At 50.1% G+C, this 112,549-nt stretch overlaps 1 protein-coding gene and 1 long non-coding RNA gene across 5 annotated transcripts; one reads left to right on the top strand and one right to left on the bottom strand.

Moving 5' to 3' along the window:
- Positions 1-1,350: 1,350 nt before the first annotated feature.
- On the bottom strand, positions 1,351-2,875 carry LOC310915071. 2 transcript variants are annotated; one of them, XR_014591143.1, is made up of 3 exons: positions 2,793-2,875; positions 2,255-2,479; positions 1,351-1,655 (listed from the first exon to the last, which is right to left on the bottom strand). It is a non-coding gene; the product is annotated as an uncharacterized lncRNA (long non-coding RNA). The 2 variants fall into 2 exon arrangements; XR_014591144.1 differs by having other exon boundaries at positions 2,812-2,874.
- A 13,377-nt stretch (positions 2,876-16,252) lies between these two features.
- SIL1 (SIL1 nucleotide exchange factor) lies at positions 16,253-108,845 on the top strand. Of its 3 annotated transcripts, XM_083871892.1 has the most exons (11): positions 16,268-16,322; positions 20,429-20,591; positions 38,099-38,213; positions 40,467-40,602; positions 65,317-65,437; positions 69,287-69,383; positions 71,664-71,855; positions 76,357-76,478; positions 104,378-104,474; positions 106,521-106,685; positions 108,394-108,845. In XM_083871892.1, the coding sequence occupies exons 3-11, from the start codon at positions 38,109-38,111 to the stop codon at positions 108,742-108,744; spliced, it is 1,386 nt and encodes a 461-aa protein (XP_083728018.1). In that variant the 5' UTR covers positions 16,268-16,322; positions 20,429-20,591; positions 38,099-38,108; the 3' UTR covers positions 108,745-108,845. The 3 variants fall into 3 exon arrangements, with proteins under 3 accessions (XP_083728019.1, XP_083728018.1, XP_083728020.1); XM_083871893.1 differs by lacking the exon at positions 20,429-20,591 and having other exon boundaries at positions 16,253-16,322; XM_083871894.1 differs by lacking the exon at positions 71,664-71,855.
- Positions 108,846-112,549: the final 3,704 nt, after the last annotated feature.

Here is a 112,549-nt window from a genome sequence, read left to right as displayed (position 1 = left end):
TTCCTGAGTACAAATGTAGGTTCTGCTCCATTTCCTGGCTTTATTTCACTGCCAGTCTTGGACCTCATGGGTTCTCTCCCAATTCCCTTTGGTGTCCTTCACTTGAGGCACCAGAGCAGGGCCGAGGTGAATCATTCTGACCTTTATCGATCGCCTTTGCACTGCAGAAGGAGCTGCATGATGCTAACTGTCCCCTTCCTGCTGGAGGGGACACCCTGAGCTCCAGACCACCGGCCTGTGCTTGTGCTGACCATTAGAGTACCTTCAGGACATCCCTATTTATTTTCTTGTCTTTGTGCACAAAGCTGGAAGCTGGACATGCCCCAGCAGCCAGAACCCCCAGCCCTGGACTGAGCCCCAGTGTGGGCAGCAGGGCAGGGGGGATCCTGCCCCTGTCCTCAGGTGAGACTCCATCTGCAGAGCTGCCCCAGCACTGCAAGGACCTGGAGCTGCTGGAGCCAGGCCAGAGGAGGCTCCAGGATGAGCAGAGGGCTAGAGCAGCTCTGCTGGCAGGAAAGGCTGGGAGAGCTGGGACTGTTCACCTGGAGAAGAGAAGCTTTGTGGTGAGCTCAGTGTGGCATTGCAGGGCCTGAAAGAGCTGCTGGAAACATGGAGAGAAAGTTTGCAAGGGCTGGAGGGACAGGACACACTGCCAGAGGGCAGGGCTGGACATTGGGAAATTGGGATATTGGGAAAAGAGCCCATATCCCCAATTTTTCACCACTTTTGGGAATACCTGGTCCAGCAGCAAAGCCCCCAACACAGTGAGTGTTCCTTGGCTGCCAGCAGGAACCCAGCCCTGTTGCACCCAGAAAGAGGAAAGGGAAAGAGGAAAATTGCTGGGCACAACATAAATCCATGGGGAAACCCTTGACTAGTTTTCCATGTAGGATTTGTTCCTACAGAAACAATGGAACTCAGGCTTCGACCAGGAAAAACCTTTCTTCCCTGATGTTGAGTATTTTAACAAGTATTCCCATGTGCAGTATAAAAACTGTGCATTCAAAGCTCCAGATATTTAGGTGGCAGAAGGGCTCATGGCTAAACCAACAGTGTCAGGGACATTTAAGGAGTCTGGACTATTGCACAAACCCAGGGTTTCCCAGAAGACTGCATGGAATCCTAATTTCATTTTGAAGAGAGAAAAACACCCTCTTGTTCCAACTTTTGCATTTAAACACCATTTTTGTCTGAATCTCTGAGGGTCATCTAAAGGGCTCACTTCCCCCCAGGCATGAGACCTGGTGCTTCACTGCAGCCTCTCCAGTCTCCCACAAGGATTCAACATCACTCTCAAATCCTGCTGCACCCAACAGCCTTGTAAGATAATGAAAAGCAAACTGAGCAAGCTTGAATATAAATACCTTTAATTGAAGTCGTATAAAAATATATTTTAAACAAGCAGTGAGAGGAGATTAACAATAAATTGTACACATAATTCTTGTTATACCTTGCCCAAAACCACCCTTAATGTTTTTCAATTCCTACATCCACATCCTGAAAACGAATTCTTTTCCAGCTGTTCCTGTTTAAAACTGTGGGCTCCAGGTTTCCATCTTGCCAATACCTTTCAAACAAGGATCTTCAAAGCAGCATTAACAGCTTTCCTTCTGACCACTCCTGCTGCTCCAGCAAGGCCCACACCAACAATTTACCTGTAAGAAAACCCCAATAAAGACAGTTGAAAAAAGGATCCTCATTCAACCCTTAGCAGAGAGCAGTCAATTACGTGATATTAATTTTTATATAAAAATGCACATTACAGAATCCGCAACAGAATTTTCATTTTCTGTGTGTTGTCTGCATCCATTCTAGGCTTTAACTCCACGGACAGGAGTTACTCCACTCTCGGGCATGCAGAGTGCTGCCAAAACCTGGCACCACCGAATGCCAGGACGGCCCCGCTGGTGCCAGGAGAGCTCAGCAGCACCTTTCTCTCCCAGCAGCGTAACACTGACAGAGGCATTGAGCAGCCACGGGCAGCTGACTAGTGCTGGGAGAAAAAAAACCCCAAAACTGGGGGGAGGTTTACAGGGCAGAAAAAAGTGGAGGCACCTCTCTGGTGATGCCACCTTTCGACAAGGCTTCATCCAGCAAGAGAAACAGATAAGCTAAACCTATCGCTGGATAAACCAGGTTATTTCCACCCCGAGGACCTGAGGCTAGCACAAGAGCCAGCAGAGGCCTTTTAGTTAATTCAAGACAGAAAAACAAACATTTTTGCCCATTTCCCCTCGTTGGCTCATGATCACACCTCACCCACGTTGCTGCAGAGCTCTCCCCTGTGCCTCACGGGCAGGTTGCCATTTTACATCTCTCGGCAGCCTCTAGCGCCGTCCCGCAGACGCCGCCTTGGCTGTCCCAGCACAGCTCGGGGGTTTCACACACGACGGGCCCGGGTCACCTCAAGGCTACTCCTTCAGGCGGCTCCCGGCCACCCACAGCTCCGGGTCACCGCCACCCCCCATCGGCTGAAGGCCTAAAGAGAGAACAGCAGAAACATCGCAAATAATCCATTAATTCCATCTGTATTCATAAAGCTCAACAACAGTGGCCCGGTTTGTGGCAGAGGACAAAAGCCAGCCAACCGAGCAAAAGGTTTAAGAATTAGTGCTGAACAGCACAGCCGAGTAACGCCCTCAGTCCTGGGGCATTGCAGCCTGTAGCGCTTGCCAGCCGGCAGAAACAGCCAAATAAAAAACCCGTAAATATTTCAGGTAGCACCCTCCGTCCCCAGAGCCCCGGTCTCCAGCCACGCTGCCGCCGCCACCCGTCCCCTGTCCCCCACTCACCTCATGGCGGCGGCGGCGCCTCATGGCGGCGAGCTGAGGGAGCCCGGCCCGCACGGAGCCGCTCGCTCCCCCCATGGCGGCAGCGGCAGAGAAAGGCCGAGCTTGCGCGCACTGGCGAGGTAACTCCACAGGCACCGCCCCATTTGCTTCAGCCTCTCCCACTGGGGCGGGGAAAAACCCTCGATAATCAGTCACAAAGCGGTTTGCACTGGGAGGGACTTTAAAGCTCACTTCATCCCACCCCCTGCCGTGGGTAGGGACGCCATTTCACTATCCTAGGTGGCTCCAAGCCCCGTCCAACCCGACTTTGCACAATGCCAGCGTCCCTGACAGAGCCAGAGCAGGAAGCACAGGGTCTGTGGAGCTAGGAGAACTGAACTCAAGCACTAACTCACGGGAAGTTGAGGGCTGGTGAGCTGCCTCTCTGCTTGCCCCTGATGTGTCCCACTTCAGGCACAGGAGGTGGAAGTGTCAGCTCAGAAACAGCTGCCAGCAGCAAAACCCCAGCCCTGAAACAAGCAGAGAAAAAAGCTGTGGTGCTGCCAAGTGCCTCTCTGGGAGAAGCACAATTCCAGACATTCCCTGGCCTCCACTGGATACCTTAACATCAGCCCAGTGCTCTGCATGTCCATGTCCATGTCCTCCCTTGCTGGGGATCCATTCAAAGGAAGGTTTTCTCTGGGCTTTGTGCTCCATTGAGACACTTCAAGGCCTTTCCAGATAGCCTGGCATCCCTCCCCCATGCTCCTCATGTGCTTATGCTCTCAGAGCTCAGCAATGAACTCAGCTGAAGCTATGCCTTGCCTCAGGCAATCATCCACTCCAGCTCTGTCTTCTTCAAATGCTTCAGAGTCCATTTTCAGCCCAACCCAAGGCAGGCAGCTATTCTTCCTGCATGTGGGGTGCTCCTCCTTGGCTCATCCTGATCCTGCCTTATCCCAGGAAGCTCTGGGCTTGTGCCCAAGATACAGTGTGCAGGGAGAGAGGCTGATGCTGAGCAGGAGTTTGGTGCTTCCCCTGTCAGTGATGAACCTGGTGAGAACAAGTTTTCCAGCTATACCCAGTGCAGCACAGCAAAAGCTGTCTGGTGGAGGGACAGGTAAGAGCAGACACAGAGCACTTCATGCTCTTGTTCCTGGGGATCTCACTGCCTGTGGCAAGGGTGTGTGCCTATACATGGATGGATGATGAGTCTGCCAAGACCCTAAGCCACAGCTTCAGTTTGGAAGCAGTTTAATTCATTAGTGCAGCATGGGGCCCAAATTAATATGCTTTGTCTCTTTTAATAAGACATTTTCAGCAGGATCTGGGAGATACTTCAAAACCTTCCTGAATGCCAAATACCATAATTCAGCAACTCTCAGTGCCAGGACCAACCTCTCACTCCCCAGTACAGATTCCCTCTGTGCACAGCTTTTCCTCTGCTTGCTGGCCTCAGAGTGGGGCTCAAACAAAGACCTGCACATTATTTGTGAACTTAGGGTGAAAAGTGTCAAACCAGATGAAACATAGCAGCTCTGCCATAGAGCTCTGGACTCTGAAGTCCTTTTCTGTCACAGGAATCTGCTCTCTGCATCAGTTGCAGCTAGTCCCTGTTGTTCATCTTGGCTTGGTGACAGCTAAACAGCTGAACAGATCCTCCTTTTCTCCTGCAGGTGTTGTGGTGGGGCCTGAAGGGACTGAGATCCTTTGTTCCAAGCCAGATTAAAGATATGAGTTACTACAAAACAAAAGCCCAGCTAGCCTTCAGGAGAGTTCCTCTAGTCTAGACACAGCTTCCCCTGAGCTCCCTGCATCCCCGTACAGCCCTGCAGCTTGTGTTCAAAGCAACTCAACAGGCTCCAGAAGCCTGGGTAACCCGTGTTGAGTGAATGCTCAGTTACAGCATAAAGGAAGGATCACATCTGAGTGAGTGAGTTTGCTCCCATAAATTAGCAGGATGGGTTAAACCAGGACATGAGCACTGTCTGCTGGCACAGTGCATCCACTCAAGAGATCTGCACTGGCAGTGGAGCTGTAATGCTTCAAAATATGTGTGCTCCAAGCCTGGGGTGGGACATCCCCCTGTGTAGCTGATGTCTGCAGCTTCTGTGGTAGCAAGAGAGATCCTTTACTGTCACCTCAGCCCCAAACACACCCTTGCCCAGGGTTCACTGCCTGCCCCACATCACTGCTGATTTCCAGCTCTGGTACTGCAGGGTTGGTACTGTGATTCTTCCATACTGATCAGATTTTGGATCAATGCCATTTGGCCACACTGTCAGTCACTGGAGAAAAAAAACAGAGTAGTACTGTGGGAAGAGGAAGAAAATTAAGTAAACCTATGGAAGAAAAGATTTGTGAATATACATTGTCATTTACCATGGTGGTCACCACCAGCCCCATAGCCAAGCAGGTTTGGACTCTGGTGAGAAGAACTTTTGTCCCTTGGGTGTCTGTCACGGCTGGGGATTGCAATGACACATTGCATGTGTTTGTGCACACACTGCACTATGAGTGACACCAGCCTTGCTTGCCTCCCACACAGCAGAGGTGGGGGGGCAGCCATGGCCTCAATGCTGCCTTTTCCTTTTTTGGGAGATTCTGCACTCTTTGAGGTGCTGCACCCAAGTCAGGGTAATCCCAGACAGGAGCACAGACTGGGAGAAGAGCTCAGTGGCCAGCAGAGAAGGACTTGGAGGATATAATGGATGGAAAGCTGGACATGAGCCAACGATGTGCAGCAGCAGCCCAGAAACCCCCGTGGTGGGCTGCACTCACAGAGGAGCAGGCAGCAGGTGAGGGAGGGGATTGTCCTCGTGAGACCCCCCCCCTGCAGAGCTGCTCCAGCATCAGAAGAACGTGGAGCTGTTGGAGCAAGTCCAGAGGAGGCCATGGAGATGCTCTGAGGTCTGGAGCCCCTCTGCTCTGGAGTCAGGCTGGGAGAGCTGGGGCTGTTCACCTGGAGAGGAGAAGGCTCCAGGGAGAGCTCAGAACTCCTGAGAGTGCCTGAAGGGGCTCCAGGAGAGCTGGAGAGGGACTGAGGACAAGGGCTGGAGGGACAGGACACAGGGAATGGCTTCCTAATGCCAGAGGGCAGGGCTGGATGGGATATTGGGAAGGAATTATTCCCTGGCACAGGGTGCCCAGAGCAGCTGTGGCTGCTCCTGAATCCCTGGAAGTGTCCAAGGCCAGGTTGGATGGAGCAGCCAGGGGTAATGGAAGGTGTCCCTGCCCATGGCAGGGGGAAGAATAAAATAATTTTTATGGTCTCTTCTGATCCAACCCATACTGTAATTCCATCATCTATTCTGACTCCATAGAGAGGCCATTTCCACTTCCCCATTGCCATCACAAGATGGCATTCCAGACCTAAAAGCTGGGCTGGCTCAGTTGATACTTAGGGTGTCCAACCCCAGAAGAAGCTGTGGATTTAACCCTGCCTGCTGAGCTTCTCTGCCAGGTCTCAGCCCGGACACTGCCTTTTAATCACATTCCTTAATGCAGGGCTGTGCTTTAATCACTTGCACTGAAACACTGCTGCCGTTACTCTGTAACCTCTGAGCCATCTTATTGCACTGAGTTAAGCCAGTTATAGGTTTGACAGGGAATGGCATGCAGAGCACTTTAATCTTGACCTACAACACCTCCAGCTTTTGCAGGGCCTCCTCTGCCTCCGAGGAGACACTGCTAATCAGACCAAGCCAGTAAGTAGTTTAAGACATGAACAAAGGGAGCCAAGGGCAAATCATGAGTGAAATGAATCTGACTCATTTTGTTACAAAGCACCATCCATGCTAAGACTGCCTTTTCTTCACCTGAGAATGATTTGGGAGAGTAGTGAGAAGTCTTTCAATAATTTATAACTTCAAAATAATAACAAAAAAAAAAAAGAGAGAGAGAAAAATCATTCTTCTTAGATTTTTTTTTTAAGAAAGCTTATTTTGAGCTAGGTGCATAAAGCCATGATGCAGTGTGTTATCCCCTGTGTCTGCTCCCACGTGTGAGTGGGTGTTCCAGCCTTCATCCACCAGTTGCTCCCTGCAAGAAGAACCCATGATCCAACCATCTTCCTTGGCCAAGGGCCTGCAGCCTCCCACTGAGTCTTGGTGCCATATCCTGTGTGCCAGCTCTGCCAGCACAGGTCCCCAGGGGTGGCAATGGGGCAGGATCTGCTGCTCAGCTGTCTTGGAGGCTGAGGCTGCCTGTGTCCCTCTGGGCAGCTTGGGGAAAGGCTGCTCAGGCTGTATCCTTACCGTGGAGCTGGAGAGCAACCTCACTTGGTCCAAAGGAAAGAGCAGTCAGGAACAGTTATATAACCCCCAATCAGCCTGCCAGAGGGGTGTGTGCACCAGCAGCAAGGGCAGTGCCACTCTGGATGTGGCTGGGCAGGAGGACCCTACCTGCCCCGGGACTGCAGCCCCTCCCCATTTCGCCCCTTCCACGCTCACCTGGGTCTCCTGGCCCTGTCAGAGCCTGGTGGTTTTGTTGTTCAAAATGCACTTGGGTAGCTCTGTTCTGGGCTGAAACTGCTGCACAGGATTTTTTTTTTTTCCATTTCATCTCTGGCAGAGCCCTTGAGCTTTGCTCTCTTCCTCTTCCACCCTCCTCTCCTCCTGCTGAGCTTCTCCCTGGCCCAGTCTCCTTCCCTGGTGTCCCCTTCTGCTCCCAGCTCCTATTTAACATCCATTTTTTCTGTCCTCTCTCTCCTTCAGTGCTCCTACCCAAAAGACAGATCACAAACCACAAGCTCTGCTATTCATCTAACAGATCCTAAACCACTTTCTCAGTGTGATAAATGTGATCTGCTAATCCTGTGGAGAGGATCTCCTAGCATGCAAACCCCTCCTGGGGACCTGTGGCAATCCCATGGCATCAACCACAGGGTCAAATATACAAGGAGAGGTTGCAGCTGCCTTGCCCTGAGCATGGGCACCACAATCGGCTCCCCTGAGGAACTCAGACCCGCACGAGGCCCACCAAACAGACCTGTGTCTTTCCAGTGCCCCACCAGGTCTCTTGACAGCAAAGAATGTGCTTTAATTCTGTGAGTTTAACAAAGCTTGACTCAAATCCCAAGGATTTCAGGCAGTGAAATCTGACACCCAGAGCAGGGTGGTGTGAGCACAGCCCTGGGGTGAGGTGCTGGGGACAGATGGGTGGGCACATCAACGCAATGTTTATTATTCCATTAAGAAAAAAGGAAAAAAATAATCATTCTTAATTAGGAAAGAAACCCCCAGGTAGACTTCTTAAAAGAAAATGCCTAAAAATACCATTTTTGCTTTGATTTGAAAATTATTTTTCTTTCTTTAGATTGTAAGATAAAACATATTTGAATTGATAATGCATTTCACAGCAAAAATACATCCCTTTTCATCTTGAAAATGCTGAAATGAGTTGTTACAAAATTTTTAACGCTTGTCCCCTTTCTTAAAAATCAAATTTTTTAATTTAGATGATTTTTTTTTCCCTAATGGAAACTCTTGATTACATTTTTACCCAACAGCTCTAATTAGAATTAACAATCATAGCTGATTCTTGGCAGGGTGATAAACAGCTGGACTGTGCAGCTCGCTCCACTCTGGGACTTCCAAACAAGCCCCAGCCCTGGCAGTTTAGCCTTCTGCAACATTTTAGACTTGTCTAGTCACTGGAATTTATTTTTCTTTCTTTTTTTCCCCACCCTTTCTCCTCTGAGGGTTAGTTTTTACCAGTGCAGCATCTCTAACAGTCAGGGAACTTCACAGTGAGTTGAGATCGCATTGATTTCTTGAGAAAGAAGCCGCATACCAATTTTTCCTATTTTTCTCCCTTGAGGAATGCAGGTAACAGCTCCAGGAAAGCAGCTGGGTTTGTGGATATTATGTTCACCCACTGGCTGACAGAGAAATCTGAGGTCTGTGGGACCATCATGGGACATGAGCAGACTTTGGCTGGTCTGGTGCAATGCTGGTATTGCTGGGAAAGCACGTGGGATTAAAGCAGAACAGCTTAAGCCTGAGAGAAGCATCAGGTGAGGATCAGGGGATGGATTAGTCCATGCTATGCTGCCAGAGCTTCCCTCTGCCTCCAGGATGATCCTTACACCCCTCAGCTCTTCAGGGCAAGGGAAGGAACACTGGAGCAGTGTGAATGGAGAGGAAGGGGCTGTAGTGGAGGGGAAGATGTCAGAGTCTGCTCTTAAACCTCCAAACCCTCTATTTCAAGCACCCAGGCAGGTTTGTCCAGCCTTTGCAGGCAACTTCCAGAGGGCTAAGAGTCACTGGGGGAGTCCTCCTTCACGAAACCAGTGTCCCCAGTGCCATTGTGACTCCTGGGCGGCTGCGTCCAGTGCTTTTCATTGCGCATCCCTGTGCTGGCTCCACACTGTTAAGGGCTGATCTTCTCTCCCTGGAAATAAGCCCATGGCTTCAGCCTGCCCCACCTTGCCCCTCCCACTCCCCTGCCAAACAGTTATTACCTTCTTGGACACACCTGAGATAGTATTAAATGAGAGGGAGGTTTTCATACTCAAATGTCCCTGTGATTAATGGATTAAGAGATCCTGCGCAAATTAAAGCCTTTCTTCATACTTCACACATCCAGCTCTTCAGCTGTGCTCTTTCCCTTCTAGTCCTTTACAGAAGTCCCTGTGGACCTTGCTTGCCCCATCCCTTTGCTGCAGTTTTCTCCCCACAGTGACCCAGGGATGTAACTGGCACTCATTTTCCCCAAAGCCTTCACCTCACTGAGTCCTGGGGAGACCCTATTGCTCCTGAACCAGCATTGTGGAGAGGAGGATGCTGTGAGCACAGTTTGTTTATACACAAACCAACCCAGGAGAGGGGCTGTAAATGCCTCTTTATTTCCATATTTATCATTGCAGCTCAGATGGATGAGGAACCCAATGGAAAGTTTAGATGAAACAGAAGAAATGAAAAAGTCTTGGCAAGCGGCAGCTCAGCTAAGACTGGCAGCCTCAAGGGCTTCCAGAAGGAAAAAGGCTTTCAATTACTGCACTGCTGCTCCGTAACATCCCAATTCCTGCCATGCCAGGAGGGGTGGGGCAGCTGGGGAGCCCTGCCCTCCTATGATCTCACCCCAGGGAGATGGACCTGAGACCCTAAAGCACGTTTGTTCTTATTGATGTTTTACAGGGCTGATTTCTTCCCGGAGCAGCAGCAGAGTGTGGGTGTGGAGGCTCCGTAAAGATCTCCAGGCAATGGGCACTGTGGTCACCCGTGCCATGGTAAAAAAGGAGTCACAAAGGCTTTGCTAGACACCTTTGGAACATTCAGTGCTGGGTGTTGGATGATGATTTAAAGCCCATTTGTGCAGGAAATAATGGCTCATAACCATCCCCTCTCCTTTAGTGCTGTGATACTGCTAAGATTGGTTTCTGCCTGAGGGTGGATGGTGAGCTGCCGTGACCTTCCCAAAAGCATCTCCTGAAGAAGCCGTTTGGGTAGGCACAGACAGTCACTCAGTCCATGTGTTGCTCTAATTAGGAACGGCAGTAGAAATGACACAAGACTCTCCAGCTCCCTAACAAGTGAGAGCAATCTTTACTCTTCACAATCTTCTTTTATAGACAGTTCTGAGAGAATAAAGTTTCATTGGGCAGCAAACCAACACATCACCATCATTGGACAGTTTACAACACCCCTCAATCGTTTCGTGCAAGTAAACAACAGGGAGACAAACAACACCTGCAAAGGTTGTTTTACTTTTTCCAAGGACTGTTTGGATTCCTCCTCAGAATTTCTCAGGCCATGATATCTCAGGCCAGTATGAGAAAATTATGTGACTTAGTTTCACACAGACACTGTGCTGCTGTCTGATTTCTTGCATTCAGCATCCACAGTCCACGTACACATAGATAGCTCGGTGAATGAAAGGCAGCAAGGGTCTTCTGTATAGAGTTCTGATGGGGTTTATTAGTCCACATGCCAAAAGGGTCCAGGGACAAAAGACAAGGATCAATGGAGGGTCCAGGGTTAAGTACAAGGGCAAGTGGGGTCAGAGCAGAGCATCAGGGGCCAGTGATTGGAGGGCACAGGGGTGGTGCAAGGGCAGGGCAAAGGGCAACAACCAATCGGGAATATGAGGGCGGGTGAGGCAAGGACACAAAAACCAGTGGGGAAAGGGGAACCCTCTAGAACCGGGACATGTATGGACAACAGAGGTGGGCAAGGCCAACAAACCAATGGGAAAAGTGGATCTGGGGTAAATTAACATGGTGCTGCAGAGCACGATGGAGAAAGTCTTTTTTCTAGCCCCAAGTTGTGAGGCATTCTCGAGGCCTATGATACATTCTTCCAGGGAATTGTTCTGGAAGTTTTCTTCCAGGCTTAAGGACTTCCATGCTAATTGTCTCTGCCTTTGCTTCTGAGTCCATGTGCACTGTGATGTGGACCTGCTTCAAACACAGTGAGGAAGAGGCAGCAGCTAGGATGTGGCTCTGGGGAGGAAGCAGCCAGAGAATCAGGGATGGGCTGTATGTGGGCTTTCACATCAATGATCTGGATCCTTCAGCCCTGAGAAGGACTGACTGCCCCAGGCCAAGGGGTCTGACTCTGGTGGGAGATAACCTGGACTGTGTGTCTGTGACCAGGGTCTGTTCCATGGGGAGGAGGCAGGGGATTGAACTGTCTCTTTGCTGCCTGCATGGCTCTCTGTGCTGGTGACTTTATTTTTCACCCAAATACCTGCTTGGGCACGCATAAAGGCCCCTGCCCAGGTCATTTGGCATGACAGCTTCTAGAAAGCGTCCCTATGGTCACTGTCCCTGCCTGGTCACAGCTGAGCTGGTGGCACTGAAAACTTGAGTTTCCCTTCACACTCCTGCTGTACCTGCAAGTTCCTGTACTCTCACTGCGGGCTTTATTCTCCTCCCTGCTTTCACCTCATTTGTGCCCGGCTCCAGAAGAAAGCGCTGGGAAGTGATGACTGTGTAGCCTTTGCTGATTTAATCCAAAGCCGGAGTCAGGCGGGAGCGAGTGAGGGCAGCCCGGGGGACCCTCCGTGCAAGGCACTCGGCGGTGCCGAACGGCACCGTTAATAACTGGCAGTGAGGCGCTGCAGCCACCAGGCACAGCCCGTCCTGCGTCCCGCAGCTGAAGCTCCCACAAGGACAGAGCTATCCTGGGGATACGGCCCAGAGGGAGAGGAACCATCAGGGGCCGTCACCCAGCGAGGTGCTGACCCCGAGCTGTGCCATTGCTGCATGGGCAGCAGCTCACCCGTGAACCTTGTGCTGCACCCCCCTGGCAGAGCTCTTCCTACAGCAGGGGTGGCCCCTGGGCTCATTGCATCCCACTTAGGACTTCAGAGCCTCCGAGGGACTGATGGCAAAAGCCCTTGGATGAGTCTCTTTTGTTGGCAGTGAATGAAATAGAATTTGTGCTGATGATGATAAGAGGCTGTAAGTTGGACTCATCTGATCCTCACGGCAATTCAGAGAGGCTGCTGCTGACATGGCAGAACAAGTCCTGCAATAGCCTTCATGTCCCAGCACACAAAATGGGTGAGAAAAAACATTTTAAAAAATGACCGGGGAAACTCTGCAGCTGTGATGCCATCCTTTCTCAAGTCCAGGGTTCCCCTCTGGCCTCTCTGGAGTCACATGTACTGCAAAAATGCTCTGCTCTGAACTCAGGCTGGGTCATGACTCACGTCTTGGGCTGTAAAAATGCATTTCATTGTGTCAGCATGGAAAGTGGCCGTGGGCAGCTGTCTGGCTGCAGTGAGGCCAGCCGGGGGCAGGCTGTTCAACAATTACACCCACTGGAGCCAAAATTCCATCTCACATTTTGCTACAGCACACAAAAAAGGTTGAGGGGAAGGAAAGACTGAAGGGAGAAAGTGTTTAACTTAAAAAAGCCTGGTAGGACTCTATCCAGTGGCTTGTCTGGCCACAAATCCATCTATTTTGGTGCAAGTGTGGAGTTGTCCTGGGTTGCAGTGTAGGATGTACACAAAGTATTTATTCTATCACCATCTTCATGAACTGTTGAAACCAGGTGGGCTAGTGTTTTCCCAAGCCCCCTGCCTTTTCTGCTAATGGCCCATTAACGCCGTTGGGGTGTCTTCTGCTAATGACTTTTGGGGTGTCTCCTGCTAATGGCCCATGAGTCACAGGTAACTCCCTCCAGGGGTTATCTCTGTTAATGGGCCATCAAGGACCCATTTCACACTTCTCATGCTATTGTGAGATGCTCTGCCCAGGGGGAGGAGCCAAGCATTCTCAACTGGATATAAGCTGGGATTTGGGATAGTGCAAGTAGCACTTATCCACTGGATTCCCAGAGGACCAGAGCTCCCAGACCTTTCTACAGGATCACTGCTTCAGGAAGAGCACCTCACCTGGACTGCTTCCACCATCCTGCTCAGGTTGTATTCTGACTCTGTCAGTGATCCTTTGTGTTATTGTATTTATTTTATTTTACTTTTACCTTTTTACCTTTCTTCTTATTAAATTATATCTCTGACTTGGAGCCTCTCATTCATTTTGCTTTCAAACCACAACAGGAGTGCAAAGCCTGGACGTGCAACCTGGAAATGTGACCTCATGAGGCTTCTGCAGCCTGTAGGGTTTGCTTCATATCCAGGAGAGACATCTCTCTGGTGGTGGCATCCTGCCAGAGGGAAAAGGGCAACTGAACCCTCTGGATGTCTCTGCCTTGCTGTGTTTAAACAGCATCCATGGCTTTTCTCTGGGTCTTTCCCCAACCAAACTACTTGCAGGTACTTGTAGTATGAAAAATTCACTAAAAACTGAGAGCTACCTGTTAAGGGGCACACAGTGCAGCACTGTGAGGCTTCACAGCAATGGCACCTTGTGACTTAATTTTGCTTTTGGACTTTAATGTCCAGTTACATCTCTAGGTGTGTTTAGCACCAGCCAGGGTAACTTCATTTGTGACCAAATTTGGGACACATTGGCATAACAGAGCTACTGGAGAAGCCTAATAGCCTTGAGAAGAGGAGCCTGGTGGCTTCTGGATGAGCATGTGGCAGATCTGGGCACAAACCCACACACATCTTCCTGAAGAAAATCTGAATTCCTTAAGGGAAGGGTTTTAACCAGGAGGGATCAATTCCATGGAGTGCAGTTGTCCTGTTGCCTCTGTGGCTCAGGACATTGATGCTGTGGGACCTGGACAGGGGCTCTGTGCTTGTTAATGCCCTGGGAACTAATGAAGCCCAGGAGCAACTGCAAACAGAGGCAGCTGAAGGATTCCTGCTGCCTCCCACCAACGCTGCCCACAATTCATCAATTACCTATCTGCTTAGTCCTTTTCTTCATCCTTTTACAATCTAAATAGCACATTTTATAGTTGCTGCTAAGTGATGTGATCAACATCAATTACCTACTAAAAGAGAATCAAGTCTTGATTTAAAATTAAGTGCTGCATTTTCCCATGTTCTTTATATGTAGCCAACACAATAATTGCAGTGACATAAAAACTAATTACACAACTCCACAATTAGGCCTCCCTCCTAGTGCTGTGATTGTCTTTAAAGTATACTGACAAAAAATTACTCCCAGTCCCAAATTACTCTCTCACACCCATCTTCTCTAATACTTTTGGAAAAAGCCCTCCACCTCATGAGACCAAAGAGAGGAACTCGATATGCAGCAGGTAATACATGCAGAGTATATTTTCTTATGGTTTTGATGTGGGAGTGGTTTTAGATGTGGGATTCAGTTGAGACTGCCCAGGGATGCAGCAGTGCTCCTCTCTGGATGGACTGAGCATTTCAGTGAGGCTTCCCAAACTGCCTGGTGGCTGGTGTGCCAACACCCTGAGACAAGCAGGGAGAAAATCCTCTTCCCAGTGCCCCAGCTGACATTTGGCTCCTGGGCTGCAAGCAGAGAGACCAGAGCTGCCTGGCTGCCAGCCTTGGGCTTGGTGTGTGGAGCCCAAAAGGAGAAGGAAGAGGCTGGAGTACAGCAGTGCTTTCACCCATCCAAAGGCCAGGAGTTACACTGAGGCAGCAATCACGTAGCTGCCTGAGAAACCATAAACCTCAAAAAAAAAAAAAAAAAAAAAAAAAAAAAAAAAAAAAAAAAAAAAAAAAAAAAATCAAAAATATCAATAAAGCTCTGGTGCACTCCTGACAGGCTTTGAGGGATTTGATTCCAGATTATGTTTTTGAGATGTTTACAACCAACCTGGAAAGATTGAAAATATTCAATTACTGGCAAGGAAAACTGAGATTTGCTTACAGTCAGTCTCTTGCTTCCAGGATCTCTGTGAGTGCCAGCAGTGAAACACAGCACAGGTGAGCAGAGCCATGGGGACGGTGGCCCAGGGACGGGTCCCCCTGATGTCACTGAGCATCTTTCACTGGATAATTAAGCATTGCAGATTTAATTTCAGGGCTGGCAGGTTAGTTTTGGCTGCTGTGCGGTGGATCCCGTGGCCTGTTCCTCAGCCACAGCCCAGCCTTTGCCAGGGAGGGTTGCACAGCTCGTGGTTGTTGATTTTCCATCATTTCTGCTATGCCATCACTCAGTCGAAGTCAGGAGAGGGGTGGTAAATGCTTTGGCATGATTTTAATCAGCAGAATGCTTTGAATGAACGAGGTGAGGGGACCAGTAAGCTCCCTGTGCCTTCTCTGACTTTCTCACCTCATTTCAGCATCAGCCAGGGGCGCCAAAGCTGAGAATTTACACCCTTGTATTTACCTGAAACCTCATTACCTTCCTCAAAACCTGTGAAAAATAGACGGGGTGAAGTAGCAGGGACGACGTGATATGTAAGGCAAACATCTCCTTATCGTTGTGAATATTCCCTCCTGATCCCCAGCAACCATCCCAGATACTCCCACCTTGTCACCAGCCCATAGCACTGACGGCCACCTCCAGGCCTTCCTTGGGCATCTCCAGGGTTGGGGATTCCAACACCTGCCTGGGCAGCCGCTGCCAAGGCCTGATCACCCTTTCCATGGAGAAATTCCTCCAAAAGTCCAACCCAACACGATGCAGAGAGGCGCCCTCAGCCAGGCAGTCCCGTCAGTCTCTTCCTGAGGGCCAGATCCTACAGGATGGGGCTACTGCCCCCTGCCCGGGACAGGCCGTTCCCACACACAGGGAGGCTCCTGCCCGCCCAGCGCAGCCGGCTGCCGGGGCCCGACCCAGGACACGGCTCAGCCCGGCGAACCCAGCCGCGGACACGGCTCAAATCGGCAGGGGAACGCGGCCCGGGACACGGCTCAAATCGGCGGGAGAACGCGGCCCGGGACACGGCTCAGATCGGCAGGGGAACGCGGCCCGGGACACGACAGCGCCAAAGCACCGCTGCCGCCGCCGTCGCCCCCCGGGTCCCGGGCGGGGCCAGAGCATGGGGCCAAGGTCAGGGGCGGGGCCAAGGCCAGAGGCGGGGCCAAGGGCGGTGGTGCCACACCGGGCCGGGTCAGGAGGAGGGGCCAAGGTTGGTGGCCGTACTGACTGAGTAGGGCGGGGCCAAGGGCAGGAGCTGGGGCAAGGACGGCGCTGATTGGCTGCGGCTGAGTCGGGAGCGGAGCGGCTGGGGCCGGGCGGAGCGTGCGCAGTGCGGAGCGGTGAGTGGTGGTGGGGGGGCTGCGGTGGGAGGTGTTGCTGGCGCCCCATGAGGGCCAGGCCGTAACTCCGCGTCGCGGCCCCGGCACCGGGACGCAGCCCCGGTCCTGGCCCCGTGGACACCGGCCGCTGCCTCCTCTGCGCCGCTTTCGCGCGAGCGGAGTCGGCGGTGAGGCCTTGCCGGGGTGGGGGCTGCCCGCCTCCCCGGTTCCCATCAGAGCGGCCGTGGCCGGCCCGTTCGGGACGACGCGTGTGCGGCCCCGGGGGCTCGGGCAGGGCTGGCAGGACAGGCGGCTGCTGCGGCTGCAGTGTTGCTGCAGGGACCGCAAACGCGGGCCCTGTGACAAGCACTTGGCACACAGTGGGGACAGGGCAAGGATCCCTTACATTGAGGGGTTTTCAACATAAACATTTGCACGTAAGTTTCCTCCAACGGGCACAGTTTGGATCCTGCCTGGAGCACGAGGCTGGGCTGGGTGACCTCCGGCCTACTGAGTGCCCAGGGTGCTGTGGATAAAAACGTGCTGGAACAACTGGAGTAGCTCTGTGATATTAAAATGGATGTTTCTTGAGGGTTTGCACTCTGTAACACGAGGTCTGAATTTTAAAACGGTTTCAGTTGTTTTGGTACAAGCCCACATATGGCACTCTGGCTGGAGAACTGGTAAAACGATGCTTTGCACAAGGCCAGGAAGGGAACACTGAGCAAATAGGATTTGTATATAAACGCTGTTTGGAATGTTGCCATAAAATGTTTAAGTATAGTGGTTGACTAACACTTGAGTTAGGAGTGATCTTTGACAGAACTCTGACAACGCCCACCTTCGGGAGGGTCTGGGTTTACACCAAGTTCTGTAGACACAATTTCTTAGGGCCAAGTTAGTTATTCTGCAGTGGTTTTCTGCTACAAGTAACCCAGTCCAAGTGTGGCGGAGAGGCAGAGCTGCCTGTGCCGATGCTGCTCAGTTTGCCTGCCAAAGGAGGATAATCTGCAGAGGCATTTCTGTGGTGGAGCTGTCTGTGGAAGAGGCTGCTCCGTGCACAGCCCGGCAGGAACCTTTTAAGTGCAGATAAGTCTCCAGAGGATGTTAGAAGACGATGACACACCCTGTCATTTACTGGACGTGCTGCCGCAGTGTTCCTGCTCCCTGTGATCGTTTGAATTCATTTGTTCTCTGGGAGTAGCATTGTAAAGGGAGGGACTGCTAATCTTCTCTCTTTTCTTTCCCCCAACCCTGTCTTAAAATGACCCAGTCTGGTCCACTTTGTTTTTCAGCAGCCTCTAGGGCATTTCTATGGTGGAAGTATTAAAAATACTGTCTCAGAAACTTAAGTGTAGGAGTCCAGCTCCCAGAGGTGAGAACGCGATGTTGCGAGTTCCTGGGGGCTGCTGTCTGTGTGACCATGTATTTACTAAATTTGGAGGGTTATGAATGCGATTCTCTGAGAGAAATCATTAGGGAACAATTCCTGCTGAACCCTCAGAACAGCCTCTGAACCCACAATGTTGTCCCTGTGTCCTGAAGCAGCACAAGAGCAGGGCTGGTGCTACTGCCACCACCACCTTAGTTTTTACAGTGGAGAATTCTTTTAGCCTGAGCAATAAAACACCTGGAAAACTTCAGCACCCCCAAACCTGTTTCTTCTTCTGCTTGGGTTGGACAGGTGGGGTTGAAAGCACAGCAGCCATACCTTGAGAATTTGTGAGGCAGTAGATTATTGGGATAAATTTAGGGATAATAGTCAGCCTTTCTGTGTGCTAATCCTCTGTGCTACTGACTCTCTCCATGGCTTTTAGAACCCACCTCAGCTCTTGCACTCAGTGTTCTCCTCTGAGAAATAGCGCTCGACTCGGGCTTGTGAGGGAGGTGAATCAGCTTTAATTAAGATTTGTCGAGGGCTTTGTTGATAAGTTCTCAATAGCTGCTTGCTATTTTTTATGAACATGCAGATATTCTTAGCACCTGAAGTGGGAAGTGACACAAGGCTGGGGATCTCTGGGAAGCAGCCCTGCAAAGGGAGATGGTGCCTCCTTACCGGGGCTTTGTCAAATCCATTCTGGCTGTGGTTCATGAGGCAGCTCAGCAAAACCCCAAATCCCTCTGAGTCTTTGGGAAATCTGAAATGTTCCTGAGAACTAATCCCTGCTTTTGTGTGAGATTTGTAGCTTTTGCCCCCTTGCTGGATTTCCCCCAAACTGCTGGTTTGGTTTGGTGCAGCTGTGTTCTAGTGGCTGCTTTGTGACTGTTGTTGCCTGCTTTGTGACACCTTGTGGCAATGACTTCAATGGCTTTCAACAGCTGTCCCTCAGATCAAAGTGTCTGGTGTAGGCAGGGCTGGGTGATGGCCCTTGTGGGCTTCAGGCATTCGAAGAGGTCAGTGGGGCTGTGTGGGGTGGAAGGGCAGGAGGAGAGCTGGGAAGTCATGCCCTTTCCCAGGGCAGTATCCCATTCCCTGCTGGCTTCTCTGCTGCAGCAGTAAGGTGGCAAATGCAGCTGGATGAGCTTCGTTTGTGGGGGATGATGAAGGCATGAACAGAAATGATCACAGTGGTGCTGAGTCTGTGGTATGTGTGGGTGCCCCTCAGCAGGATGAGGAGCTCTATTGTACTTTGGGGAAGAGAAAGCTGGAAAGCTGTTCATTTGGCCTTGCCACTGCTGTAGCAGTAGCCAGATGGAGGATGCTAAAATGAAATATAGGGCTGGAACAGCCTCCTTGTCTGTGGCCCTGTCCTGAGCTGGGTGAGAGATACTCATGTCCAGGACAGTGGTGGATGGTAGTGCAGATCTGGACAGGGCCTGGTTCCTGCTGGGCCTTGATGGAATCCCAGTCTCAGAGAGCCTGACAGCTCACCTAACTTGCCCTTGCAGCAAACTGAGCAGGCAGTTTGTCTTTTGCCTTCATAGAACAGAGAACCCCTGGCTGGTTGTCCTTGTGAGTAAACCCTGTTAAAATCTAAGAGCTGGTACCAGCCCTGGAGGGAGCAGGGATGGAGAAACCCCTCCACAGCTGGTATGGGACAGCATGTTTTGTACTGCTGATGGCTCTGCTGGCTGCCCAGACCCTCTGGTTTGTCTGTGACTCAGAGGTAATACCCAACACAGAGCCCAGAACTGGGTATTTTACATTCCTGGATCACAGAGGGATGTTCTTTGGAGCCATGGTGTCACAGCACTGGTGCATTTAGTCTAGTCTCCAGTTTTCCCCAGGTTCCCTCTGTCTGGAGAACTTTCCCCTGGACTCTGTGTGCTTGATCTGTGTTTGTGCTGTTTCCAAAGGTGCTTCTTTGCATTGTTTTCCTTGCTTTTCTTTCTATTGATTTGTGGGTGTTTTGGGAACTTTTCTTCAGTTTATCAATTCCGATCATGACCTCCAGAATGCTTCCAGCTCTTAACTCCTGGGCATCCTTTCAGGTTTTATAAAACCTTATAAAAGTGCTTTCTCTTTTCGTTCAAACCATTAGTGGAAAGGATGAACCGAAGCAGACCTGGGCTGAGCTCCAAGGGTCCATACACAAGGATTTCTCCTGTGGTGACAGGGAATTGGTGATAGCTACCCCTCAAGTGAATGGGGTTGATCTGCTTTGATGGGTCTTTTTTTTCTTAGCTAGTAATGAGTGCTGGGCCTCATTAAGGTGAGCTCGCCCAGACCCAGCTCCTCTGGCTTTTGAAAGCATCATATGGATAGAGCACAAAGCCTGCTTTGTGCTGGTCAGAGGTGTGATGGCAGGTCTCTGTAGTGGGGGACTGTGCTCCCCTTCTGAGGGCTTAGGTGATTTTTAAGAGCTTTCATGAACTTCGTTTACCTGGGGCTTCTTGCTGACACTTGCTGGGACTGGCACGACTCTGAGGCAATCCTCAGCCCTGCTTCCCACTCAGAGCTGCCTCAGCAGTGGGCTGTGCATGGGGGAAGTTGTGTCCAGCATCTCCTGCTCCCCTTTGTTTCTCCATAGGTCTCAGTGAGAGTTGGGCTTGTTTGTGACGGCGGTAACAAAGATACATTTTTCTCCTCAAGCAATTCCAGATTCCTTGTGTGGTTGCTTTTCTCTGGAAAAGATATAACTACTTGCTCTGAAGAAATTAATGATACTCATTTTTCTCCTAAATAGTGTGTCACGGTGGGAGTGGTTGCAGAATACCTCATTGCACCAGGGCTCTGCTGTCACCTCAGTGCAAGCTGCTTAAGGAAGAGGAGTTCCTTGAGCTGAAACAGGTTTCACTGGAGCAAACATCAGTGCCCAAGCAGGACCAGCTCTATCCTGCCTGAGTTCTGTGAGTACTGAGCTGCTGGGCTCAGCTGCCTCAAGTTTAAGAATTGGTCCTTTTCTGAAGCGCTCTTCCACCCGCTGTTCCATCTTTTTTGCACATGGGTGTAACTGTGGGGTGAAATTTGGGCCCTACTGAATTTTAAGACAACATAGGATTCCTCTGTGGTGTTCATGTCTTCCTCCTCTCCAGGCTGGTAACTTATGGTACCCATCTGTTCACTCCAGCTGTGCCTCAGGGATACGCCATCAACAGGATGGAGACATTGTGACCTCTTTGTTCTCCTGTAATGGTCCATGGCTGATGGTAGAGTCATAGAATCATGGAATATTCTCAGTTGGAAAGCACCCACAAGCATCATTGAGTCCAGCTTGGTGGGTGCCCTGGCCTAATTTCAGTTCCAGGGGAGAAAATTCAGTCTTCCTAAAACATTCCTATGTCTTCTGTTGGATTCTTCCTTACTTTTCTCCAGGGGGCTGTGTCCTGTAGTTAAATATGGATGGAAATATGGATGTGTTCCACTCTGGATTACAGCTGAATCTCAGTGGTGGATAAATTGCATCCCAAGTCTAGTTTGCAAAGCCCTTTGGGCTTCATGGGCTGCAGGAAGCTGTATTTTATTCTAGATGTGTGTTTGCTGATAATTCCATAGGATTTGCAGACAGCAGGTTGTAAGAGCCCTGATTATACTGGTTCCCTGTGCCCAAATAATTCAAGTGCCTGCTGCAGAGAGAGGGAAAGGAAGATGGAAGGATGATTTAGAAATCTCTGGAGTAGATGGGAAGAAGGTGCATATGTTGATCTGAAGGAGATACCAGGCCACATATATGCCTTTAAACATCTAAATAAAACACGGGATTTTTTTCAATGGTTGGCTACTTTAAGCCCAAATAATTCCTTTAACAAGAGGTTTTAAAGGTTTAACTTAATTTTAGAATTTTTATTTCAACCATACTTCCATAAAATTAACTTTTTGAATGCAGAATGCTTTAATGTCTTCTGTGTTCATGCTCATTTGCAAGAAATCTCTGCACAGTTATTTCTTATGTACCAGTTAAATCTATCAGCCAACAGATGTCAAGTGTAGCAAAAATGGTATAATAATATTATGGTCTAATAATAGTTCTAATGATTCTAATTACCTGGTGCAGCTTTAGAGAGAGGCAGATTCAGAAATTAGTGCAAAGGAGGTGTTTGACCTTGAACTGCAGAAGCAGGGCACTTCCAGAGGTGCCTGTGCTGGGCTCCCTCCTCCCTAATGGGACGTCCCATTCCCTTTATTTCCTCCAGCAAACTGGGAGCAGCACTCTGGTGAGTTTAAAAGGTTCAGACCTCATTCTGGCTGTGTTCAGAAGAGTGCTGGCGAGCTGAGGATGAGCACGTTTCCTGCAATACCTGGGAGTGTGAAGCCTGCTCCTTTTTAACCTCTGTGTGCCCTGCTCTTGGCATATTCCCACTGATTGTGGCACTCACGCATTACTCCCACCTCGGGAAGGAGCCTCAGCAATCTCCATCCTCTGTGCAGGCTGCTTGTGCTGCTTTTAAGTGTCAGGGGAGGCTTTGCCACAGCCTGGGAAGCACAAATCCATAATCTCCTGATGGGAGAGTGTTTGGGGGTGTGCAGGTGGGTGGCTGTGAGGTGTTCATCCATACAGAGGCTTTGGTGTGGGGGTAGTGCCTGAGTGCTGTGCTTGCCTTACCTTCCACAGTCTGGCCCCCCAGAGCCTTGTCAGTCTCCTTCCCCAACTGCTCCATGTGCCAGCTCTGTTACATCACTCCCTGTGCTGTTTTACTCCCATATTTTTCCTTTAGGAAGGATCCTGGGCTGCATTTGCTGTGTTTCTGTGTTTTTTGCCTGATGTTGCTGAGTGCTGTTAGTGCCTTGGGGTGCCAGTGCTCATTGTTGCTTTGGTGTAATGGATGCCCTCGTGCCACAGCTGCTCATTTTAATCCTGTGACATGCAGGGGTAAGGAGTCCATGGTTCACAGAGCAGCGGCTCTGTTTCCACAGAGGAAGCTCTGTGTGGGCTGGAAGTTGACAGCTTTCAATGATTATATGCTGAACCTTCTTCCTATAAATAATTGATTCACAGGCTGATGAGAACTACAGGAACTTGTCTCTCAGTTACTGCTCCCTGGCATGGACAGCAGCTGGAAATCTACTGTTTTCCTATAAAATGGATCCAGAGGTGCCCTTGCAAGGTTTTCTTTATTTCCAGCCTGCTCGTAGGCTGACATGCTCTGCTTCTCAGAAAAGCCCTGCCACCAACACCTGCAGCACACCTTGTCCCAGGGCTCATGCTGCTGAGAGCTCTGCCACCTTCAGCCTCTCCTTTGGGGAGGTTCAGCCTTTCCCTTGGGAAGATTTGTCTTCTTGCTGGAGTCAGTGTGTGTGTGTGTTGGTACATCACCATGGAGATGAGGCCATAGGAGCTGCAGGGTGCAGCCTTTTCCAGGCTCACGTGAAGAAGGGTGCAGTAACAGGCTCCTCTTATTTAGGGAAAATGATTTCTTAGAGTAAATAAATCATCAAGGAACACTTGGCATCAGCCCAGGTGCTGTTAAGGAGCAGGTCTCTTGAAGCCAGAGCTGTGAGGCTCATGCAGTATTCACTTGCTTTGCTGTGTTGCACATTGGGCGTTGCTGCTGTGCCCAGCGCTGACTCACTGACCCACTTGTGCTTTTACTTACCCTGAGATAACAAAGTTCCTGTTGCTTTTCTCCTCCCTGTGTATGTATTTCTCATCCAGCCATAACAGCACCTTCCTGCATCCCTTTCCTTGGCCACGGAGTGTCCAGGCTTTCAGTGCTTCGAGTGGTTATGAGGCTTCACTTCCCATGGCTGCTGCTGCTTTGGCTGGGTTTGCAAAGGATGTGGAGAGTGTGTGGCTCCAGTGAGCTCTCCCCAGGCAGAATCACCTCTCTGGGTTGAGAGGTTGTTCCAGCACACCCCAAAACCCTGTCTGGTCATCCTGATGTTCTTGGAGGGCTGGGGACACTGCCCTTTCCATGTGCCTGGCCCTGGCACACTCTTTCCTTGTTTAGTTTCTGGTACATAGAACCCTCCCAACAAGGTCTGGAAGAGCCCTGTGGCACCTCTCTGCTTCATTACCTCCACGTCTCATTTCAGACTTCATTTGTAAACATCTCTTTGCCCTTGCTATAAACACTCTCTCTTAATTTCTCTCTGCAGGAGTATTATTTAATTTGTAACAGTTTTAGGACATTATTTGAAAAATCCGATATGAAACTGTATTTCATTTACTGTAATGATCCTCTAATGCAGGCATATTTCAAAGGCAGGCGATGCAGTACTGTGGGGTTTAATTAAATTTTGTTTTTCAAGTAAGCGTCAATAGACAGACAATAACAAATGGTGGACAATATGCATACAGAACAAAGTCTCTTCATTTTCCTTTTCAAGACTATGGAAGTGAAAATGTATAGCCCTTAAAATGGTCTTGGCCTGCTCACAGCTGCTGCTTTAGTGTAGTTAACTCACTTCAGGAGGATTTTCTTCTTCTTACTCTGCTTTAATTAATTTTCTTGCTCTCTTCCTGCCCACAAAATAAACTGTTACACTGTGGAAAATTTCCAGCAGGAGCTGTGGGTGATCTAAGTGCTTCTGTAAGTTCTGGGTATAGTTTTGAATACTGTGTTGGTACCTCCAGATGGGCCCTCCTGAGGGTGACAGAACAGAAGGGCTGGATGTGAGGTTCTTGTCTTTGGGAACTGGACATGGCATGTGCCAGCCTTGAAAAGGGAGGGAAAAATGGTGTTGCTGCCATGGTTGTACTTAAATCAGGAATCAGCAAGTAGTGCATTTTGTTCCTTTTCTCCCAGCAAGCGTGGGGTAATCAAGTACAGAGTGTATGTGGGGAAGCTCGGGAAGAGTGTTCCACGTCAGCAGGAGGCTTCTGGGAACCATCCTAGTACTCACAGCGTGGCACTTGGACACGTGTTCTTGGGTAGAGAAATTTGTCAGTGGTGCTGTAAATGCGCTCCTTTGTTCAGATTTGAGGGGCATGGTGAGATGGGGTGGCTGAGACAGTTTTCGTTTTCTCCAGGTGTCTGGAGAATTTGAGGAACAGAACCAGAGTATAATGAGGAACCTGATGGAGTGTGACTCCGTCTGCACTCCAGCCCTTAGATTCTCTCTGAAGAATCAGAAGAATTCTTCTGAAGTCTCTCAAAGGCAGAGAGCTGAAAAAAGCATGAAATTTTCAGAGGAAGAGTCTCCATTCAGAGATATGAGTTCAAGCCATGTCCTGGGTTGATGCCTAAAGCTTTGCCTGCTTAACCTGCCTTCAAAGGCTGAGGGCAAGGGCTGTGCCTGGAGCTGGCACTGCTTCCACCACTGAGCTGGGCTGGATCACAGTCCAGAGAGCTGTTGGCTGGAAACTGGAGTATGCAAAAGCTGGGAATCTGTGGGAACCTGACTCCTGATGTCTGTGCAGCTGTAAGTGCCTGACAAGCATCACTGTAAATGACAGACTGCAGGCTGTAACCTCCTCCTCCTCCCCGGGATCTCAGTGTAACACTTCCCTCGTTCCAGGCACAGCCTGTGTTTGCTCCTTGCTGGAAGCAGCGTCATGAGTCCTTTACAGCTCTCCTGGGCCAGCTGAGTGGTGCATTCTCAGCTGGGTGAGAGGCTTCTGGAACAATGGATGGGGTCCTGTGCTCTGTGCCAGTCCCCGTGGCTGGAGAGGAGTCCTGGTACAGATAAAAAGGGTCTAAATATAACTTGTCATCAGGCACCAGACACTCTTTAAATAAACTGGAAAAGCCCCACACATCTGAGGTTTGTACTGATCCTGCTAATGCCAGGGGAATGCCCCGTGCCTGATTCCTTGTTCTTCCCTTGTTCCTTGCTTTAGATTTCCCATTTGCTCACTTCTTTTTGTTGGTAGGCAGTGTCGAGGTTCTGTTGCTGGGGTTTGGGGCAGGAGGTTGCTTTCTGGTGACCTGAAGCAACACCTCCAGCTTTTCCTGTCCTTCCTTTGCATCTCCTGCCTTTCTCCCTGTGGCTGCTCTCACTTTGCCATAAACTAATCTCTGTTCAGCCAGGAACCTCAGGCCTCTTGCAGACTCACTTTTATGGGCCATTATCCATCATGTGTAGAAAGAGAGGCTTTTCTGGCTGTGGCAGCGCTCAGGTGGCTGCTCCCAGAGGGAGCCCATGGAATGTCTGGGGTCAGTGGCTGAGCCCTGGGCTGAGGGATGTGCCCTCTGTGCAGACCAGGGAGTGCTTGAGCCTGGTCTTCACAGGAGCAGGTGAGTGATTTGAGATCCTCACAGTACTGCTGACATAATTTATTCTTGTAGAAGTGCGCACAGCAGTTTTAGGGTTTTTTTTTTTTCTGCCCAACAGGATCACAGACAAGGACATGCCTGGGTCCTGTGCTTTAGTGGTTCTTGCAGGACTGTACAGCAAACAGGACCTGTGAGGGGCCTCAATGCAAGGGCACAAGCTCAATTCATGGGAAGCTGCAATGGTGCTTGAGAATTAACAACAACAACAAAAAAAGTCTCTAGGACTATTTAAAAGGAAAAATTAGTAATCTGTAATTCAGTTTTGAGGGAATTCTGGTAGCAGGAGAGCATGTGCTGACTGGGAGGGAAGAAGCACTTGCTCAGACAAGTGATAATCCCTTGCAGCCTATTCCAGACACTTGACAGATATCAGCCTTCCTCAGGCCTCCCTGGGATGAGTTAGGTGCCGTGCCACTGGATGAGGAATGCGGAGTTTCCGGATTATGTGAAGTGATAATTGAAACACCAAATCCTTGTTCCTGATGGGAACTGCTGGTGGCTGCTTGGCGTGGGGGTGCTGCATGGGAGCTGATGTCTCATAACAAGAAGTGTGCTGGGCTCCACAAGCACTTGGGGCTGACACCGGCCAGCTCGCTTTCTTGGATTTCTCCTTTGGAGTTTGGCAGCTGTCTGCTTCAGGGAGCACAGTGGCCTCATAAGAGTTTATTTGATCTGACACATGACAAATTGTTTCTGCTGGCGGCTACTTGAGGCGCAGTCTGTTCGCTGGCAGCCGCGGCTCTGCGGGCACTGGGAAGTGGAGGAAGGCAGGCTTGCCTCCTCCTCTCAGGAAACATCAGTGCAGGGAGTGTTGCTGTGACCCCCCTTCCATCCCAGCCTCCCTTCTGCTGGTTGATAATGGTGCTGTTGGCATGGATTATTGATGATGTTTGTGTGCTAGGTGTGTCTGCAGGTGCTGGTTGTGGTTCCCGTGGATTGTTGGCTGCCAGGTGGAGGAGAACCAGAGAACCTGTGTTCTGGAAACAGACCCAGTTGCCATTAAAAACACTTTGTTAAGTTCCTTTTTTTAGGACATCCTTTTAGCTTTGCAATGAGGAGCAGAATATTACATTCCTCAGCAGAATAAAAAGTACCTGTCCCCTGTGAGATAGTGTAAATACATTTTATCTGTTCTATTACCTGCAGTTTTCAGAATATGTCCCTTAAGCATTTTAATCTTGTTTTCCAGAGTTGTCTCAGAGTGAGGAATTGCTCCTATTTGCAACTTTGGGAATGATTACTTGTTCATTAATTTCTTCCCTTTCCTGCTGTCCATCTATTATTGCTTCCAAGAGAAAAAAAATCCTCTCTGTAAATCTCCATCCAAACAGGGCTGAGTGCCTGATTAGACAGAGAGTTATGTGTGCTGGGAACGTGCTCCTGGGAGCTCATCCTGGAGCTGTGGATGGGAGCCCCAGGTGTTGCTGTTCAGTGCTCTTGGGCACACAGGGGCCACCAGGTGATGCCTTTTCCTTGCTCTTAAAATTAAGAGGCAGACATGGTTAGGGGATAAAGGGTTTTATCTCAGTATTTGATAAGGATCTTTATGGTGCATTCTCCAAGGTGGAATGCGCTGACATGCACACACACGGTAGATCGCATACACAATTTTATAGAACTTGCAAATTAGCATATTTAACAAAGATGCCTCGATGAGAGGCTTGAATGAATAGCGTGATATCTTCCTATTTCAAAGTATTCCTCTCTAGATGGGCTTAATTTTAGTTTACAGGATGTATTTTAGAGGGGACCTTGGTTTCTCAAGATAGCATAGGGCTTTCCAGCCCCCAACTGCGAGGCCTTTAGGACATTTGGTTTTCTGGCCTAACAGAATGCCAGGTTTATGCTTAGTTATCAGACTTAAGGAATTACAGGTATACATGATAAGGGCACTGAGAATACATAAAAGGTATCTAAAAGAAAAGGCAAAAAAATCGTCATGGCATCACTGGTGCCTGGGCTGGCTCCCTACTTCTTGCCCTGGCATGAACAAGCCCAGCAAGACAGCACATGCCGGGGCAGCTGGGCACACCTGGAGCACACCTGGAACACACCTGGAGCATGGTGGTGAGGCAGGAGGCCAGGGCAGCTCCAGCACCTGAGCAGGGCTTTGCTCCTACTGTGCTTTGCCTGCAGTGCTGGGGCTGTTATGAAACAGGGATGAGATGGGACAATGCAGAGGAGTTCCTGCTGCCACTCTTTTGTCCAGCAGTTAAAAGCTGGTTCAGAGGGTTTTGTGGAAGCCTTGTTTGCTTTGGTCTTTTTTTGCTCTTTCTTTAAGTACAGACTTAAAAGAGCTGGAGACTGGAAGCCACTGTAATTATTATTTCTTCCTGAATAGCACAATAAATGTACTGTTTGTTCCATAAATGACAGGGTCCTTGCCTCGGAGAACATATGCAGCCTGTTCCCACTGCTGCTCCCTTTGACATGTGAGGAACTGCCCCTGCCTGCCTCTGGGTGTGTGGAGATTTCTCACTCCCTCATTGGGGTCAGTGCCAAAACTTGTCTTGACATGTGACGTGTGTGGTCACTGGAAGTCAATGTGGAGGCTGTCACTGAAAACAGCCTGGATTCACAATGCAGCTTCATCTAGCTGGCAGCTGATGGAGGAGCTCTGCAGAATAGCTGGGGATAAAATCCGTGTGCAGGAGGGGACAGCTGAGGTCTGTGGTCATTGTGGCAGAAGCTCAGACATGCACAGATGTGGCCTGGCAGACCTGTGGGGGATGCGCCATATCCCCACCTGCCGAGGCACCACTGGCATGCACAGGATGTTCTGGTGTCTCACAGTAGAGAGGAAGGTGCTGCAGGTGCATCTTTGATCAGAGCTGAGGGTGTGTGTGGGAACAGCCTGCTCCTCACTCTGACAGCAGATTTCGAGCTCTTGGCTTTGCCAATCACAGCAAACACCAAGATGTGAAGAGTGAAAGTCCTTGTGTCCTTCGGCTGCTGCTTGGGTGTTTGCAGTGCCAGCAGGTGCAGTGACAGCCAGGACTGTCAAAGGAAGAGCCCTCTGTGGACCAGTGCTGCTCAACTATTGTGATACACCAGTCCATGAAATGGGTCTTTATAGGGTGTCTCACCAGAAGGATTTTGCTTTTGAGTGTCTGGGTCTTCTGCTGTTGGTCTGAGGTCCAGATGAGAAACAGTGCATTGACTGGAAGGTACTGAGGTTACAAATAGAGTAATTGTCCCACGGAAGAGAAAATTGTGGAGGAAACCCACTCAGTTCTGGTCACATCTCTGTTCTCCTCTTTCCTCAGTGCAGATTGTGGAGTGCTGTGGCTGAGGGGCAACACAGCCCTGAGGAGCAGGGAGCCTGGTTGTGGAGCCCAGGAGGGACCTGTGCACCTGTGGCTTTGCTACCTCTTTAATTCTCTCTCCATAACCTGTCAGTTCAGATATCCACGGGGCAGCAGAGCGTTCCATGGGAGCGGAGCCCGGTGCAGTGGCTGCCATGGTTCCAGCAGCATGCGCGGGGTCCCGCTGCGGCACAGGCATTCACAGGAAAGCTGTTTCATAACCTCTGCTGGGATTCCTGAGACGTTCAGAGACAGGTTCTCCACTTAGTCAACGTTTTATAAGGATTTAAGGCTGAGGAGCTCTTTGAAGCACCGATGCAGCTTGTTCTGCCATGACAAGGTGGAGATGAATGCTGGCGTGACTTCCATTCCCCAAGGAAAATGCTTCACGGATCACAAGCTGTGGCTCTGCTGCTGTTTGAAGAGACCAGAGGAATCTCAGATCCAGATGCTCAGGGCCCCATCAAAGCCTTCCCCTCTGAAGCTGAGGTGCTGGGGAGCACCAACTCCGTGTCCTTGTTTGGGCAGCAGAAGGAAAGAAGGCCCCTGAACCAGGAGTTGCTTGGGGGATCAAAACTCTGCTTAGCAGAGGCTGATGAGGAAAAAAGCCAGGATGGCAGTGGGAGGGACACAAACCCTGCAGAAAATCTGGGCCATCTGATAACAGACCTCCGGAGAGGAGGGAGGCCTTCTGCTCTGCTGGAGGAGGGGGGCCAGCAACTCCCCCTGAGGAGGAAGACCTGCAGTGTCCTGGGCTTGACTGAGGCCATTCCGTTGTGCCTGAGGGATTGTTTAATTAAAAAGAATGCTGCACCATCACATTTCAACTGTTTCTCCATACATTGCTGCAAGCAACATCTAAAATAGCCCTAAAACGCAACAAGCCATTCCCCAAAGTAGGGGTGGCAGAAGAAGAACAGGAGAGGGAAAGAATTACCTTCTCTTTCAGCTTTCTGTGTCTGTGCGTTTGCTTCTGCATTTGCAGCCCTTGGGGCTTGTTTTAATTTAAATTTCTTTAGGAAAAACCCTGCTGAAGAAAGGCTGCCTGCAGCAGCTGGCTGTTCAGCTTTGGCTTTGTCCTGGGGAACTTCTGATTGTTGGGGAGCAAGAGCTGCTTTTCAGCCTTGGTGGGAAATGCCTGAATGTCAACAACCACAAGAGTCACTTGATGGGACTGGCAGTCTCTCAGCTCTCCCTTCATGCTCATTCCTGTCCAGGGCTTATTTAATTGCTTAACAAAGACATCCTCTGCAACCACTGTGAAAGGACCAGTGCAGGGAGGAAAAAAAGCAAACTTGCATCAAGCCTTTTATCCAAGCACATGAAGACATTGCTGCTGACCTCAGTGGAAGCAGCCTTGGTTGTGACCACGGTGTCTGTGTTGGGAATGGAGCAGCTGAGCCCCAGCATGGGGATTGACATGTCTGGATTGATGCAGGCACTGGGTACAAAGCCAGCACTGGTGCTGAGGGAACCTGTGTGGCAGCAGTTGTGTTCCTCCCCAGAGAGCTCCTTATTCTCCTTCATTAGAGGGTTTTAGATTGGCTTGTTAGGGCTTTATTCCAGGCTCTGGTGCCAGTCTGGCAGCTCCTGAGTGGGTTTGACCCACGAGGTGGATCCCAGTGGCCTCTACCTTTTCAAGTGGGGGCTTGCCACAAAACTAGAAGCATGTGGGAGCCAAGCCAGGGCTGGACATGCAGCCAGGCATCCCATGCAATCAATCCACAGGCTGCTATACCATGTTATTCCTGGCCACATATCCAGACCACCCAGTGGGTGAGCCCCACATTTGCTGCCTGTGTGCCATCCTGCTCCCTGCTGCTCCCTGTCCCCCAGGTTGTCATGGGGAGTCAGAGCTGTCATCACCACCTGGCACTCTGTGGAGAGGTGAGAAAATGCATTTTTCATAAAGCTCACAGCTCATGGCGGATCGATAGGGCAGCTGGAGCAGTCCTTTGCGTGCCCACTGTTGGGGCACCTCTGTGCCAGGTGCTCTTCAGGGAGTGGCAGGGGGTTCCTTGGCTTGGCATTTCCCATGGGAAGCCTCCAGGGTTAGCTGGGACTGGCAGGGAGGGCCTTGGCTGGGACAGGCTGAGATACAGCCGTGGGGGGAGGGATGGTTGTACTGGGCAGGCAGCGTGGTGCAGGTGCTGCTGTGGGAGTCATGTACTGGATCCATCACTGCTGGATTTCTGTAACACTGAGCAGGAATTTTGCATGGTTTCTTAACCTCTTAATTGAGTTTCTTTATAGGGAAGCCGGCATCTGACAGGGGAAGGAGGTTGTTATTCCCTGTGAGAGCCATGGGTGAACAGCAGGAACTTAGAAAATACAAAAAGCTATTTCCAGAGAGCCTGTGAATAAGCCAGTTAAATCTTTGGCAGTTCGTGGGCCCAGCTGCAGTGGGACATCAGGGTTCTCTGGGACCTTGTTAGTGCAGCATGTGCTTTCTTTCCTGTTAGATTCTTCAAGCTTGGAAAAGCAGAGGGGATAAAAACATGCTGAATACTGGCAGACTCCTGGGATAGCATGAGCCAAGGTGTCACCTTGCAAATAGGAACTGATGGAAAGGATAGATCTGAGTGGGGGCAGAAAACATAATTTATTGTATGTGCTGTGCATGGGAAATTGCAGCAAGGAGTGGGAGAAAGGAATAGGTATGGGTAGGATGAGAGGTGTTTTCAGCTGGGGTTTGGGGTGGTGAGGAGGAAGGGGAAGGCTGAGGTGGCTGAGGTCAGGCAGTGTGACAGCTTTCAGAAAGATGTTTGTCCTGAAGGTCACTGCACGTCTCTCATCTTCAGGCAAGTCCTAAAGTCCTAAATTGGTGCAAATCAGCCCCAGTGCTCTGGTGTGGGCTCAAAGGTCCCTGCCAACCCCAGAGCTCTGAGAAGCAAGGGTGTCATGTGGTGTGCAGGCAGTGCAGAGCCCTGTGAGAGCAGCTGCCAGAAATTCAGATAGATGCACTGCTTATAAATAATAAATGATAAATTCAGCCTCTGATCTCTGAGGCACGCTCTGTTTCTGCACACTCGATGCTGGCAGAGAAGATCCCCCATCCTGGACTCAGCAGTCTCTCTCTGGTGTGGAGGGTCTGAGGGATGCTGGGGAGGCAGCTGGTGGAATTGGGGTCATGCTGAGCCACGGTGGAGCGTGGCCGCTTCTGCCACCAGCACTAATGAGTGTAGCCCCTTGTGCCACAGCTGCTAACGAGCCGTGGGGAGGGCGAGGGCAGCCTTGCTCAGGCTTCAAACCACCCAAGCACAAAGCTGTGCTCCTGCCCTCTGGAGAGCAGCGTTTTGTGTGAATGCAGCTTGCTGAATGAATTAATTAAGTCAATTTAAATGATAGACTAAACGATGCTTAGTGTTAAACTGTGCGAGTTGTATAAACAGTGGGGTCAAGGTTGCTGTGGATGAGTAGAAGGGGCTATTCTGGCTTTATCCAAGTGATGCACAGCAACCCCCTCCTCTGCTCTTGGGGGAGCTGTGGCAGTGCTGGTGAAACTGCTGGTGCCAAGAGCTGCCCCTGCCGTGCCTGGGCACTGCTGGATACATCCCTGTCCTGCTTTTGGCAGTGCTGTTGGAGCTGTGTTGGGTGGTGTCATGGCCAAGCTGCTGCTCCAGGAGCTGATGTGAGCTGATGGCTGCACAGGTAGCCTGGAGGAGTTATTAATATTTATTGTTATTATTTGTTAGCAGTGGTTACAAAGGTTGCACAAGTGCTCAATAGATGCCAAGCTCTGTAAACAGGTGTTCATGCCATGGTTATCTTGCCCCTCCCAGCCTGTGCCCATGTCACAGTTCCCTCCTGTGGGCTGGTTCCAGTTTGGAGTGGGGCTTCTGCTGCAGGTCAGAGCAGGACCTGCTCTCTGTGCTCAGGCTGGGTCCAGCCAGCCCAGTTTATTCCTGCCAGCCTCAAAGCATGGCTTCCTTGCTGTGTGGGTTCTCTGTAGGCAGCAAGAAGGTGTTCCCACAACTTTTCCCTTTGTGTAGGAGTGTTTTTAACACACCAGAGCAGAGTCCTAGTAGGAGTAAATGATGAGAAGCAAGCAAGAAGAATAAATGTTTTTCTAAAGCAATTTCATAAGCAACATAGATGGAATAGTCTGTATGGCAGCTACACCCTCTCCAGTGAGATCCTGGAGGCGTGAGGGTGCTTGCAAACAACTGCTCCCCGTCTTACCTGCCTGGGGCTTTGTGTCCAGGTGGGACCCTCTGGCAGAGCTGGGGGCTCTCACTGTAGTGGGCTCCTGTGTGAGACTGGGGATACCCACTGGAGCCACGGGGGTCCTTTTCTGAGGACAGGATGCCTGGAGGAGCAGCAGAGCAGAGCAGAGGTCATCCTGGGCATTGACCTCAGGTGGTGATGTGTGCAGGTTGTCCTGCTTGAAAGCACGGGATTGTGCAGATCCAGCTAGTGACTGGGGAAGGGCATTACTCTGTGGCCTCCCAATAATCCTCTCTTTGCCCACCAGCTGTTTCCTCTCCTAAACACAAGCTGAATTTCAGATCCAAACCTCTTCTTCCTCCTGTTGGTGTAGCTGTACAGTCATTGAGCAGGAGGGGCAGCTGGCCACAGGGTGCTCCCAAGCTGTAGCATACCAGCAAACATGAATGCTCCTCAGACTTGGGGACCCTCTCACTCAGAGGAGGAAAATTGCAGGTCAGGTCAGCTAAATTTCCTTCTCTTTCTCTATGGCACTGCACTTCACTTGCGCTGTCATCCTGGGCTCGGCCATGGATGTCACCCATTAAAAGGACATTGTGTGTGAAGCGGCTCTCTGCTCGCTGTGATTGCACTCTATGTCCTGAGAGCCTCTCCAGTCCCACAGCCCCCATGCACGGCTGGCTGGAGATCACTCTCTGAGCTGCTGTTGCCCAGGAAACTTCCCCTTCAGCCACAGAGACTGTGAGTGCTGCCAGGTCTTTGTGCCATGGTTCAGCTTGGGCCGTGTTCCTCGAGGTTTTCCATCTCTGCTCTGCACTCATGGAGGGAGCTATGTCAGTGGTTTGTGCTGGGGGGCACACAATGTGCTGCTGGTGCTCCCACTGCCACCAGCCAGCTCAGCGAGGGGCAGCTGGACAGACACCTGGCCTGAAGGAGTTCATCTGCAGGCAGCATTGCAAGACTGCAGTACTGATCCTGCTCCCTCAGGTCGTCCCTAGATGAAAACAAGCATTAGTTTATTGTTATTGTTTATTGTTAGAGATAATTGGTATTTTTTTATCGGTACTGGTGTGGCAGCAGGACCAGGACAGTGCCTATCCGCTGTGCTGGCACCGCTGAGGGACCTCCAATCTTGTGTCCAGTTCTGAGCTCTTACGGCAAGAAAGGGGCTATGGAGAGTGTCCAGGGAAGGAATGGAGCTGGGGAAGGGGCTGGAGAGTCAGTGTTGTGAGGAGCAGCTGGGAAAGAGGCTTAACCTGGACAAAAGGAGGCTTGGGGGGACCCTCTTCAGGAGAGTGAAGCCAGTTTGGAGTCGGGCTCTGCTCCCAGGAAACAAGGAAAAAGACAAGAGGAAGTGGCCTACAAACTCTGCCAAGAAAGGGTCAGGTTGGACATCAGCAGGAATTTCTCCATGTAAAGGGTGGGCAGGGGCTGCCCAGGCAGGTTTGGAGTGCCCATCCCTGGGGGAATGCCTTGCCCAGGTGTCCAAGGAACACCTGGAGGTGGCACACAGTGCTCTGGGCTGGAGACAAGGTGGGGATGAGGCACAGCTTGGGCTCCATGGTCTTGGAAGTCTCTTCCAACCTCAGTCATTCTGCTTCCAGCTGGCTGCAAAGCCAAAGGCTGATGACAGGGCTGAGGAGCTCTGGGACATCTGTGAGCTGCCCTGGAGCAGCAGATCAGAATTCAGATGAGGCTCCAGGCAGCTTTGTTGGAGTGGCACAGGACAGGCAGCGTGGGCTCTGTGCCGGGACATGAAAGCACAGAGCACTGCCAGCAGCAGGAGGCATTAATGAAATTTGCTCCTCTTGCTAGCTGTCTTTGAGCTGTCACCTGTGACTGTGGGAGCTGCTTTCCTGGGGCTCTGCAGCTCCCTGATGCAGCTCTGCAACCAGTGGAAATGTCCCTGCTAATGGGGAGCACAACTCTGGGCTGTTTCTGCCGCCGCTGGCGCAGATAGGGATTTCTGGAGCTGTGGAGCAGAACATCTCAGCCAGCAACATCTCCTCCTCTGACAGGAGGATTACTGCCAGCAGTGGAGACTTCTTAGAGTCTGACCCTTAGCTCTTTCCCTGGTACCTGATTTTGTTTGACAAAAAAAGATTATTAAGAAAAAAATCGGCCCCTCCACTCTGCATAAGTGGAATTTGTGTCCCTCCTAGTCTGGTTTTGCTGCTGCCTGCCTGCTGTACATGGCTGCTGCTGGATCCCCAAAGATGCCCTCAAATCCAAGCAAACATTCGCTGTGCAGGTGGGGTCACCATGACCACCCTTTCTGCTTTGCAGGCTGCAAGGATTGTTTCTGAAAATCCACTATGTCCACAGAACACTCCGTGTGGAAATCTTCTTGTGCCCTCTGTGTGTGTCTGTCTATAACGAGATGTCAGCCTGTGCAGGCTGCTCTCCAGGAGCTCCAGAGCTCCGTGTTGCACATGTTGGCTCCTCCTGCCTACCTGGGACCGAAGCAAAGTGCTAATTGTTGTGCAGATGTCAACTGCCAGGCAGGCAGGAGGCTGGAGGCTTGAAAGAGGCTGTGCTGTCATTTGCTACCAGCCTCCTCGGTACACGTGAGCTCTATTTTTATTGGGAGTGTGCATTTGCTTTCAGCCACTGCTTTGTTGATTTTTTTTTAATTTTATTTTTTAATTATTTTTTTATTTCCAGGCTTGCAGATAAAGTTTGAGGGATACATTTATTTTTCATTATTCCAGTTTTGCTGCTTGTTTTATAACTGAAAAAAACCTCAACCAAACCCAAAAACTCATTCCCTGTGTAAAAAGCAGCAGTTTGTTCTGAGATGAGAGGGAATTGTGTGTTGTGGTCACCCTGGACTGAGGTCATGACTGCGGCACTGTCCAGAAGGACACAAAGATCAAGATCTTCTGGGAGCAGAGGGAGTTTGAGCCTGTGCATTGTGCTCTGAGTCTGCTAGCTCAGGAGCCTGGGTGTTGGTTGTAACCTGGTTTTGCTTGGCCAGGTCCCAGGAGAGAGATGGAGGCACTGGCCACATGCTGGCTTATGAAAATAGAGATCTTTTCTTCTACTCCAGCTGTGGTTTAATAAGGGCTTGTGTGTCCTTGAGGTGGTTCTTTGACCCTTTAGAAAAAAGGAGACACTGAAGGAGGAAATGGGAGGTGATGCTTTCCTGCATTATGTGAGTTAAGCAGGGGGACTCATTGCTCAGGGATGCTGTGGGTATCAGAAATCCAGATCTGTTCCAAAACCAACCAATGAGAAAAATCCAGTTGATTTTTCAGTGGCAGAGGTGGCTCAGAGGTAGAGGCTGCTGTTCAGAAAGATCCTGGCTCAGGAGTTTTTGGAAGATGCAGAAGTACATCAGATGTACTGTTACCTCTGTTCCCTGCTCTGTCCCTCTCCTGTCCATCACTGGCCAGTGGGATGTGATGGGTTACTTTTTCTTTTTCTGGCAAAAACCAAGCAGGGAGAGGAAGAAGTAACAAAATGGAGTGGAGATTCAAGATATGAGTGAAAGGATGGAAGGAGAGGAGGCTTCCCTCCATGTCCCTGAAGGCTTCTGGGAGCAGAGGCTCTTTGGTGGCAGGAGCTGGTATTTGGTGGCAGGAGCAGTTGGGTACTGCTGTGAGCAGGTTTTCTGCTTTGTGGGACACAAAGTGGTTGCTTCAAGGAGGGAAAACTCTGTTATCTGATGTGCCCTCCTGATGGACAGCAAGGGAAGATATTTCGGACTGTGTGTAGGGGAGGAAATTCTTTAAAACCTGTATAGGAGTAGGAGCAGACTTGATGGAGGGATGAGTAATGAAGGAGTGTTTGAACGGAACTAATCAGTCCCATCTTCTTTCAAAAGACCTCATTTAGTTTAATTTAGCAGTGTGTAAATTTAGAGCCAATCAAAGGAAATACTTGTGCAGCCTGTGTGCTGGCAGGCTGCTCCAATCCCTACCCCAGCAGCGAGTTGAAGGCTGTAGGTGGATCCCAAGCCTCGTGTGGCGAGGCAGCAGGGGCACACGTGTGCGTGGTCACACACACAGGGTGGGCACACCAGCTCTGTGCCCGGGGACTGGCACCCACCACAGGAGAACCCTTCATTTCCCCCCTCTTTTGTTCAGCAGGAGCTCTGTGGTCAGTCAGGGTGGCTCTGTGCCATGGCTCTGCTCCCTGGTCCCCCGTGAGCCAGCTCCAGTCCCCACGGCTCGGGTGAGCCGCTGCTGTGAGCAGCAGGGAAAGCCTTGTGTTGCAGGAACTACCAAGTAAACCTTGATGACCTCCGCAAAATGTTGTTTTCCTCAAGAAAAACCTGCATATGGATTAGATAAACCCCTGATCCTTGGACAGCTGGTCGTTTTGTTTAATTTGAATTAACACAGCTACTTCTGTACTTAAAATGAGGCACAGGCATAAAAAGCCTTCATGGGATTGCACTGCTTTTTATTTTTCCCTGTAGCTGTCATCCATGGCACTGACACAGTGATTTTAAACAAGTCTTGCAGGTCTCCGCATGTTTTACAGGAGAGATATTATCCCCTGTGGGGTCAGGAGAAGGTGCTTGGCATTACCTGTCACAAACCCCATTAGCAGTGAGCCCAGCTGCCCCCCACGAGCCCCGTGTGCTCACACCTCGAGGTGTTGTGCTTCCTGCCATGTCACACCCCCAATCCCATGCTGCGTTGCAAAGTGTTGTGTAAAGTGTCCTGAAACCTGTGAAAATGGAAAAAAATACAGTTGGGTTTGTTTTGGTTTGCATTTCAGGCTGGTGGCAATGTCTTGCTGGGCCAGGCTCCTCTCCACCAGTGCCAGAGCCAGCCTGTTGCTGCTGCTGGGTTCTGTGCTCTTCTCCTGCTCCAGCCTGAGTGACACAGTGCCTGTAAGTTTTGGCCGCTCCAGCTTGATTTCAGACTGACAAAACATGGATGCTTTTTGCCTTTAAGGAAAGGCCAGTTTTTCTTTAGGAAACCTCTTTCTCCTGCTTGAATTATGAAAACAAACGAAAAAGGGTTCTGCTGATTTCTGTGTAAATGAAGAATGACTTGTGTGGTGCTGCCCATTTTTGCTAGAAATGCTAATGAAAATGGGGTATTGCAAAGCAACTGTGACCAGGCAGTGACAGCAACACTTAAATGACCCAAGTCACATCGTTTTATCCTTACTGAGCATTTAAACCCCGGCACTTTTCCTGGGCAGAGCTGGTAAACATCAGCTGTCTCCATTACGTGTTTGAGCAGATCCAGCACTGGGAGGCCTGGTGGTAAATTTACAATAGCCTGTATCACTAACTCCCTCCTGGATAATCACAGAGCTGTGGAAATCAGCTAAATAATAACGGCCCTACTCACTCCTTTTTAGTCCTGTTGAGTCTTGGCTCAGAAAATGTTAACATTGATTTTCATCTGCAGAACCTGGGCTTTTATGGCTGTGATTGTTCCTGAGCTTTAACCATTTGTTATAATTTGAACAATTCCAAGCCCTTGATACTCTCAGCAAGAGCAGGAGTTAAGATCTGGTTTCTTGTGCATTTCTGAAATTGCAGTCCCTTAACATGGCTGAAATAAAAATATTTTATAGGTTTGTCAGCCACCTTTGTGTGCTACCACAATCATGGAATCGTGGAATTGTTTAGGTTGGGAGAGACCTTTATGATCATTGAGTACAACCTTTAACCCAGCATTGCCAAGGCCACCACCAGCCCCCGTCCTCAAGCGCCACATCCACACCGTCTTTGCTACTGTGCATGTTTTGCTCAGGTTGACATTTCTGTTGCTCAGAAAGACTCTTCTAGGCTGGAAACAGATATTTATATGCAGAGCATCCAAATTCTGACAGAAAATGTGCATGCATTTTTTTTCCCAAAGAGTGGAAGAACTGAAGGCAGAATGTGTCCCAGAATTTCCAGTTAACCCCTGAATTTACTTCCGCTTTCCCCTGTGAAAACATCCTAAGGATTAATATCCAAACACTTCATGAAGTGAGCTGTAACTGTATTCTAATTGCCAACAATTAGGACTAATCATTCCCCATAGGGTGGTTATCTCAAATTCTTCAGTGGTGACTGAATTGGTGATCTCAGAAGCTGAAAATATTACCTTCAGCAGAGTTGTGGGGATGATGAGTCTGGACCAGTTCATCTGTTCCTGTTGTTACCAGAACAGCCCAGACCGAGGAGTCAGTGCCTGGTGTGAGAGTACAGGTCATTACTGTGCACTCTTCAGAGTTTTATGTGACTCCCACCAGCTCCCTAGGGAGGCTTTCTGTTGAACAGCAAGGTTTCCCTCACAGCAAGGATTTCTTCCCCTGCTGTTCTCCCCTGTTCTTGCCTTGGTGTGACGTTGAACCACTCGTGCTGGCTGCTCTCCCACACCTCTGCCAGCCTCGTGCTGCACTTGCCATGGAGGTGGTGATTAAATCCCTGCCTCATTGTTTTAAAAGATTTGGAGAACACTGGGAGCAGGTGGAGAAGAGGATCCTCACATTTGTATCATGTGGGCAACTCGGTGTGTTTTTTCCCTGTGTCCTATTTTGGAAATAGCTGAACTATTTTAGCTGAAATCTTCTCCAAGCCTAAAATAAGTGCATTTAAGAAAAAAAAAAAGAAAAAAAAAAAAAAAAAAAAAAAAGAAAACAAACAAAAAAAACCAACAACAAAACAAAACAAAACAAAAAACCCAACAACAACAACAAAAAACCACAACACCAACCCAAACCAACCAACAAGCTTTGAGGCATTCCACTCGTGTGGAAAACTTCAGATGAAAAAGTTAAAAGTTTGACATATTTTTAGGCAAGGGAAAATGGGGTCTTACAATGTTACACAACCCTAATAATAGCCAGGGCTCCTGCCTCTGACTGAAATACAGGTGAGGTTCTGTGAAAGCTGGTTGGAAATCTGCAACCTGCTCTGGAATAGGAAATAAGCTGCATTGCTTTGTTCAGCACAAATGTCATGCTAGTTATGCATGTTTAACCTTTAATATACTTTAAATCTAAATTTAACCATGTGGAAAGAATCTCGGATGTCAAAAAAAAAAAAATCTGCTGGCGAGGGAAAAAAATTTGTATTCTCAGCCAGCACTAAATTACCCAGATGCAATTGCTAATGAGCTGAATCTCTTCTCTCCAAAAGGAGTTTGCCCTTACAAAAATAGAAGAGAGCGACATAAAAGATGACAGTGGGAAGGAGCCAGTAACAGAGGATGACGCCGATCCTGAAGACCTGGAAGTGTTTTACCCCACGGATCAGTGGCAAACCCTGCGTCCAGGTAACTGGTGCTGGCTAATTATAGCATCCCTGTGGAAGCCCACCTGCCAGCACTGACAGGAGCCCTGCAGACACTCCAATACCTGTTTGTTCCCATGACAACATGTGCTTTTGCTGGTGTTCACATCAAGAGAAGGACTGGGTGACCCAGTGCAGGAACTGGAGGCTGTGGGCAAAGTGTCCAATGAGGGGAGCAGTTGCTCCAGGGCTTTCAGGTCACTGGAGCAGGAGGAGTGGGCTGCCAGCCCCCTTGTGGGTGGGGGGCTGTCTCTGTCACTGGCTCCACAGCCCTTTCTCTCTTCATTTGTCAAGGGCCGGGTTTTATAACCTTTGTTGGCACATGGATTCCCAGGTCTGCTGTGCTCCGGTGTGGAGCCGCTCAGTGGCAAGCTGATTAGGAGCTATCACTGGAGCACTGCACAGCTTTTTAACAATGGGTTTTCTGTTCCTTGGCCGTTTGAAAGCTAGCTTTTATTCCTATCCGTGCAAACCACAAAAAAATCTCTTCCCTTTCTTTGGATTGGTATCTTTCATTAGATGTGCCTGGGACTCTATGGCGAGAGGAGCCCAGCAGAGCAGCTTGGCCTCTGTGTGCTGGGAAGGCTCTGGAGGGGCCAAACCCATTCAAACACACATGGATGCACGTGTGCATACATATTTCAACAATTAGCCTGTCTCTGGGTTCCTGAATGAGCTGTTTAATCCACTTGTGCTTTGGTGTCCTCATGTATATGCAGGTGTAATACCCTCCCACCTCACAAGGGTGAACTAAGTAGTAATTAATTTTTATAAAGTGCTCTGAATTTAAGAGCTTTATCCTGTGCTCCGTATTATCATTGAATGAATAAGTATGGGTTCCATTTGTCTTGAAATCTCTGCCAGATATAGCAGAATGACTTTTCCAAATGTAAATTTTTGTATAACATAAATGGCTACAAAAGCCCCTGCATTCCACAAAGCAGCAGTATATACTTATATTCCATTTCTGTACCATTATGTATGGAAGGCGTGTGGTGTCCCTGCTCATTATTCAGCCTGGCAGATCCCCACCAGCTTTGTTGGAGCAGAACATATACATACTTGCAATCATTAGAAACCTCATTGCAGGGTTTGTTCACAAGCACCTTCTCCATCGCTCTGGTGCCTTATTCCATTTCATTTTTGTAGTTATTCCATGTTGGGCACATGCAGTGAAGGGCTTGTGGAAGTGAGGAGCTTGTCAGTATTCACAGAGGAGAGTAATTTTGGTTACTCTTGTAAAGACTTAAATGGTGTCCTGCCTCGTGCTCTGACTGCTACAGATCTCAGCACTGGGGACATGGTACAAAGAGGAGCCTGCCTTGGTCTCCTGCTGCCAGCCTGGCTTTCTGCCTCCTGGGGGTTCCTCTGGAGGGAAATCTCTGTGAGGATTGGCACTCACTCCTTCAGCACATGTTACCAAGGCTGGGGACCCTCCTGCCAGCATCAGCCCATCCCTGTACCCTCTGGCCCCGAGGCTTTCCCAGTGTGAGCACAGCTCTGTGCTGGGCAGGGAGCTGCTGGCACAAGGGAAGCTGCTGCTGTGGCTGCACAAGGATGCACCTTTTGGTCCTGCAGCAGAGCCATGCACCTTGGCAGTGTGTCTGATGCTCTGGTTCTGCATCTTGCCTTGTTTTCCATGTGGTTGCACTCAGTGGCAGCTGAGCAGAGCCTGGCTGGTCTGGGCTCAGGAGTTTGCCTTCTGCTGCCCATCTCTCCAGGGCAGCCCCACTCCCTCTCCTGTTGTATCCCTGCAGCAAACTGGGCCAGTCTCTCTGGGGGAAGCAAATGTTTTAATTTAAAATCTGAACACTGGGAGGGAGCTTGGAGCTGTGTTTTCCCCATCTCATTCCTGTTTCAACTTGTTCCTGTTCTGAGCTCACGCAGGATTTTTGTGCTTCTCTACAATGGTGCAGCAGCTCATCTTTTATAGATGTATTCCCAGTTTTCCTCTGAGTTTCTAGTTCCCTGTTGCTAATTGCATTAATCTACGTTTCCACCGAGACTGCAGCAGTGTCATCAACCTGTAACCTGTCAAATCCCCCCGCAAATTTGATTGTTATTGTATCTGTAATGCTTTGGGCACTTGTTCCTTGCTGTCTACAGTGTGAGCTGGATTTTGATCAAGTGCTTCTTTGCACTTTGAGCACACTTCAAGCTGCTGGAGGTAGCTGGATGCAAACACAAAGAGACAGTTGCCCTAAGAGCTGTGCTGCCTGTAATCTGGAAGCAAGACCAGTTGTCTCTTCTGCCAGGCAGCCAGAGCTGACGGCTCTGGGAAGGTTGGAGAAACTTCCCCAAGCCCTTTAACACTTCGTTAAGCATTGCTTCCTTCTCACTTGGCACTAAATAATGCACCAGGTGCAGGGCTCAGGCTGAAGGGAGATGTGTGCCTCCAAAAGGCTTCCAGCACCTCTGCTATTGGACCTTTTGGTATCACCTGTGAGGCTTTTCCTTCTATCTGTGGTGGAGTCCATTGGAACCTGCAGGTTTTTTGGGGTTTAGTGAGTGGGATTCCAGTGTCTTCTGAATGAAGCTTCACAGCCCTGCTCAGGCTCCTCATGGACAGATAACTGTTCCACTGCAGACACAGAATTTGTTTGAAGTTGTGCTTCCTCTGCTTTTTCCTTTCAGAATACAGTTTCTTTGGGTGATAGTACCCTTGGGACCTGGAAACTCTTTTTACTTTTGTTATTTGAGCAACAAATTTCCCAATATTTTGTTTAGTATTCCTGATGATGATTGGAAGTTAGATTGCTCTGACCATCTAGTTGTATCACTGAGCAGCAGATTTTCCACCCAGCATTAGGGTGGGAAATTTTCCACCCAGCAGTGGCTCCTCTGGAAAGACTTTCCTGTGAAGATTCTGGAAAAAGATATAAGAGGGCAGGAGTTTAATTGGGAAAGGAAAAGGGGGTTAATCACACCCCCAGCAGTGATGAGTGGAAAGCTGGGACTGCACAGGGCCTCTGCTCTGCCCAACCCCATGGCAGCAGCACTTTGTTGCTCACTGATATGGCAGAAATCCTCTGGCAGGTTTTCCAGCTGACAGTTGTGAGTTAATGAGTCCACTTTCCAATCCAGATGGACAAGTGAGAACCTTCTCTGCCCAAAATATCAAAATATTTACAGATTTCTCTGCAGATGGGCAGCAGTGAGGCAGGGAGGCTGCAGAGCAACTCCCTGCAAACATGGATCTCTCTGGGGTTTGGATGGATATCTCAGGGCAGAGCAGGGAGCTTGGCTGGCCTGCACCTTCAGCTGTGGTTAAAGCTCTGTCTTGCAGAGCTGAACCTGCAGTGACTCCCCAGCATTTGTGCTGCCCAGAGTAATTTTTTGAAGTGCCTGATTATATCACAGTTAAAAACCAAGGAGCCATAGCTGCTGCTACTGATCAGGCTGCCAGAGTGAAGCTGATGTGAACATGCTGTTGGTGCTGCTTCTGCAAAGATGAAACCATCTGACGTTCAGCAGGGAGCCAGTGATACATTGCTTGGCATTTAAATATCCATGGCTTCAGCTCCCAAGGATCCTCAGGCTATCTTTGCTGCTCCTACTTGTCACAAGTCTTCTCCTGTCTCATTTGCTGCTCAAACAAGGTTTTACACCTGTGGAAACACAGTTCTCAAGGCAGCCATGTTTGGGAGGTGTTTTCAGAGGCTGCTTGGAAGGACTTGCTATGGAAAGAGCAGGACTGAGGATGGGGAATAACTCGGTCCAGTTCCATTGCCATTCAGGAGATTTTGGTGGCTGAAGGAGCCAGCACTGCTTTGAGCTGAGAAGAGGTTCTTAAAGCTGGGGGAGAAAGGAGGCAGGAGGGATGCCTTTGGCTCAGGAGGTCTGTGCCAGGCCTGCCCCACAGCCTGTGATGGTAACATGGTGGCTGCTGTGTCCCCTTACACTTTGTCTGTGGGTACCTTGCTCCTGCTGCTCACTGAGATGTCCTGAGCTGCAGCAGCTGTTGCTAATTGCTTTGCTGAATTAATCACTGTCCAAACCATTGGCTTCTCGCTGACCTGGACCTAACTCAGACAGTGGTGGGCAGGTCTCTGAAATATTTATTGCAGCATGGTCAAGAGAGGGCTGTGAAATACAGAGTGAAACCAGCAGGGTATGCTCGTTTTTGTGAAGTTTGACATGTCTAATCCAGGAAATAGGAGCCTCATCAGATCAGCACAAATTTGCATATAGAGGGAAGGCAAATGGAATTTTAAAAACCTCATCTATACTAGATGAAATGCTTCTTCCTGGGTTTCTTTATAAAATGACTTGTTAGTGATGTGCAGAGGGGAGAAAGCTCAACTCTGGAGTTGTTATAATCTTGTCTGGCCAGAGACAGGAGAGCTGGAGGATGATTCCAGCAGGTAGGAAAAGCCAGGCTGACTTGAGAGCAAATGTTCAGTGTTTGAGTTATGGTCCTCGGTAGGTCTCCCTCTGCTTGTTTTCAATCTGATCTCTTGCATAGGAGACTTTTCATCTCCTAAATGTATCTTGTGCCTGTCCTTTTTATTGCCAGCTGCCTTTATGTTCTCCCCTCTCAGCTTCCTGCCCTCGTGGGCTTTCCTTTCCCTCTCACCTTCTCATCACAGGATGCAGTGTCTCCAACATTGGCTAATCCAAGTCCTTGGCAGGATTAAGCAGGGGTGAAGCTGCAGGTGCTGCTCCTACCTTGGGTGTGGGGCAGAGCCAGGCAGATGTGGCACACCAAGAGGTCCTCCATGCCCTGGTCCCATAGTGGTGTTGCGCTGTTGGTGAAAGGACAGGATTGGGGCTCAGGAGATGCTGGGAGAGTGAATAGACAGGTGGTTCCCAGTCCCCTGCTCCAGCAGGGAATGTTTGAAGGATGCCAGCTCTGGACAGGGAGACACAGCACAAGTCCCTCACTGCAGCTTGGTTTCAGCATCTCTGTAATGAATTGGAAGCCAGTTTTTGCCCCCCAAATGCAGGTAAAACTCCTGTCATTTCCAGAAGTGTCAGTGTCCTGGCAGCACTGGTGTGGTGAGAAAAAGTCCTACATGTGCTGCTTTGATTGCTCAGGTTTGGGAACAAAGTGGGGTGGGGTGGATTTTTGCTGTGTCAGGTCAGTCCTGTCCCTTACTGGCTGTGATGTTACTGGTTTCATTAAACAAACTGGTTACAAAACTCTTTTGCAGTGAAGCTCCTTTTGCCAAAAAACTAACTGTGTTTCTGAGCATCCAGAATAAAAGTTTGCAGCCTCTCTAAAATGCAGCCATAGGCTAGGCTGTGGGGCACTGCCAAAACAAGGGTGCAGTGCTGTGTTTTCATGAGCCAAGCCATGACTCCTGGTAGTGGTTTGTGGAATTCTGAGCCCTGCAGGCTATTCCAGGTGATCTGGAGTGGTCATAAAGCAGGGGATGAGGTGCTGAGAGTCAAGCAGTGGTTTTAGTGCAACAGGAGGAGGTTAAGCTGCAGCTTTCAGAATAATTTCAAACTTCACTTTAATGATGCTCAGGCTGCTGGTGGTGTAATAGCAGTAGACATCAGCAGTGGGAATCATTCCCGTGGTTAAATTTACATTGTTTGGTGGGGGAAAAGTGCTTTAAAAGAAGAGAGACTGTTTCCCAGAGAAGACATCTCTCATTCCTTTCTTTTATCTCCTCCCTGCCAAGCCAGGGATGCTGTGAGTGTGTGAGCTGCTGAGAGGTGCTTAAATGTGTGCTGGGTGATGAGGAATATCTCGCTCTGGTTTTTATGTGCAAGCAGGCTGTATTTTCTGCAATAACTCTAATAACCTTCGCGTGGCTGTTTAGAAGGATGAACCTCATTAAAGAAGAGGTATTTAATAACAGGCCTATTTTTATCTCTGTCTTTATCTAACAGTCTGCACATTTATTTCAAGCTTGTAACAGTGCTTTGGAAGAAAAATGTTTTCCCTCCTCTAAAATGTTTTGGCAGTGCCTCCAGCCTCGGTTATCTTGAATTTCCAGTTTGGCTATCACCCCTCCTCCTTCCAAAGCCAGCAAGCCCCACCAGGCCCACAGCTCCAACATTTGCTTTGGGTATTATGGGAATGTGGTTTCAAAATGTGGGACTTGGGTCACAGGGTCACTTAAACAATTCTGAAGGTTTGATCAAACATAATCACAGCAACTCCCTCAGGCTTCAAATGTGTGATCTTGTGTGGGCCAAACATTGCAGCCATTGCAGTGCTTGCTGCAGGATGTGATTGACCACACGCTCTGGGAGAGGCTGGCAGCTCTGGGGGTCAGGCATTCCTGCAGAGATTATTTTCTTCTCCCTAATTTTGTCAACTTTATTCTGTACTTTCATAAATTAAACCCTGACCTATAGATATCTTGCAGACACTGTGTTTTCAGATCACTCTCCTGTATTTGCTGTCATTTGTTGGTAGTGATGGAGGCAGCCCCAGTCCTGAGGGGACGCACCATTTCTCCAGCTCCTTTCACATCCTCCTTTGGCATTGCTGGCTCTGTATTCAGACCCTGCCCTGACTGAAGATTTGCTGGAGCAGAAGTGCCTGACCCTGTGTACAGGATGACCATTCATGAGCCCTTTTCCCAGGATCCATGTGGCCATATGCTCCAGGAGCTGCTGGATTTGGGCCCTGGGATGTGTGTGGCAGTTGTCACAAAAGAACTTGGCTCTAGGGGCTAATCCCTGTTTTTTCCAGGCTGTTTAGTCTGGATCATGTACATCCCTAAACCACAGTTTTGCAGCATTATCTTTTTCCATAATTAGGAAGTATTTTCCACAGTCTTGCTCATGAGGGCCCTTCCTCCCTGCAGTTTCCCCCACAGGCTGAGGCCTGACTTACTGAAACTTCCTCTGGGTGCGCAAGGTCTAAGTCAGAGGGTTTTCAGGCAGTCAGCACAGTCAGTTGGCTCCTGTGAGGAATATTTCACTTGTTCCTTCACAGTTCTTGCCTACAAATTGTGGTCTTTCTCAGATGGGGCCCCAGCTTTTTTTTTTTTTTTTTTCTTAAGTTATTCATTTTTCCATACATTTATTTATAGGGTCACACAAGCAACAGATCTGCTTTTTCCACAGATCCTTCCAAAGCCATGTGCTGTGCCTGCTCTGTTCTGGTGTAAAAGCACCTTGCTCCTCTGAGGAAAACTCAGAATATCCATCCAGCTGTCTTGACTAAGTGACGCATTTTCTTTGAACCCTGCCCTCTGTTCATTTCAAAATCTGCAGGGAATTTGGGACATAAATTAAAAAGCTATTTGATGTTCCTTGAGGTCTCAAAGCTGGTTTTGCATTTGTTCTTACTTAACACATACTGAGACAAATAGCTCTGCTTTCCTGAAGCTGCTTCCTTTGGCCTCTCAAGGAAGCTTCTGAGTTAAAAAATAAATATATGGCTCTGTTTCTCCAGCATTGCTTTACCAGCAAAAGCTGGGGAAACAAATGTAATCTCCTTGGGTCTGTCCTGATGTTTTGTAGAACTGATTCCCATTTATTGGAAGAACTCTTCCACGCTAGATTCACGTTTAATTTTTTATTATGTGTTTACATTTTGGAAGGAGTTGGGGTGGTGGTGTTGGAAATTGTAATGAGGGACAACATTTTGATTCAAAAGATCTTTCTTCAGTCCAGAGATTCCTTTTCCTCTCTCCTGATTTTTATTGTCTGCTCTTTAAGACTGCAGGAAGTTTTGCTTGGGTCATTCACTTGCAACAGGATGTTATCTGAATACAGAATTAATGTATGCAGGCTGTCACTTGGAATTGCTGCTGTTGTGCTGCTGGAGAGCTCCCAGGGTTGCAGAGTCCTTGCAAGCGGCAATAACAGGAATGCGTCTGTGATCCTGCAAAGCCAGAGGAGGAACATGGAGCTGCAAGTCTCTCCCATCACTGCGGGGTGTGAATAAATAGATCTAATCAACAATTTACATGTTAGCCCCAGACCAGGTTTTATTTTTAGGATGTGTCATTCAGCCCAAGCAAAACCTCTGCATCTGGGGCTGGTGATGTTTCTAAAAGCACCTCTAAGTGATCACCGAGGCTGGATTTTAAGCTGCATTTACATTTTGATAGAATCTGCTGCTTTTCTTATCTAAAACAAAGCCCACCTGATCTTCATTAATTACACTCTCATTTCACCTGCTAACCAGGGTGCTACTAATTACAATTATCTCCCTGTTCTTCACTAGATAATACACAAAAAAATGTTATCTCTGGCTGTATCTGGATTAACTGGAGCTGTAAGGAGGTGGCACATGGTGATGGGTTTTACAGGTGGAGTGAAGGTATTTATAGAGTATCTGAGGAAAAGCTGGGGGAGTGGCTGCTGTCCTGTTGGCTGTACTGCCATTCCAAGACACCTCCATGACAAAACATACAGAAAACACTGATCTGGTTACTGCAGGGTGACTGGAGCAGGCCAGCCCCACAAGAGAGGTGGTGGAGTCCTGGGACATCCTAGACCCTGCTGAATACAGGTCTAGGGCTGGAGGTGACACTGCATGAGCAGGGGTTGATCACAGAGGTGTTTCCAGCCTCAGCTGTCAGGACTGTCTGGCAGTGCCTTTTTAAGACAGAAGATCTCATGGTGGCTTCACAGAGAGCTGCAAGCCCTGGTGATGGTGCTGACTGCTCCCCCACTAATATCAGCTGCAATCTGAGTGGGGCAAGGACAGAACGGTCTTTGAAAAGAGGCAGCAGAAAATGTCTGAGCTGCTGGAAAGTTGTGGGTCCAGAGGGCCAGAGCCAGGAGCCAGGGGCTTCTGGGAAGGCACCCAGGAGGGCGGAGCCTTTGCTGGAAGAGAAGTCAAGAGGCTTTTCACTTGACTCCTGTTTCATCATCTTTCCACACACTGATCTTTTCAGATGCTCTCTAAACCCTTGGATTACTTTCTGAAGGGGAAAGGACTTGTCCTGGAGGAGGAGCAGAGTGAGGCTGCTGAGGAGAGCTTGTCGCTGTCAGCTGGCAAGAGAGCAGGGAGGTGGAGGCTCCTCCAGCCCAGGCTGTATCAGAGGTGTGAACACTGCATGAGGAGATGTACGCATCTCCTCCATCCACTGCGAGTGTTCTCAGCTCAAACATGCCTGCACTGCCTGTTTGTACTGTTTGCTATATTTGATAAATATGACATGATATTTGCTAGATATGATAAATAAGATATGAGTTTGGGGGGTTTAGTTCCCTTCATTTATCCTGAAGAGGACTAAAGATGGTTCACATGGTTTCTTTTGTGCCTTCTGCAGTGCAGGTGAATGTAAAGGGCAGTTTTCCCCAGGGAAGAAGTGAACCCTGGAAAAATGCCTTGGGAAACCCCACCCTTAGTGCCATAAGCAAAAGGCTGTCATGCTCTCTATGCAAATTGTTACTAGAAAGTTCTCAGTTTTCTGTTATCATAGGTTGATTTTTGGTGCAAGAATTTTAATATTCTTAATCATTGTTCCCTATTGTCCCCCTTCCCTCAGACCACACCTTAACTCCCCACCCACAGCAAGGTGCATAAATACCCCTGTCTGACCCTAAACCCTGCCTTTGGCCTTGTGCCTTTTGCCCCTTGATCCAGATTGCTCCAATACAGTGGATGCCTTACTGTTTGTTCTTTTTGTATTATTAAAAGTACTTTTCGGACAGTGGATCAAAGCTATCTCTCTCTCCATTCAAGTCGTCAGTGGGCTGAGTTTGAGGGAACCCAAGGGGGTCTGATAGTCTGGGCCAGACCTCAGGAAGTTTCAGGTGATGCAGGCAGGGATGGAACAACAGCACCTTTATATTTGTCAAGTCTCCATTCACACCCAAGGCACTGCCTGAAGCTCAAAGGTGATTTTCTTGCAGGCTCAGAACACTACACCAGCAGGGATAACAAGAAACTCAGTGGAGAACATGCTCCAGAAAAACTGTATCCATGGTCCAGAAGCTAAATATGGAACCATGGAAGTGCACACTGCAGTGGTAGCAGAGCTGGGAATGCCGAATGGGGAGGTTTCCTGCAGTTCTGGCATGAGGAAACAGGGGTCCTCTGGTTCTCCATGAGGATCTCTGGTTCTCCGTGGTTCTCCACAAGGATGTGCCAATGCCTTGCCCAGAGCTTGCTGTGACAGCAGGCAGTAGTTTCTGGTGGGGCTGCTCTGCTGGCTGTGGTGTTCCCAGGAGGGCAGGGCAGGGATGCTCCTGTCCCAGCAGGTCTCTGGGCATGCAGGTACCATCCTACAGCAGCTGCTCCTCCTCTGCATCACTTCCAGGGATAAAACTCCTGTCCTGCTGCATGGCAGAGAGCCCTGTGGAGCCAGCAGGGAGGGAACAGGCTGGGCAACACCTGGGCAGCACTGGTTCAATCATTTGTGCCTGTTCCTGCCACCAAAGCTGTGTGCTGGGTAGAGATGTGTGTGTTTGGGGGAGGGCTGGCCTGGCCATTAGCTTGTCAGGATTTGCAACACTGGCAGCTGGGGAGAAAACTATTATTAACTGTAAGGTGGCACCTTGGAGACAGAAGCATGGGGAGACAATAAATAGAGCCTTCCATAATGCTTTTTTATGGTGTCACTCTTTGGAATTTATTAAGACTTAGTTGCAGCCATGCCTGCAGCCTCCTGTGCTGGAATTAGTAAATTGTGTTCATTATCTCCAGCACTTGCTCTGCCCTGCTGTGTTTTACAAGGGAGACGTGGGGACACCCCAGCTGCTTTCTGCAGCCGTTTCCCTGGTGCAAATCCAGCTTTTCTGGGGGTTGCTGAGACATCCCCAGGCAGTGCTTGGCTGTGTTGATGGACCTCAGGTGTGACGTGGTGGTTGATGAGTACACTGAGGGACTGAGGATCTGCCAAAATCACCACAGTTCCACGGGGAACAGGGAAGGAGCTGGGTGAGGAGGGATGCTGTGGGCACCTTGGGACACACTGGCACATTTGTCACTCACTGTGGGACCACTCCAGCAGTCTTGGATGTGCTGGAGGTGGAAAAGGGTTCACAGGAGTTCCCTGAACTGCAAACAGGGAGATGCTACACCCCTATTTGGTGTCCCCTTGCACCAGCATTTTCAAATGACAACACAAGTGAAAATGTGCTCCTTTCTCCCATTTTTTGTCAGGACAAATTCCAGCAGCAGCATGTTCATGTGCCTTCATCCTTATCTTCAGAATTTAGGTCCAGGATGGAGGAAAACAAATTCAAGCCCAACCTCCAGATAATTTATTATGTTCCTTGTGCTTAAGGGCAAAATTTAAGTTGCCAAAAGCAGATGTTTGCATGCTCTTTTTTTAGCTCTCAAAGTACTTTCTGTGTGCTTGATTGATGGACGTCCCTGTTACATTAATAGCTGGGCTTTGCAGAAAGCTGTTATTACCAGGAGAATCTGGTGTGGGTTTCAGTTTTTCTTCTTGCATTGAAAATCCATTATTAATGTCTTTTTGAGGGGAAAAAAAAAAAAGTTTCAATCCAGGCATTTTGCTTTGCTTTCTCAGACTTCTTCTCAACTGTCTTCACCAAGATGCTTTTAAAATCAATATTACAAGTGTTCTTTATATTTTACTTGGTGGTTGAGGGTTTCTGTGTCTTGCTATTGATTTCTGACTCTACTACAGGACACTTAGGTGCACTCTGTGATGAAGACACATAACTTCATATATGTTTTCCTGATTATCTCTGAGTTGCTTTCTTCATGTTCCCTGCTGCTGAGTTGAGCCTGGAAGGCACCGGGAGAGCTCTGAGTGCAATCCTGAGACATCAAACTTGTGACCATTTATTTAATTTGAGTTTGGTTTTCAACCAGACACAGGGCTCACATGAGGCTTGTGGGATCTCCTCTTTTGTGTTGTCTTTGCAGGGTTCTTCTGCCCTGGCTTCTCAGGCAGCTTCATCTTCTGCATTGTAGGAGCATAACAAGTTGGTGTCCTGGCTTTGTGTGGGGTAGTCATAATGCACCTTCAACTTCAGGTACTGACTTTGTCCCTTGGGGCCACTCTCCTGGCAGATCTCAGCATTTCAGAGGTGCAGAGTCATTGGATCCCAGAATGGTTTGGGTTGGAAGGGACCTTAAAGCTCATCCAGTCCCACCCCCTTGCCATGGGCAGGGGCACCTTCCACAGTCCCAGGCTGCTCCAAGCCCCAGTGTCCAACCTGGTGAGGTACACTGCCAGGGATCCAGGGGCAGCCACAGCTTCTCTGGGCACCCTGTGCCAGGGCCTGCCCACCCTCACAGGGAACAACTCCTGCCCAATATCCCATCCATCCCTGCCCTCTGGCAACGGGAAGCCATTCCTTGTGTCCTGGCACTCCAGGCCCTTGTAGAAGTCCAAGTCTCAATGAAGTAGTGCAGAAACACAGACTGCATTTGTAACTGCTCTAAAGTTGGATTTACAGACAGAGGCTCTTGGAGCACATCAGCACTGATAGCACCATCTGTGTGAGAGCTTGTTGCCACCAAAGGAGCCTGTGAGGAGTGACCCCACTGTGGCCAGCACGGGTTTCCAAAAGGCTTCCGTGGCTCCAGGTGGGCTGTACCAGGGGAGGAGCTCTGTGTGTGGGCACAGCCCTCCCTAGCCTCCCAGGCACTGGCACAGGCTCCCTGTCTAACAGGGGCTGTGGCTGTACCAGCAGATAATCTGGAGTGGGCCGGGTGTACATGAACCTCTGCTGGGCTGGATGGGGCTGTTTGCTCCTCAGGCTTGTCCTGGACAGGCTCCTGGACCTCCAGACATGGGGGCTGCACTTGGCTTCTAAGGAATTGGTTGTTGTAGTTTGACTGTCCGTGCTGGAGACCAGAGCAAAGAGCTGGCAGAGGAGCCAGTCCCATGTCCCTGGGAGTACAGGACTGGGTGGTAGCAGCGCTGGCAGGGGACACGGCTGCCCAGCCCTGCCTGGCCCGGCACAGGAGGTTTGCCGAGCCAGGGAAGGGACAGGGCTGGCATGCATAACAATGGGCAGGCTCTGACCTTGCTGCTGGAACTCACTTAGCAATTCTGTTGGTGTTCTGGAAACGAAAATATAATTCAGGCCACCTTCTCCTCCAAGCTGACCCTGAGAATCTGGGAGAAGAGCTAATGAATAATTAGGGGCCTTTTTTTCCCCCCTTTTTGCTGGAGTTACTGCTCAGTGTTGAACCGTGCTCTGAAGTGTCATTAGTTCCCTTGAACTTATTGGTCCGAGTGTACTTAGCATTAATATAATTGCGTAAATTGCAGTCTCATTAATCACCAGGGGCTGTGGCACATCCCTGTCGAGCTGTTTTGTGGGTGGCTTGGCTGCTGGGAACTCCCTGGCCAGGGGTGGAGGCTGTGGCTGAAGCACTCCCCCTCTGCTCCTGGGCCTGGTTTAGCTGTGCTTTGTGTGTGTCTCACCCTGCAGGATCTGGAGTGCTTGCCAGTGCTGCCATGATTGCAGGGAGCAGCCTTGCTGCTGCAGGGGAGAAAAGGGAAAGGTGGGTTTGTCCCAAGGGAGTTTGGCTGGACCACATCCACCACGTCCCTGCTGCTGTCACTCTGGTTTGGGTCTGTGGGGTCCCAAAATGCAGAGCCCAGACTTGTGGCTTTGCAGTGAACACCCTGAGCTCTTGCGTAGGGTCTGCTGCAGGGCTGTTTGATGATGCTGTGGCTCTGTCTCTGTGGCAGAGCTCTCAGCCTTCCTGGCAATGTAAATTCTCCTGGCTGCATGCTAAAATTACACTGAGTTATTGATTTATCTTTGAGAGGATTTCCTTCCCGAGGGACATTTCTGGCTGTTGTAGTGATTTAGTTCTTTTGCAAGTGCAGAATCTGTAGCAGAGCAGAGCCACCCTCCTGCCCTCAAGTCTGCAGCTCAGGGTCGTGCTCCCTCAGGCCTCCTCTCCAAGCTGATTTCTGTTCCAAGACTGGGACAAGGTTACATGGCTGTTATTTCACTGTAACAACTGCAAATAAAAGGGCATTTTCAACTTTCCACTAGAGAAGCTGCAAGTCTGTGACAAGCCTTTGTGCCGTGGCACCAGCATTATCTTGGGCGTGTCTCAAACCCAACTCCAAGGCTGGCATGTGGGATGTGTGGAGCCATGCCAGCGTTAATACACTCGGGCTCCTGGGAATGTTTTCATTCCTCAGAGTGGGGTGCAATGGGAGCACGATCATGTTAACACTTCTTTCCTAAAGCTGCAGCATACAGTCTCTCTTTTCTTTGTTTTCTTTTGACTCATCATGGAGCGTCTCTAAAAGCCAGGCCATGCAAGTTCCTGCTTGTCGTCCTGAGGAAGCAAAGCCAGTTCTCTTCTACTGCCACCAGTTTTCTCCCCTTAGCCCTGAAATCACACCCCACTAGTTATGACTCAGCTGGCGAGCACCATCAGTAGAAGAACCTGACCCTTCAGGACATGACCAAATGTTTCAGCTACTCTGTGGCTGGAAAATGCCCAGCTCTGTGTCCTTGGGTGCCCATGTGAAGCACGTCCCTGTGTGTTCCTGTATTTAACCCCACAGTGGATTCAGCACTGATCTCAGCTGCACACTGATAAAATGTGAGGCTGCTCACGCATGTGGTGTTATAAAACAGCATCTACCAATTAGCCCCAGGGAGAACATCAATTTATTTTCCTGTGAACCAAGTGTGGCACAGCTCCTTCCTTTCCTAGTGATCTATCTGTGAGATAAAACACGTCTTTAGTGTCTATCTTAAATACTGCAGTGTTGACAAGTTCTCTTGACAGAAATTAGGCTAATGTCCCTTACGACTGCGTTAGCTGTAGAAACAAGGCTTTAAATTGAAGCTTTGCAAAGCACTATTCCAACGCGCTCTCCAAGGCATCTTCTTATTCCAGCTTTTATTATCCAAATTTGTTCTCACTCTGGCTTGGCAGTGGGGCTGGCAGGCAGCTCTCTCCCATCCATCCTGCTCATCTCACAGCCAGGCGGGTGGGATCAGGCACCTCCCAGTGCTGGACTGGGGAATGTCGGCCAAATGTCTGAGGGCCCGGGTGCCCCTGGCTCTGGGGGCTGCTCCGAGCTCGGGGAGATGCCGGGGCCGGGATGTGGCCGTGGGTGAGAGGAGCCAGCTGACACACATCGAGCAGAGATGGGGTCCAAGGCAGCCAGCTGCATGCTCTGCCAGCAGCACAGTGTGTCCTGAAACACTCCTGCTGGGAGAAGGGAGTTTGTGTCGTACATGTCTTATCTTTGCAGTTTCAGCACCGAGTTACAGACTCAGAAGCTGAGGACAGGAACAGAGAGTGCTGAGGCCTGGTCATGAACATCCTTTCTTTAGCTTCCCAGCCTTCCCATGGAAAAAAGTTTCCTTTTTCGCTCTTTTACACTCTTCAAGTTGTGCACTCTTAGCCTTCAATTCCTTGTTTCCAACCACAGATTAACATTAACCATGGCCATCTTAAACCTCCTGATTCTCACACTGGTGTTGGTCCTGATGGATTATCCCTCCCTATTGTGTACTTTCTGTGCCTCCACATTGCCAGGTTCTTTGGCGGCCATCTCATGAGTCCCTCAGAGAGGAGGAGAGGCTTTCTGAGAGTGACAGATGTGGGAGACATGATGGTTGATGATGTTCTGGAGGTGCTAATCTCCATCATAGTAAAGAAGCCAGTGGTGCCTCTCTCAAAAAGGCATTAGATGTCTGAAATTCCACAAAATTAATTTCATCCTCAGCTTCTTTTGTCAGGTTCTCAATTCTTCTGGTCACCTGCCTTGTCCTTCTCTGCCTACGTCCTGCATTGATCTTCTCTGAACGTAGCCAAGCCTTCAGCATCCCAGATGGGCTTTCTGGAGTAACAAATAGACCTGAAGGATGACAATTATTGAATAGATTGTCGCATTGGCTTGGGGATAAAAAATGTAGTGAGTTGGAGAGGGATTAAAATTGGCTTTTGTAAATAAGCTTCTCGTGGATGTTGACTTGAGGACATGGTGAGACAAAGGTGGCTGCAGTGTCTCTGCAGCCTGGTGTGTTTGAGGGATGAAATATCAGAGATACCTTTGGTCTCTCCGTTTCTTCTGCTCGGACCTTTGTGGGATTAAACTCTCTAAAGTGCTGCAGTTCACAGACTTCAAGCCCAGTATCAGAAGAAAAAAATAAATCAAGTGGCTCATATTGAATCCTGAGCACATGGCTCCTGCTGCACTCAGGGCTGTGGTAACTCACTGCAGTGCCTGGCTTAAAGTGGGGAGAAGGGTTTGCTGAGAAAGTGAAAAACATGTTGTGCCCACTCCACAAAAGGACAACCCTTCTTCTTCCTGTCCTGTGGCTATTTTTTTCCTGCTGTGTTTGCTGCTGTTGCCCTGCAAGGCAGAGCAGCCCTCCCAGGGGGTAGATGGGATTGGCAGAGCACTTGTTGGAGGAGCTCTTTGCTCTTTGCCACAGGAAGCATTTCCCTCTTGCAGCAGCAGCAGATACATCAGCAGATGCTGCAGCAGTGCCTCCATCAGAGGTACTGTATTTCCCTCTTGAGCCCTCCTGTCACCCTTCCTTCTCTCCCTCTTCCCCAGGCACCTCACTGGCCTCCACCTTCTCTTCCATCACTTTGAGACTTCCCAGGGGGCCCAGGCACGTCATGGGAGGGCCACGCTGTGCCCTGTGTGTGACAGCCACCCCTCCTGTCCTCCTGGTTCCCCTGCCCACGAGAGAGGCGAGGTTTGACATGTGTTCAGCAGGCAGCTGGCTCGGCTTTGGGTACGAGGCTGGGCCACGTGTGTCGTTGTCATCATCATCATCATCATCATCATTGCCTTGGCTGCCAGCAAGGTGGGTGGCAGTCACAGGGACCTGCTCTGGCACTGCCAGCCAGGGTCCTGCCTGTCCCCATGGTCCTGACTGTCCCCAGGGACTCACCTGCCCCTCCCTCCCTCCCTCATGCTGCAGGAGCTGGAGGAGAAGCCAAGTGGATTTGGCAGGGGCTGTGAGGAGTGAGCCCAGCCCTCATGGGGTGTCTCTGGTTTGAACAGCAGCGTTCAGAGCACTCATCACCGGCTGATCAATGCATAACATAATACAAAACACAAATCCCAGTGCCACAGGAGAGCCCTGGCTCAGGGAGAAGGGGCAGTTGTGAGCGCTGTCCAGCTCAATGTCCAAATGGAACGGTGCTTTCACATCTCTAATCAAGGGTTACTTTGTGGAGAGCCCCTTCCTTGTGAGGCTTTGTTCTCTGCTAGCTGTGGATTGAATCACGGGAGGAGGGATTGGATTCTGGCATCATTTTAAAAACATTTTCGTTTTATTTGCTGAGAAGAACAAATTACAGAGAAGACCTCTCAGTGCTGGGACAAAAGAGTGGCTCTAAAACCCTTTTCAGCCAAACGAGTGTTTGAGCTGAAGGCCTGATGGATGGTGTTTAAAGACATGGTTATTGCAGCAAGGTTGGCATTAAAAATCACAGGGTGCAAGAAAGTTCTCCCAAGGGTTACTGTGAGGGTGTGTCTTGTCATCTTGGTTGTGAGGAGCTCTTAACACCCCAAGTCCACCCAGTGAGCTCTGTGGCATCAGCCACAGGAGAGCAGTAGCACAGCATGCACCAGTGGGTCACTTCTATCTTGCTAAATGACAAACTGGAATGGGATCAGCACTTTTGGGGTAGCATCACTGCCTGTGGCAGGAGGGCTGGAACTGGATGATCTTTAAGGTCCCTTCCAACCCACACCATTCCATAATTCTTTCCTGCCCCCTGTTCAAATGGGGCTGAAGTCCAGCAGAAAGCAGTGCTGCTGCTTTGGGACTAGTGAGGAGCCTGGGCAGGAACACACTTGGTGTTGGGATGTATCAGAACAGGGTGGCTTTGGGACTTTCCCAGGAATGGCTTTGCTGCCAGCAGCAGTGCTGGGTGTTGAACAGGGGACAGATTCACCCTTGGCAAGCTTGAAAGCATTTCAGATGGCTTCTGTCCCTGCTCTACTGCAGCATGGAACAAAATCAGTGTTGGAGAAGATGTCATACCTAGACATCACTGTTCTGACAGGTCAATTTCCAGGACATTTATTAACATAGCTTGGAATGTCACGGAAAGGTTTGTCAAAAAAACCTAACCGACTGAAGTGTCTTACATGAGGCTTCCTTGGTTGTGGTGCTTTTAACTCTTCATTCAGTCTCTCAACAACTCATCCCATTCAGGCCATTCTGGAAGACCCTCAGTGATGTCTGTGGCTTGGGGATCAGGCCCTGCCTGCTCCCTGAACATTTGGGTGCCCTGGGAAGGCAGAAGGAAGCAGCATTGTGAATTGTTTGTTCATGCTGTAAGGACAAAACTCCTCTCTTAGGGTTTCCTCTGCAATCCTAGGAGGAGAAGGACATCTCTGTCCTTGTCAGCCCTCTGGGCAATGATCAGACAGAAGAGCAGTGATGAAACCAGGCTGGCAGCACCAGGACTGGTCACTCGCAGGCAGAGGCAGCACAGCTCCTTCAGCCTGAGCTGGGCAATGCCTGGGAGAGGTGGCACGATGGCACTGGGCATGGTGCATCACCCCAGGGGCTCATCCTGCATCCCATCCTTGGCAGAGCTCATGCTTAAGGGACAGTTTATGAATGGGGACAGCATACAGTGATTTTATAAAAGAGTTTTCTCTAGAATTAATTGCAGTAGGTAACAGAGCCTCTGCTGTCACTGGTTACCTGAGAAATCAAGAAGAGGTGACCAGGCTGGTGCTTCTCTGAGGAGATGCTGTGCTCAACAGGCAGCTGTGGCTTTCCAGCAGTACAATGGGAGTAAGAGCTGCACAGGGAGTGGATTTGTAAAGCATTTCTTCCAGCATCACAGGAGTTTGTGCTTGGAATGTGCACACAGGTGTCTGAGCTTCCTCCCTGCCTGAGGTGGGGAGTGCTGGGGTTGCTGGGCAGCTGCTGGGGGAGATTCCAGGCCTGGTGCTGTGAAACCTCCCCAGCAGCTATCAGGAGGAGGTGACATAGATCATATTAAGGACATTTTCCACTTAATTGGGAGGAGTAGTGAGTGCCAGACAGTGAACTAATGCAAAAGGCTGTAGCTGAGTGAAAAAGGGACAGAAATAAATAAAATTAAAATCAGGCTCTGTGCCTCTTCTTCCCATCAGTAATCCATCTCTTCCTTACCTGTGTCGGCTACATGTCTTCCTTTCGTGTATAAAAATGTTTTGAAGTAAAAGACAATCTCGAGAGTGGTAGGACTTGCCTTTGTAGGAAAGAAAGAAAAAAAAAAAAAAACCACAACAAAACCCACAAAAAACAAAAAACAAACAAAAAAAAAACCCACAAAAAAACCCCCAAAAAACCCCCAAAAAAATAAAAAAAAAAAGGAGGCAGACTTTGCTACTTCCTTGCTCAGCGGCTCTTACCAGAGTCTGAGGTCAGGGTGTGAGCTGAGCCCCCCAGACTGGGCTTGGCTCCTCTGTTTTCCTCCGAGCACCCTGGTGTGGGACATCCCATCCAGCCAGGCACAACTGGAGTCAGGCACAGTGTCCCCCTGTGTGCCACTAGCATGTGATGCCCCAGCCCCAGCCAGTTCCCCAGCCCTGGCACTGGTGACTCCTAGAACCAGGCATGCAGCTGTGGGGAGCTCTGCTGCTCCCCGGGATTTGTCTCCTGGTGGTTTTTAATCATTATTTTATTAACGGAGAAGGTGCCATCAGATAACTTACTGTGGATGCTCTGTCAGTGTGATTATTTCAATACTGCAGCACTGCCGGTGTGTTTTGCTGGAACATTCACATATTGATTCCAGATTCCTTTGTTGCCTGTACTAGAAAGAAAGTCCCTTTTCCCTCACTCCCTGCGTGGAGAGAAACAAAGAGTAAAGGAAGGTAGATGTTATCTGAGGCTTGCTCACATATTGAGGTAGTTTTTGAGAGCTGCAGAGCCACTTACTGACTCATAACTGGGGCTTGTTTTCAAACCTTGATAGATTTTTGAATTCTCTTAATGACAAACAAGGATGCTCATTTGGGGACAAGCTAGGGATCTGCATCAGTGAGCTGGATCACCTTTGTTCTGTCTGCTCCAGGCTTCCCAGGGGACTGAGTGGTGCTGGAGGGGGAGAGTCTTGTGTCTCTCTTTGGCTCCTTTTGCTGGGCAGTCAGTGGCTGGTAGCTTTATCCAAGGGAGTGGGGATGGGACAGGAAGGGACAGGATGTGTTGAGATGGGGACTCCACTGCCAGGAGTGCAGTGAGTTATTGCACAGCCTTGGTGGGAGGTTCACAGGTCAGTGTTTGATGTGCAACTTCCCTGCCTGTAGCTGTGCAGTGAGTTGGGGCTCAGCCCTGTCCCCATACTGGAACACAAACCCACTTGTGGGCAGCAGCATGTGGAAGGATGTGCTGGAAAGGAGCCAGGCAGGATGAGACCTTTCTCCTTTAGTGAGGAAACACAGCTGGACATTTGGTTGGTCTAGAAAAAGAGAGATGGGGTTCTTTGGATATCACTGCATGCTGCATATTCCACACAGCAGCCCTCTGCTTTTAGTAATGTGGTGCACAACGTGCCTGATCCTCCCTCAGTTGTGAGCCTGGGGGAAGCATGTCCTGTTTTCATTTGTTTATTTATTTATCATCTTGTTTTCAGCCCCTGCAAAGCTTGATATTGGTGTAGAGCCTGGGAAATGTGCACAGAGCAGAGTAACAGATAGTTGTGATTTGGTTACAAGGCAATAATTTAAGTGGACAGGTTTAGCTGATAACATAAAGCACATGAGAGAAATCGCTTCGGTTTATAAATGTCAGCAGAGCCCCTGCGAGTGAGCTGCTGCCTGGTGCTGCTGCTCCATCCAATATATTATAAGGAGATATAAACAGATGTCTGAAAAAATCTGGCTGACCAAGATTAAAAGAATGGGGCTATAAATTAAGGTCTTCCTCGGTGTCTCTTTAAGCAACTTTATGGAGAGAGCGCCTCCAAATAAACAAGTGCTAATGCTCAGAGGGGTCTCCAGGAGGTTTGGGCTGCAGAGGCTTAGGCACATGGCAGCACCCAGGGATGGGGACAGTTTGTGGGGACAGCAGTGTCAGAGCTGGCATGGGAGACCAAAGCCTGTCCTGGTGCTTTTGCAGCTGATAAAGGGATTATATCAGGAGCAGGAATAATGCCATCCCTGCAGTGTCGCCACAGGATCAGTGTCTCCTGCTTAGAAAATAAATGCTGTCACTCTGCTTTGACATTTATTCCCAGTAAAGACCTTGTCATTTGTGCAGTGACGAGGGTTTTATCCTCTGGGAGTACTTTACCTGTTGGGCACTGTCTTCTTGGCTGTGAGGCAGCTGGGTGATTGAGGGGCAGGTGGGTGGCACGTCCCCAGCAGAGGCACTGGGAGCTCTGCTCAAACCCTGTGGCTTTCTCTTGATCCATCATCCCAAGGTGATGCAGTAACATATATTCAAAATGAGAGCAGGTTCAGACTGGATATTAGGAAGGAATTCTTCCGTGGGAGGCTATGAGACCCTGGCACAGGGTGCCCAGAGAAGTGTTTCAGGCCAGGTTGGACACTGGGACTTGGAGCAATCTGGGACAGTGGAAGATGTCCCTGCCCATTACGGGGGTCGCACTGGATTAGCTTTAATGTTCCTTTCCACCCAAACCATTCTGTGATTCTATGATTCTGTGACTTTATTTTTAACTTACTTTAATTTATTTTAGTTGTGGTTAAAAAAATCCCAAGTGTGGGATATTTTTTTAAGTGGTAAGGAGTACAAAACAGTTGTGGGGGCGGGAGTTTGCTGCTTCCCCCTCCACAGCTGTAGCCCTTCTGGCAGGTTCATGGAAGGGATTTCACAGCTATTTCTACTCACTGGGTAGTTAATTTAGAGCTGGGAAATTAATTAGAATGGAAACTCTTCTTTCCCTTTATGCGGGGCAAGGGATGAGGTCTGGCAGCTGTAGGATTTGCAGCTCTCTGGGAAGAGGGGCCATTCAGTAATGAATCTATGCAGTGCCTACCTGTGGATACACATCTTTTATTTGTCTGAGATGTCAAGGAGAAAAAATGTTATAAAATGGCTTAAATATTGATGTGTTTTTATACTTTTTAATTGAGTTTCATTTCCCAAATGCAACCTAATGCAAACAATAAGTAAAAAATTAATTTCTCTCGGGAAAAAGCTATTAACAGAATGATTCTGTTTTAGCAGGATGTGAAGCTGTGTAATTGCTTACATATGTATTGCTTCAGTGTGTGCTCCCAGTTGTTGAATAGTATCAAATTATAGGAATCAAAGAGAATCAACTATTTTTAAGGGAAATGTCTAGAAGCTACATGCTGAAACATGATTAAAATTCAGGATTTCCAGCTTATTCGTCTAAATCAGCAATTTTAATCACATTATTCAAGTCAACCACCCTCAAACACACTTTTGACTTCAAAATACCCCAAACTAAATAAGACAGAAGACCTTCCTTGAACAGATGTAACATTTTCAAGTGGCAATGTCAATCTTTTTGCTGAAAACAGAGATGTTTTTCATGGTTTATTTATTAAAGCAGCACATTTGTCCTGCTGTGCCATGAACCTGGGCTACTGTGCAGAGCGGCGAGGAGAAACCCCTGGAGCACTGAGGGCTGCTTAAATACATCAGGGCTGGGATTTTTGCTCTGGGGTTGGTATGCTCTTGGTTAAATCTCGTTTAGTGTGCAAAGCCAGGAGCAGGAAGGGTTTGTACTTGGCTGATGCAGCCTCTGTAGTTTGGCTGTGCTGGGTGTGGAGCTTGTGAGCTCCAAACCAGGTCCAGGTTTGGTTTTGTTTCCTGCTTGCTGAGAAAAGAAATGGGAGGGCTGGGCCCCCCTACCCGGCCCTTCTGGAGCGTGCTCCTGTGCTTTCCCTTTGGATGTTTCTCTCAAGCAAAGCCCATCCACCTCCTTCCTCTCCCCTGGCAGGCGGGAGGCTGATGAGGCTGGATGCAGCAGGAGCACAGCAGCCGGAGCGCCCTGTGCTCTGCTCCCCTGACAGGGGCTATTCCTGGCTGTGTGACAGCCCAGAGCTGCTGCAGCCACTGCTGGGGCTGTGACCCAGCGTTGGTGACATGGCCAGGAAAGCCACTGACCTTGGGGGAGGCACCCAGCTCGCTCCTCGCTTTGCCCCTGAGTGCGTTGGTGTCTGCGGAGGAGGGATTGTCCTCCCCTGTCCGTGTGCTCAGCACGCAATGGCATTTCACCTTACTACAGTTTGGGCTGGAAGGAACCTTAGAGCCATCTCCATCCAGGGACATCTCCCAGCAGACCAGGTTATCATTTGCTGTTTTCCTTGCTGGCGGAGCCCTGTGTTGGTGTCTCCTGAGCCAAGGACAGGAGATGTGGTGTTGCCCTTTTCATGGATATCCTGTAAACTCCTTTCTGACCAGCACGTCCCAACTCCACCACCAGTGAGAGGCACAGATTGGAGATGGCACAAAATTCCTGCAGAGCCCAACTTCTCAGCATGGGAGGATGCTGCCATAGATAGAGATTAAAGGTCCTGTGTATCACAGGTTCAAGGAGCCGGAGGAGGTTGGGATGTGTCCATGGAAAGCATTCCAAGTGTGGAGGAGGCACATCTAGCCTGTTCTCCCACAGTTTAAGATAGGGAGATAATCACATCTGTCCTCTCATATATCTAATCAATGCAACTTCCAGCGGACAGGACTGATGGAGAGAAAGAAGGTCTACCAGAAATGCAAACCTTGCTTTAATAGGAAATCCTCCAAGATGGATTTTCTTGATTTTTCTGAATGCATTTACACCTACTGGATGACTACAGGCTTTGAAATATTTGTCTGAATTGTGACAAACATCCCAGTCTTATGTAGGAAGCACCAGGTCCTTTGATCAGGGAAATGTCTCTTTGGTCTTGAACAGGGAGGGATCCATCCAGTTGTTCCTGAGCCCAGAGCTTTTCGTCTGTGAGTACATGTATTTATTGTACAAAATAATTACCCTTGTCTTCACTTCTCTTTGGTAGGAGATGCTCCCTGTCTCCTGCAAGCTGTTACTCTATCCCAGGGATCTTTTTAGGTAAAAGGAAAAGAGAAAGGAAAAAAGCTGAATAGGGAATCCTCCTCAGGAGGGAGGAGCGTGAGCAGCTGTGGTCTGTCTGTCCATCTGTGAGCAGCTCTGTGGCTGTTCAGCTGCAGCTTCACTGTTCTGGGCAGGCAGAATTCCTACATTAGGAGAAGAAGAAATGCCATCAAGAAATAGCAACCACATATTGCCTTCTCTTCACCCCGGTGCTGGGCTGGCCATTGAGATGTGTTTGTGGTGAACTGGTGAAAAACACTCTGAATTTTCTATATTTTCTGCATTTAAAACTGAAGCTTAATGTATTTGGTGTATTTTTGTTGGCAGACAGTAGTGATCATAAATTCCTTTTAATACAGTATTTCCACACCAGCAGAGCCTTGATGTGCAGCATACCTGGCTGTACTCTGTGGGATGCTTTGATTTCCCTTTGGCAGCTGCATTTTATTCTGTCTGCCCCAATCAGCAACAATTCGTCTTTCCCCATGTAGCCTCCAATTCCACTTCTGGTGTGGAGTTTTAGTGCTCTGCTGGGACCTGGGCTGGAAGGGAGGAAGGAACCAGTGTCTGCTGGGCTCAAGGTTCCACCTCCACTCTTGATCAGAGCCAGCCTGGCAGCACAGGGACACCTTTGGTGGCTCAGGGTGGCATTTCTGGGAGGGAAAAGCAGCACTTAAGGATGCTGCTGGATGGGAGGGGGGTCAGTGGTGGATATCCCACTCCTCACTGTGTGGGCTGGAGCTTTTCTCCCCTTCTCCCAGGGAGGAGCATGTGCCTTCAGCTCCCAGTTCCTCCCAAAGCTGGAGCAGTGCACATGCTCTGAAATAACGTGACCTTTGTTTGTAGGTCAGACTGTTCCTGCAGGGTCACATGTGCGGCTGAACCTGCAGACAGGAGAGAGAGAAGCCAAGCTCCCAGACAGAGAAAATGGGGAAAGTGACACGAGAGAAGAGAGAAGAAGGAAAAGGTACAGACATGCAAGGCATTGAGTTGGGTGGGCTGTGGGATTCATGCCTTTTATTAGAGACAGGTTCCCTGGTTCACTCAATTACTGCCTCTTTCTGAGACTTAATTGCTGGGTTAGGAGCTCAGCAGTGCTGAAAGCAGAACCCTGTCCTTTGTGATCCCTTTGGGATGGTGGGGGAAGTGCCCTGAGTGCATATTCAGAGGCACCTTCATGCCTTCGACTGCCACTACAACAAACTAGATTGGCAACGTGGCTTCTTTGTCTTTGGAAATATCTGCAGCAATTGGTCTGACACTGCTTTCTGAGCCCAGTCCTTGGGATCAGGTGTGAGGGCCTGAGCCAGGTGCTGTGTCCTGGCTGGGAGCAGCCCCAGAGCCTTAGCTGCACACCAGGCACTGCCAAAACCCCTGGAGAGCACACCTTCCCTGCACCCACCTTTCTAAAGGTGCTTTAAATGTTAGCTGGTGCTGACTTTCTCCTTTGAACCCTCTGAACAAAGACTGGTTTAGTTAGTCTGGGGAGTTTCTCTCCTGAAGTGTGTGGGATTTCCCCCTGCTGCCTGTGCTGGGGGTGCTTGGGGAGTGTGGGGCTTTGGGGGCAGCTGCCCGGGCAGGGGCTGAGCTTGGGGCCCTGTTGGGCCCATGGCAGCAGCACCCACAGGGCCCAAAGCCCCCTGGCCCCTGCCCAGCACAGCCTGCACTGCCCTTCCAGCTGCCACCCGAGCAGGGCACAGGGGCCAGTGGCTGCTGCCAGCGGCAGGAACGTGGGCAGGGTGAGGATTCCCTTGCTTGGCTTTTGTCTCTTGGACAATCTGGGCACAGGGCAATGCAAAGCAGGAGGGGAAACAAAGGCTGGAGCCTTTGGAAGCTCCAGGCCTTAGCCATCAGCCCCTGCAAGCACCCCAGATCCAGGTCCCACCGTTCCCAAGGCTGTCATGGCCTTCAGAGCACGAAGGTGGATTTTGCATCCCTGTGGCCTGATGCCGACTCTCGGCCCAGGACTCCCTGTAGCTACAGCAGGAAGGGTGGCAGAAGGTTTTCTGCCTGCTTTGGTGGCATCGCTGCAGGGGCTGCTGCTGTCAGAGCCCCCTCTCTGCTGGGGACAGCTTTGCTCTTGGGGACACCACTCTGCAACAGCCCAGGAACATGAGCAGTGCCCAGGGCCAGGAGTGGTGTCGGTGGGACCTCTGTGCACAGGGACCCCCAGCCTGGGGGTGGCCGTGCCAGCACCCCCAGGGACCTCCAGCCCTGGGAGCCCTGAGCAGGTGGATACCACAACTGTGCAAACGCTGTCTATAAAAGTGGAAGCCACTACTTCTGTCCTTGCCCAAGAGAAATGCAAGGGGAAGTCGGGTTTTAAATTAAATAGGATTTATTAACTGAAGATCAACAAAATGTAGGATTTACAGAACATGCTTCATTATAAGAATCCTTATAACAACAACAATCTATGGAACATACTTACATGGGATCCTTCAAAACATATTTACAGAAAACCTCTTAACATGTAGAAACTATCTACAGAGGGGTCATACCTGTGGCCATCACCTCCGTCAGTCTGGGAAGAAAGGACGCAGCAGAATGGGACTCATCCGAGCACGGTGTCCCTGAGTGGGGCCATCCAGCCCACCCCCAGCTTGGATGCAGGGGACCCACTCTGCCTGTGGGCAGGGCATGGGGAGCATCTGCCTGTCCTGCTCCTGAGGCTCTATCCTTATCCCAGGATCATGGGCTCCTCTTCATCGTTCTCATCAACCTCCATGTCCATGATATCCTCCACATCAACCTCCATGTCCATGATGTTATCCTCCACATCAGCCTCCATGTCCTCAACACTCTTCTTCATCCACCTCCATCATTTGTTCCAAAATCACCACCACGTCCACTTCCATCTCCTCCTCGGTGTCTCTGCAATCTGCATGAGGCAGTACAACCTCACAGTGGGGTCCCTGTCCCACACCATCCATCCCCACAGGGCTGCAGCCAGCCCAGGCAGTCAGGGGGTGCCCCCCTCCCTGGAATGGCACTGTACCTCCACTGGGACAGAGTGCACATCCTGCTGGTGCTTCAGTGCAGGCAGCAGGAAAAGTCCAGGCAGCAGGAACAGCTCAGCAGCAGTGGACAGAGCGCAGAGGGCGTGAGACCTGACCTGAAGTGCCCACTGTGCTTATTTCTAGGTCCTGGACGTTGCACCTGGAACACTTCGGGAGCTGTTATGTCATAGAAATTTCAGGGCCACTCCACAGTGGGAGATGAGGATGACAGAATGATTAAATCCTTGAATGGTTTGTCTTGGAAGGGAGCCTAAAGATCATCTGGTTCCAACCGGAGCAACCTCCCACCACACCGAGTTGCTCTGGGCCCTGTTCCAACATGGCCTTGGATGTTACTGGGGATGGGGCATCCACAGCCTGTCTCCACAGGTCCCTGTGTCAGGGACAACCACCCTCACAGTCAAAAACTTCCCATCATCAAATCTCTTCCAATTCTCCTTCAGTTTGATCCCATTCCCCCTTGTCCTGTCACTACAGTTCCTGAGGAAGAGTCACCCTCCTGCTTCCCTGTAGCCCCTTTACTCACTGGAAAGGTGCTCTGAGGTCTCCATACAAGCTTCTGCTCTCCAGCCTCAACAGCCCAGACTTTCTCAGCCTTTCCCCATAGCGGAGGTGCTCCAGTGCCCTCAGCAACTTTGTGGCTTCCTCTGTCACTCACAGCCTCTCTGGGGACAATAGGGGACATCAGCCCTGGGGGTGTCCGAGAACTGAGGGAAGGCACTGGCCTTAGGAACTGCCAAAGCCCAGGAGCTCTGCCGTTCCCAAAGTTCTGGAGAGAGGAGGAGAAAATGAACAGGAGCAGTGCAGGGAGCCTGAATCCCAGAGACTGAAAGCTGATGATCCTGGGTGCCTGTGCTGTGTTTGTGGAGGGTTTAAGGATGCCCCTGGTATCTCTTCCAGGGCTCTGGGGGATATTTTTTGGTGTAGGAAGTCCAGAAGAACATTTCTGATCACTGATGCATAGGAGACAGGTTTTGGCAGAGATAGAGGTTGAATTTTCCTGGGATGGGAAAGGAAGGAGATGGTTCTATTTCTGGAAAGAGCAGCCAAGCAAATGGCTGCCAGATCTTGATGTTTCGGGGGGTCACTGTGCACAGGGGGTCCCACTGACCCAGCGCTGGGCCCTGCTTGAGTTCCTGAGCTGGGGCAGAGCCGTGTCCCCCAGAGCAAAGCTGTCACCAGCAGAGAGGGGGCTCTGACAGCAGCGGCCCCTGCAGCGATGACACCAAAGCCTGCTCAGTGACTCCTGCTCAGGGCATGGAGATGTCCTTCAGTTTCACAATGCCTCAGCAGCTGCACTTCCTTTCTTTCTGTGCAAGAGTGATTGTGGCACAGGTGAACACTCCTTGATCCAACAAAAAAGGGATAAAGTTCAAGATGAGGTCTTTTTTGGAATTCCTGTGTAATTTCTGTGTGGATTTACCCTTGCCCTAACTCTGTACAATGCTCATAAGCTGAAATCTCCAGGTTGAAGCTTTCAAGCCTCTAGCAATGATTTAGTGGTGCTTCTTTAGCATAGGAGTGCTTCTTCTATTGGAACATAAAATTCTGAGGTATCAATTAATCAGGTGTATTTATTGTGTTAGGTCTTGAGATTTTGGTTTAGCAGGCTGATTGCAGAGCCCCTGCAAACCCCACACAGAATCCAGCACTCAGACCAATCTCCTCTTGAGCATGGTGGTTTTTTCATTCCTTTCCTCCTGCCCTTAGCCATTGCTAGAATGTCACAGTGAAAATAGAATAGAGGCAGTTGTTCACTTGTAACATGTTCTGGTTTGTTTTGTTTCTTCTGCAAGGCTGGGCAAGGTCGATGTCAATGCAAATTCATTCACATCTGAGGAGCTCAAAAAGGCCTTGGCTAAAATGAAAGAAAGTGAGAAGGCCGAAAGGAAGGTGAGTTTCCTGTTTCTAAAGCAATGTACAGTGTAGGGATGTGAACACACCCTGTTAAACACTGCAGAAATAGAATGGTTAAAATGATTGCTTGGAAAACACTGTGCAAACTAATCTTGTGGTGAATATGGACCTAAAATATCTTTGCTAACCCATTAGTGATATTGTTCCCTGACATTTCTGTATGAACCTATGATTCTGTTAATGGTTTGGGTTGGAAAAGACCTTAAAGCTGATCCAGTGCCACCCCTGCCTTGGGCAGGGACACCTTCCACTCTCCCAAGCTGCTCCGAGCCCTATCCAACCTGGCCTTGGACACTTCCAGGGTTGGAGCATCCAGTGTTCTCTGAACAACATAATTTATCTGTTCCACTGTTCCATTCACAAAAATGTCTGCAGAGTCCAAAGGGAACTGGATTGCAGTTGACAGTATTTACAGAAGGAGTTACCTTCCCTTTCATTACTCTCCTTGCTTTCTGTTTCCAGCCTCGTGCCCTGGGTAGCAAAACCCAAATGGCCAGGGTGAAGCAGGGGGTAAAGTTTCCTTACACAAACTCCAAGTTGTCCATTTAGTTACAAATAATCCACAACCTGAAGTAAATAGGTGGGATGATGTGTGACTCATCAGGTGCATCACAGCCTCTTTCCCTTCTCCCCCTCAGCAGCATTTCTTTAACCCTCGCTCCTCCTGCTGCCTTGGTGTTGGCTCACTCAAACGAAAACTGAAAGAGGAGTCAAAGCTCCAAAGTTTTGGTGTCACAGAAAGGCTTTTTCTCTCCCTATGTGGCAGCAGGACATGATTTTGTTTGCTGGGAGATTATTTCCATAGCAGTGTTGCTGATTGATTGCAGGGCTGCTGGAAAGGTTTGCTGGAAATGAGGATCATTGAAATACAAAAATTAGAGATACTCTATTAGGTGAAAATAAGCCATATTTTAAAACCCCCTGTTAGAATAGCTTTTGTCCCAGCAACTGAGCTAAAAGCAGTTACATCTAATGGACCTAAAGTATTCCATTTGCAGTCACTCCTGCAGAGAGCAAATCCATCATTGAAGGCTCTTTGTCAGAGGAAATGGAGTTACACTGAGCCCCTCTGTGCTCCAGCACAGGCAGTTCAGGGTGCTCGGGGGTGGGCATGGGCTAGGCTGGGATTAATTACCTGTGGTAATTAATCATTCCATTGACACAGCTTTCACTTCCATTGCTCACTTGGTTTTCCCCCCGATGGCTCCAGCCCTTGGCTTCTGTTCCCTCATGAGGAGCAGGACGTGCAAACCCTCCAGCTGGGGCTCACTCTGCATATAAACACATCTTGGTATTTGTGACAAATCCCTTTCAAAAGCAGCTTTCTGCCTTTCTCCTGTCCTTGGGGCAGCCCAGGTCCAGCCTGGCCTCTCTGCTGCTTCTGTCCCTTGCAGCAGCAGGCTCTGTCCCCAGTGCCACCAGTGCTGATGTTTCTGCACCTCTGGGGCTCTTTGAGATCTCTGACGGATCCTTTCCTCCTCACCACATGTTTTGTGTCAGCTCTTTTGGTTCAGGGCAGCCCTTGGGGTGCTGTTTCTGCGAGGGAGATGAGCTGTGCTCAGGACAGACTGTCTGCTGGCCAAGCCCTGTGGCACAGCACTTCAGCTGCCCCCAGCTTATCACTACTCCTCCTGCATTCCTTTCTGACAGCTTCTGTCCCCACACCTCTCCCTGGGAGATAGAGCCATCATGGAATGTGTTCAATGCTTGGAATGGTGAAAGCATCTTTGTCTGTGTCCGAGATCTCCTTGGACTCACTGGGTACTTTGGGCTGGGTGGGACCCCTGGATCTCCAGCCTCATGTCCAGTTCCAGAGAGGTTCAGCTGTAAGATCAGGGAGGTGGCTCAGGGCTTTTTGCAGCCAGGTTTTGAGAATATCCACTTGCAGGCAAACAGAGAACAGCAGTGCTGCTGCTGTGGGCTTGATGTTGAGCTGGAAGAAGATGAGATGTAGGAATGGTGTACAAATGCTGTATAGATGTAGAAGTGGTGTACAGATGCTGTATAGATGTAGAAGTGGTGTACAAAGCCCTACTTCTCCCTCGTGCTGTGGATATCTCACAGGTAACTGGGTTCCTGGGCTTCTCAGAAGGACCCTCCAACCCTGCCCCTGCACCTCTGGTGCACAGTAGTAAATCCATTGGCACAAACAGCCAGGTTCCCTTTGTAAATCTGGGGCTGGTGTTCCTTTCTGTGTCTGTCTTGTCTCTCTTCATCTCCTATCTTCACATCTGGTTTCTTCCTTCTGTTTCCAAGGCCCGAGAGGAAGAGGTGAGGAAGAAGTTCCGGCCCATAGAGCAGCTGAAGGAGGAGTTTGAAAAGCTGAACATGAAGATAGAAACAGATTATGAAATTATGGTTAAATTAATCAGCAAATTCAACAGCTCTGCCTCCACGCTGGATGAAAAAGTAGCGGCACTTTATGATCTCGAATATTATGTTCACCAGGTAACAAGAATGCCTCAGTAACTACCATGTAAAATCCAGGGGATACAGTGTCATAAACAGGGTTTTATTTTTCTTATCAGTATCAGGTAATACAAATTGCTTAATTACCATAATCCTGGGACAATAACAGACAGCAGAGGACTAGTGCAGGCTTATTTTATATCCAGGTTGGAATTAATCACTGCTTGTGCCAGGAGCCAGCAGTATCCTAGTAGTTGCCTGATTTGTTGTCTGTTCTCAGGCTGGTTTTCTTATCCTCTCTTTTTCCTCTTTTATCTGCTTAATGTTACAAAATGGGGTTTTAGCTGCCATTTTTGGGTAAGTAGAGTGGTGGCTGCTAAGAAAATAATTATTTTCTCTCTGCTTTGATGGTAATCTGCCATGGTTGAGGGTAGGTGCCCTTACATCAGTTCACAGAGAATGTCTTTGTACCAGGGAAAGTGACAGCCACCCAAAACCCTTTATTTTGTCTTGGTGTGAGTAAGCAGTGGCATGTAGAGCCTCGCTGTGCTAATTAGCTCTGTGTGAGGGTGAACATATTTCCTGGCATCTCACTTCCTCGGGTTTGTGCTCACACTTTCCCCCCCTCCCTCTGATCTCTCTTGCTCTGCTTTCAGCTCACACATTCCTACCTCCCCTTGGATGCAGCTGCAGGCACAGAGCTCTGCTCCCCCAGGCTTGGTGCCTTTCTTGGTGCCACCCCTGGGAGGGTGTCTGGGCATCCAGCCTCTGCTCTGCTGTGTGGAAAGGGACTTGGCTTCTCCCTCCCCAGTGACTGGGAGAGCCTGGAGTGTACTGGAAGAGTTTCCAGTGGCACTTTGTCATTTCAGAGGGTGAGTGGGACAACTCTTGGGAGGTGCCAGTGCAAAGCCCTTTCACTGGAACAGCACTTGTTGAACCAAATGTGGTATTTTGGGGGCAGGTTGCTGAAGTGTTGCTGCTGTGAGAGAGGGAGTCCATGTGCCAGCTGATAGAAGTGCTATTTCCAGGGCTCTTTGTCTTGAATTTCCACTCTGAATCGCCGTTGTGGGCATGCAGAGGCTTCCTTGCTATTTGTTCTCCCTGCTTTTGTGTCACTGACGGCATCTGTGTGACTCAGAGAATAACTGTGAACAATGGGCACCCAAAGAGCTTCATATTTGTACTAAGGGCTAATCTTGCTTGATTACAGGTGCCAGAGCATCAGGCAAGTGCTAAAAAGCAACCCCCAAACGCCCTGGGATGCTTTGGATTCCAGCATAACTGGGACTATTCCAGCAGAAAATCCTTGCAGCATGGGATGGGGCAAAAAATTTCAGAATGGCAGAGAAGCAGGGACTGGAGCATCAAAGGAGAAGCACATGCAGCATCAAAGGGGTCAGAGAGGGGGAATGGCAGGAGGCTGGCGGGAGCACAGAGGCTCTTTGTGCGCCGATCACAGCGCTGCTCTGTGCCCGGGCTGTCGGGGCAGATGGCTGGGCAGCACCTTCTCATCAGGCAGGAAGCTGATAAGAAATACGACTTGTCTCTAAGCCAGCATGGCTTTTCCTCCTCTTTCTTCTTCCAGTCAGTTGAATGCATCCAGAGCATTATCTGTGTTTGGGACTGACTTTAGCAGCACTGGCTTAATGTAATTACTGAACAGCAGCCAAAGGACGCTTGTGCCGCATAACCCTGGAAGGACTGAACTGTCAGGACTCCTCTGCAGCGAGTCACAGCTGTGCCGTGCCATGAGAGTAGGGGATCTTTGCAGGTGTGGGTGGCCCAGGCCACGTGTGGGGCCACTTTGCTGGTCCCACCTTCCTCAGCCTCCATCAGAGCAGTACCATGCCACGGGTTTTCATAACTGTTCAGCTCCTGACCATCCTGCTGCTGCCTCCAGGGCACGAGATGCCCTGTGGAGTGGAAAATGCCATGCCCTGGAGGGTGTGCAAGCAAAGGCTGCTGTTCCCTGCTCTGTGTCGCAATCAGGAGCCCCCCAGAGCAGTGGGGTGTGGGGCAGCTCGTACCTTGGAGCGTGCCGTGGGAGCCGTGGCCAGTGCCCAGCCCGGGGAGAGAGATGCTCTCTCCTGCTTTTGAAGAGTCACCCCAAGGGCTGTGTGTTTGCTCAGCTTTTGGTTGCCAGCTCTGGTTTGCTTTTCCTCAGCCACGATTCAGCTTGGCATGTTTGGGAGCCCGTCTTGGAGACGGAGCAGGAGAGTTTGGCTCGCTGGGTTGTCTGTAATGCATAAAACCCAAATGCAAATGTGGAGAGGGCAGAGCATAACTCATAAACAGCATTCACGGTGCTTGCACAGCAGTGTGTGGAGCCAAGACCCGTTCTCAGGCATTGCAGGCTCTTTCTCTCAATTATTTACTCTGCTTATCTTCCTCTCTCCTCTTCTCTGACATGCTACACCATCTCTCTCTGCTAATTTCCTCTCCATCGCATGCGGTTGACATGCTGCTTTCCCTCGCTCTTGTTTTCTAACATTTTCTCTCTCACCTTCCCTCCCTATTTTCTTTCTCCTCCAATTCCAACCTGCTTCCTGAATAACTGCTGTCATATTTGCTCTTCTCCCATCCCTCCCCTCGCCTACTTTGCCTGTGTACTTTACTCAAGAGCTCTTTTGATCTTTGGTTTTTCTTCTGTGCCAATTTCAGTGGACTGAAGCGAGGTAGGAGCTGCTGCCTCACAGCATCTGCTGCTCCCCAGAGAGGTTAATACCTTCAAGTTGTTAAGTTTGGGGATTTTGTTGGTTTTAAAACGGTGAATAAGGGAAGGAGCTCTCATGATAGACTCTGGTTAAAAAAGATAAACACATCTTCAGAATAAGCTTTACAGCACAATTTGTATTCTGCAGTTGTGGTGTCTCTCTGACGCTGGGGCAGCACAAAGGACTCTGGTGCTGCTGAGGTTGCAGCAGTGGCTGCTTTTACCACACCAGGTGCTGGATGCAAACTCCTGCCTGTCCACACATTCCCTCTTGTGCAGAAGTCAATGTCCGATTCCAGCACAAAACCAGTTTTTACAGAGGCTGAGTAATAAAAGGACCCACTGGCAGCTGAAATTGGGTTGCTGCATAGATGTCTTTGTAGACAAAGATGGGTCTGCAGAAAAGTGAGAGATCTGGCAGGCCGGGTTTATAGGAACAATTAAAAGAACAGCATCTGAAAGGATACAAAAGCTGCTGCAAATCCTGAATCAGCCCCAGTGGACCTGCAGAGAGGAGCTTTGCAGAGGGACAGGTGGGTATTGTCCCGTTGGGGAGCAGAGATAAGCTGGAGCTCCCCAGGTCCTGCTTTGGTTGGTAACGATAGACCTGTAGGACACAAAGCTTCTTCCTTCTCCTGGGTACCTGAAATATCTGACTTAGGGCCAATTTTGATGAAGGTACATGGCTGAGATAAATATAACACTGAGCATGAAGTCATTGACTAGAAGAGTGTCCCACATGCCCTGCATGGCTTGTGGTGTTTGTCCTGTCCCACCCCATGGGGGTGGGCTTGCCCTGCTAATAACATTTTTATATTCTGTTTCCATCTGCCAACGATTGCTGTTGTCTCCCTGTCTTTCAGGGAGGAGAAATGTCGAATTTCTAAACCTGGTTTTTCTGTGCAGTTCTGAGCATTCGTCAGATTTCCTTTTAAACTAAAAAAAAAAAATCATTGAATACCAAAATGCATCGATTTGACTATGGACTGAATTTTGTACTTGAAGTACTTTGTGCTGTTTCTCTAAATTTTGTCTCTGAGCACTCAGAACCTTTTCTGATCTCCTCTCCAAGAGCAGATGCCTGCTGGGACTGTGCCTGGCTAGCCCCTGATCCACTTAGAGCCAGAGGCTGATGAATCTCCACTAATGTGTAAACTTTTTCCTCCTGGGCAGTTAATCCATTACTCTTTGCTTAGAAAAGTCATTGTGGGGCTGCTCCCTGGGGAAGCTCCTGGCTGACCCCTCCAAGCAGAGGCGGCTTTTTCTTTCCTTGTCCATGGGAAGTTGTTGATGGAACTCATGGAGAACTCCCATGCTCCTCACTCTGATGCCACCTGTGCACCCTGTTGGTGCTGACAGGCTCCTAAACATCCCTGACTCCTGGTGCTACAATTACAGCATCAATTAATTAACTGCATTTGCAAAACATGCAATTCCCTGGGTCCCCAGTAAAGGCCTGCTCAGGGGAGAGCAAAGAGCTGGATTTTTTTGACATCAGCAGCTGTACTGAGTTTTTGTCACCCCTTGAATTACCAAAATACATGTCAAGAGCAGTTTTGATAGCTATAATCAAAGTATTTGAGTTTCCAGCGATGCCTTCTGTGTGTGACAATGTCCTCCCTTGAGGACACTGTGTCTGTGCAGCCATGGCATCGCTGCTTGTGGGCAGGACTCTGCACAGTTCAGCCACAGCCATTCCCTCAGAATTTTTAATTCCTTTTGAAACTCCATGCTGGTTAGAGCAGGAGGGAAGGGATGCTCTGAGTGCGAAGGGAGGTGTTCTCCCATGGCTGGAGGTTTGTGCTGATGGGACCTGCTCTCTCCCAGGTGGACAATGCCAAGGATTTCCTGTCCATGGGTGGGCTCCGGCTGGTGATCGAGGGGCTGAACAGCAGCGAGGCCTCAGTGAAGGAACACGCTGCCTTCGTCCTGGGAGCTGCCCTGTCCAGGTGAGACCTGCCCTCAGCTGGGCTCCGGGCCTCTCTTTGCTTCTCTTGGTTTATTTCTGATAGCAGAGACTGAAAGCTGTGTTGTGACATACCACAAAACTGTCTTGTCCCCTGCTTAGCCCTTGCAACACCCATTACCCCTTCTCCTCAGTGTGTCCTGATCTTGCTCATTGGACATATCCAGAAGTAATGTGGTGTCAAATCTATGATTGTTTCTTGATTTCCCTGGGCTCCCTGTTTGTACAAAATCCAAGGGGGCAATAATTCTCCTCTCCCCTTGACAGCCCTCTCTGGGGGAAGATGTGAAGGAGGGTACAGTTACAAGGACCCTAGTGAACACCTTTGTCCTTCCTCTTCCTTGGTCCTGGGCTGCTACAGGATGGCAAGGTGCTGATTTGAGCAGCTTTTGTGGTGTTTAGAGCAGGGTTTGGGCCCCATGGACATGTGCCTCTGACATCAAAGGGGTGTTGGTTAGACATGGGGTCAGGAATAGGGTCAGCAGCCAGAATCCAGAGGAGACTGGCCTGCAGGATGTTTGACCTGCTCTACCTTATGCTGGGGCATCATGTGTAGTGCTGCAGGAGGTATCCTTGGGCTCCATGGGTTTTCCTGGTGCCCTCTTTTTGATTTATGGGTTTTGGAGCTTTGCAGGGGGTGTGTTGCACATTCAGAGGTGCAGAGGCTATAGAAATGCATTGGATGAACTCAAACTTCAGGATCAGAAGTGCAGAGTAAAAATTGAAGGTCAGGACTGTTTTATCTGCATATTTCTACACCTAAAAATACAGTCACCTTCTTCAGCATCATAAATTATTTATGGCTTAGTCTAACACATGGTCCACAGACCTGCATTTATTTGGCAATCTCGTATGCAATGCAGTTGGCCCTCAGTGTGTGTGGAGTGATGGGGCCTCGTGGACATGAGCAGGTACACAGATTTATACCAGGAAAGAATTCAGCTTCTAGTCTGAAACAGAGCCTGACTTAGTGATGACATGGAGATGCATCAGAAACAACACCTGCTCTTCATATTCTAGTGTATCTCAATCTTTGAAACAATACTGGAGTGGTTTGCTCAGGTTCTTTAGTAGCACATGGACTCCTAATTATATATTCCATACAGAGATCATGCAGAGGGTCTGGAAACATTTGCAGGCAGCTTGTGAAGTGACAGGGGCTGTTAAAGAGCATCTTTCCAGATCTACATGGAGAGACATGACACGGTCAAGGCTTCAAAAATTCATTGTCTCATTGTATGTGACAGTGTAGCAGTGGCCATGAGAGTCACACTTTTGTGTAGTATTTCTCACTCAAGTGCAAAAATCTTATTTGGAGAGAACCTCTCATATGATATGACAACATTAGACTGCTGCTTTGCAAACTTGTGGACCTTTTGTCTTTGAAGGACATTCTGACAGATGGTAATTTAGAGTGGTTTGGATGATACATTGTCTGAGAGCTCTGTTCCAAAATGTGAGGGATATTATGCCTTGGTTTGAGTTTGCTTTTTCTCCCCTTGCTGTGCTTAAGCTTTCTCAGTAGACACCTACATGCCAACTTGTCTGCTGTGTGCTCACTGCTTAATTCATTTGTTCATACATTTTCTCAGCTTACTCCATGTTCTAGTTAAACTGTCAGGGGCATTTCAGGTACTTCACACAGCATTTTGTTTTTTTCTGAGGGCTTGTTGTTTATTTCCGTCCCTCATGGTTGTTCCTGGGAGCCTTAGAGAGGTGGTAGGGCTTTCCAGTAAATTCCCAGGGGTGTCACAGCTCACTAGGCTGCAGGGACATGATCTGCTCTGTGCTTGTGTAACTGGGGCTGGTGTCAGATCCTGTGCTGGATGCTGAGCCTGGGAAGAGGCAATGGTCTGCTGCTCACCAAATGGGTCTGTGGCCACCTCCCAGGTCTCTTCATCCAGGCTGGCTCAGGCCAGCAGTTTCAAGCCAGGCAAGCATTCCCAGAGGGAGATCAGGGCATGATGATAGCAGCTCCAGAGCCTGGCATGGCAGGTCAGTAACTCCTGGCACAGCTCAGTCTGGAAGAGGGAGTTTGGCATTGTCTGTGGACAAGTGTTTAACACGGGAGGAAACCACTGGACACAGAGCAATTCCAGATGTGCCTGGGTCACATCTAGAACTTTTCAGCTCTCAGAAATACCCAGATCTTCTCTAGATTTGCATTGTCCTTAACTCTGCTCAGGTAGGGAAGCAGGTAAGGGGTGGAACAAGGACCTGCAGCACCCAGGTCCTGCCTGCATGTAGTTCTGCCAGGACCTGGCTCAGAGCTCTGTCTGTGCTGGAAGCCCATTGGAATAAAAGAGTTTTCTAGGGGATCAGTATCTTGAGCCAACAGGCCAGAGACTTGGATCAGTAAAGGCAGGAGGAAAAGGCACAACAGGGCCAGCTCATGATTTCTCCTTCCTGATATTGCTCCTATTTATTTGGCTTGAAGCAGACTTGAAAAGCAGCCACAGCACAGCATGATTTGGACCTTGGGGCACAGCGTCCTGGGGTCCAGCTGCCAGGATCTGACCTCCTGGCATCCATCTGCCTTTGTGAGCCTCTGCCACAGGAGAGGCAGATTTCTTCATCTGACAGGGAGGAAATCAAGGTTTCATCTCATGTTTCTCTTATATGTCCTTCACTTCAGGCATTTGGGTTTTAATTGCTGAGTCTGTGACCAAATCAAACATTGTTCCATCTGGTGGAGTTCTCTGAGCAGTGGCCTTATTGCATGTCTAAAACCTCATCACACTCTTACTGTTTTTAAGCCTTTAACAAAATGTTTTTCCATTCAGCAGTTTGCAAAAGTAAACTTCATTTGAACAATCCTCAAGTGCTCTGATTGCAAATAAAAGTTAAATGTACTAACAAAAATAATTGCTAGGCATGTGGGGTTGTACATTTAGTTATCCATAATTCACTTACAGCATATGCCAATACACAGCATTATCTGGATTTCCAGTGATTGCATTAGCATAAAAGCATGTTAGCATTTATCCTGTGGTACTAACATTTAAATATATATAAGTATGAAATATTAAGATCCAGCATTTTGGAGGCAAGTGAAACTACTGTCTGTAAAATGTTCCTGCATATTTTGAAGGTACACTCCAGTATCTTTGCATGACAATCAGCATTCGCACCATTGGGTCCAAACGTTACAAAAATGTCAATGTTTTATGCAAAGAGGAGCTATATTAAGCTAAAAAAAGATTGCTGATGAGAGAAGTGTCTTCTGATGTCCTCGGAGCTATTTACAGGCAGCATCTCCCTTTGTTCGTGGCATAGCCAGGCCTCTGTGCAATCTGTATCTCCATGTTTCACAAGACTGGAAATGTTAGCCAGAAAGGATTATGCTTGTGATTAAAACCTCCATTTTTGAAAACTTTACCTACAGGAAATGTTTTTCCACACCAATAATTTGAACATTTTAGTATTTTGTAATAAAAGGATTTTAATAATCCGTTTAGAAGGGGAATAATAATTTATGTTGAATGCCTTCTTGAAGCTTTATCCCAAATGCTCCCTGTGCACTTAGGGGTGAGTTGGAGGTGAGGATGAAGAGAAGTTGAGCTGTGAGACCTTCAAGACAAAGGGAAGCAGTTTGTATTTCACGGGGATGAGGCAGAAAGCTCAGAAGGTGAGGTTTTGGCCTGGTTAAAGTGGGGAACTGGGAGGGCAGCCACTTCTGCAGCTGCAGTGAGCCTTGTGGCATTTTGGCCAGACCTTTAAAAATGCCCCCGATGGTGTGGCCAGGGACAAGGATGTCCCACTGATGGTCTGAGCTGACATTTGCCATGTGTCCTAGAAAGGCATGGGGCAGTCCCAGCACAACCTCTGCCCCCAAGCCCAGCACTGCTGGGCTCTCACTCTTCCCTTTTGGCCCTGAGTGCTAAAATAATGTCACAGGACTTGGTAAAGGCTTGGGAGTAAACTCATCACTGGTAATAACTGAAGTGTGATCCTGTAGCAACACACAAGAGTTTTCCATGTATTGTCTTAGCTGTTTCCCAAAGATTAAACCCCTTAAAAGATGACCTTGTGCATCCTGAATATCCCATTCACCATTATTTGTGTTACCCAGCTCCAAGGCTCGTTCAGAGCTTGCCCCACTTTGGTAAAGCCAAGGGAGGCACAAAACATGTGTTTGCTTCTCAAGAGAAGCCTCAGAGAAGCTCCCTGAGTGATGGGCTCTGTTTCTTCCTGCTGTGCTGGGGTGTCCAACAGAGCTCAGTATCATGGGGTCACCTGCTTTTGGTTCTGCTTTTCCATTGTCTTTTCTGAGGGAAGAGAGATGTGAGAATGCTGTCTCCTTACTCCATCCATCAGTCCATTCTCCCAGAGCACAAGACTTCCCAGCTCTGTTGGAGAAGCAGCAGCTCCTCCAGGACGCCTCTGTCAAGAGGAAAGAGCTTCCACCAGATTTAAGGGGTTTGAGTTAGGTCCAGCTGTGCACTGAAACTGGTTGGTGCTCACTGGTGTTAAATAACACTGAGGCCCAAGCAATAAACCCAAGAAAAGTAAAATTAAAGACCTTGCTTCGATGCTGTCTTGTAAGGACATAAGAATTTCTGTGCAGAGAAATAAATCTGGTTAGCTTAACAAGCACTGTCCCTACCCATTTATTTCCAATCCATCTTCATCCCTTCCTTCTCCAGCTTCTCCTTTTACATCCTGCAGTATTTGCCCATCTCTTTATCCACTTTCCCTGATTTTTTCAGTGGCCCTGTTTGCCTACACCATGTGTTTGCCATCTCCCAGTTGCAGTAATTCCAGCTCCACTCCTTGACTGCTTATAATTTCTTGCTTTGTAGATTGTCTCCTCTATTTTTATTTGAACTCCTGACTTGTGTGGAGTTATCAGCCTCACTGCACTTAATTTAAAATTAATTTGATTGGGTCACCTCATTTTTTTTTCTGCAATGATAATGAACTCAACCTATTTAGCCTTTCCCCATTATGAATAACTTTAACAAAAACTGCAGTGCAGTATAAATGGGTGTTTCATCATTGTGGTTAATTACAAAGAAGAATAAATCCCTAAACATTTTTCAGCCTCTGAAATCTAACAAGGAAGTGTAATTAACAATTAAAGAGTAAACTGCCATCCTTGTGCTCTCAGGAGGACAAGGAGGGAAAACTCTAGAGTCCAAGGTTTGCTCCTGGGTTTTTGGGGAGCAATTTTTGGGGCAATGCTGATGGCTGGAAGTGGCAGAGGGTGGGGTCACGTGCTAGGTGTGTTTTCCCCAGGTGCCTGCAGCTGCTGGAGAGTTGACAAGGTGGGATGGACACCTTGGCCTCAGCCCCAGGAACTGGATTTAGGCTGAGGACATTGTCCTTTCTGTAAAACATGGGAATTCTGGAGTGAGTTCTCTGGATTCTCTGTGTGAGAGAGGACACAGAGGTGAGGCAGTGAGGGTGAAATGGGAGTGTTTGACCTCACATCCCATGCGGGCAGTGAGCACCCACACAGCTCCCCCAGTGCTGGGCTCTACTGGCTTCTCCCACTTCCCTGGGGCTCAGGCCTTGGGCTTTGGGGCCTTGTCCTCCTGCATCCTTCACACAGCAATGGGTGCTCTGAGAGCCTGCAGGGTCTCCTCAGGCCCCAGTGCTGATGTTCTGAGAGCTGTGGGAGGTGTCCTGCCCCGCAAACACAGCCCCACAGAACAGCTGGTGCTGCCCAGGACTGTGACAGGCATGGGGAGCACCAGGAAGCTGCTCCAGCAGAGTTTCAGCAGGGAGGGAAAGACTCATCACAGCTAGTTCATGCATTATATAAAACATGTTGTTTCTGTCTCATCATGTTTAGTAAATGGTCTCTGCTAAAGCCTTTGAGTTATTGTGGTGGTTTCCATTTAAAATACATGTTCAGGCTGGTTACCTAATTACTTTCTGCCAAAAAAACCAGCCCAAACTTGCTGTTTCCCAGCAAAGACGTGGTTCTGGACACAGCATGTAGCTGGACACAACATGTATTGCTTTGTCTCTTCAGCCACTATTTATTCATCCTTCTTGCTCAACTACAACTCCGTGGCAGAAGGGTGGAGGCAGGCGGGGGTTGGTCTCTTCTCCCAAGTAACAAGCAATAAGACATGAGAAAACAGCCTCAAGTTCTGCCAGGGGAGGTTTAGATTAGGGAATTTTTTTCATTGAAAGGGTTGTGAAATACTGGAGCAACCCTGAAGGGGTTGAAAAGCTGTGTAGATTTGGCACTTAAGGACACGGTTTAGCAGTGAACATGGTGGTGTGAGATTAATGGTTGGGCTTGATGGTCTTGGATGTTTTTCCAGCCTAAATGATTCTGTGATCCTATGTTTTCTGTTTATCCTTTTTATTACAGCCTGCTAATGGCTTCACAGGCTTCAAAGATTTTCCTCCCTGAACATCCACATTATTCTCTTGACCTACTGTGACTTTCCCAGGTCTTGGCATGTTCTCTACATTCTCTCCAAGCAATAGATGCAAAACACTCACCAAGAGGAGGCATCTGCATCTGCTCTTTTCTCAGGGGGTATGGGAGCCTGTAGCAGCCCATTTTTGTATGTTTCAAAGTGCATTGAGCAGAACAAAGAAGGGAATGACTGGGAGGTGAACAACAGGAGTGGGAAATGCAGGATCCAGCCTCAGTGAGGACCTGCTCCCAGCAGGGTTTGGAGTGGACAGAATTGACCCTTATGATTGCAGCCATTGTCTGAGCCCCTATGGGAGGATGCTAATCCCATCTCTTCCTCTGTAGGTCCTGCTGTCTGCACCCTCCTACCCATTCCTGATGGTGCCTTTTGTTGGATTTCATTGCCAGCTGGCAGAAGTGGGCTGTCAGAGGGATATTGGGAGGCTGCCCTTGCCTCTTGTGGCCTCTCTTCTGGATTTAGCCACCTTTTGTCCCCCACTCTTCTCCTTGTGCTGAGGAGAGGGCAGCAGAACTTTCATAGGAGGCAAAATAACACAAACCAGCAACTGCAGGCTGCAGGCTCCCGTGGCATCCAAGAATGGCCCTTGGCTGTCCTGACTGAAGAGAGATCAACCTCATTTCCAGATTGACATTTTCCAGCCTACCTGTTCTCTTAATTCAGTGCTTTGATAAGTTTTCTCTCATCTGTCTATTCATGTGCTTAAAGATTCATTGAAACAGGTGATTATTCATCCATGCAGACAGTTCCTCAGGCCTTCCACCAGATTGCTGCCAACCTCAGCTGCTTCGAGGCTCTCCAGGTGTTTGAATGGGATGATGAGAGAAAACAATAGCTTACTGGAAATTATTTCTTTCTGAAGAAACTCCTCATCACTGTTAACTACTTGCTCTTCCCTCAGGTGCTGACATTCTGTGTCTTCTTGTGAGCTGCGTTTTGATATCCCTTTATTTCAGATGATCTTCTTTCTGCTTGAAAGGAGATGTCCGGCAGAGGCCCTCGGAGCAGCCTGGCATGTTTTGGGAGGGGGTGACTCCCTGGCTTGGCCACCTGAGCAGCTGTGCAGCCCTCTGAGCCCTGATGCTCAGGGCAGCTGTCTGTGGTCACCCGATGTCCCCAGGGAGCTGGGCCAGTGGCATCCCCCTCCCTGAGGGCAGCTGGGAGTCCCCACACTGCAGAAATACTCTCGCAGCTGCTCCCACTGAGGCTCGGCCCCTTGATGCCACTGCGGGAGCCCTGAATAGATTTGAAAACTAATTTGCTGCTCAGAGCATCAATATATGTATGTCATTTGTCCTTTCTGCTGCATTTAATGAGTTTCCAAGGTACTGCAACCAGTTCCAGAAGGCTGCCATCAAAGGATCTTGGCTTCCATCAGAAGCCTTGTGCCCCTCAGCGCTCTGCACTTCTCACATCTCACATGTCTCTTATGAATTCAACACAGAGCACATCATATAATTCCTTGCAACCATCCTTTCCAGACTGTCTCTCCTTATTTTTTTTCTCAATGTCTTGAGCACAGGGGATGGGAGAGAGGAAGGGCTCTGCCTGCAGTGCAGTGGTGTTAGCTGGAGCCCAGGTGAAATGTGTGTCATGTTAAACATCCTGTCACTGCTGCTCTCCACAGCCATGACTCCCTCAGTTATTCCCTCCCAGTGCTTACCATAACTGTTCCTTTTTGTTAATCACCCTGAAGCTGGCTTTGGGCATCTCAGCCTCAGCTGTCATCACGTGGGACAAGACCTCCATGTGGGTCAGGAGGGAGGGGATGCACTGGTGCTGCCAGGCTGACAGCCAGGGGACAATGGGCACAGCCCTGCAGTGGCAGTTCCAAGGGACAGGTCATTAATCCTTAGCTGCATCTGCTGAGATCAATAATTAGGGCTGTTGTTTTGTATAATCCACCAGATCAACATGGAAATTGCTTTATTGAAGTGGATGTGCAGGCCTGGCTGGCTGGAAAAGCCCCATGGCAGGATTGCAGAGGAAGGAACACAAAACCCAGGTGCTATGGTGTGCTGACATGTAAATGAGGTTTCCCTAAGCCTTGAGCAGCTCAAAGCTGCCATACACGATAAACCACAAGGGTTCTTCGGTTTTGTCTATTTCTGTCAGTGCAACAGGGAGGGTTGGAGGGGGTTTCTGGGTTCTGGTCCATGCCTGGTGCAGCAGGGTGGCTGCTGCCAGCATCCCTCTGCTCAGAGGCTGCACATGGGAGCTCCTTTGCATGTTCCTCCTCTCCTTGTGGAAGCAGGTTGTGTCGTATTTCCATACATACTCTGTCATAAAAGCCCCTAAATATGATTTTAGTTTGTTTGCATGTCTTGCAACAAACAGGAATTCACCTGAGTTGCTTTCCAAATTAATACCCCGCTGCTTTTACTTAACAAGGTGTTTTTCCAAGCTGAGAACAGTAACTACTCTGAGATTTCTTTTTAAAAAATGCATTTTCTTCTCAGGTACTTCATATTGAAATCTGTCTTAATTTCAGTTCAGCTAGTGTGTGAAAACACACGGTGAGACATTATTAGTCCCTGAAGGAATAAAGACAGATGGAGCCCAAAATGGAATTGGCTTTATGATTAATTGAAACCTTCAAGAGTGCAGTGGAGTCAGGGCTTGGTCCTACCCTGGCAGCACCTGGGGATCAATTCAGCTGGCACAAAGAGCTCAGGGGGAGACATACGGATGTCACCTGGCAGCACCAGCCCCGAGCTGTCCCCTCCTGGTGGGACCTGTGGCTGAGGAGGGTGGGGGTGGCCCAGGTGTGGATCGGGGTGAGGGAGGGTTGCTGGCATGTCTGGGTCCTTGCATGGGATGACGTGTGTGGGCAATGAGCTGCTATTTCTGCCTCGAGCCTCCCACAGCTGTGCACGATGGCTCTTGTGTCCCTGCACAGAGAGCTGAGCTGGGAGGAGGGGAACGTTTTGAGACATGCTCCAAAAAACTTAGAATGTGGAGGTATGGGAGTGGCGTGGGGTTTGGACTCTGCTCTGGCTTCCTGCTCCGTGTGTGACCTGCACAGTTTTCTCAGGTTTCCCAGCTTTGCCTGTGAGAAGGAAGGGAGTAATGAAGAAACACCAGGTGGTCTTATGTGTGGTGGCCTCAGCATTAGTGGAAATTTCTGGGATCTGTAGACACCAACATTCACAGCATTTTCTGTTGCACAGGAGGAGGAAAAGGTGTTGCAGAAAGGAGAGATTTCCATTATGTTTTGGGAGCAATTCCTGCCTGTGCAAACTGGCTTTACTGCTCATGGTGGTGCTTTTATGGTCAGCAAGTCCTGAGCAGCTCTTGAGCTGGGGAGATGCAGCCAGTGAAGGCAAAGTTACTTTACAAAGGCCAATCCAGATTTCAGCACATCTGTTTGGAGAGAGCATGAAGGGGATGGTCAAGAGCAGTGGCAGCAGCCCCAGGGGATTCCCATGTGGTGCTCACTGCTGGTCTGGCCTCTGTGCACAGGTTGTGCTGCCATGGCCCACATGCCAAAGAGGGCTGGGGATGCCTCCCCTTGAGGCCTCTGAATGGGGCTGAGTGTTGAGAATAATTTAAGGAAGGGTTTTGAGTAGGAAGTTGAAATCGGCTGTGGAGATCATAGTTTAAGGTGTGGACGTGGCTGGGGTCCCACCACTCTGTGTGCTTGGCAGGTGTGTGTGCACTAAACTGGTCTTGCTGGGGCAAACTGGATAACAAATGGCATCCATAGGTCCCTCAGCTGGGAAGAAGGTACAGGGGACATCTCCCAGATGCAGCCAGGATAGGCTTTTCACAGGCACCCCTTCCTGTGGTGCAGTAGCAGCCTTCCCAGTTAAGAGGGTGACTGGGAGCTTGCTAATTGTCCTGACAAGTGGGAGTTCTGCTGGAAATGAGCTGATCCTGCAGATCTGTGGGGAGCTGAGCTAACTCCTGGGACATGATACCCAGCACCTCATCCAGTGTTCACTCACTCTGACAAGTGCAGTTTGATTTTTGTTATCCCTGAGCCCCCCTAGGATGGCAGCAAGTTTGCTGAGGTGGATTTTGTATTGGGAGGAAGGCTTTGTAGCTGAGGCTCTCTGCAGGACCTGGCCAGAAGTCGTGGAGAGATACTATAAGGCTGCTGTGGATTTTCTTTTCTTTCCCTGGGGACTCTAGGGGTTGCAGATCAGCGGATTGTGGATTAGCGGATCAGGAATTAGAAATTCATTTTTCATTCTTATGTTACACACTAATGAACTGACAAATTTCATTTCTTTAAATCCAGCTATTTCAGCTGGAATTGGTGAAGTCATCTTCTGTCTCTTCTGGCAGCTTGAGAATGGCTGAATCCTGATCTCTCTGGGGTCACATCATCCACATTCACTTCTTTGTCTTTAGCCTGTGGCTGTTGCAGCAGTGCAGAGTGCTCTACAGGAAGAGCCCATCCCTCGTGGGTGGCTGCAGAGTGGAGCAGGGTGTGTGTGTCCTGGCACTGCTGGGGGCTCTGGCTCTTTGGCCACATCTGCCTGTGCCAGTAGGAGAGCTCAGCCCCAGGGAGCAGGGCTGGCACCAGCCTGGGGGCTCCAGCTTGGGTGTCTGAGTCCACTGATAATGGGCAGACACCCTATCAAACCCAGCACTGTGGCACAGCACAGAATGTTTGCCCAGCTCCAGGTGCAAGGTGTGCTTGGCTTACATCCGGAATCAGAATATCCTGAGTTTAAGGGACTCACTGGGATCATCCAATCCAGCTCCTGGCCCTGCCCAGACACCCCAACAATCCCCCCTGGGCATCCCTGGCAGCGCTGTCCAAAGGCTCCTGGAGCTCTGGCAGCCTCGGGGCTGTGCCCATTCCCTGGGGAGCCTGGGCAGTGCCAGCACTGCCTGGGAAAGAACCTTTCCTGGCTCACAACCCAAACCTCCCCCTCCAGCCGTTCCCGCCTTCCCTGAGCTCTGCCCTCAGCTCCTGTGCTGCAGCTGAACCAGCCCAGTGCCCTCAGCCGCTCCTTGGGTGGCCCCCCAGAGCCTTCCCCAGCCCCTGCTCCCTCCTTTGGACACTCTGGAACAGCTTTGGATCTCTGATCCTGTGGCACCCAAAACTGTCTAAGAACTCATGGTGAGGCCACTCCAGTGCAGAACAGAGCAGAGCAATTCCTTCCCTTGCCTGGCTGGCAATGCTGGGCGTGATGCCCCCCAAAAAGGAGGAAAGAAAAATCTAATAGATTTTTTTTTGCCTTTGGGCTCATTCTTGTGAACAAAGCTGAGATCTTCCCCTGTCTTTTGCATCCCTCCATGGGGAGGGTCCTGGTTCTTTGGGCAGCCCTCCTACTGTCACAGGCTGGGATTTGGGTGACACTGGTGGCTGTGCAGGCTGCAGTGGGCTCCATGTGCCTCTCCTCCAGCTGCACTGTTCTCCAGGTCTGAGGCAGTGCCTCCCAACCCAAAACCTGTACCAGGGCCAGCAGAGAGCAGAAAAAGGCACGTCTGTCATTCAAAGCCTAACAGCCTGCGCTGTGGGACCCCGTCAGTGGGGGAAGAGCAGCTCCATCATTACCCAGTCACTCCTCAGTGCTTTCAATGAGGACTAAATAAAACGGCCCTGATTCTCCAGAGCAGGCTTTATTCCTGTACTCTGTGATGCTGAAAGTCTGAAAGGCGGGGGCTTCACCACGAGCCCCGGCAGAGGCGTGGGCTGGCCCCCGCCAGCAGAGCCGCTCCTGCTGCCGGGGCCGGAGCGGAGACCGGGACATCCGTCACTGCCCGTGAGTGACAAACGGGTTTGGGGCTGTGCTTATAATATCTTGATTAACAATTAACATGATGGAACCGGGAAATACGTCTCATTCCTCGCTACAGGCCGACAGGTGAGGATGGTTATATGTTGCCTGGTTGATTGCTGTGCCTTGTTAGAGCCTATTTATGGTTGATTGAAAAGCAGAGGCTTTGTTTGAGGAGAGACCTTTAATCTCCTGGCAGAGCCAAGTGCGTTTCCCATCAGCAAGTGTTCCTTCTCTGCTGCTTATCTCTAACCCACGCTTTAAACCTGAGCCTGGCGAAGACCAAAAGAAAGGCAGGATCAAAACAAAAATAATTGGGATCGCTGGCTTCCGTGGGCAGTCTGAACCCGTTATTCCTACTTATCAGCTAGTTATTCCTATATAACTCTTGCAAGAGACAATTCAGCACTTGCAGCATCTCCTTGATGAAAAGCACTCCAATAAAATAACCATGGCAACAGTTGCTGGGGGCTGGTGTGGCGAGGGACGGAGATGTGCTCTCCAAAGGACTCCGGGCCCAGCTTCCCCAATAAATAGCACTGCTGAGCACCAGGAGGTGATGTATGGAGAGCTCTGTGTGCTGGCTGTCATCCTGTTGGGGTCCCAGCTGTGCTGGGCATGCGGGCTGCCCCAGTGGGTATCTTCCCCTCCAGACAGAAGGAGAGCTCGTAACCTGAAAGCTGAGGGGGAGTCATGAGGACACTCAATCAGGAAGGAAAGGTCAAGGAGGGGACCTCAGGGAGGGGTACCACCTGTGATCCCAAAGCCATAGAAGATTTCCCAGGGTTTGGATGCTCTGGGAAAGGCTGTGTCTCTCTGCTGTTGGTGTCAGAGATTGGTATCGATAATAAGCACTTGACATGACTAATTTCAGAGCAGTTTCTTTTTAAACCAATTGTAAGGCTGCATTTGACCCTCTACAGGAGAGGGGACAGAGGCCACGTGGTGTTGTACATGGAGGAGTTTGGGCATTTGCCTTGAAGAGTTGGCCCTTGGTACATGACAGGAGCCAGCAGAGCCTGGACTGAGCCTGGAGAGTTTGTGCCAAGGGTCCTTAACCCCTGGCTCATGCTCTCCCCTTGCCAGGGGAAGACAGGGGTCACTTAGAAGACAGGGGTCTTCTAAGTGCTCACTGTTAGGACCACCCATGTCCTACCCATGTCCTACTGCTCTCCAAATGCTCTGGTCGTAATCTTGGTTGGGGAGCAGCTTATCTTATGGGATGAAGGCCTCTCAAATGGCTTTGTGGGCATGGTGGTGTTTTTGTTAGGTACTATTCTCTCATTGTTGTCTTACTTAATTGGACATTTATAAGCCTGAAAAGTAAAATGAGGAACGTTCACCAGAAGCAAAGAGAAGTCTTCTGAAAAGCAGCATTTGTACAGATTTATGAGAAAAAGCTAGTAAATACTCCACCTCTGCTTAATAATAATAATAGGCAGACTGAGTATCTCTAAAAATATAAAATAATGTGAGCCTATTTGGAATAGTCAACATCCTTATCAGCCTGCTGCCATCGCTGCAAACAAGTTTCACTAGAGATTCTGGGCATGATTTTCAATGGCTCAGAACAGCTGTAGCTTCTTTGACTTCAGTGAAAAGTCTGAGTACTTGGCAGGGCGGCAAACCAAGCCTCTTCCTTTCTGCTTCAAATTGGGGCTTGATTCTAAGTGAGATGAATTTTCTCCTCCTGATAATTCTGTGCATCTGAAGTGATTACAGCTCCGCGTGAGTGCTCTTTTAGGAGATTTCAATGCAGCGTTTTCTTCCGTCTTAAAAAGGTTCCTTCAAGCCTTATGATGCTGGAGAAGGGGGAGAAAATAAATCCTGGTGGAAGCCGTTACATCTTCCTATGCAGATGAGAGATTAAAACTTGTATTTTTATAAAACACTCACGGGGGCTAAATCGGAAAAGTTCTGTTGAGGCGAGCGGGTTTTGGCTGGTGGGAACGCGCTGCTAAATTCTTATCTGGAGATGGGGAGGCAGAGCAGGGAGTGGTATTATTTGGAGTTCTTAGAGAGTGAGCTTTAATGTTTGCTTAACTCCACTAAAAATAGACGCCACCCTCTTTTCCTAATAGGCGGCATTTGTCACACTTGATTCATTTCCTCTCCCAAACTGAGCTCCTTCATGAATATTCATCTATACTCCCCAGGAATCTGCCTGTCCTCAGAAGTTGTACTCGCGGCGACCGTGCCGTAACAATGCGAGTCAGCCTTCCAGGGCTCCCGAATACCTGTCCCGATCCAGAAAACGCGCTGGTATCAACAGCTCCCATTGATTCCTGCCTCCTCTCCGAGCCGTGATTGCTCGTTATCCCTCTCGATGAAACCCTTAACGAGTCTCCCGTTCCTGTTGTCATAGCAGCGCCGCATCGCCCGGTGTAGCAAAGCCTCTGTGGCTGCTAATTGTGTGATGGGAGGATCAGTTTGGCAGTTTTTCCAGTGGAGATTAGGCCAAAAGGTCCCTTCTGAACTGTGATGAACGCGGCTTCCTTCAGAAGACACTAAAACTTGGTAGAGGAGATTTCTGACGAGGGAAGCTTTCCACGGCAGAGAGGGAGAGCAGTCCTTACAGAGCTCTTCCATTCATGCTCTGCCACTGCTTAAAGCAGGAGGAAACCAACCAGAAGTGCCAAATTAGCATGTAAAATGGTTGATTCCTCATTGAGGAACTCTGTCAGTGCCTCAGACCTTCTAAACTCAGGGGTGCAGAGCATGTGGAAGGTTCCTATTACTGTCATTTGTGGCTGGAATGGGAGAAATCTGCTCCTGCCTAGTGAGTATTGAGGAAGCAGGGATCAGTTCTGGCTTCTTCTTCTGGTGCTATTGCTCAGCACCACCAAGGAGATTTTCAGCCATTTGCTGGAAGAGTTTTATAGGCGCTGCTCTGGTGCTGTGGGTGAGAAATGTGCACAGCAGAAGGAACAATCTCATCACGCCTTTCCCCCTGCAACCCCAGGAGTGGCTGCGTTGTGGCCACGGTTGGTTAAAGAGGGCACAAGAGGCAGAGAGGTGTCTGCTGCTTGACCCTGAGGAATGATTTATCAGCCAGGATGCTCTTGTTAGCTGGTAGGACCTGTGCAAGGCTCAGCATCCCTGTCCTGGCATGGAACAGCAGCACAGGGTTTGCCTGGAGCTGGAGGGCCAGTGGCTGTGTGACCCCCGGGGATGGTGGCTCATCTGTAGGCACACTGCCAGCTCAGCATGGAGGCAGGAAGGGCTGCAAACAATTGACAGTTCCCACGTGGTAGGGGATAGGGATCAGCTGTGCCTGTTCCCAGGGCCCTGCTCGTGGAATGCAGAGGGCAGATTTGTCCCCTGTGCCTCTCACTGGGTTTATTTCACAGTGCTGAAATGTAGCCAGGATAATCCATGACCTAAACATGGGCATGAGTGGTGTTTTTAGAGAATGAAAAGAGAAAAAATAAATCCTCACCCACCTCAATCTCTCCCCCAAAATTAAAAACTCCTCTGGCCAAGCCCTGAAAATGAGTTTTTGTTGTTTGTGCAGTGAGGAGCCAGATTTTTAAAGGCTGGCTTTCATTTTTACAGCAGTTTATTATAGGCATGAATAATTGCTGGCACAGTGCTGCCACTGCTGTTGTTTGCTCTTAAGGTTGGGCCAATTACATATGTAAGCCCTTGATTTACAAGCAGAAGCAGAACTAAAGTAGCTTTGTGGCCTACATTTCAAGAATGAATGATGTGTCCACAGTCAGCTGTGAGTTCCCAAATTTGTGCTGTGAAACACAGAGGTCCATGGCCATGAATGTGTGGCCCAGATTGTCCAGGGCATTGTGTGACACGGGCTGTCACAGCACAGCTTGAAGGACAGGAAGAGGGAGCAGCGTGTGAGGCCTGGGAACCTGCCCAGATTCATCCCATGGCAGGAATGCTGAAAGATTGTGCTGCATTTGGGGAATTCACAGTGAATACACAGAAAAGAGAGGAATTGGAACTGAACATAATGGTTCAGCAAGATGGGCTTAAACAAAGCCTGTCCAAGTCCTGTTTCCCAACATGAGAACTGGTCTGTCTCCAGCTCTTGCTGTCCAGTCAGCCCTCTTGGGAGAGGAGAATCACAGAATCCCAGAATGGTTTGGATTGGAAGAGACCTTAAAGTTCATCCCATTCCAACCCCCTGCCATGGGCAGAGACACCTTCCACTGTCCCAGGCTGCTCCAAGCCCCAGTGTCCATCCTGGCCTGGGACAATTCCAGGGGCAGCCCCAGCTTCTCTGGGCACCTTGTGCAAGGGTCTCATTTTCTTCCCAATATCCCATCTAACCCTGCTCCTGTCAGTGTGAAGCCATTCCCCCTTGTCCTGTCACTCCAGGCCTTTGTCCAAAGTCCCTCTCCAGTTCTCCTGGAGCCCTCTAGGCACTGGAAGGAGCTCTGAGGTTTCCTCAGAGCATTCCATTCTCCACCCCACCTTCTTTCAGCCTATCTCCAGAGAAGAGGTGATTCCGTGGAAGTGCTGCTATCCATTGTGGAACTTAAAAATGGCTGATTGAGATAAAACAGAGGATTTTTTCTGGCTTTTGCACAACAGGCAGAGAATGGGAAGGAGGTGGGTCAGTGTGATGACCATTCTCCATGGGGTGATGGTTTCCAGACTGTGTGACCTGGACTCTGCCTTGCCAGCATGGGGATGGTGTCACCACGCTGTGCTGATGCCACTGGGTGCCATCAGCTGTGGGGAGAGGTAGGGAGCCAGCCCAGCGTGAGGGAGGTGAGTAGCTCTACTCATCCTCCCTGGCCTGATGGCAGGCCAGTGTCCTTGCTGCTGGAGGAACAGGAAGGGCAGGATATGAGTAAGGGCAGGAGCAGGCAGGATGTTTGTGGACGCTGATGTCATTGTCACAAATCAGTCCTGGATGTTGTCAGCGGGAGGCAGCGGCAGCTTGGCTTGGGAAGAGGCCAGGTGTCACAGCCCTGGGGCTGGCCAGAGGAGCAGGATGCAGTCATGTCCTTACTCACCACACAGCAGGTAGCTTCTCAGCCCCCTCCTGCAGGGTTTGTGTGGTCAGCTGGAGGCCATGGCCACCTCCCTGGTGTGCACAGCCCAGGCACAGTCTGAGTCCTGCTGAGGGAACTCGGCACGGAGATGCTCTGCCCCAGCTCAGCACAGGCTGCTCCCATGTGGAGTCACGGACAGCCATCTGGGCAGGAACCATTGGTGCAGGATGGGTGATTTCTGAAGTGATTTCCTGAAGCTTCTGAAGGCAGAGGCAGCACCCGGTCCCCCCAGGGCTGGCAGAGCCTGTGGGGTGCACTCTGCCCCTGGCAGGCCCCGTGGGCAGCAGAGCCATGGGAAGGCACAGGCAGGTTTGTTTATGAGGCTGCAGTTGGCCAGGCTTTTACATCCCAGCAGTGACTGGCAAGCCTTGGCTCCTCCTGCGCCTTCGCAGCACATGTGTGAACTCCTGGTTGTGTCACCTCCCCATCCTCTCCTCACGGAGTCTAGCAGTGGGAAGTGATCATCACAACTCACATTTGCCTGGCGTATGTCTTTCCACAGTTCCAGAGTGTGGAATGAATTGAACCCACTTCCTCTTCACCCTCACATTCAAGCTGTTCTGGATGCAGGCAGCTCAGCTTCCACAACCACGCTTGGCTCTCAGAGCTTTCTTCTGCCCTGGGGATGGAGCCCTTCTCTCCTGCCTGGCAGAACCCTGCCTGGATGCTCCTCCTTACAGGGATGTTGTTCATCTCACGATCTTTTGGGCTTTTCCTAACCCTTTCCTTGCCAGGCTGAGGCTCTCTGTCCACTCCCTCCTCCACTGTGGTGAAGGAGGGCTTTTTGTCTTTGCCTTCAGAGTCATTAAATCTTAATTAGCACGTTGGCTTTCTTTGTCAAGGTATCTGCTCTCTCCATCCATCAGTGATGTAGGGCACACTGCTGACATTCTCTTCTTCCTGCGTAATTGTCTTATTCCAGTGCATCTTCTGTGCAGAATCTTCCCTTCTGGAAGTGCTCCTCTCCCTGCTCACACTCTTCCTGAGCACCCAGTTCAGCTCTGGTACCTGCCATGGCTTTGTTTCTTATACCTGCATATGAATTCTTTATGCAGTTCCCGTATTTTATTAAATACCATGATCATTTTGACTCTTTGAGAGCTTGATTCAGGCATTTGTAGATGTTTCCTTCACCCTTTCTCTGAAGATGGTGTCTGTGTCACCCAGCTTCAGTGTTCCTACATGAGTGTCCACCTGAGCTGGCTATCCAGGCTCCCTTTCCAGCCAGGGACAGGGAATCCTCCAACTGGCAAATCACTCCAGCTAAGGCAGGAGTCAAAGGCAGACGCATCTCCCATGAGACAAATCATCTTTTCTGCTTGCTGCTGCTGACCTTGAATTCCTCAGATGCTTCTCAGAACAGTTGCAGCCCCCTTTAGAGTGACCCTAAAGTTCTGGGCCATGAATTTGCTTCTCTGGGTTAGTCAGGGCAAGTGCCATGGAAAAACAGACACAGAGACCCCAGGGATGTGCAGACCAAAGGTCAGGACATGTTACTGAGGGAGCCCGGGCAGCTTTTATGGGCTGGATGTCTTAATTGTAGCTGTCTGATGTTAACAGAGATGAATCTCGCACTTGGAAAGGTTTGGGGAAATGTTTCTTCTTGATTTGTGTTTAGGAAATGTAAAGGTATATAGCAAATGTTTAAAAACCAACAGCAACAGTAAAAACAGTAATTATAGGTGGGTACAATTTTCTTTTATCTTTTAATTGAAGTTGCTAGAAAAAATGACTGCTGTGCTGATACTTGGCAGGGACACTGATGTGAGTACCCACTTGTTTCTGAAAAACGCTGTGGGATTTTTAATGACCATCAGCAGCACAACCTTGATTTTTAAATGTCATCCTAAATGTAGCAGTTACAGCCTCCTCTGCCATGGCATGTGGGTGGGTGAGTAGGGATGAATCAGAAAGCAGAAAGAATTGCTGGTGCTTTCTATGGCTCCCAAGTTTTCCTTGAGGGCTTCCCACCCAGGAACTGGCTGGAATTGTCCGAGGGTTGTGCTGTAGCCCCGGTCCCATGGCATCTCCTGCTGTTGCTCTCCCCTCTATTAATCCATGATTAAGTTACTTGATGTAGAATGAGTTTGTCAGGTTTCTTCAGGAGCTGGTATTCCACAGGATATCCTCTCTGTTTATCAAAACAGATAAATTATAAAAAGGTTTCCTAGCTTCTGCAGATGCAGCTTTTCATTCTCTCTCTGGCTGGAAACATTCCCCAGGTTTCGCTTTCGGACCTGAAATCTGTGCTTGGCATTTGCAAGATGGTGATTTGCTTTTGTAAATGGAGCGAAGTCTTGGTTTTGAGTTATGACTCAGTGAAACAAATCTACTTTTATCGACTAAAACGATTCTAATAGCACCATTAAACCCGGTGGGACCGGGAAGAGCCAGATTGCCACTCCAGTGGGGGGGATCCAGCATCTTCCCTGGCCTGCCAAAGAGTGGGACGGGCCGGGCTGAGGCTCGGGAGCGATGAGTGGATCGGGGTTTGAGGAGCATCCCCTTCCCGCCGTGGTCCCCGGGGCTGTTGCGGGACACGGCCGGCAGCCGGGCGGGTGAGAGCGGATGGAAGGCTCGGCTCGGAGCGGCGCTCTGCCCGCCCGGGGACGGGAGGAGCTGCGAGCAGATGGCAGGGTTAAAATAGGACAGAGCTGCGCCGAGCGGCTGCTGCAAGGCAGAGGAGTGAAATGCCTGTTCTCACACTTCGCTTTGTGTCTCTGGGAAGAGCTGCGCAGTGCTTGCGCTCCGCTGGCATTCCCAGCAGGAACGCGCCAGGCAAAGGCTTCCTCGGGTTTTTGGTATTATTAGCACTTATCTTAAAGAAAAATCAGCTCAAATGAGCAAGCAAACAAATAAAGCGAGTAACAATGGAAGGGCTCAGCCTCGGGCCCCCTTTAGCATCTCTCAGGATGATTAGTGGGATGTGTCACATCGGCACCGGAGAGTGGGAGCGTTCTGAACCGAGGCTCTTCTTATGGTGCTTTCAGACAGCTTTTTGCAGTGTTTTCATCTCACCTAAGGCGTGTGAATAGGCTTTGTTGAAATACCCGAGTGACTTGACGTGCCTGGAATGATGCCCAGAGCGATTCAGCAGACTCGGGGGGAGAATTCTCTGCAAAGCTGCCCCACTGCGGGGTCTGAGGGGCTCGTTGGGGGTCCTGCAGAAGCAGCAAAGGGCAGAGAAGGACCTTGGGTGTTCTGCCACCATCCTGGGCCACCTCAGGTCTGGAGCCGGGAGGGCAGAGGCATGCAGAGAACAGGAACGTGAGGAAGAGGAGGAGCAGGGAGGCAGGAGCCAGCACTCACACTCGCCCTGACGTGGCTGCCGACGCTCCTGGGAGCATTTCAGTCTCCCCGTCTATAAATCAGGACGTACTTTGAAGGCTCTGTGGTGAACAACTCGGGATGAGCTCGACTCCGTGGTGTTAATCCTGCACTATTGTTCTTGTTTCTTGCTGTGTTGGGATTTTTTAAAAAAGAAATCAACACAATTTTTAGGGCTCTGGCTAAAGTGGCACAAAAATAAATGTGTTCTGCTTACTCTTGGAGAGCATCTCCTCATTTTTATTAATGTAGCCTCTGATGAAACACAGCCCATCCTTGTCTGACCTACAGTAAATACCAGGCTTTCAGGAATCCATGGGGAGTGTTTTGTAAGCATGGCACACAGAGCCATAAGGTTGATTTACCCTCAGAAACAAAACATCAGTTTGGGTGATTGAGTACTGGGGGGATTTCCTGGGCTGCTTTTCTCCATGCACTGTGGAGCACTCGCCTGTACCTGGAAGGATCAATCATTTACCACACTGAACTAGAAGAGAGCTCACTCTGTTCCTGTGACCACTGCAGGTGGGACATGAGTCACCTAGTCCAGCCCTTGTGTCACAGAGGGGTGACAAACCCTCAGAGTGGCCTGCACAGTCCATCCTTCACCATCAGAATGGAGAAGTCAGGCTGACCTTGATGGTGCTGACATGGGGACAGCAATCATCCTTAAAATCTCCAAACCTTTCTATTGTATCATAAAACAGTCTGTGGCTTGTTGATTAAACCCACAGAAGCTGAGCTGTCATCTCAGGCTCTTGAAGCTCCACCCCCCACTTGCCCTGGTGTCTGTGGGAGCTCCAGGTGCAAATCCCCCCCAGGAGCAGCCCAGTGAGGGCTCAGTCACAGCACTCGTGTCCTTGGAGCCAGGGGTTTGTGCTGGCACTGAAATACAGCTCAGAGCTGGCAAAGCCAAGGGTCAGGAGAAAAGGGCTCTGGGGGTGTCCTGGGAGGCCTCACTCCTGCTATGGCAGTGAGATTCCTGCCTGGGCTTGCTTTGGGGCTGTGTGTGATCTCCTACCTGGTTTTGTGGGACCACTTTTTCCTTTGGCTATAAATACAGTCAGTCAGTTTGTTGTTTGTGTGTGTTCAGCAGAACAATTTGGAGTGATTGTGTTTTTTTTTTAACTGAGATTTACTGCCAGATTCGGTATTCACTCTACTCTGCTTCCTAGAGAGGTGAGGAAGAGGGGACTAAACTCAGTCCCTGTGTTCCCAATGCTTTCTCCGTGCTTTGGGCAACTCCTTGATTCTGCTGACTCACACAAGTGCCCCAGCTCCTGCATCTCACACCTGGAATGCTGGGTCCCAGCTGCAGGGGCTTTCTGCAGCCCTGCGAGGTGTCTTGCTGCAGCAGATTTGTTATTCTGTATTTTTATTTAATTACTTACTTTTACAGCTCTTTGCATAAATCTAATTATCCATCTGTTAGGCTTTGTTAGGGCACTGCACCTCCTTGGATTTCTTCCTGTTCTAAACACTAAACTTGCTCTGCCTGGGCTCAGGTGAGCTGGATCTCCTCCCTGCAGGGCTCTCAGTGTGTCCAGGGCTCCCAATGGCTCCTGACCACACCAAGCTCTGCACTTCCAGCTCAGTGTTGTGACTGCAAAGGGCCAGGAGCTCACATGAGGTAATTCCCACTTCCATGGTGTGGCTGGGAGTAGAGTGTTCCCAGATAAACCCGGTGTCACTGTGTTCCAGTGGGAACAGTGTGTTCCAGCTACTGTGGGGCTCTGCAATGGGGTGTTACAGCCCTCCTGCTTTCAGAGGGGATTCTGGAGGGCTCACAAGAAACTCACCTCTCTCTTGCCTGGAACACAGATATGTGGTTGGAAACCAAGCCAAGGTTCCCCCAGCTTTTCCCAGGTGTCTTCCACACTGTTCCTGCATCTCTGGGATGATTCATGCTCCCAGGTCTGAGTATCACATCAGCCCATCAAAATCACAGAGTCACGTACTCAGCTCCAATTTATTCTCTGCAGTTCTGTTCTCCTCTTAGCAACAAATACTCCATAACCTAATTGCTCATTAAAGGCCGTGCTGTGTCCCTGTAATCCAGGATGTCACAGGCAGCCGTGCTGCTCTCCCAGGGACGCCGCTGCTCCCCTGCCACGGCAGCGAGCGCCTGGCTTGGTAGAAAGTGAGAAGGCAGCATTGCATTGAAGTGGAGATTTTCATCTTCTTGGGGATTTTTTTATATCTCTCCTATATTCTGGGCCTTTGAACATCTAACATCTCTTTTATGCTTCACATCTTTCATATGAAATTGTTGTATTGTGTTGCCTATTGAAACCTAGTTTTCCTTTTGTCAGGTTTTCCCCCCTCACCCCTGCTTTCTTCTCCACTGTATTTTGATTGGTGTAACTACTTAGGGCTCCATTTTTCTGGGTGGTTTTTATCCTCCTTAAGTTGTAGCTCTGAAGGCCTTTGTCTGTGATAAACTCAGGTCTGAGCTGGTGCTTGGAGCAGAGGATTTTTAGGCCAGTTCTGCTGCATGCAGCCCTTGGGGGAGGCTTTGGGGGTGACTGTGCCTGACTGTGCCTCATCCCTCCTTCTTCTCCCTCCAATAGTCACAGGCAGCCTTGGTGGTGTTGGGGTTATTTTATTATGTATCTCATATTGTGCATGCAAATGTCCTTTTCCATAGCTTGGGACTGTGGAAAGCCTCAGTTAAATGTGTGTTTTATAAAGGATTCACCCACCCTGTGCTTAAATGTCGTTTACTGGCAGAGCCAGGGGCCTTTTGGAGGGCGAGGAGGCTGTAGGGCTGTTGATACAGAGTTGTCCCAGTTATCCTCTTCTTAAGAAGGAAGCTGGGAAGTTTGGAAGGAGATGTGGATACCTGAAAAGTTGTGGATTCAGAGCCATCTGGCTCATTGCAGCTGCTCCATGGTCATTTCCCACAGGGATAGTTCATAGCCAGAGCTTGGAATGCAGGAGGAAACCATGTTCTCCTTGTGCGTTGCTTCTCACTTGAAGGGTTTTAATGCTTTTATTTTTTTATTCTTGAACATGCAATCTGAAATTCAGTCATGCAAGTATTAACGAGCTGCTGATCACCCTGCCTCTCTTTTCTGCCCTTGTTCAGAGTCTCAGATTTACAGCTCTAGTTCAGGCTGGAATTACTGACACTGTAATGATCTGTTTTATCTCTCTGTCTATTATTTGTCAAATAATTTTAACATGACTGTGCTTACAAGAGCTGTCAGAAATCCTCCAAACACTGAGAAGGATGAAGAAGTCATTGGCCTTTTCAAGTGTGACCCTGGTTGCATTGCTTTGTTTCCAGAACTCACGAAAATGACCTTTCCCATTGCCTGTCAAATTGTGACCCAGGCGTGAGGGTTTGAGAGCCCCAGGAGCCAGACAAGGCACATCTCAGTCCTGTTGGTTCACTCTTGTTTTCTCCATTAACAGATTTTGGACTGCAAACAGGGGAGGGAAGGGAAAGGGGGAGGGCAAGGTAAGCAGTGCTGCCTTGCCGCCTGTTTCTGATCCTCAGGTTACCGCACAAGCTAAATAGACTACACTAAATATTTTAGGCTGTTTCACAGGCTTACAGACTTTGATCCTCAGCTTTGATTTCCCAGGCGGCACCACTGAGCGCTGGTTCTGAGCAGAGAAGACACCCATTAAGCCCCTCTAGCCCGGTGATTACTGTGCCTTTGCACCAGCACCGGGATTTCATCACAGCTCAGCTTTGCAGCCTCGACTCCCTGCGCCTGGGGAGATGCCAAGGCAGGAGAAGAGCTGTGCTAGCACCCAGGCAGGGGCAGCTTGTCCATCTCATTCTCTTCCACTCCCCTGCTGGGTCCTTCCCCACCTGGCTTCAGCGAGATGCCCAGGAGAGGAGATGACCCTTTCTTTCCCAAGGTCTCATGCAGTTTCTGCAACAAGCAGGCCATTAAATAAATATTCTCTGTGTGTCTTTGTCAGAGCAGTAGAGATGAGAGTATTTGCCCGCCTGCCCTGCTCTGTTCCTCCAAGTCCCCAGGTCCCTCTGCACCACCTGCCTTGCCTTTTTTTTTTTTTTTTTTTTTTTTAACCTAAGTCTAATTTTGCTGCCTTATTGTAAGTTCCCACCTTACTCCAGAGCTGCTGTCACCTCAGGGCTGTGTTGCTGCTTTTCAGTCTTCCCACACCCATTGCATGTGCATTCTGCAAAAACTTTGAGAAGTCTCTCCTAAATTTGTGCACTTGGCGTTGTCCTAGGAGGAGTGGAACAAGGGTATCTCTTAGCAGAGAGTACTCGTCAAAAACACCTTCATCTGCAAAGTGGGAACCGCTTTCATGCCATGAGTTGCCAGTGAAAATGGCACAGAATGTGGGCAGCATGGCTGAGAGGCACAAGGAGCTCAGATGTGCAGCGAGGGCCACATCTGGAGGAGACTTGCTGTGACCCCACAGTGAGGGCACACTGGGGCTGTTCAGCCCCCAGGGCTCTCTTTTGTGAAGCTGCATGGGGCTTGTGTTGAGTCTCTGCAGCCCGTGGCTGTTCCTCACCTGGGATAGGGGCTGGTTAATCTCATCAGTCAGCAGCACACCCAAATCTGTGCCATCACTGCAGCATTATGGGATGTCACCGTAGGCTGGCCCAGTCCTGGCCCAGCCTCAGACTCCCATTTCAGTGGATTTTGTTGCAGGTGTCACCATCCTGTCTCCATTAGCAGATTAGCACAGTTGAATTTCCCATGTGAGCGCTCCACAGTCTGTCTCATTGTGTTTATTTTGTTCAGGCTGCTTTTCCCTGGGCTTGACAGTGTAATTTGTACAAATCTCTGCTGAGTTTTCCAAACCTTCAAACAAGCTTTTTTGTTAGCTTGAAGCCAGGACCATTGATAGCAGAGACAGAGCAACAGGAGCATTGAGAAGTGAGCAGCACACCCACCAGCCAGGAAGGCTCCCTCACCTCCGGAGCTACTCCTTGGCAAAAGCTCCATGGTTCAGAAATTTTAATTAGATCAAATCCTCCAGGTGACCAGCCAAGCATTAAAGGCATACCAATTTCTCAGTTGTGTCTCTTGCTGTAAGGGTTTTTATTATTTATTTTAGAGAGATTTGACAAAAGAGCTTGGATATCCCAAATGTGCTGTTCTCCTTGAATGGCACCAGGAGGTCTCCAGCCCAGGGCATTATCCTTCCAGTGCACTTCTACTCAGCAAAATGCCTTCCTGCAAGCTGCTTCTGCACTTGCTCTGGTCTCCATTGCCCAGAGGGACTTGCACATGAAATAGGATCAGATTTTTGGACATGCTATTGGGGCCATGGCTATGGCTGCAGGTTTGGCTGGAGATGAATGAAAACCCCAGTTGTGAGCTGGGGGAGATGGCCTTGGGCCCAGGAGTGGCCTGGGGACAGCAGAAGTTTTAGGGCTTGTGCTGTTCGCCTTTCTTGACTCCCCAAATGAGTGCCCAGCTTATTCAGAGATGCCATCAATGGGTCATTGCACAACATATTGGAGTGAGAAATCACATCCTGTTTTTGCAGGGGGAGACTCTTCTGCACTTCCTGGCATGAGTAGGTTGGGGATGGACTCCTCATGGTGGATGTGTCAGGTCCCACTGACCCAGGCACTGCAGAAGCTGCTTTGCCTCCAGGGATACTGCAGGGCTGGTTCATGGGGGTCTGAGTATTGTGCTGCAAAAATCTCATCTGCAGGAGGATCCTGGAGCTCCTGGGTTTGTTTTTTCTTCCTCCTGCCCTGTCTGGGCAGGTCACAGATGCCCCCACAGGGTGCCTGTGCCATGGCTGTGCCTGGATTTCTGCTGCAGCAAGCGGGAGAGGAAGAAGAAATCAAAGGTGGCTTTCAACAAACTGTTCCCTTTTTCTGCCCTGAGGTCAGCCTGCTATTGCCAGCTGGGAAGTCCCACACCAGTTCTGCTCTGAGCCATGGTTTTAACTCCAAGCTGCTCCTTGCCCAGCACCATTTGGCTCTGATTTTAGTTTCTTTATGACCCTGCCTGCCTCTGTCTCTCTTATTTCCTGGAGGGGCTGGGCTGTGGCTGCTCCAGCAGCTCCCTGGGAGCAGTGAGAGCTGTGGGTCTGTGCAGGCTCAGTGACCTTTGACTGGCACGGTGCAACTGCTGCTTCAGAGCCGAGCAAAGGCTGAAGTGCTGGAGCTGTTCCTGGAGTGTGAGAGCCCCGGGATCAGGGATCAGACAGCTGGCACACTGTGCCCTGACTGTGAAAGCTCTGCCAAAGAGGGAGCCTGGAGTGTCTGACATCTCCACCACCTTCCAAGATGCATTAGAAGTGGGCTTGCAAAGCATCAGCGTGGATGGAGGAATGGTCTGTCTGTGTGTCTGTGTGTCTGTCTTTCCCTGGGCAGCTGCTGACATCTTGACTTGAGGTTTCAGCCTGTCCTGGCAAGCAGAAGGGTAGATTTATCCACAGTACTCCTTGGAGAGGAGCTCTTGCTGTGAGAGGTGTGTGGGTGATCAGCATGCTCACAGCCAGCAAGGAGAGGGGGAAGCAGGAACTGGAATATGTTCAGGAGTGGATGTGATGTGGAGTGAGAGGATTCATGGAGCCACAGGGAAGGGCTCCTTGCCAGAGGAGGCCAAGAGGGATGGGGGGCAAGATGGGAAGGCCCAGGTGACCCAGTGTGACCCTCCCCACCCCTGCTGCCTTCATTTCAGGTGTGTTTGAGGTGGCTGCAGGGTTTGTACCTTCTCCATAACCATGAGCCAGGGTTGGTGGGAATTGGGGGATTGCTTTTTTGGGATCAGTCTGGATTGACCCTTGTTCATGTCCACTGTGGGGTGGAAATATAATTAAATAGAATCATTGAATTTGGAAAAGACCTCCAAGATCATCGAGTCCATGCCGTGCCTGATCCCCACCTTGTCCCCAGCCCAGAGCACTCAGTGCCACCTCAAGGTGTTCCTTGGACACCTCCAGGGATGGGCACTCCAAACCTCTCTGGGCAGTTCCAATCCCTGAGCACCCTTTCCATGGGGAAGTTCCTGCTGATGTCCAGCCTGAGGCTCCCCTGGCTCAACCTGAGGCCGTTCCCTCTCCTCCTGTCCTTGTTCCCTGGGAGCAGAGCCCAACCTCCTCAACTGTCCCCTCCTGTCAGGGACTTGTGCAGAGCCACAAGGTCCCCCCTGAGCCTCCTTTTCTCCAGGCTGAGCCCCTTTCCCAGCTCCCTCAACCTCTCTTGGTGCTCCAGCCCCTTTCCCAGCTTCATTCCCTGCCCTGGACACGCTCCAGCCCCTCAGGCCAGGAGGGTCCTGAAGTGAACACAGCCCTCAAGGTCCCTCAGCAGTGCCAGCACAGGGGACAGGCCCTGTCCTGGTCCTGCTGCCACCCTAGTGTGTTGGTATCAGCCAGACCAGGGTCCCTTCCACCTTGTCCTGCCCCACTCTGTTGGTGACCTGCCTTTTGCTTTCAATCCTGCAGCAACCCCAAAGTGCAGATTGAAGCCATCGAGGGGGGTGCCCTGCAGAAGCTCATGGTTATCCTGGCCACAGAACAACCCCTGGCTGTCAAAAAGAAGGTGAGGAGTGGGGCTGCACCTCTGGGCAAAGCTGGGTTTGTGCTGAGCTCTGTGTAAACACCATCAGGACATCACAGACCTCTGGAGAATGTGGGACCCCTGCTGCTCCCCACGCTGGGTGGGCTTCACTCCCAGGGGTGCAGGAGAGGGGCCCTGGATGCCAAACCACCCCAGCAGCACTGGCTGGTGCTTGCACTCTCCTGGCTCTGCCCCCCCAGTGCCAGCAGTGGCACTCGGGTGGCTCTGCCAGCCCATGGGACAGGGCACAGAGCCACAGCTCCTGAGGGGCACAGGTGAGGGTCCCCATCGCAGCACAGCCATCACGGGCTGACAAACATGGGAGCTGACATTTGGAGGAGCTAATTGCTGCAGCCAGCCCCGTGTCCTGTCTTTGACAGGGGCTTTGGAGCAAGGAGCAGCACCAAGAGCCCCCAGCCAAATGTGCACCGCTGTCCATCCGGCTAGGGGCTTCCTCGCCCCCTCCCTCCCTCTCTCCCTCCCTCCCTGCTGTATTCCCTGGAGCATGAGATCCCATTACCCTCACTTTAGCATGTTATGCCACCTCTGTAACATCACCTGGCTGCTCACAAACCCCCAGCCTCGTTTTCCCCAGGGACCTCCTGTATGAGTGGTCCAGCAGGGTGGGAGGACCACTGGCTCTTCCATTCGCCTGTAACAAGCTCCCTAAAATATGTTCCCTTTTAACCGTGGTCAGAGTCCTCCAGCAAGTGAAAGGCACAGGAGAAGGCTGTGGAACTCTTGCATTTGGCCATGGATGTCCATGCTCAGGATGCTCCATGCTCAGAAACTCCTCCCAGGAGTGCCTGTGGCTGAACCCAGAGCTCCTTTTGGGGTGGGGAGGGATGGCTGGGCATGCAGGGGCCTTCACAACATTGCTGTGAACGGAGTAATTCTTTCCAGTGAACCTGAGTGCATCGTGCTGGCAGCCCCTGGAGAAATGAGCAGGGTGGGCTCAATATTGTCCCTGTTGACACAGCTGTAGGAGACCCTCCAAGGGTTGAACCCTCTTTTCCAGGAAGCCAGAGGTTTTAATTTCCAGTCCCGTGCTGTGCACAGTGTCCTGTGTCTCTCCAGACTGAATCCCAAGGACAGGCCCTTCCTGCACAGGGCAGCAGCCCCGGGTTCCCGCTCCAATGGATTTTCTGCCATGGTGCTTACAGCCGTGCACGGCAGCGAGGCCAAAAGTGCATTTCTTCCCTCCACCCTCCTCTGGCCCATGATTTAAAAGGGAGACAGCAGCATCTCAAATTCACCAGCAGCAAGGCAGAAAATGGAAAATAGAAACAAATGGGAGCGGGGAAGACATGGCTGTCAGCTCGGATCTGTCGGTGTGCGGGCCTGGCCCGTTTGTGAGGCGCCCAGATGAGCAGCGTGTCCCCTGCCCCAGGCAGGCCCGGCTGTCCCTGAGCCACCACGGCTGTCACAGCCAGGCAGTGTGACAGGCAGTGGGGCTGGGCTGGCCCCTAATTGCCTCCTCAACTCCAAGCCAAGCCCTGGGGCACCGATGGGTACTGGGCTCTGGGCGTTGGCATGTGGGACTGCACCCTGACAGGGCCTGAGACGGGGCCATGTCCCCTGGCATGGGGACATAAAGGTCTTGTCCTCTGACTGCACAGGACATCACCCCTGGCATCCAAATCACCTCATAGGGATCGGGTTCTGCTGAGTGGTGCTGGACATTCCTCACCCCATCCCATGGCCAGGCTCAGTGCCTGTGTGGGAGAAAGTAATGGGGTTGGGTCTGTCAGGGGCTGGCCACAGGCCCCTCAGTGACAGCCCAGACTGGGGTTTAGATGGAAGCACCCAAGATTTGGCAACCTCATAGTGCTGGGGAGAGTTGGGATTGCAAACAGGACTGCTGGAGATGCCCCTCAGCCAGAAGAGGCTGGTATGCATTTTCTGTGGAGCTGCACACAGATGGGCTGGAGCGTATTTCTGCTGTCCCCATGGGGTGCCATGAAGAGGGGCTGTGCCACATGGGGTGGCCATGGCCACTGTGTTGATTGCCCTCTCTCTCTCCACCAGGCTCTCTTTGCTCTGTCCTCCATGCTGAGGCACTTCCCCTATGCCCAGCAGCAATTCCTCAAGCTGGGTGGCCTCCAGGTTCTCAGGAGCCTCTTCAGGCAGAAGGGGATGGAGCCCCTCCATGTCCGTGTGGTGACACTGCTCTACGACCTCCTCATGGAGAAGGTGAGAGCTGGGATGGCACCTGGCCAGGCACTCCCCACCTTCACCCCCAAACCCAGCCAGGCCTGAACATCCTCACAGGATGAGAGTGAGGAGGAGCCAGCCCAGCATCAGTGGGGATAAGTCCATTGCAGCCCCTTAGCCAACACCACACAAGTGCCTGAGGAGCCCAGAGGAGCTGAAACCTTTGTTTGCCTTCACGGCACTGCCACCATTTCCTCCCGAGGGGCTTTTACCAGCAGGACACTGAGGACATGAGTAGAGAATGCTGGCCCTGAGCTGTGGTATCCAGGGGACAGTCCAGCACTGTTGTGTCCCTGCCTGCCAGACCCCTTTGCCTGCTGCACGTCCCTCACTAGAGCCCAGCCTGCCTGTGTTTTATTTTCAAATACCCTGGATTACTGCTGTAAGTGTCAGTTTAAAGCCTGTCTTTCCTTGCCATTGCTTGTTGTTCAGTCTGTGTGTTTCCCTGACTCCAGAGAATGGGAATTAAATCTACTCTGGCTCAGTTTATGGCCAATTTGCCGTGAGGATTATGGCTGCTCTAATACCTGGGTTGCAGGCATGGCAGAGCAGCACCTCTCTGTTAAATCAGTTATTTTCTAGGAGACTTTGTAAAGGTGCAAATTATTTTAGCAGGTGTGAAATCTTATCAGGTGCTGACTCTAACATGATCCTGTCAGCTCCGTGCAAAAGGAGCAGACAGGGGCATTTTGAGTCAAACCATTCCCATTTGATCCTGCTGTCCATTTCCCAGCTACTCCCTCTGGCAGCCCTAGCTGTTCCCTCCTCCGTGGGTCTGGGGCAGGCCCAGCCCGGGAGATTCTTTCGTTTATGTTGAAACAATAAGTTTTAGCTGCTCTTTGGATTGGGAATGCTGTACCCTGGGTGCTGGGGGGCTGCTCTGAGCTGGAGTGGGAGGTTTGGGATGGGCTGGGTGACTGTCAGATGGGTTGATTTGTTATCATGAACCACCCTGGCAGCTCTCAGTGTGACACAGGAGTCACTGGGGCTCTGAACAGCTCCTCCTGCCACATTCTTTTCCTTTTCACCCCAAATTCTGCCTGCACTTCAACAGGCAGCTCTTAAGAAGACCAGAAGAGGGGAGGTCTCCTTGGTGATCCTTCCATATCCCTGTCAGGAAATTTCATGCTATCAACAGCCCCTCTACCACCTGAGCCCCAAAGGGCTCACTGGGGGATGTGGATATTTCCCTTCCTCCCCTGGCACTGGTGCTGCTCTGGGCTGGTCTCTCTCACTGTAAGAGACCAGCCCTCTGCAGAATTTTAGTACTGGGGTTTTCTGCACCAGGCTGGGAGGGGAAGGTCTGGCTGTGGCTGAAGGAGACTGAGATCCCCATCTCTGGGAAGAGCAGCGTGGAGCCAGGTGATGATGTTCATTAGATGCTGCAGGCACCTGTCAGCAGCAAAAAGCATCAGACCAAAGACTTCACCAGTCCTGCTGAGCTTCCTGCCAGAGTCCCCTGCCAGGCTGTGTGACACAGAAACCCCCCCGTCACTGGGAGTTTTCCAGGGTGGGCACACAGCCCCTGTGGCCAGGGAGCCAGGACACAACCTCTGTCTGGTCTTCTGTGGCAAGTCCCCATCCATGGCAGGTGGTACAGGACATGCATCCTCCTCTACTGTGTCACCTCCTGGGAGCAGTTCCTCTCTGACAAGGACATTAATCTGCATTCCACCACTTCCCACAGATGCTGCTTGAGGACTCACAGCATGGAGAGCAGATGGAGGAGAAGATCCAGCAGTACCAGCAGGTCAGGCTGGTGCCAGCAGTGGTGGAGCAGGGCTGGTGTGCCCTGGTGCCCAATCTGCTAGCCATGCCCGAGCACGACACCCGTGAGAAGGTCCTCAAGCTGGTGGGGGTCCTGGTGGCCTTCTGCAGGGAGCACTACCGGGGGGACCCCGCCCTGGGCACCACCCTCAGCCTCCTGCGCAGCGAGTACGAGGAGCTGGCGGCTGAGGAGCAGAGGGAAGGGGACAAGGACGGCTACTTCAGGGAGCTCCTCAGCTCTATAAACACCATCATCCAGGAATTGAGGTGAAACTGTGGGGTCAGCCCAGTTCTAGGGAATTCAGGGTGACGGCAAGTTTGGCTGGCACTGGTGTAGGTGCACTTTGGAATAAACTGCTGGACTAAACGAGATCCCAGGACTGTGTGCCAACAACTTTGTTATTAAAATAACTTAGGGTGTGGGGAATGTCTTGTTTTCATGGGATACTGCTGGAAAAACAGAGGTGTACAGTGGAGGGAACAAGCTGGGGGCCTAGCTGGGAAATTTGGGATCTGCAGAAAGGAAAAAGCAGTGTTCCTGTGGAGGGCCGTGTTTGTGTCACTCCCAGGAGGGGATGTTTGAATCCCTCCACTCCCTCCAGGCCTGGCAGAGCCCACCTGGTCCCTTCTACCCCCCAGCCCTTGCAGGGCTTTGCCACCACCAGGGATGGGCACAAATGCCACCAGATCCATCCCTCCCTGTGACCCTGCAGCCACTGGGCATTGTGCTCAGATATTTGTGGCTCCCATGTACAGTGTGTCACTTGTCACTGTTAAGTAGCAGGGCTAATTATAACTATTGAATCTTTTTGGATTTTTTTCTTTCTGGGGTTTGTTCAAGCTGTTTTGCTGGCATTAATTTTTTTCTGTTTTTCTCTGAAATGCATTTCCCATCCAGCCTTGCCAAGGCTTTGCTTTATAAGCTTTAAAAATGAATGAATGAATGAATAAATAAATAAATAAATATAACTGATGGTAACAGTCAGGGCAGGCATAGGAAGAGGCTTTTCTGCTGGAAACCTGAGCCTCTGGAGCAATGCCAAGTGAAGCAGGGATCCAGCAGAACTGGGGGGATCAGCACAGGGATGTCTCAGGCTCTGCCTGGCCTTGTCACTGTGTCACAGCTGGATTTAAGGTGGGGATTGTCTAACACCTCCTTAGGGCATGAGCCAGAGAGAAAACCACCAGCAGTCCTCCCTGTCCAACCCCAAAGCCAAAACCCCACTTGCTCCTCCCAAAAAGTCTTAAACCTGGCAAGTTCTTGGGCAGATGCTCACTGGGGATGCAGGTGCTGGCCCTGGGGATGGAGGGGTGCCTGTGAGCCTCCAGGGCAGCTCTGGAGTGAGCAGGGGGTGATTCCTGGTCAGTGCCACTCGGTGCCAACCCTGTGACGACCCCTGTGGCCTGGGATGGCAGCAGGAAGTGCCTGTGTCCCTGGGAAGGTTCCAGTGACCCCCCCAGGCTGCTTCCCACACACTGACACAGCCAAGGATGTGGAGCACTGAAAGGAGGCCAAAAAATGGTAACAAATAACAATTTCCTGGCAGCGCTGCTCCTAAGGCACTGGGCCTTGGCAGGGCATGTGTGGGACAGAGGCTGTGTGAGGTCCTGGGCAGTGGGTCCTCAGGGACCCCACACCCACCCCCTGTGTCTCTCTGCCCAAAGGGCTCCGGGCTCTGCAGGGGGGTCAGAGCCCAAGGAAGGGTGGCAGAGGCGCCCCTGGGTTGTAGCCACCCCCTCTCCACAGCTCTTCCAGGTCTCAGGGGTCATGTCTGAGCACTGGCAGTGCAGCCAGGCAGTGGCACGGGGAGGTGGTGACAGCCATGGAACCTCAGAGGGCACCAAGAGCTGTGCCAAGGGCAGCCATGGCCAAGGCTCAGCCTTCGAGGGCTGAATCCCAAAGAGGGACATCCTTCCTCTGTGTGCATGGCCATGTGTCCCCAGAGGGTGACACAGAAGGGCAGGCGAGCCCTGGGTTGCTTTCCCTGGCCATAAATGCCAGCCCAGGCTGGTGTCCCCACTAATGACAGGTTTGTTCCCCAAATGGCACTGCTGGTTCACAGCCCGGGGTAATGACAGGGCTGCTGCAGCTGCCTGGCCCTCCCCCATCAGGGACAGGGGACACGGCCAGGGCCAGAGCCAGCCTTGCCCCAGCCCCTCTGCAGAGCCGTGCTGGGAATCCCCCAAATTCCTGCAGCCTCCCCCAGGCATGGAGCAAGGCCAGGGGTGGGGGGTCCTTGGGTAGATGGAAATCTTGACTCACTGGACCCTCTCTCTCTGCAGATGTAGGAGGTGGGACAGGCACTCCCATCCTTAATTTTGCTGCTAACAGGGTTCCCCCATTCCTCCAGCTTCAAGAGAGGGTCAAGCATTAAGTGCTGGAGTCACAGAAGCGGCCAGGCCAGGAGCAGCTCTCGCTCCCTCCTCTTGCACCTACAAGAGCATCAGGAGGGCCGTGCCGGCTCAGCCTGAGCTCCTCAAACCCTGGCACCCTTTAGGCAGAGAGGGATTTGGAGCAGAGCCTACGGGCTGTGTCTCCCTGGGACACTCCCCAGCCTCCACCATCCGCAGCTCATGCAGAGGCTGAGCCGTCAGCACTGGAGCAGCTGATGTGCCTTAATGGATTTTTCCTTTTTTCACCCATTTGTTGGGGTTTTGAATGCACTCGCCCCTCCCCACCCTCTGTGCTCTCTCCTCAGATTGTGTGTTTGAGGTTTGGCAGCCGTGGTCTGTTTTGGTGCCCAGCCTCCGTGTAGGCAAACACAGCTCGGGGTGCCCCGCTCTCCGCTCCTGTCCCGCTCCCCGACACATCCCAGAAGCGGTGGGAGCAGGGAGAGCTGGAGTGGGAAAGGCGCTCATTAACGAGCATTAAATCGTGGCACGGAAACTTCGCACACAATTAAGGCGGCATAAATTCAACGTGGCTCTATTCACCGCGGAATTGAATTAAGAGCACTTGAAATCTGGAATAAGACTTATCTCCTGAGGATTTAATGTGGTTTCACTAATACACTTTAGAAGATAATGTGGGTTCATCTTCCTGAGATCCCTGCACTGCCAGGTCTGCCGGGCTCTGGCACAGCCTCAGCAGAGCTGCTGTCCCAATGCACTGCAAAAACCTCCCTAAATCTTTTCAAATCACTGCGAAAAAACACAAACCCCCTCTAGCAAGTACTCTGGCGTGCTCCAGGCGGTGCCGGGGGAGCAGCCATGGGGAGCTGGCGGGCAAGGAAATCCCACAGCCCTTCCCTGCCCAAAGCCACGGTGGGTGCCCCCATCTCCACGGAGGGCTGGGAATTGGGAAGGTAGGGTTTGGCTCCTGGCTCACCGCCGGGGAAAGCGGCCGAAGCATCCCCGGAGCTCTCCCCGCCCGTTCGCTCCCTCCCGAGCCCAGCATCGTCCTCCGGCAGTGAGAGCGACGGCACGAGCCCTTCCCCAGCGCTTAATTACAGGGAGCAGTAATTACTGTAATTCTCTTCAATTGGCTCCCTAATAAAGTCGCAGCTTCGCTGGCGGCCGGAGCCCCTCGCTGAGCCGCTGCCCCAGCGCCGCTTTCACATGCAGGGCTGGAATTCCCTGGCACGGCGGGATCGGCGCTTTTGTGTTTTTGCACTCCTGGTCTTGGCTGCTGCTGAACAACCGCGAGGGGCCGGGGGCAGCACAAGCCGGGGCTGGGTTGGCTCCGGGATCAGGAACTGCCCGGCCCTTCCCCGCTTCGGCCCCAGGATCCGCCGCTCCCCACCTATTGAAACTGGGGTTTCATGACACAAAATCCCCCCTCTTCTAAGGAGAGAGGCGTTTTCTCCCCTCCAGCCGCCGCGGCTGCACTCCTGAACGGAGCAATTAAATGTTACACCAATAATGATTCACCTCGATGCCCTTCTCCGCTCCGAACCCAAAAGCAACTCCCAGAGGAGCAATTCTCGGGTAACAAAAGAAATATGAGTTGAGGTTTTTTGGCCTCCTGTCCCCATCGTGTTCCTGCTGCTCCTGCACCCCTTGGAGCTGCAGCTCTCACCAGGGAAACCACATTTTAATTTCTCGATGCTCAATGTTTGTAGCATAAACTAGTATGT

The sequence above is a fragment of the Zosterops lateralis genome (assembly GCF_965231275.1).
Source record: "Zosterops lateralis genome assembly, chromosome: 14".
NCBI classification, from domain to species: domain Eukaryota; kingdom Metazoa; phylum Chordata; class Aves; order Passeriformes; family Zosteropidae; genus Zosterops; species Zosterops lateralis.
The sequence above is the reverse complement of the archived record's forward strand: the minus strand, read 5'-3'. Positions and strand labels throughout refer to the sequence as shown.

What these genes read in the sequence shown, in the direction of transcription:
- SIL1 (XM_083871893.1), top strand. Translation starts at nt 38,109, where the DNA reads ATGTCTTGCTGGGCCAGGCTCCTCTCCACCAGTGCCAGAGCCAGCCTG. An exon ending in GTGGCAAACCCTGCGTCCAG is followed by an intron (nt 40,603 to 65,316) that starts GTAACTGGTGCT and finishes CTTTGTTTGTAG; the next exon opens with GTCAGACTGTTCCTGCAGGG. An exon ending in ACGACCTCCTCATGGAGAAG is followed by an intron (nt 106,686 to 108,393) that starts GTGAGAGCTGGG and finishes CACTTCCCACAG; the next exon opens with ATGCTGCTTGAGGACTCACA.